General features: G+C 48.7%; 1 protein-coding gene and 1 pseudogene across 3 annotated transcripts; both read left to right on the top strand.

The window, feature by feature from the left end:
• The first annotated feature begins 23,462 nt into the window (after positions 1-23,462).
• On the top strand, positions 23,463-29,925 carry LOC129007294 (E3 ubiquitin-protein ligase PPP1R11-like; annotated as a pseudogene).
• A 38,973-nt stretch (positions 29,926-68,898) lies between these two features.
• ALPL (alkaline phosphatase, biomineralization associated) lies at positions 68,899-137,195 on the top strand. 3 transcript variants are annotated; one of them, XM_054447349.1, is made up of 12 exons: positions 68,899-69,040; positions 112,920-113,084; positions 119,310-119,429; positions 119,781-119,896; positions 121,796-121,970; positions 122,725-122,900; positions 126,781-126,924; positions 128,945-129,014; positions 132,262-132,396; positions 134,323-134,514; positions 135,344-135,463; positions 136,172-137,195. In XM_054447349.1, the coding sequence occupies exons 2-12, from the start codon at positions 113,024-113,026 to the stop codon at positions 136,435-136,437; spliced, it is 1,575 nt and encodes a 524-aa protein (XP_054303324.1). In that variant the 5' UTR covers positions 68,899-69,040; positions 112,920-113,023; the 3' UTR covers positions 136,438-137,195. The 3 variants fall into 3 exon arrangements, with proteins under 3 accessions (XP_054303324.1, XP_063514909.1, XP_054303319.1); XM_054447344.2 differs by lacking the exon at positions 68,899-69,040 and adding an exon at positions 110,540-110,672 and having other exon boundaries at positions 136,172-137,189; XM_063658839.1 differs by lacking the exon at positions 112,920-113,084 and having other exon boundaries at positions 68,942-69,040.
• The last annotated feature ends 5,521 nt before the right edge of the window (positions 137,196-142,716 follow it).

The raw sequence follows: 142,716 nt of genomic DNA, 5'->3' as shown, positions 1-142,716 counted from the left end.
CCAACTTAGGCCCTGAAAGTGCTGGGTGGCGTGAGCCACCTTGCCCAGTCTTATGTTTATATTTTTTGGAATCACAACCAAAATAGGGTTTATTCCACATAAGAAAGGAGAATTAACCATCAGAAAATGTATACATTAACTTTTCCGGCCGGGCGCGGTAGCTCACGCCTGTAATCCCAGCACTTTGGGAGGCCGAGGCAGGCGGATCACGAGGTCAGGAGATCGAGACCATCCTGGCTAACACAGTGAAACCCCGTCTCTACAAAAAATACAAAAAAATTAGCCGGACATGGTGGCGGGCGCCTGTAGTCCCAGCTGCTGGGGAGGCTGAGACAGGAGAATGGCCTGAACCCGGGAGGCAGAGCTTGCAGTGAGCCAAGATTGTGCCACTGCACTCCAGCCTGGGTGACAGAGCAAGACTCTGTCTCAAAAAAAAAAAACAAAAAAAAAAATAAATTTTCCATGTTAATTAATAGACTAGAGAAGAAAAACCATGTGATTATTTCATTGTAGGCACACATGTACATAAAAGACTTATGATAAATTCAGCAATAATTTTGATTTTTAAAAATTATTAGCAAACAAGGAATAGAAAAAAACTTATAAAAGCATATAAAAATTACATGCCAAAATTTAGCAAATATATCTTTTTTTTTTTTAAACAGGATCTTACTCTGTCGCCCAGGTTGGAGCGCAGTGGCATGAACACAGCGCACTGCAGCCTCCAACTCCTGGGCTCAAACTATCTTCCCACCTCAGCCTCCTAAGTAGCTAGAACTACAGGTGTGCACCACCACACCCAGCTATTTTTAAAATTTATTTTATGTAGAAACGGGGTCTCACTATATTGCCCAGGCTGGTCTCAAACTCCTGCTCCTGGCCTCAAACAATCCTCCCCACTTGGCCTCCCAAAGTAATATATATATATATATATATATATATATATATATATATATATTTTTTTTTTTTTTTTTTTTTTTTTTGAGATGAAGTCTCACTCTGTCGCTCAGGCTAGAGTGCAGTGATGTGATCTTGGCTCACTGCAACCTCTGCCTCCCGCCTCCCAGGTTCAAGCAATTCTCCTGTCTCAGCCCCCAAGTAGCTGGGACTACAGGCACCTGCCACCACACTTGGCTAATTTTTATATTTCTTTTAGTAGAGATGGGATTTCACCATATTGGTCAGGCTGGTCTCGAACTCCTGACCTCAGGTGGTCCACCTGCCTCAGCCTCCCAAATATATTCTTATAGGACAAGCTTCAGGTACCTCCAAGATCAGAAACATCTCAAGGATGCCTGAAATCACGGATACTACTTAACTTAGCCCTAGAGTTCTTTTTTTTTTTGAGACTGAGTCTTGCTCTGTCTCCTAGTCTGCAGTACAGTGGCGCGATCTTGGCTCACAGCAACCTCCTCCTCCCAGGTTCAAGTGATTCTCCTGCCTCAGCCTCCTGAGTAGCTGGGATTACAGGTGTCTGCCACGGCATACAGCTAATTTTTGTATTTTTAGTAGAGATGGGGTTTCGTCATGTTGGCCAGGCTGGTCTCGAACTCCTAACCTCAAGTGATCCACCCACCTCGGCCTCCCAAAGTGCTGGAATTACAGGTGTGAGCCACCGCTCCCGGCAGCCCTAGAGTTCTTGCTGACATTTCAGAGAAAAGGAAAAGTGTGAGGATTGAAAGATAAGAGGGAAAACTGATTACTTGCAGATTATATAGTCACCTACAAAGAAAAACCAATAGAAAAATTACCAGATAAAAGGCCTACCTATTAATATAAAAATTAGGCCAGGCACAGTGGCTCACGCTTGTAATCCTAGCACTTTGGGAGGCCAAGATGGGCGGATCACCTGAGGTCAGGAGTTTGAGACCAGCCTGGCCAACATGGTGAAACCCCATCTCTACTAAAAATACAAAAATTAGCTGGGCGTGGTGGCATGCACCTGTAATTCCAGCCAGTTGGGAGGCTGAAGCAGGAGAATCACTTGAACCCAGGAGGCGGAAGTTGCAGTGAGCTGAGATTGCGCCGCTGCACTCCAGCCTGGGCAACAGAGCCAGACCCATCTCAAAAAAAAAGAGCATTATTGGGACAATTATTGATGAAATTTGAATGAAGTCTCAGGATGACATGGTAGTTGTATATCAGCATCAATTTCCCAACTTTGATGGTTATATTGTGGCTATGTAGGAGTCTGTCCTTGTTTTTGTTGTTGTTGTTGTTTGTTTGTTTGAGACAGGGTTTCGTGCCGTCATCCAGGTTGGAGGGTGCAGTGGCATGATCACAGCTCACTGCAGCCTCGACTTCCCAGTTTCAAGCGATCCTCCCACCTCCACATTCCAAGCAGCTGGGACTACAGGTGCACCACCACACCCAGCTAATTTTTGTATTTTTTTGTAGAGATGGTGATATGGTTTGGCTCTGTGTCCCCACCCAAATCTCATCTTGAATTGTACTCCCATAATTCCCACGTGTTGTGGGAGGGACCCAGTGGGAGATAATTTGAATCATGGGGGTGGTTTCCCCCATACCGTTCTCATGACAGTGAATAAGTCTTGCAAGATCTGATGGTTTTATCAGGGGTTTCCGCTTTTGCATCCTTCTCATTTTTTCCTGCCGTCGCCATGTAAGAAGTGCCTTTCGCCTCCTGCCATGATTCTGAGGCCTCCCCAGCCATATGAACTATATGTCCAATTAAACCTCTTTTTCTTCCCAGTCTCAGATGTCTTTATCAGCAGCATAAAAACGGACTAATATAGTAAATTGGTAATAGTATAGTGGGTCGTTGCTGAAAGATACCCAAAAATGTGGAAGCGACTTTGGAACTTAGTAACAGGCAGAGGTTGGAACAGTTTGGAGGGCTCAGAAGAAGCCAGGAAAATGTAGGAAAGTTTAGAACCTCCTAGAGACTTGCTGAATGGCTTTAATAAAAAATGCTGATGGTAACATGAACAATAAGGTTCAGGGTGAGGTGGTCTCAGATGGAGATGAGGAACTTGTTGGGAACTGGAGCAAAGGTGACTCTTGCTATGTTTTAGCAAAGAGACTGGCAGCATTTTGCCCCTGCCCTAGAGATTTGTGGAACTTTGAACTTGAGAAAGATCACTTAGGGTATCTGGCAGAAGAAATTTCTAAGCAGCAAAGCATTCAAGAGGTGACTAGGTGCTGTTAAAAGCATTCCATTTTTGGTTGGGCGCGGTGGCTCATGCCTGTAATTGCAGCACTTTGGGAGGCCAAGACGGGTGGATCACAAGGTCAGGAGATCAAGACCATCCTGGCTAACATGGTGAAATCCCATCTCTACTAAAAATACAAAAAAAAGAAAAATTTGCTGGGCGTGGTGGTGGGCACCTGTAGTCCCAGCTACTCGGGAAGCTGAGGCAGGAGAACAGCGTGAACCCGGGAGGCGGAGCTTGCAGTGAGCCAAGATCATGCCACTGCACTCCAGCCTGGACGACTGAGTGAGACTCCATCTCAAAAAAAAAAGCATTCCATTTTAAAAGAGAAACCACAAAAGTTTGGAAAATTTGTAGCCTGACAATGCGGTAGAAAAGAAAAATCAATTTTTTGAGGAGAAATTCAAGCTGGCTGCAGAAATTTGCATAAGTAACAAGCAGCCAAATGTTAATCACCAAGACAATGGGGAAAATGTCTCCAGGATGTCATAGGTCTTCATGACAGTCCGTCTCATCACAGACCTGGAAGCATAGGAGGAAAAAATGGTTTCATAGGCTGGGCCCAGGGTCGCCATGCTGTGTGCAGCCTAGGGACAGTGCCTTGTGTCCCAGCCACTCTAGCTGTTGCTGAAGGGGGCCAAGATACAGCTCGGCCCATGGTTTCTGAGGGTTCAAGCCCCAAACCTTGGTGGCTTCCACGTGGTATTGAGCCTGAGGATGCACAGAAGTCAAGAATTGGGGTTTAGGAACCTCTGCCTAGGTTTCAGAAGGTGTATCGAAACACCTGGATGTCCAGGCAAAAGTTTGCTGCAGGGATGAAGCCCTTATGGAGAACCCTTTGCTAGGGCAGTACAGAAGGGAAATGTGGGGTCGTAACCACCACACAGAGTCCCTATTGAGGCACTGCCTAATGGAGCTGTGAGAAGAGGACCATTGTCCTTCAGACCCCAGAATGGTAGATCCACCAACAGCTTGCACCATTTGCCTGGAAAAGCCACAGACACTCAATGTTAGCCCGTGAAAGCAGCCAGGAGGGGGACCATACCCTGCAAAGCTGCAAGGGCAGAGCTGCCCAAGACTATGGGAACCTACCTTTTGCATCAGTGTGAACTGGATATGAGACATGGAGTCAAAGGAGATCATTTTGGATCTTTAAAATTTGACTGCCCTGCTGGATTTTAGACTTGCATGGGCCCTGAAACCCCTTTGTTTTGACCAATTTCTCCCCTTTGGAACAGCTGTATTTACCCAATACCTGTACCCGTGTTGTATCTTAGGAAGCAACTAGCTTGCTTTTGATTATTCAGGCTCATAGACAGAAGGGATCTGCCTTGTCTCAGATGAGACTTTGGACTGTGGACTTTTGGATTAATGCTGAAATGAGTTAAGACTTTGGGGGACTGTTGGGAGGGGATGATTGGTTTTGAAATGTGAGGACATGAGATTTAGAAGGGCCAGGGGCAGAATGATATTGTTTGGCTCTGTGTCCCCACCCAAATCTCATCTTGAATTGTACTCCCACAATTCCCACATATTGTGGGAGGGACATGGTGGGAGATCATTTGAATCACGGAGGCAGTTTCCCCCATACTGTTCTTCTGGTAGTGAATAAGTCTCATGAGATCTGATGGGCTTATCAGGGGTTTCTGCTTTTCATCCTTCTCATTTCCTCTTGCTACCACCATTTAAGAAGTGCCCTTCACTTCTCACCATGATTCTGAGGCCTCCCCAGCCATGTGGAACTGTAAGTCCAGTTAAACCTCTTTTTCTTCCCAGTCTCAGGTATGTCTTTATCAGCAGTGTAAAAATGAACTAATAAAGATGGGGTTTCATCATGTTGCTCAGGTTGGTCTCAAACTCCTGGGCTCAAGTGATCCTCCCACCTCAGCTTCCCGAAGTGCTAAAATTACAGGTGTAAGCCACCTTGCCCAGCTTTGTTTTTTTAAAATATTATACAAAGTATCTAGGGGTGATGGGGCATCAGGTTGGCAAATAGTTCAGCGAATAGTTCAGGGAAAAAACTCAAGTAGTTCAGGGAAAAAAAAAATTATTTGTATTGTTCTTCCAGCTCTCCTGTGTGTTGAGATTGTTTCAAAATTGAAAGAAAAGAAAACTCTAAGCTTTATATTGAAAGTATGTGGAAATTAAGAAATGCCAAACATCCCTAAGGTGAAAGTTTAAATTTTTTATTAAAGACATAAAAGAAGACATAAATACATATCAATTCCATATTCATGGATATGGCAATTTAATGACATAAAGTTGCTGGTTCTCCTTAATTTAATTTACAAATTCACTGCAATCTCAAGCAAAAATTTAGATGGATTTTGTTTTGGAGAAATTCAACAAGCTTGTTCTAAATTAGAATAAAGGCCCACAAAGGGCAGAGTCTTCCAGGTGCAGTGGCTCACACCTGTAATCCCAGCACTTTGGGAGGCCAAGGCAGGAGGATCAGTTGAGACCAGCCTGCACAATGTAATGAGACACTGTCTCTACAGAAAAAAAAAAAAAAAAAAAAAAGGAGTAGAGTCAAGTGGGAAAGATTGCCTTTTTTTTTTTTTTTCTTTTTTCTTTTTTCTTCTTTTTCCATGACACAGCCTCAGGAGGTCCTGATGACATGTGCCCCATGGAAGAGATTATCTTGTCAAATATACAAATATATAGAAATAGAAAAATAGATATAGATAGGTAGATTTGATATATAACAAAAGTGGCACCATAAATCAAGGAAGGAAGGAGCAAACTTTTTAGTAGATGGCATTGGGAAAACTGGCTTTGCACTGTATACAATAACAAACAAACAAACTGGCTCCCTAACCTTGACCATTACAAAGGTGGATTCCAGAGGAGGATTTAGTTATGAAAGAACTAAATCTGAAAGATGAAAGCATAGCATAGCCTTATGATCTAGAGACGGAAAAATACCTCTTAAACTAGACCCAAAAAGCACAAGCTGCGAGGCAAGAAATGCTGGATTCAATTATATCACATTTTTCTGTTCAGTGAAATGCCCTGTAGACAAAATTAACTGATATAAAACTGATTTGTAAAAGATGTTTGCAGTATCTAAAGCTAGCAAAGGGATCAATATCTAGAATACACATGGACCTCCCGCAAATCAACGAGAAAAGGAACAAAAAAAAAAAAAAGGGGGGAAAATGAGCAGAGAATATGAACAGGCGATTCACAGACAGGAAATCCAAATGATTAACAAGATGTGAAGAGGCTCAGTTGCCTACGCGATCAGAGACACGCAAAGTAAAACAACGGCCGGCATTATCCTATGCTCAGCATTTTCCATCTCTCACATTTTTGCCAGCCATTTCACATCCATTGGTCTTGCAAAAATGAGAGAGACAGATAATGCTGAGCATTGGTGAGGATTTAGGGAAATACCCACCATTGTGAATTGCTCTTGGGAATGTAGACAGTGCAGCCATTCTGGAGAACAATCTGGCTGTATCTAAGTGAACTTAAGCGTGCATGTACCCTATGACTCAGAAAGCCCAACATTTAGTTAATGTCTGTATATTAAACAATGGTCTCAAATTTTCACTCTATTTCCTTGTCACAGCCTCATGATAGAATTTTCCCACACCTAGACTTTGAGCTTAATCATGTGACTTGCTTTGGCCAGTAATATGTTAGCAAGTGAGACATTAATGTGCTTAGGCAGTTGGCCTTCTGCCAGCACCATGACAACACACCCTGAGTAGCCCACAGCCTCTCCAGCCTAGGCAGGAGGGCCCACCTGAGAAATGACTAAAGACAGAAAGAAGAGGAGAAAAACCAGAAGAGCCATTCCTGCAGCACCATTTGAATGCCTAGGACTGACAGAATAATGCCAGAATTCCTTTGGGACTTTTCAACTATGTGAACAAATACAGTCCTTTATATGCTTAAGCCAGTTTGAGTTGGGCTTCTGTCACTTACAACAGAGTCTTACTAATTCATCCTCCTTACAGTAACTTTCAACACCAACCTAAGAAAATTATCCATCAATCCTTAAACATTTGGTGTCTCTGAGTCCTTGATCAAATCTAGTTTAACTAGTACTTGTATGAGTGTACACCATGTAAAAGATGAAGTGTTCCAATTATAGGGACTATGTGGCACACATGCTATTCTTCTCCACCTACCTTGCTGATGACAGATATGGCTGACTTTGTCCTTTCAAAGAACAAACTTTAAAAATATGGTTGATTTTCATATCTGTTCTTATTTTTGTTATTTTCTACTTTCTTTTATCCCCCTTGGGTTTGATTTCCTATTCTTTTTCAGCTACTTGAGATAGAAGCTTTAATTATTAATTTTAAAATCTTTCTTTTATAATATTTGCTTTTTTTTTTTTTTTTTTTTTTTTGAGATGGAATCTTGCTCTGTCACCCAGGCTGGAGTGCAGTAGTGTGATCTCGGCTCACAGCAAGCTCCACCTCCTGGGTTCACACCATTCTCCTGCCTCAGCCTCCTGTGTAGCTAGGACTACAGGCGCCTGCCACCACGCCTGGCTAATTTTTTTTTGTTATTTTTAGTAGAGATGGGGTTTCACTGTGTTATCCAGGATGGTCTCGATCTCCTGACCTTGTGATTTGCCCACCTCGGACTCCCAAAGTGCCCAGCCTAATATTTGCATTTTAAGGCCATGAATTTTCCTCTCTGCACTGCTTTAGCTGCATCCTACAAGTTCGTTCGTTTGTTTTAGAGATGGGGTCTCACTATCTTGCCCACGGTGGAGTGCAGTTGCTATTCACAGGCACAATCATAGCTCACAACAGCCTTGAACTCCTGGCCTCAAGCGATCTTCCTACCTCAGCCTCCCAAACAGCTGGGACTACAGATGTGTGCCACCATAATTCAGCTCAAAATGCTTTCTGATTTACACTTCAATTTCTTCTTTGAATAGTGTAATGTTTAATTTTCAGGCAGTTGGGGATTTCCTTTTTATCTTTTGGTTATTGATTTCTAGTTTAGTTTCTTTGTGGTCGAAGAACATAATCTGAATAATTTCACTCTTTTGAAATGTCTTGGATCTTTTTAAATGACCCAATATATAATTGATTTTGATAAGTGTTGCTTGTTCACTTGACAAGATGTGAATTTTGAGTTCTCAGGTCAAATTTACTAAGAGGATGTCTCTAATTGATCACAGACTTTCTAACATTATATCCCAGAAACAACCTTAGAATCCTTCTCAACACAGGGCTCCAGGCAGCCACCATCAATTGATAGAAGTAGGCACTCAATATAGAACCTATTTTCTGTCTAGTGTAGAGGTTATGGGCCACATGTCAGAATGCCCAGATGTCAGAGGCCCAGCTCTGCCACCTTCTAGTGATATGTCCATGGACAAATTTATCTAACCATTTTAATCCTCAAGTTCCTTGTCTGAAAAATGCTGCTAACCATAGCTCCTCTGCTGCCTACAGGAATGAGGACTAAATGAGAATGAAGAGCTTGGCTCAGGGACTGTCATTTTGTAAGCAAGCTCTAGCCAGAATCCTAGGTCCTTGCATTTCTCCACCCTCTATTCCCCCTTCCACCTAAGTCTGGTCATCCTTCAAGGCCTGGGTAGAATCCATCCCTCCTCTGAGAAGCTGTGGCTACTAAACTTTTTGCCTGTTCTTATTCAGTTTGGTTGCCTGGCATCTGTGTCCTTTTTTCTAATGTAGAGGAACCCATTTCTCAGGAGTCATGTAGCAGGAGGCAGAAGTGCCTCCCTATTGTGGAAGCAAAAATCTCCAGATGTTTGTTTTCCCAGCTTCCCTTGCAGCCTGGGTGTAGTCAGGTGACCTTGGTTCTGCCAATCAGACATTCCCACTGCAGACTTTGCAGGGGCTGAGAGACGGTATCTGGAGGCAGCAGCAGCTAGGCTAGAAGTGGCTCCCACGTCTGCTGCTAACTGTGGGTCAGGATTGGCAGTGCAGGCTGTGGCTTTCAGGCTCTGCTGTTTCTCACTTGACCAGTTCTGTGGGTGATTTTGACAGTTCCTTGGCCCCGAGGGCTCTGAGCTTGGTTCTCCCGCTTACCAGTGCCCTGGTACTAACCCAATACCCTTCCAATAAGTTCCCTTACTGCTTAAATCAGCCAGTGCTGGTTTCTGTTATAAGCAAGACTGCTGCAGTAAGTCCTTTGTCCCCTTCGCTCTCACCTAAGGCTCCTGCATCACCAAGGATCTCCCCACTCCTTGAAGCCAGCAAGCCTGGCTCTGACCACGGTCATGTCATTTTTTGGCTCTGTTACATCTCCCCTACTACAGGCTCATAGCCCCTACCCAAAACTCTAAGGGCCAGAAATGATTCAGAATTCAGAAATTTTCAGATTTTTAGAAAGGTCATTTGGTACATATTCTGGGGCCACACCCACTAATGAACTATATCAATAGGTTCACAAACAGTGGGTTTTTTCTTTTTGAGACAGAGTCTCACTCTGTCGCCCAGGCTAGAGTGCAGTGGTGCGATCTCGGCTCGCTGCAAGCTCTGCCTCCCGGGCTCTCGCCATTCTCCTGCCTCAGCCTCCCGAGTATTTGGGACTACAGGCGCCTGCCACCACGCCCGGAGAATTTTTTGTATTTTTAGTGGAGACGGGGTTTCACCGTGTTAGCCAGGATGGTCTCGATCTCCTGACCTCGTGATCCACCCGCCTCAGCCTCCCAAAGTGCTGGGATTACAGGCGTGAGCCACTGCCTGCGCCCAGCCGAGTGGGTTTTCTTTATACATGGGATTAGTTCAGGTAAGGTTTTGCATCAAATGAGTTTTGGTGACAAATTTACGGAAATACTTTCAGTTTTCAGAGAGTTATGAATTTCATGATGGCATTTAGTGAAATGTTGAAAAAAGAGTGAATTTCAGATCACAGATAAGGGATTACAGCCCCATAATAAAGATTAATGGCTGGCCGGGTGTGGTGGCTCATGCTTCTAATCTCAGCACTTTGGGAGGCCAAGATGGGCAGATCACTTGAGGTCAGGAGTTCGAGAATAGCCTGGCCGATATGGTGAAACCCCAGCTCTACTAAAAATACAAAAATTAGCCGGGCATGGTGGCAGGCACCTTTGGTCCCAGCTACTCAGGAGGCCGAGGTGGGAGAATTGCTTGAACCCGGGAGGCAGAGGTTGCGGTGAGCCGAGATCGTGCCATTGCACGCCAGCCTGGGTGACAGAGGGAGGCTCCATCTCAAAAAAAAAAAAAAAAAAAAAAAAGACTAATGGCCAATACTAGCTAGCATTTACTGAGCACTTACTACTGTATGCTAGGGACTGTGCCAAGTGTTAATACTCACCTCCATTCTGCGGTAGATATGATTTATTTATTTATTTATTTATTTATTTTTAAACAGAGTCCTACTCTGTTGCCCAGGCTGGAGTGTAGTGGCGTTATCTCGGCTCACTGCAATCTCCGCCTCCTGGGTTGAAGCGATTCTCCTGCCTCAGCCTCCCAAGTAACTGGGATTACAGGCATCTGCCACCAAGCCCAGCTAATTTTTGTATTTTTAGTAGAGACCGGGTTTCACCATGTTGGCCAGGCTGGTCGCGAACTCCTGACCTCGTGATCTGCCCGCCTCGGCCTCTCAAAGTGCTGGGATTACAGGTGTGAGCCACCGTGCCCGGCTGGTAGATAGGACTTTTATGCCCATTTTATAATTGAGGAAATTGAGCCTTAAACTTGAACATAGGGCAGAAACTATCCGATACTGCGAAGAGTTTATTATTTTAACAGATGGGAAAATGGAAGCTCGGAGAGGTGAAGTGACTTTCCCTCTTCACGAAACAAGAAAGCAGCACGGTAGGATTCTGAGCCATCACGCAATCTCCCTTTGAAGGAGGGCAACCAGGCGCCCCTGGGTGTCCAGCCCAGCCCGCTCCTCCCCACCCCCACTCTGCCTCTCTCTTGCTATCTAGAGCTTCATCTCACCACCCGACCCTTGTCTGTCACAAGTCTGGGTTGCAATGCGCAGGCGAGCAAGGAAGAAAATGCCAGCCCAGAGAAACATTTGCTCCAGCAAGTGAGCAAAGGAGAATGCAAATTCCTTCTCAGGAACTTGCTTCCACAGGCAAATATCTACACCTGCACTGACTGGTTATAAACATGCTAATTCTCCAGGTGATTTCAATTCATTGAATCCTGGGCTTGGCTCTCTGCCTACTTAGTCCTCAAGTGTCTCTAGAGTCAGTGGTTCCCCCACACTTGGAGTTTCACAAATCTGCAGTTTTAAAAAGAAGAGACACAGCGAGTGATATAGAAATACCACATAAGGGCATTAAGTAACCACAGCTCCCAGAGACCTATCTCCATCCTTTCTAGAAATTAAGGGCATTTTAACACCAGCATAGGAGTACACTTAGCTGTAATAAATCATCATGACACTTGTTCCTTTTTTGTGGCTGACAAATTAAGCCCTCAATTAGCAGCATAGCTATCCTGGTCCCCCAGCAGAGGGCTGACCTCCATTTAGAAGGGAAATTCCTCATGGTAAGAAGCAGCCTCACCTAATCCATCTCTCCTACCCTAGAACAATTTTAGCTGCCTGTCATAAACACTTTCCAGAACTAAGTGCCTTCCATAATCTAAGAGGCCATCACCTATTTTCAGCCTCACTTTACAAGTGAGAAATCTGTGGCTCAGAGAGGTTAAGTAACATGACCAAGGGCATACAGCTAATGAAGTGATAGAGCAAAAATTTAAGCTTGAGTCTGTTTAGCTGCAAAATCACCATTCTGTAATACCTTTCCAAGAAACAGATAGACAGAGATGCAAAGAACATAATCTGATAAGCACATACCTTGCTTTAGTGAGAGGACCCTAGGAACGATAGTTGAACAAGCAGAACAAACTGTTAGGACCAGCATCTTGAAGTTTCCAAAGAACTTGGTTCTTGATTCACATGGTGCTTGGGCCCTTGAAACACACATTAGGAATTCTGTGCCATGCTCTTACCATCCCTCCATTGAAAGAAAAGTGCAATAAACACCTATATATGCCTCACCAAGATCTATTGTTACTGGCTGGGAATTAATATGGATCTGCAGCAACTTCAATTCTTGCCTGCTTGGAAGAAAGAATTGACTGAGGGGCATGAGGCAGAAGGAAAGACTGAGGCAAGTTTCAGAGGAGAAGTGAAAACTTATTAAAAAGCTTCAGAGTAGGATTGAAAGGAAGTAAAGTACACTTGGAAGAGGGCCAAGCGGGCAACTTGAGACAGTCAAGTGCGCTGATTCTTCCCTTGGGGTGGGCTGTCTGCATGCTCAGTGACCTGCCAGCACTTGGGAGGGAGCATGCGCAGTGTGTTTACTGGAGTTGTACGCATGCTCCCTTGAGGCGCTCTTCCCTTACCAGGTGAATGTGCCTAGCAGGTCATATACCAGTTAAACTCTGCCATTTTGCCTCTTAGTGGGCATGTGTGAGCCCACTTGCCCAACTCCTGAGATCTTATTGGGGAGCTGCTGATCACCAGCATCAGGTGTTCCTGTTTATTGGAAGACTGCCTTTCCCTGGTGCTGGCTGCGGCCAATTATTAGTTTAATGAGACAGTTAACAACTTGCCTGTCCATCACCGGATGGTCACCTGACATTCCTGGTGTGTGTGGGGGTGGGGGTGAGGGGAGCCCTCCCCTGCTCTGTTCATGTCTGACTATACCTACTACTACCTACCATAATACTACCATTTGCTAACATCTGTTCCTGTCTGACTTGTAGCAGGACAAGCCGCAGACAAAACCCCTCAGACACCGAGTTAAAGAAGGAAGCGGTTTACTCAGCCGCGAGCATCGGCGAGACTCCTGTCTCAAGAGCGGAGCTCCCCAAGTGAGCAATTCCTGTCCCTTTTAAGGGCTCACAACTCTAAGGGGGTCTGCTTGAGAGGGTCGTGATCTATTGAGCAAGCAGGGGGTACGTGACTGGGGGCTGCATGCACTGGTAATTAGAACGAAACAGAACAGGACAGGGATTTTCACAGTGCTTTTCTATACAATGTCTGTAATCTATAGATAACATAACCAATTAGGTCAGGGGTCGATCTTTAACTACCAGGCCCAGGGTGTGGTGCCGGGCTGTCTGCCTGTGGATTTCATTTCTTCCTTTTAGTTTTTACTTCTTCTTTGGAGGCAGAAATTGGGCATAAGACAATATGAGGGGTGGTCTCTTCCCTTATAACTATACCTACTACTGTCTACCATAACACTACCTAATTTGCTAACATTTCACAACGTTTGCTTTATATATATATCGGCACTGGCCAATGTAAATTTCTGTGATGATGAAAATGTTTTGTACCTTCACTGTCCAATACTGTAGCCACTGGCCACATGTAGCTGTTGTACACTCAAAATGTGGCCACTGTAACTGAGGAACAGAATTTTAAATTGTATTTATTTATTTATTTATTTTATTTTTGAGACAGAGTCTCGCTCTGTCATCCAGGCTGGAATGCAGTGGCGCGATCTCTGCTCACTGCAAGCTCTGCCTCCCAGGTTCACACCATTCTCCTGCCTCAGCTTCCCGAGTAGCTGGGACTACAGGCGCCCGCCACCATGCACGGCTAATTTTGTTTTTGTATTTTTAGGAGAGACGGGGTTTCACCACGTTAGCCAGGATGGTCTTGATCTCCTGAGCTTGTGATCCCCCCGCCTCGATCTCCCAAAGTGCTGGGATTACAGAAATTGTATTTATTTTTAATTAATTTCAAATTAAGCGTAAACAACATGCAGCTAGTGGTGCTGTATTGGACAACACAGCCCATGGAAATATGTTCTTGCATTTTGCTGAACCACTTGAAAATAAGTTGCAGACATCATGATACTTCACCCTTAAATTTTTACTTCTTCAGAATAAGGACATTTTCCCTATGTAACCAGGGTACTGTTGTCAGAGGCGTTTGGACCAGAGCAACTCTGTCTTGAATAGGAGCTGGGGAAAAAAAGGCTGAGACCGACTGGGCTGCATTCCCAGGAGGTTAGGCATTCTTAGTCACAGGATGAGATGGGAAGTCAGCACAAGATACAGGTCATAAAGACATTGCTGATAAAACAGGATGCAGTAGGCTGGGCACGGTGGCTCATGCTGTAATCCCAGCACTTTGGGAGGCCGAGGCTGATGGATCACTTGCAGTCAGGACTTCTAGACCATCCTGGCCAACACGGTGAAGCCCCATCTCTACTAAAAATACAAAAATTAGCCGGGTGTGGTGGCGAATGCCTGTAATCCCAGCTACTCAGGTGGCTGAGGCAGGAGAATCACTTGAATGCGGGAGGCGGAGGTTGCAGTGAGCTGAGATTGCCCCACTGCACTCCAGCCTGGGTGACAAGTGAGACTCTGTCTCAAAAAAAAAAAAAAAAACCACAACTACCGGGCCTGGTGGCTCACGCCTGTAATCCCAGCACTTCGGGAGGCTAAGGCGGGCGGATCACCTGAGGTCAGGAGTTCGAGACCAGCCTGGGCAACATGGTGAAACCCTGCCTCTACTAAAAATACAAAAATTAGCTGGGCACTATGACGGGTGCCTGTAATCCCAGCTACTTGGGAGGCTGAGGTGGGAGAATCGCTTGAACCTGGGAGGCGGAGGTTGCAGTGAGCTGAAATCGCACCACCGCGCTTCAGCCTGGACAAAAGATGGAGACTTCATCTCAAAAACAAAACAGGATGCAGTAAAGAAGCCGACCAAAACCAAGATGGCCATGAAAGTGACCTCTGGTCATCCTCACTGTTTGTTATACGCTAATTATAATGCATTAGCATGCTAAAAGACACTCCTACCAGCGTCATGACAGTTTACAAATGCCATGGCAACGTCTAGAAATTACTCTCTATGGTCTAAAAAGGGGAGGAACCCTCAGTTCCCAGAATTGCCCAACCCTTTCGTGGGAAACTCATGAATCATCCACCCCTCATTTACCATATTATCAAGAAATTACTATAAGTATAATCAGTTGACTAGCCCATGCTGCTGCTCTGTCTATGGAGTAGTCATTCTTTATTCCTTTACTTTCTTAATAAACTTGCTTTCTCTTTACTCTATGAACTTATCCCAAATTATTTATTTATTTGTTTATTTTTGAGAGACAGAGTCTCACTCTGTCGCCGAGGCTGGAGTGCAGTGGTGCGATCTTGGCTCACTGCAACCTCTGCCTCCCGTGTTCAAGCGATTCTCCTGCCTCAGCTTCCCAAGTAGCTGGGACTACAGGTGCATGCCACCATGTCTAGCTAATTTTTGTATTTTTTAGTAGAGACGGGGATCTCACTATATGTTGACCAGGCTGGTCTCAAATTCCTGACCTCAAGTGATCTGCCTGCCTCGGCCTCCCAAAGTGCTGGGATTACAGGCGTGAGCCACTGCGCCTGGCCCTGAATTCTTTCTTGGGCAAGGTCCAAGAATCCTCTTTTGGGGTCTAGATCCGGACGCCTTTCCGGTAACATCTTCTTGGCTACCACAAAGGGACTATACTGAGGAGACCCCCAACTCAAAGGAAAGAGACTGCAGCACCTATTATCCGACTTTGGGTAAGTGGTGGGGTACATTTTACCCGGGTAAAGGATGGAATTGAGTTAGAGGCCCAACTTAGGAGAGTTAGTTTCTCCTGAGACAGACAGGGTTAAAGGCCCCTCTTAATAATAGGCAAGGATGCTTGACCGAACGTGGGTTCAAGGCCCAACTTAGGAAGGTAAGAGTCCTTCTTAATATTTAGAGGGTTAGAGGCCCTTCCCTCAGTAAAGTCCCTTTTGGTTAAAAAATGGGTTTGGGCTGGGTGTGGTGGCTCACGCCTGTAATCCTAGCTCTTAGGGAGGGCGAGGCAGGAAGATAGCTTGAGCCCAGGAGTTCAAGACCTGCCTGGACAATATATTGAGACCCTGTTCTCCACAAAAAGGAAAAAAAAAAAGAGGATTTGGCATTATGGGATGTTAACCCATCTTTGAATTAATCTGCCTTGCACTGCTTGCTGATGGCTATGGGTGACAGGATTAGACATGTACAGGACCATGGGACATGGGAGCTTTTTCCTCCCCCAAAAGAGGGAAACTCGAGAGCTGATGGGTCTGCTGGAAAAGATCCCTTCGTGACTGACAAGCATCTGCCTGAACTTTTGAGTCAGTGTCGCTGCAATGGGTGGGTCTTTCTCCCATCCCACTGAGTTCCTTGCCTTCCCCACCTCATCGCAGGCAATGCTTTTCTCTCTCTCGTTCTCTCCTTTCCCTTTCCTATCTTTTCTGTTACTCAGGGTGACCATCTTGTCCAGAGACCAGATGTTGAAACTGCTGGTCGGAGGTCATTCCACCCAACTTTGAATAAAGATGACAGGGCCCGAACAGGGGCAAATTTAAGCCTTACCAGTTCAATATTGGGTGCTAAGCAGAGTGGTTAATATCTATGTTTTGTCACATGTATTTTGTTCTGGCTGGATGGAAAATGTTAATTTGGTTATCCCATGCAATCCCTTGAACGGCATCTTACAAAATTGAGAGGCTTTTGCCTGTGGTTCCATGAAAAGGAAAAAGATGATTTTCTTTGGTGTTGCAGCTTGGCCCCCAGGGCTATGGTGTGGCAAGCAGGGTCACTAAGGTCACTCAGGGAAAGGGAACCCAGAAACCTGGCATGCAGGCAAAAGGGTAAGAATTTCTTACTGGTCAGGCTTGTGGGCTCTCTCTGTGCAAACTGGTTGTAGGAATCGTAAAAATCACTGTCTCCTCTGCAAAGTTCTTTTTTGTTTTTTTTTTTTTTGAGACAGCGTCTCCCTCTATCGCCCAGGCTGGAGTGCACTCTGCCTCCCAGGTTCATGCCATTCTCCTGCCTCAGCCTCCCGAGTAGCTGGGACTACAGGTGCCCATCACCTCACCCAGCTAATTTTTTGTATTTTTAGTAGAGATGGGGTATCACCGTATTAAACAGGATGGTCTCGATCTCCTGGCCTCGTGATCTGCCCGCCTCGGCCTCCCAAAGTGCTGGGATTACAGGCATGAGCCACCCTGCCCGGCCACAAAGTTCTGATTAATGAGAAAAAGGATTGTGAGGTTAAACTGTAGTGAATCTGGTATACTTTGTGCTATGAATTTGTCTTTCTATATCATTCTGTCATAAAGAGGGGTACCTTATGATAGAACATGGGCTTAGAACCCCATAAGCCTGCTGTTCAAGCTAGCCTGGCAAACTGGTAAGTTACAAACTTTGCTGCAGGTCCCTGAAGCAAACAAAAAAAACTGGATGAGGTTTGTATTAGTCTGTTTTCACACTGCCATAAAGAAATACCTGAGACTGGATAAATTATAGAGGAAAGAGGCTTAATTGACTTACAGTTTCACACAGCTGGGGAGGCCTCAGGAAACTCACAATCAGGGTGGAAAGTGAAGGAAAAGCCAGGCACCTTCCTCCCTAGGCAGCAGGAGAGAGAGAAGAGCAAAGGAGAAACTTCCAAACACTAATAAAACCATCAGATCTTATGAGAACTCACTCACTATCATGAGAAAAGCAAGAGGGAAACAGCCCCCATGATCAAATCACCTCCCTCCCTCAACACGTGGGGATTACAGGTCCCTCCCTTGACACGTGGGGATTACAATTTGAGATGAGATTTTTGTGGGGACACAGAGCCAAACCGTATCAAGGTTTCCCTCAGGTCTTGTTTTATGTCTTTGGGAGCTTGACCTTGTAACCACATGGCGGTACTTTCTCTTGGTTTCCACCATCCAGGGAACAGGAGTTTTGGGATTCATGTCATAGTTAGCCTTAAAAATTATCTTGAGGCTGGGTGCGGTGGCTCACGACTGTAATCCCAGCACTTTGGGAGGCCGAGGTGGGCGGATCACCTGAGGTCAGGAGTTCACGACCAGCCTGACCAACATGGCGAAACCCCATCTCTACTAAAAATAGAAAAATTAGCTGCACATGGTGGTGGGCGCCTGTAATCCCAGCTACTTGGGAGGCTGGGGCAGGAGAATCTCTTGAACTCCGGAGGCGGAGGTTGCAGTGAGCCGAGACTGAGCCACTGCACTCCAGCCTGGGGGACACAGTGAGACTTCTTCTCAAAAAAAAAAAAAAAAAAAGAAAAAATTGAGCAGTTAAAAGCCATTGCAAGCTCAAAATTGACTGCTCTAGGCTCCTTCCGGAAAGAGCAATGGAGCCTGCCCAGTGCTGTAGCTCAGTAGCTAAGCCTTTGTCTTTTCACAGTGGTGGCCCAGGTTCAATTTTTGGCCTAGGAAATGAGTTATTTCTGTCATGTGGCCTTTGCCATTCATTGAGTCTCTTTCCCTCCATGAACAACTTCCGACTTCCTTTCTTGAATTTTCCTTTCTCTGAGCACCTGAGGTGCTATGAGGTTACCTTTGGTAAAGTTCAAAAGCCAGAAATACTGGCCATTTGGCCAGGCTACAGTCGGGTAATAAGAGATTTAAAAAGATTTTTTTTTTTAAAGAGTGCTATGGTTAAAAGTCAGCTTAGTTAAAAGCAGATATTCAAGTTATAAGTATATTTAAAAGGTCTTTATATTTTTTTCTCTTCTTGGATCTTATTTTTCTAAAGAAAAAAATGGTTTTCTCCTTAGTTGACTGAATTGTTTTTCCCCATTTTGTCTTCTTGCCTGTTCACATGAGAGGACCTAAGATAATGTCTTTCTTTTCTTTTTTTTTTTTTTTTAAACAGAGTCTTGCTCTGTCGCCCAGGCTGGAGTGCAATGGTGCAATCTTGGCTCACTGCAACCTCCGCCTCCTGGGATTCAAGCCATTTTCCCACCTCAGCCTCCCCAGTAGCTGGGATTACAGGAGCCCGCCACCACGCCTGGCTAATTTTTGTATTTTTTTAGTAGAGACGGGGTTTCACCATGTTGGCCAGGCTGGTCTCAAACTCCTGACCTTGTGATCCACCCGCCTCGGCCTCCCAAAGTGCTGGGATTACAGGCATGAGCCACCGCGCCCAGCCAAGAGGACCTAAGATAATTTCTAACAGCCTGTGACTCCTTGGGAAAAATGGAGGAGATGCCACAGATCTTGTTTTGGGAAAAACCTCTGTTTTCCTCCTGAAACTCCAGGAATTAGAACTGAATAGATCGATCCCTCTCAAAATCTAAGGCTCTGTTCTGTTTGGCATTGCGTTATCTGATGTTTTTTACTTTGAGGGGGTATCAGAAATTACATTATGGGAGAGCTTTGGTGTGTAATAACTAGGTGGAGGATACACTTTTGGGCATGGCTAATGGCAATTAAGGGAGGATTCTCAGCTCTTTGCATGTTTGGATCAGAGAAGCGTGCTCTTGGCCGCCTAGAAGGTATGGATATGTCCCCACCGCCACTGAGAGATAAGACTCTGTTGGGAGATGGGCTGATTCCCTCCTTTTTGGGGATCCAGGATCTGGTATAAAAATGAGACCCTTAATTTTGGGGGTTCTGTTTTGCCTTCCAGCTGTATGGGCTTATTAGGCCCTAGAAATTAGCTAGGTGTGGTGGCTCACGCCTGTAATCCCAGCACTTTGGGAGGCCGAGGTAGGTTGATCACGTGAGACCAGGAGTTCGAGACCAGCCTGGCCAACATGGCGAAACCCCATCTCTACTAAAAATACAAAAATTAGCTAGGTGTGGTGGTGCATGCCTGTAATCCCAGCTACTTGGGGAGCTGAGACATGAGAATCGCTTGAACCTGGGAGGCAGAGGTTGCAGTGAGCTGATATTGCACCACTGCACTCCAGCCTGAGTGACAGAGACCCTGTCTCAAAAATAAATAATTTTTTAAAAAGAAAGAAACTACATGCTCTAAAAAGAAACTTAAAAACTGGCAAATGAAAAATCTTACAACTACTGGATCTTCTGTGTATTTTTATGTGTTGTGCATGTGATGTTTATATATGAAAGAGCTCTGATTAATTGGTTTAAAAATAATAAGCACTTAAATATTTTGTCAGAAAAATAAAAACTGCCATGCTTTTTAGTTCATGTGACTTTAGTAAGCTTTGGGAAATAAAGACAGTTTTAAAGATTATTGGTGAAATAAAAATGTCTTCGAAATTTAGATATTTGGTCTAAATTAGGCAGGCCAGCTATTAGGGTTGCTAAATGCTTTAACATCATAAACTGCTTCTTTGACTTTTGAAAATCTTTCCACTGACCTGCTTTTAAGCCATTAGATAAAGTCTGGGGACAGGTGGAGTTAGTCATGACCGGCAGCTGGAAAGAGTTAAACCTCATCTGCATTTCTATCTGGTGTTTTAGGTTCTACTCCTGGTACATAATTAGAATCACTTACCAGATTTTTCAGCAAAAACGAAAGTTGCTAAGAATTAACATTGTAACATGTAATTAAGACTACCGAAGAAACACTTCTATGTGCAAGGTGTGTAAGAAAAGTGAAATGTGAGGCCAGGCCCGGTGGCTCATGCCTGTAATCCCAGCACTTTGGGAGGCTGAGGCAAGTAGATCACCTGAGGTCAGGAGTTTGAGACCAGCCTGGCCAACATGGTGAAACAACGTCTCTACTAAAAATGTAAAAAAATAGCTAGGCGTGGTGGTGCATGCCTGTAATCCCAGCTACTTGGGAAGCTGACACAAGGATCACTTGAACCTGGGAGGCAGAGGTTGCACTGAGCTGATATTGCACCACTGCACTCCAGCCTGAGTGACAAGAGTGAGACCCCATCTCAAAAATATATAAATAATTTTTTTAAAAGAAAGAGGCCGGGTGTGGTGGCTCACGCCCGTAATCCCAGCACTTTGGGAGGCCGAGACGGGCGTATCACAAAGTCAGGAGATCAAGACCAGGTGAAACCCCGTCTCTACTAAAAAATACAAAAAATTAGCCTGGTGAGGTGGTGGGCGCCTGTAGTCCCAGCTACTTGGGAGGCTGAGGCAGGAGAATGGCATGAACCCAGGAGGCTGGAGCTTGCAGTGAGCCAAGATTGCGCCACTGCACTCCAGCCTGGGTGACAGAGCGAGACTCCGTCTCAAAAAAAAAAAAAAAAAAAAAAAAAAGAAAGAAACTACATGCTCTAAAAAGAAACTTAAAAACTGGCAAATGAAAAATCTTACAACTACTGGATCTTCTGTGTATTTTTATGTGTTGTGCGTGTGATGATTATATATGAAAGAGCTCTGATTAATTGGTTTAAAAATAATAAGCGCTTAAATATTTTGTCAGAAAAATAAAAACTGCCATGCTTTTTAGTTCATGTGACTTTAGTAAGCTTTGGGAAATAAAGACAGTTTTAAAGATTATTGGTGAAATAAAAATGTCTTCGAAATTTAGATATTTGGTCTAAATTAGGCAGGCCAGCTATTAGGGTTGCTAAATGCTTTAACGTCATAAACTGCTTCTTTCTTTTGAAAATCTTTCCACTGACCTGTTTTTAAGCCATTAGATAAAGTCTGGGGACAGGTAGAGTTAGTCATGACCAGCAGCTGGAAAGAGTTAAACCTCATCTGCATTTCTATCTGGTGTCTTAGGTTCTACTCCTGGTACAAAATTAGAATCACTTACCAGATTTTCCAGCAAAAACGAAAGTTGCTAAGAATTAACATTATAACTTTCACTCGTGTCCATGTGAAGAGACCACCAAACAGGCTTTGTGTGAGCAATAAAGCTGTTTATTTCACCTGGGTGCAGGTGGGCTGAGTCCAAAAAGAGTCAGCAAAGGGAGATGGGGTGGGGCCGTTTTATAGGATTTAGGAAGGTAATGGAAAATTACAAAGGGGGTTGTTCTCTGGTGGGCAGGGGCGCGGGGTCACAAGGTGCTCAGTGGGGGAGCTTCTGAGCCAGGAGAAGGAAATTCACAGGGTTAATCACTCAGTTAAGGTGGGGCAGGAACAAATCACAATGGTGGAATGTCATCAGTTAAGGCGGGGCAGGGCCTTTTCACTTCTTTTGTGATTCTTCAGTTACTTCAGGCCATCTGGGCGTATTCGTGCAAGTCACAGGGGATGCGATGGCTTGGCTTGGGCTCAGAGGCCTGACATTCCTGCCTTCTTATATTAATAAGAAAAATAAAACAAAATAGTGTTGAAGTGTTGGGGCGGCAAAAATTTTTGGGGGGTGGTATGGAGAGAGAATGGACGATGTTTCTCAGGGCTGCTTCAAGCAGGATTAGGGGTGGTGTAGGAACCTAGAGTGGGAGAGATTAAGCTGAAGGGAGATCTTGTGGTAAGCGGTGATACTGTGGGGTTGTTAGAAGAAACATTTGTCGTATAGAATGATTGGTGATGGCCTGGATACGGTTTTGTATGAATTGAAAAACTAAATGGAATAAGAGAAGGATAAACACAGGTATAAAAGGACTAAGAATTGGGAGGACTTGGACATCTAATTAGAGAGTACCTAAGGAGGTTCAGCATAGTCCTGCCAGCAAAGATTATTTATTTACTTCAAGAGTTAAGAGTGGCAGTTTGGGGATAGCACGAGGAGATATCAGCTGTGATGGCTTGGAGAAACAGTGTAAACCGGCAGTGTAAACAAGAGCAGGGCATGTATGAGTAGTTGAGAACGGTGAATAGGAGTATGACTAGACAGAAGACAGTAGGGATGACAAGTTATTTGGGGGCACAGTCTAAGTTGGTCTGGTGTCTGGAATGAGACTGGGGCCTAATAAAAAGGAGCGTCTATACAGGAGCTCAAATGGGCTGTACCTTGTAGCATTCTGAGGACAAGTCTGACTTCTGAGAAGGGAAAGTGGTAAAAGTATAGTCCAGTCCTTTTTAAGTTGGTGGCTAAGCTTGGTGAGGTGTGTTTTTAATAGACCATTAGTCTGTCACTGAATACTAAGAGCCTGAAAAAATGCTTGGCTGATTTGACTAATAAAGGCTGGTCTGTTATCAGACTGTATAGAGGTGGGAAGGCTAACCTGAGGAATTATGTCTGACAGAAGGGAAGAAATGACTGCGGTGACCTTCTCAGACCCTGTAGGAAAGGCCTCTACCTATCTAGTGAAAGTGTCTACTTAGACTAAGAGGTATTTTAGTTTTGTGACTCAGGGCATGTTGAGTAAAGCTAATTTGCCAGTCCTGGGCGGGGGCAAATCCTTGAGCTTGATGTGTAGAGAAGGGAGGGGGCCTGAATAATCCTTGAGGAGTAGTAGAATAGCAGATAGAATAGCAGATGGAACACTGAGAAGTTATTTCCTTGAGGATAGATTTCTACAATGGAAAGGAAATGAAAGGTCCTAAGAGGCGGGCTAGTGGCTTGTACTATAGCATAGCCTACCTTTGCTGGTGTGTGGTGATTAGGCCTGGCGGAACTGCCATCAATAAATCAAGCATGATCAGGGTGAGAAACAGGGAAGAAGGAAATGTAGGGAAATGGGATGAACATCAGGTGGATCAGAGAGATGCAGTCATGACGGTCAGGTGTAGTATCTGGAATAATGTGGGAGGCTGGATTGAAGTCCGGGCCAGGAACAATGGTAATTGTGGGACTTAAAGAGTGAGTACAGCTGAAGGAGCCAGGGAGCAGAAAGTATATGCGTCAGGTATGAGGAAGAAAATAGATTTTGGAAGTTATGAGAAATGTAGAGAGAGAGTTGAGCATAGTTTGTGATTTTTAGGGCCTCTAGAAGTATTAAAGCAGTGGCAGCTGCTGCACGCAGACATGAGGGCTAGGCTAAAACAGTAAGGTCAAGTTGTTTGGACAGAAAGGCTACAGGGTGCGGTCCTGGCTCTTGTGTAAGAATTCTGACCGCACTAACCATGCCTAGGAAGGAAAGGAGTTGTTTCGTAAGGGATTGAGGTTTGGGAGATTAATCGGACACAATCAGCAGGGAGAGCACGTGTGTTTTTACGATAATTATGCTGAGATAGGTAACAGATGAGGATGAAATTTGGGCTTGACTGAATTAATGGGGTCTGTCTGTGAAGCCTTGCGGCAGTACAGCCCAGGTAATTTGCTGAGCCTGATGGGTGTCACGGTCAGTCCAAGTGAAAGCGAAGAGAGGCTGGGATGACGGGTGCAAAGGAATAGTAAAGAAAGCATGTTTGAGATCCAGAACAGAATAATGGATTGTGGAGGGAGGTATTGAGGATAGGAGAGTATATGGGTTTGGCACCATGGGGTGGATAGGCAAAACAATTTGGTTGATGAGGCATAGATCCTGAACTAACTTGTAAGGCTTGTCTGGTTTTAGAACAGGTAAAATCGGGGAATTGTAAGAGTTTATAGGCTTGAAAAGGCCATGCTGTAGCAGGCGAGTGATAACAGGCTTTAATCCTTTCAAAGCATGCTGTGGGATGGGATATTGGCACTGAGTGGGGTAAGGGTGATTCGGTTTTAATGAGATGGTAAGGGGTGCATGATTGGTCGCCAAGGAGGGAGTAGAGGTATCTTATACTTGTGGGTTAAGGTGGGGGGATACAAGAGGAGGACGCAAAGGAGGCTTTGGATTGGGAAGAAGGGCAGCAATGAGATGTGGCTGTAGTCCAGGAATAGTCAGGGAAGCAGATAATTTGGTTAAAATATCTTGACCTAATAAGGGAACTGGGCAGGTGGGGATAACTAAAAAGGAGTGCATAAAAGAGTATTGTCTAAGTTGGCACCAGAGTTGGGGAGTTTTAAGAGGTTTAGAAGCCTGGCTATCAATACCCACAACAGTTATGGAGGCAAGGGAAACAGGCCCTTGAAAAGAAGGTAATGTGGAGTGGGTAGCCTCTGTATTGATTAAGAAGGGGACGGACTTACCCTCCACGGTGAGAGTTGCCTAAAGCTCAGCATCTGTGATGGTCTACGGGGCTTCCAAGGCGATTGGGCAGCATCAGTCTTTAGCCACTAAGCCAAGAAGGAGTCAGTCAGAGAGCCTTGGGCCAGAGTTCCAGGGGCTCTAGGAGTGGTTGCCAAGTGAGTTCAACAGTCCGATTTCCAGTGAGGCCCCACACAGATGGGACACAGCTTAGGAGGAATCCCGGGCTGTGGGCATTCCTTGGCCTGGTGGTCAGATTTCTGGCACTTGTAGCAAGCTCCTGGGGGAGGAGGTTCTGGAGGAATGCCTGGCAGCTGTGGTTCAGGCGTTTGGAAGTTCTTGTGTGCTGGAGATGTGGCTGGGGTTTGTCTCACAGTGGAGGCAAGGAATTGCAACTTTTTTTTTATTATTGTACACCTTGAAGATGAGGTTAATTAAGTCCTGTTGTGGGGTTTAAGGGCCAGATTCCAATTTTTGGAGTTTTATTTAATGTCAGGAGCAGATTGGGTAATAAAATGTATATTGAGAATAAGATGGTCTTTTGACCTTTTAGGGTCTAGGGCTGTAAAGCGTCTCAGGGTTGCTGCTGAATGAGCCATGAACTGGGCTGGGTTTTTATATTTGATGAAAAAGAGCCTAAACGCTTCTGATTTGGGATAAAGAAAAAGGAGCATTAACCTTGACTATGCCTTTGGCTCCAGCCATCTTTTTAAGAGTAAATTGCTGGGCAGGTGGGGGAGGACTAGTCACAGAACGAAACTGTAAGCCGGACCAGGTGTGAGGAGGGGAGGTGATAAAAAGATTATAGGGTGGAGGAGCAGAGGCTGAGGAAGAATTGGGACCTAGCTCGGCCTGGTGAGGAGGGGAGAGGTCAGATGGGTCTGTAGAAAAGGAAGAATAGAAAGACTCAGAGACACTTGGGGTTGGGATTGAGGGCACAGGTGGGAGGAAAAGAAGGAAGATTTGGGACGAGTTGCACAGGGCACAGAGACTAGGAAGGGACTGATGTGTAAAAGAATGCCTGGAAGTCAGTCACCTCAGACCATTTGCCCATTTTACGACAAGAATTATTTAGATCTTGTAGGATGGAAAAATTGAAAGTGCCGTTTTCTGGCTATTTGGAACTACTGTCGAGTTTGTATTGGGGTCAAGTGGCATTGCAGAAGAAAATAAGACGCTTAGATTTTAGGTCAGGTAAGAGTTGAAGAGGTTTTAAGTTCTTAAGAATACAGGCTAAGGGAGAAGGAGGAGGAATGGAAGGTGGAAGCTTGCCCATAGAGAAGGAGGCAAGCCCAGAGAAAAGAGTAGAGACACGGAGAAGGGGTGGGGGTTTCTTGCCCTCCAGAAAAGCAGAGAAAGGGTTGGGGCATGGAAATAAGGGATTGGGGGTTCTTGCCCCCTAGAAAAGCGGGACTTGCCGCTAACGGTGAAGGAGAAGGGGTTGAGAGGTTCTTGCCCCTGCCCCAGAAGAGCAGAGAAGGGGTAGAGACACAGAGAAGGGGTTGGGGTACTTGCCCCTCCCCGAGAAAATCAGGACTTGCCGCTAAGGGTGAAGGAGAAAGAGTTGAGGGGTTCTTACCCCTGCCCCAGAAAATCAGAGAAGGGGTAGAGACACGGAGAGAAGGGGTTGGGGTACTTGCCCCTCCCCTAGAAAAGCGGGACTTGCCGCTAAGGGTGAAGGAGAAGGGGTTGAGGGGTTCTTGCCCCTGCCCCAGAAGAGCAGAGAAGGGGTAGAGACATGGAGAGAAGGGGTTGGTGTACTTGCCCCTCCCCCAGAAAAGTGGGACTTGCCACTAAGGGTGAAGGACCAAGGCAGGCGTCCCTGCGTGGTCTGACACCTTTGAAACGTAGGTGAATAATCAGAGCGGCATCCCTGCAATGATTAAACACCAAGAGAAGGCTGCCTTCCCAGTCCGTGACCGGCGCCGGCATTTTGGGTCCATGGATAAAATGTGTCTCATTTGTCTCTACCAGAAAATGAAAAGAATTGAAATTAAGAGAAGGGAGAGATTGAAGTGTGGTGCCAAGATTGAAAGGAGAAAGAGGTTGAGGATAGTGAGGGAAGTTGAAGAAGAGAGTAAAAAGAGGCCGCTTACCGGATTTGAAATTGGTGAGATGTTTCTTGGGCTGGTCAGTCTGAGGACCTGAGGTCATAGGTGGATCTTTCTCATGGAGCAAAGAGCAGGAGGACGGGGGATTGATTTCCGAAGAGAGGTCCCCTGATCCGAGTCATGGCACCAAATTTCATGCGCATCCGTGTGAAGAGACCACCAAACAGGCTTTGTGTGAGCAATAAAGCTGTTTATTTCACCTGGGTGAAGATGGGCTGAGTCCGAAAAGAGAGTCAGCGAAGCAAGATGGGGTGGGGCCGTTTTATAGGATTTGGGAAGGTAATGGAAAATTACAGTCAAAGGGGGTTGTTCTCTGGTGGGCAGGGGCGCGGGGTCACAAGGTGCTCAGTGGGGGAGCTTCTGAGCCAGGAGAAGGAAATTCACAGGGTTAATCACTCAGTTAAGGTGGGGCAGGAACAAATCACAATGGTGGAATGTCATCAGTTAAGGCGGGGCAGGGTCTTTTCACTTCTTTTGTGATTCTTTAGTTACTTCAGGCCATCTGGGCATATAAGTGCAAGTCACAGGGGATGCAATGGCTTGGCTTGGGCTCAGAGGCCTGACGGTAACATGTAATTAAGACTACTGAAGAAACACTTCTACGTGCAAGGTGTGTAAGAAAAGTGAAATGTGAGGCCAGGCCCAGTGGCTCACGCCTGTAATCCCAGCACTTTGGGAGGCCGAGGCAAGTGGATCACCTGAGGTCAGGAGTTTGAGACCAGCCTGGCCAACATGGCGAAACCACGTCTCTACTAAAAATACGAAAATTAGCTAGGTGTGGTGGTGTGCTCCTGTAGTCCCAGCTACTGGGGAGGCTGAGGCAGGAGAATCGCTTGAACCCAGGAGGCAGAAGTTGCAGTGAGCTGAGATCGCAACATTATACTCCAGCCTTGGCAACAGAGTGAGACTCCATCTCAAAAAAAAAAAAAAAGATAAAAGAAAAAAAGAAAAGTGAAACGTGTTTTTGGTAAAAGATTATAAGAAGGCATAGGAATGTGGGTGCTTTCTTTTTGGCCTAGTTTATAGGGTTAAAGGATTGTTTTAAGTTAGATAAGTTAGATTGTTTTAAGTTAGAAGGTTTGAGCAAGTTGCATAAGATTTGTGAAAAATTAATCTTGTAAAAGAAATTCTGTGTAGAAAGTAAAAAGTTGTCTCTTCAAAGTTTCCCTTGTTAAAAAATATAAGTGTTAGAAATAATAGTTTCTTTTAAAAATTAACTTCTTTCAAGCCTCCTTGCTTTGTGCTAATAACTCTTTGTTAAGCCCTATTCTATGTAGCTGTTAAATATAAAAAAAAGTACATTTGATGTCCTTGTACTTTAACCAAAATATTTATGCTAAACATGCTCACAGGCATGTCCCAACTTGTAGCTTATGCCCCTTCCTTATTTAAAAATATTATTACTTTTCTAAGTCCTTTCGCAAGCAACTTCCTCTTTTCCTTTGTTCTCTATTGCCTTTACCTATTTTAAAAAGTTTTAAATTATTAGCCAGTTGGGTTTTAGTTTAAATTGTAAGGTCTAGCTCCAGCCAATGAAGACAAAACACAGTAGCAAAAATAGGCTGCATAAAAAATAAACATCGCTTCCCTCCTTTGTTTAGGTGTGCTCTTGTCATTGTTCCATCTGCAAAAAGCACCCTTTCTGCAAAAAGTAAAATTACCTTGCTAAAAAAACTTTTTGTCTAAATGCTAATTTTTCCTTACAGTACCAAAAACAAGACTTTTACATATAACATTCTGTGTGTAAACATATTGGCTAAAATTAAAGTTTTTCCATAAATTGAACATTGGAATAAAAGCACAACAGAGTTTTCTCTTTTTTTTTTGTCTCTGTCAACCAGGCTGGAGTGCAGTGGTGTGATCTCAACTCACTGCAACCTCCACCTCCCAGGTTCAGGTGATTCTCTTGCCTCAGCCTCCCGAGTAGCTGGGACTACAGGTATACCACCCCGCCCGGCTATTTTTTTTTTTTTTTTTGTATTTTTAGTAGAGATGGGGTTTCACCATATTGGCCAGGCTGGTCTCGAACTCCTGACCTCAAATGATCCACCCACCTTGGCCTTTCAAAGTGCTGGGATTACAGGTATGAGCCACCACACTTGGCCATGAACAAGATTTGTATGTAATATTAAAGGATAATGAAGATTTTTGTTTGCCTTTTGAATAAACCACAGGAAAAAGAAAGGAAAGACAAGAGATAGATTTTTTGGAAAACTAAATCTTCCCTGTATCAATAAGTAAAGTTTTATGCCTTTTAAAAATTTTTGAGTTATCATTTTTGGCTAAATGAATAACTTAGGGTGACCTAGAATTCTATTTTATACTATGAAATATTTTAAACCTTTGATATTGGACAAACTTTCCAAAATCAAATTACTAATTATATCTTTTTCTGACTTCATTAATGTTTTAGATATTAGGTCCCCTAAAATCCAAAAATGACATATTTGACTTATTTGTACAAAAAAATCACCCGGAAGCAGAGCCGGAAGTGGGGTTGGTCAGGTTATCTCCAGGGGTGCAGAAGCGGAGGCCCAGGAGGAAGGGTAAAAAGAAGGTGGAGGATCCTGGCTACCACTGAATCCGATACTGCTTCTCCTAGACCTCAGAGACAGAAAAAGAGAAGGGTGTGTCATCCCCCTTCCTCCTTTCCTCCCTCTCCTGAGCCTTAGCCACGGTCCGAGGCAGGGGCTGGGCTGAGCGAGACCGTCACTGAGACAACGGTTACCGTGACAACCGAGCCCGAGAACCGTAGCCTTACCATCAAACTTCCGAAATGGAAGCCAGAGAAAAAGGTGGAATGGACAAGTGACACTGTGGACAATGAACGCATGCGCCGCCGCTCATCAAAATGCTGCTGTATTTATGAAAAACCCCCGGCCTTTGGCGAGAGCTCCACGGAAAGTGATGAGGAGGAAGAAGAGGGCTGTGGTCATACACACTGTGTACATGGCCACCGCAAGGGATGGCGTCGTGAAACCCTGGGACCGACCCCCACCACCCCTCCCCAGCCTCCTGACCCTTCCCAGCCCCACGCAGGGCCAATGCAGCACTAAATTCCTCTTTCCCCCACCATGCCTGAATGTTTCCATGTGGCTACTTCTCCAGTACCCTCCTTCTCTCTCTCCTGCCTGATAGAGGGAAGAGGAAGAGGAGGGTGGACAGAGATCCTGGAATTCTGACTTGCTGCTATTTCAGAACCCAGACTCCTGAGTTCCCCCAGTTCTCATTTTTCCTCCCAATACCCACCCCTTCTCTCTCGAGGGATCTAGGCACCTTGGCCCCAGCCTCTTCCTTTTGTTCTCACTGTCAAACTGCCTATCCTGGGATCTGATTATCTTGGCCCTGCACGCTCAACTTGAGTAGCAAACACTGAAGTTGGGTTTTCAACAGTCCCAGCTTTCACTGCCAGGGTCCCAGTCAGATTCCAGGAATTCTCACCCTGGCTGTGCTTGCTAATACTGGTTTAGAGCTATCCCACTAAAATATTTAATCCTAATTCTTAGTCCTTGCCTGTGGGATATGAGGTCCTACAGGAGACCTCAGGGTTCCCAGCCCTTCTCCTGCTAACCCTCTTCATGCCCTCAAGAGGAGTTAGAAGAGAGTTCCTTGTCATTCTCACCTCTAATGGAAAATGGAACAAGAAATAATCATATCCTTTCTTGCCACCCTTCTCCTGTGATCTAGGATTTCTGACACAGCTGGCTTGAGACTGGTCACTTACAGCCAACTGTCTCCTCAGCCTTTTGTTTTTCAGCTTCAGAGATAGATCCAATATAGTCCCAAGGACCTGGGTCCCTGGGAGAGAAAGCAAAAGGGAAGGAGCAAAGAGATGGGGTATATCTCCTACACTACACTCTTACCTCTTAATTTCTAGGCTTTGATTTCTCTGCCAGCCCAGATGTTCAGTTCTCTTGGCCCTCCCTACCCCTTTGCTGGGATCTCGTTGTCATTTTCTTTTGCCAGTTCTTTTGCCATACACAGTTGCAGAGATCAGTCAAATCCACACCACCAGTGAGATCTCATTCATTGCCATAGATGCACAAAATAAATAACCCAAAATCACACACACAAAAAATCGTACAGGAAGCATTGTCAAATATGAAATGGTGTTTGGATTTCTTTGGGCTATATTTGTATAAATATGTTATTGGTATGTGTTCCAAAATTATGGGAAAATCCTATGTTATAATTGTTATGTAAAATTATTGAAAGTCATAGAAGTAACCACAATTCCTAGTCAAATATGACTTTAATAATGGCTGTCCTAAGACTTTTTGTCATCCACTGACAATTGTTGACTTGTTTTAATCCTCTTTGAAAGGTGGTTTATAATCAGCTATAGGTCTTTGACGGGTGCTCTTAAACGCAGGTTTCAGATAACTTTGGAGATTGTGACATTAGAATAGAGGAAAAACTTTCAGGACTGTCATAGCTGAAATGTTTATTAATATCAAGCAGAGCAGGCATGAATTGCATGGACTGAACTAATAACAGAAGACCGAAATAACCCTTTTATGACTTTTTGCTTAAAATGTTGCTGATCCTTTGTTTTGTTTTTCAGAGTCAAGAAAACTTTTAAGCTATTTATTTATTTATTTATTTTTTTGAGACAGAGTCTTTTTCTGTTGCCCAGGCTGGAGTGCAGTGGTACAATTTCAGCTCACCACCACCTCTGCCTCCTGGGTTCAAGCAATTCTTGTGCATCAGACTCCCGAGTAGCTGGGACTACAGGTGTGCACCATCACACCCAGCTAATTTTTCATATTTTTAGTAGAGACGGGGTTTTGCCATGTTGGCCAGGCTGGTCTCAAACTCCTGACCTCAGGTGATCTGCCCACCTCGGCCTCCCAAAGTGTTGGGATTATAGGCGTAAGCCACTGCACCCAGCCTATTTACAGTTTTTGATAATTGAGTAAAGTATACTCCTATAAACAAAAGTTGGGGCATATTTGTTTCTCTCTACCTTATTTATCCAGAATTTGGAAACCACTTGTGAGTATTCTTAACTTATGGCAATATAGTAATTTGCATAAGTGCAGTAAGAATCTGTCTTCATTTGTAACAGGGCACAATTGGAGAAACTGGTAATTTTACCAAGGCTTTGACTGGAATGGCATGCTTTTCTTTAAGGAATCAAAATTGACATATAGAGCCAATAAAAGCCCCTTGGGAAAACTGGCTTTATACCTTGTCTACACAGTCCCTGTACAGTGTTCCTGACCTGTGGTAAGTAAAGAATGTCACTTTCTGACAGGTCCAGGAGCCCCAAGTTATATTGGGACCTCAAGAGGAGAGAAATTTACCCAACTCATACAGGTATTTGACAGTAATAACCCATGGCTTGGCTTGACTTTAAAAAAAAGTCTTATCCAAGATTCCTTATGGAGCAAAGTTCCATCAAAGCCAATTTAAAAAGGAGCCTATGTGGCAAATAATTATTCTTGCTGCACTTTATACAAATGATCAGGCCAAGTATAATAAGACTAATGCTTATTTTGCAAACGAATCAGTCTTACAATTATTTGTCTTTAGTAAAAATGAGAGAGAAAAATTGTTTCAAGAACTATGGTACACTTGTTATTAAGTTCTAGTCCCATTAGTTGTTTTTGAGTTTTTTTCTACAATTTGGACTGACTCTGCTTATTCCTGTGAACCAACCAATGATCTCTGGCTACAGCTAAGAAGAAACAAGAGGGATGGTTAATGTAACAATCTAGACCAATATTCTATTTCTGGGCACGTATTGGAATCAGCTAGCAACGTTATGTCAGCTTGGTTCCAACAGTTGCCTGCTTCATGGGAAGCCTTCTTAATTTAATTTACCTGGAATAATTTAACTTATTTTGCTTTACTGTTGTGGAATATATTGCCATTGTACTCTTTGTGTAGGAATGCAGATAAGCTTACTCAATGTTTTCTTAAATTGAACACTTATTAATCTTCCGGATACCACCTTTTGTCAGAACTCAGAGTTATGAGTAGCCCTCACCATACAGATGATTTCTGACTGAGTTCCTCTCTACCCTGAATACGAGAGACCCTGTTAGGCAGGAATATCATCTCCCCTATTCAGCCTGAAGAATTTACAGAAGATTGATCTTTGTCCCTCTATAACCCTTAGGATTAAGGGGACCCTTGTAAAAGGGAGGGGGAAAATATGTCAGAGGCATTTGAACCAGAGCAATTCCATCTTGAACAGAGGGTGGGTAAAATAAGGTTGAGACCAGGCCGGGCGCAGTGGCTCATGCCTGTAATCCCAGCACTTTGGGAGGCCGAGGCAGGTGGATCATGAAGTCAGGAGTTCGAGACCAGCCTGACCAACATGGTGAAACCCTGTCTCTACTAAAAATACAAAAATTAGCCAGGCATGGTGGTGCACACCTGTAATCTCAGCTACTCAGGGGGCTGAGACAGGAGAATCGCTTGAACCTGGGAGGTGGAGGTTGCAGTGAGCCGAGATCGTGCCATTGCACTCCTGCCTGGGTGACAGAGCAAGACTCCATCTCAAAATAAATAAATAAATAAATCTGAGACCTACTGGGCTGCATTCCAAAGAGGTTAGGCATTCTTAGTCACAGGATGACATAGCAGGTCAGCACAAGATACAGGTCACAAAGACCCTGCTGATAAAACGGGATGCAGTAAAGAAGCCGGCCAAAACCCACCAAAACCAAGATGGCGATGAAAGCCACCTCTGGTCGTCCTCACTGCTTATTATACATGAAATATAATACATTAGCATGCTAAAAGACATGGCACCAGTGCCATGACAGTTTACAAATGCCATGGCAACATCTGGAAGTTACCCTATATTGTCCTAAAAGGGGAGGAATCCTCATTTCTGGGAATTGCCTGCCCCTTTTGTGGAAAATTCATGAATAATTTACCCCTTGTTTAGCATATAATCAAGAAATAACTATAAGTATAATCAGTTGAGCAGCCCATTCCACTGCTCTGCCTATGGAATAGCCACTCTTTTATTCCTTTACTTTCTTAATAAACTTGCTTTCACTTTATGAACTCACCCTGAATTCTTTCTTGTGTGAGGTCCAAGAACCCTCTCTTGGGCTTTAGATTGGGACTTCTTTCTGGTAACATTGTTATCACACTCAATAATTTTTTATAACAAATATATTTAAATATAATTCACATCTCATACAATTCACCCATTTAAAGAATATAATTCTATGTTTTTAGCATACCCAGAGTTATGAAATGATCATCACAATCAATTTCAGAATATTTTTATCACCCTAAAAAGCCTGTACCCATTAACAGTCACTCCCCATTTTTCCTTCAAACCTCTTCTCCTGCTCCTTACCCCCCACCCCAGCACTAGGCAACTACCAATCTATGTTCTGTCTCTGTGGATTTGCCTATTCTGGACATTTCAAAAAAAATAGAATTATACAATATGTGCAATATGTGGTCCTTTGTAGCCGGCTTCTGTCATTTTGCATAATGTTTTCAAGATCTGTCCATGTTGTAGCACATATCAATACTTCTTTTCTTTTCTTTATTGAATTGAGGTAAAAGTCACATAACATTCACCATTTCAATAATTTTAAAGTGTACAATTCAGTGGCTTCATTTGCAATGTTGGGCAACTGTCTTACCTGTTCCAGCTGTTGTAACAAAATATCTTAGACTGGGTAATTTATAAACAACAGAAATTTATTTCTCACAGTTCTGGAGGATGGGAAATCCAAGTTCAAGGTGTCAGATTTGGTGTCTGGTGAGGGCCTGCTAATCATAGATGGTGCCTTCTCTGTGTCTTCACATGGCAGAAGGGTGCTAACCAGCTCCTTCTGACCTCTTTTTATTTTTTAATTAATTAATTATTTATTATTTTTTTGAGACAGGGTCTCATTCTGTCACACAGACTAAAGTGCAGTGGCAAGATCAAGATCAAGGCTCACTACAGCCTCAACATCCCAGGGCTCAAGTGATCCTCCCATCTCAGCCTCCCGAGTAGCTGGGACTACAGGCATGCACAGCCATGCCTGGGTAATTTTTGTATTCTTTATAGAGACAGGGTTTCACCATGTTGCCCAGCCTGGTTTTGAACTCCTAGGCTCAAGTAACCTACCAGCCTTGGTCTCCCAAAGTGCTAGGATTATAGGCATGAGCTACTGCACCCAGACTTCTGACCTCTTTTATAAGGGCACTAACCCCATCTTATGACCTAGTCACCTGCTAAAGGCCCCACCTCTTAATACTATCACATTGAGTATTAGGTTCCAACATAGAAATTTGAAGGGCACACTAACATTCAGACCACAGAATTTTCCCCTGGCTCCCCAAATTCTTGGTCTTCTCCATGCAAAATTCCATCTCAATAGCTCCCAAGATCTTGTTCTAGCACCGACTCAAAAGTCTGAAGTCCAGAATCTCATCTAAATCAGATATAAGTGACTCAAAAGTGTGATTAAGTCCAGGTGCAGTGGCTTACGCCTGTAATCCCAGCACTTTGGAAGGCTGAGGTAGGGGGATCAATTGAGGCCAGGCGTTTGAGACCAGCCTGGCCAACATGACAAAACCCCATCTCTACTAAAAATACAAAAATTAGCCAGGCATGGTGGTGCATGCCTGTAGTCCCAGCTAACTCTGAGGCAAAAGAATGCTTGGCTGGGTGCGTGGCTCACGCCTGTAATCCCAGCACTTTGGGAGGCCAAAGCGGGCGGATCACGAGGTCAGGAGATCCAGACCATCTTGGCTAACACAGTGAAACCCCGTCTCTACTAGAAATACAAAACAATTAGCGGGGCGTGGTGGCGGGCGCCTGTAGTCCCAGCTACTCAGGAGGCTGAGGCAAGAGGCAGGAGAATGGCGTGAACTCGGGAGGCGGAGCTTGCAGTGAGCTGAGATCACGCCACAGCACTCCAGCCTGGGTGACAGAGGGAGACTCCGTCTCAAAAAAAAAAAACAAAAAAAAGAATCGCTTGAACCCAGGAGGCGGAAGTTGCAGTGAGCTGAGATGGCGCCACTGCATTCCAGCCTGGGCAACAGAGCAAGACTCTATCTCAAAAAAAAAAAAAAAAAAAAAAGAAACGCCAGGCGCGGTGGCTCATGCCTGTAATCCCAGCACTTTGAGAGCCTCAGGCGAATGGATCACAAGGTCAGGAGTTCAAGATCAGCCTGGCCAAGATGGTGAAACCCCGTCTCTACTAAAAATACAAAAATTAGCCCGGCATGGTGGCGGGTGCGTGTAATCCCAGCTACTTGGGAGGATGAGACAGAAAATTGCTTGAACCTGGGAGGTGGAGGTTGCAGTGAGCCGAGATCGCACCTCTGCACTCCAGCCTGGGCAACAGAACGAGACTCCGTGTCAAAAAAAAAAAAAAAAAAAAGGTATGCTCTATCCTGAGACAAATTGTTCTTCAGTGGTGAGCCTGTGAAATCAAACAAGGTATGTGCTTTCTAAATACAATGGTGGGACAGGCAAAGGACAGACATTTTTATTCTAATCAGGAGTAGGAAACAAGAAAGAGATAAGAGATCTCAACCAAATAAAAAAACCAGAAAAGAAAACATTAAATCTTAAGGCTCCAGAATATTCTTCTTTGACTTGATATTCTGCAATCTGGACATACTGGGTTAGGGATTGGACTCCCAAGTTTCCAGGCAACCCTCTTCCCACGGCTTTGCTAGGCCCAGCCCATACCACACCTGTCATAGGTTAGAGTCCAGTGCCTACAGCTGTCCCAAGCTGGAATTGCATGCCCATGGCTCTACCTTCCTGGGGTCTTGGGAACAGCCCCACTCCCACATCTCTGCTAAGGCTTTCCCGCACCCTTGGTATTCCCTCACAACCATGCTTTTTCTTTTCCTTTTTTTTGAGACAGGGTCTTTCTCTGTCACTCAGGATAGAGTGCAGTGGTACAATCTCAGCTCACTGCAGCTGCAGCCTCCCAGGCTCAAGCAATCCTCCCATCTCAGCCTCCCGAGTAGCTAGGACTACAGGTGCTTGCCACAGTGCCAGGCTGCATTTTTTTTTTTTTTTTTTTTGAGACAAAGTCTCGCTCTCTCATCCAGGCTGGAGTGTAGTGGGTAGATCGTGGCTCACTGCAAGCTCCACCTCCCGGGTTCACGCCATTCTCCTGCCTCAGCCTCCCAAGTAGCTGGGACTACAGGCGCCCACCACCACGCCTGGCTAATTTTTTGTATTTTTGCATTTTGTATTTTTGTATTTTTATTACAGGAGCACCTCACTTCTTTTTTAAAAAACATTTTTTTTTTGAGACAAGATCTTGCTCTGTCACCCAGGCTGGAGTACAATAGTGCTCTTATGGCTCACAGCAGCTTCTACCTCCCTGGTGTCAGGCGTCTGAGCCCAAGCCAAGCCATCATATCCCCTGTGACCTGCACGTATACATCCAGATGGCCTGAAGCAAGTGAAGAATCACAAAAGAAGTGAAAATGGCCGGTTCCTGCCTTAACTGATGACATTCCACCATTGTGGTTTGTTCCTGCCCCACCTTAACTGAGCAATTAACCTTGTGAAATTCCTTCTCCTGGCTCAGAACCTCCCCCACTGAGCACCTTGTGACCCCTGCCCCTGCCCGCCAGAGAACAACCCCCTTTGACTGTCATTTTCCATTCCCTTCCCAAATCCTATAAAACGGCCCCACCCCATCTCCCTTAGCTGACTCTCTTTTCGGACTCAGCCCACCTGCACCTGAAATAAACAGCCTTGTTGCTCACACAAAGCTTGTTTGGTGGTCTCTTCACACGGACACACGTGACACCTGGCTCAAGCAATCCTCTGGCCTCAGCCTCCCAAGTACGTGGGATCACAGGTGCCCTGCACCACACCTGGCTAATTTTAGAAACGGTAGAGATGAGGTCTTGTTATGCTGCCTAGGCTGTTCTTGAACTCCTGGGCTCAATCAATCCTCCTGCCTTGGCCTCCCAAACTGCTGGGATTACAGGCATGAGCCATTGCACCCAGCTGTCAGCACCTCACTTCTTGGTACCAATTTTTGTCTTAGTCCATTTCTGCTGCTATAACAAAATAGACTGGGTAATTTATAAACAATACAGATTTATTACTGACAATTCTGGAGGCTGGGAAGTCCAAGATCAAGGCACCAGCAAATTTGGTGTCTAATGAGGTTCCCTCTCTGCTTTCAAGATGGCACCTTCTTGCTGCATCCTCACATGGTGGAAGGGGTGAACACTGCGTCCTCGTATGGCAGAAGGGAACTCACTAACTCCTTCAGGCCTCTTTTTTTTTTAAACGGAGTCTCACTCTGTCACCTAGGCTGGAATGCAGTGGCGTGATCTTGGCTCACTGCAACCTCTGCCTCCCAGGTTCAAGCAATTCTCCTGCCTCACCCTCCCCAGTAGCTGAGATCACAGGTGCCTGCCACCAAGCCCAGCTAATTTTTGTATTTTTAGTAGAGACAGGGTTTCACCATGTTGGCCAGGCTGGTCTCGAACTCTTGACCTCAAGTGATCCACCCACCTTGGCCTCCCAAAGTGCTGGGATTACAGGCATGAGCCACCACACCCAGCCCCAGGCCTCTTTCATAAGGGAACTAATTACCTCCTAAAGGCCCCACCTGTTAATAGTATCACATTGGGTATTAGGTTCTAACATATGAATTTTGGGGGAGAAATCAACATTCAGACCATAGCAGCAACCACCATCACGAGGACATTTTCATCACCCTAAAAAGACTCCTTGTAGCTGTTAAACAGTCACTCCCATTCCCTACCCCCTCAGCCTTAGGCAACCACTCATCTCCTTTCTGTCTCTACAGATTTGCCTATTCTAGACATTTCATACAAATGGAATCGTACAATATGTGGCTTTTTATATTTGGCTTATTTCATTTAGTATAATGTTTTCAATATTTTTTCCAGGTTGTACTGCATATTAGTACATCATTCTGAATAACATTCCATTTTATGGATACACCACATTTTGTTTATCCATTTATGAGTTGATGGACATTTGGGTTGTGTCTGCCTTTTGACTATTATAAATAATGCTGCTCTGAACATTGGTGTGCAAGTTTTTGTTTGAACACTTGTGTTCAATTCTCTTGGATATATATCTAGGAGTGGAAGTGCTGGGTCATATGTTTAACTTTTTGAAGAATTGCTAAACTGTTTTTCACAGAGACGACACCATTTTACATGTCCAGAAGCAATGTGTGAGGGTTCCAATTTCTACATATTTTTACACTTCTTCGAGTCTGTCTTTTTTTATTACAGTGGATGTGAAGTGGTATCTCACTGTGGTTTTGTTGGCATTGACTAATTTGGTTAACTTGAATCTTAAACTCAGCTGATAAAAAAAGAAATAGATAATTTCCATTGACCCTAATGACTAATGATGTTGGGCATTATTTCATGTGCTTATTAGCCATTGTATATCTTCTTTGGAGAAATGTCTGTTCAAGTCCTTTGCCCTTTTTTTTTTGAGAGAGAGTGAGTCTGGAGTGCAGTGGTGCAATCATGGCTCACTGCAGCCTTGACCTCCCAGGTTCAAGCAATCCTCCCACCTCAGCCTCCTGAGTAGCTGGGACTACAGGTGCATGCCATCATGCCCAGCTAATTTTTGTATTTTTTTGTAGACAGGGTTTCACCATGTTGACCAGGCTGGTCTCAAACTCCTGGGCTCAAGCAGTCCTCCTACCTTGGCCTCCCAAGGTGTTAGGATTACAGGTGTGAGCCACTGCACCCAGCCTTTTGTCCATTTTTTAAATCGGACTGTTTGTCTTTTTGTTGTTGTGTCATAGAAGTTCTTTATATATTCTGGATACTAGATCCTTATCAGACATATGATTTGCAAATATTTTCTCTATTTCTGTGGGATGTTTTTTACTTTCTTTATTGCGTCCTTTGATGCACAAACATTTTTAATGTTGATGAAGTTCAATTTATTTTTTTCTTTTGTAGTTTGGGCTTTTGGTGTCATACCTAAGAACCCACTGCCAAATCCAAGGTTATGAAGATTTACCCCTATGTTTTCTTCTAGGAATTTTTTAGTTTTAACTCTTACATTTAGGCATTTAATCCATTTCCAGTTAATTTTTCTTTGAGAGAGAGGGCTTCATTCTGTCACTCAGGCTGGAGTGCAATGGTACCACCATGGCTCACTGCAGCCTCAAATTCCTGGGCTCAAGTGATCTTCCCGCCTCAGCCTCCTAAAGTGCTGGGTTTACAGGCACGAGCCACTGTGCCTGGCTCAATTAATTTTTGTATATGGCATGAGGTGTCCGATCTCAGTCTTTTGCATGTGGATATCCAGCGGTCCTAGCACTATTTGTTGAAAAGACTATCCTTCCCCCATTGAATGATTTTGGCACTCTTGTAGAAAATTATTTTATCATGTATTTATGGGTTTATTTCTGGACTTTCATTTGTATTCCATTGATTTCTATGTCTGTCCTCCTGCCCAGGACTACACTGCCTTGAATAATGTAGCTTTGTAGTACGCTTTGAAATCAAGAATTGTGAGTCCTCAGCTGGGCGTGGTGGCTCACACCTGTAATCTCAACACTTTGGGAGGCTGAGGTGGGAGGATCATGAGCTCAGAAGATCGAGAACATCCTGGCCAACATGGCGAAACCCCGTCTGTACTCAAAATACAAAAACTAGCTGGGCGTGGTGGCAGGCGCCTGTAGTCCCAGCTACTTGGGAGGCTGAGGCAGGAGAATTGCATGAACCAGGGAGGTGGAGGTTGCAGTGAGTGGAGATGGCACCACTGCACTCCAGCCCGGCAACAGAGCAAGACTCTGTCTCAAAAAAAAAAAAAAAAAAAAAAAGAATTGTGAGTCCTCCAATTTTGTTCTTTTTCAAGATCGTTTTGGCTATTATAAGTTTCTTGAGTTTCTATATGCTTGTTCATTTCTGAAAAACATTTTGATAGGCAATGAATTGAATCTATAGATCAATTTGGGGAATATTACCATCTTACAAATATTAAGTTATCCAATCTATGAACATGGGTTATCTTTCTATTTTTTTAGGTCTTCTTTAAGATTTGGGCAGGGCACAGTGGCTCACACCTGTAATCCCAACACTTTGGGAGGCTGAGGCAGGTGGGTCGCTTGAGCCTAGGAGTTTAAGACCAGTTTGGATGACATAGTGAGACCTGTTTCTACAAAAAATAAACAAAATTAGCCAAGTGTGGTGGCACACCCACCTGTAGTCCCAGCTACTGGGGAGGCTGAGGTGGGAGGATCACTTGAGCCTGGGAGGTCGAGATTGCCTGGGAGCCACTGCACCTGCACTCCAGCCTGGGCGACAGAGTGAGGGTCTGTCTCTCTCCCTCTCTCTCTCTCACACACACAAAGATTTGCAATGGTATGCAGTTTCAATGTATAAGTCTTGCAATTCTTTGGTAGAAATTATTTCTATTTTATTCTTTTTGATCCTAATGTAAATATAATTGTTTAATCAATTTTACTTCAAGATTGTCTACTGCTAGTGTATAAAAATACCATTTATTGGCCAGGCGCTGTGGCTTATGCCTGTAATCCCAGCACATTGGGAGGCCAAGGTGGGTGGATCACCTGGGGTCGGGAGTTCAAGACCAGTCTGACCAACATGGAGAAACCCTGTCTCTACTAAAAATACAAAATTAGCCAGGCATGGTAGTGCATGCCTGTAATCCCAGCTACTCGGGAGGCTAAGGCAGGAGAATGATTTGAACCCAGGAGGCGGAGGCTGCGGCGAGCTGAGATCATGCCATTGTACTCTAGCCTGGGCAATGAGAGCAAAACTCCATCTCAAAACAAAAAACAAACAAACAAAAATTTATTTATTTATTTATTTTTGAGACAGAGTCTTGCTCTGCCACCCAGGCTGGAGTGCAGTGGCTTGATCTCAGCTCACTGCAAGCTCTGCCTCCTGGGTTCACGCCATTCTCCTGCCTCAGCCTCCCTAGCAGCTGGGACTACAGGCGCACGCTGCCACGTCCGGCTAATTTTTTTTATTTTTAGTAGAGACGGGGTTTCACCGTGTTAGCCAGGATGGTCTTGATCTCCTGACCTTGTGATCCACCGCCTCAGTCTCCCAAAGTGCTCGGATTACAGGCATGAGCCACCGTGCCCGGCAAAACCATTTATTTTTATACATTAATTTTGTATCCTGCAATCTTGGTGAGTTTATTTATTAGTTCTAATATTTTTAAAGTGAATTCCTTAGGATTTTCTATATACAAAATGATGTCACGTGAGAACTGATATCGTTTAATTCTTCCTTTCCAATCTGTATGTCTTTTATTATTATTTTTTTCTTGCCTGATTGCTTTGGCTAGACTCTCCAGTACAATGTTCAATAGAAGTGGTGAGATCAAATATTCCTGTGTTCTTGATCTTACGGGAAACACCAGTAAGTATTATATTAGCTGTGGGTTTTTTATAAACGTCCATGGTATGGTTTGGCTGTGTCCCCACCCAAATCTCATCTAGAACTCCCAAATGTTGTGGCAAGGACCCAGTGGGAGGTAATTAAATCATGGGGGCATGTCTTTCCCATGCTGTTCTTGTGATAGTGAATAAGTCTCACAAGATCTGATGGTTTTTAAAAATGGGAGTTTCCAATTGCACAAGCTCTTCTTCTCTTGTCTGTCATCATGTGAGATGTGGCTTTCACCTTCCACCATGATTGTGAGGCCTCCCCAGCCATGTGGAACTGAAAGTCCATTAAACCTCTTTCTTTTGTAAATTGCCCAGTCTTTATGTCTTTATTAGCAGCATGACTAATATCGTCCATTATCAGGTTGAAGAAAGTTCCCTTCTCTTTCTAGTTTGTTGAGTCTTTTTAACACGACAAGATGTTAGATCTTTCCAAATATTTTTTTCTGCATCAACTGAAATGATCATATAGTTTTATTCCTTTATTGTGTATTAATATGGTGCATTTTATTGATTGATTTTTGTACGGTAAACCAATCTTGCATTCCTGGGATAAATCCCAGTTGGTCATGGCATATAATCCTTTTAATGTGCTGCTGGATTCTGTTTGCTGGTATTTTCTTGAGAATTTTTGCATGTTTATTCACAAGAGATATTGGTCTATAGCTTTCTTTTCTTGTGATGTTTCTGTCTGGCATTGGTATCAGGGTAATACATGTGTCATAAAATGAGCTGGGGCCTGTTCCCTCCTTCTTTATTTTTGGGGAAGGGTTTTAGAAGGATTGGTGCTGGCCAGGCATGACTCACGCCTGTAATCCCAGCACTTTGGGAGGCCAAGGCGGGCAGATCACAAGGTCAGGAGATCAAGACCATCTTGGCTAACATAGTGAAACCCTGTCTCTACTAAAAATACAAAAAAGAAAAATTAGCCGGGCGTGGTGGCGGGCGCCTGTACTCCCAGCTGCTGGGGAGGCTGAGGCAGGAGAATGGCGTGAACCCGGGAGGCGGAGCTTGCAGTGAGCTGAAATTGCGCCCCTGCACTCCAGCCTGGGCGACAGAGAGAGCAAGACTCCGTCTCAAAAAAAAAAAAAAAAAAAGAAGGATTGGTGCTAATTCTTCCTTAAATGGTTGATATAATTCACCAGTAACACCATGTAGTCCTGGGGCTTTTCTTTATTGGAAGTTTTTTGACTACTGATTGAATCTCTTTACTTGTCATAGGTCTATTTAGATTTTTTTTTCTCTTTTTGATTCAGTTTTGGCAGTTTGTTTTTTGAGAAATTTATCCATTTCATCTATGTTATCGAATTTGTTAGCATACAATTGTTCATAGTATTCTCCTATAATCCTTTTTATTTCTGTAAGGTTGGTGGTAATGTTCCCGTTTTCATTTCTGATTTTTATAATTTGAGTCTTCTCCCTTTTTTCATTGGCCAGTCTAGCTAAAAGTTTGTCAATTCTGTCAGTCTTTTCGAAGAAACAACTTTGGTTTCATTGATTTTATCTGTTGTTGCTCGTTTTCTACTTCATTTATCTCCCTCTAATCTTTATTATTTTCTTTCTTATGCTTGCTTTGCTTCAGTTTGCTCTTCTTTTTCTAGTTAAAGTGGAAGGTTAGGCTATTGACTTGAGATTATGGGACATGCTCAGACCCCTAGAGTTGGCATTAAGATTTTTTTTCTTTTTTGAGACAGAGTCTCACTCTGTCGTCTAGGCTGGAGTGCAGTGGCACGATCTTGGCTAACTGCAACCTCCGCCTCCTGGGCTCAAGTGATTTCTCGTGCCTCAGCTTCCCAAGTAGCTGGGATTACAGGCGTGCACCACCATACCTGGCTAATTTTTATATTTTTGGTAAAGACGGAGTTTTGCCATGTTGCCCAGGCTGGTCTTGAACTCCTGAGCTCAAGTGATCCACCCGCCTTGGCCTCCCAAAGTGTTGGGATTACAGACATGAGCCACCACGCCTGGCAGCATGATTGTTTTTAAATGAAAACATTTGAGCCAAAGAAGGTGCAGAAATAAATCATATCTGAAATTCCCTTATTTGGCTAGAACAGAACCGTTATGAGAGTCAGCTGCCAGAAATCCCCCTCTGGGAAGGTCTCCAGTCAGGGAGGCACTAACCTAAACAAACTTCATCAGAACCTTCCATCTATGGAAGCTTGAAAACTCCCTGCTTTGTTATATGTAAATCCTTTATCTCTGAATATTCCATGAGTTCCTTGTCACTGAGTGGATCCTGTGCATGCATAAATAAGACTCATCTCCTGTTCATCTGCCTATTGTCACCTAATTTGCAGGCCCCCAACCATCAGATCTAAGTTGGAAGAGCAAAAGTTTTTCTCCTAACAAGATTCTTCTTCTTCTTCTACTCCTCCTTCTTCTACAGGAGGCTACAGGAGTGTACTTGGCTAATTTTAAAATTTTTTTATAGATACGGGGTCTGACTGTGTTGCCCAGGTTGGTCTCGAACTCCTAGCCTAAGCCACCATTCCTGGCCTCCTTTTTTTTTTTTTTTGAGACGGAGTTTTGCTCTTGTTGCCCAGGCTGGAGTGCAGGAGCAGGTCGGCTCACTGCAACCTCCACCTCCCAGGTTCAAGCAATTCTCCCACCTTAGCCTCCCGAGTAGCTGGGATTACAGGTGCCTGCCACCATGCCTGGCTAATTGTTTTGTATTTTTAGTAGAGACAGGGTTTCACCATGTTGGCCAGGCTGGTCTTGATCTGCCGACCTCAGGTGATCCACCCACCTCAGCCTCCCAAAGTGCTGGGATTACAGGCATCAGCCACCATGCCAGTCCCGTTTTTTTTTTGTTTTTTTTTTTTAAGACAGGGCCTTGCTCTGTCACCCAGGCTGGAGTGCAGTGATGTAATCATAGTTCACTGCAGCCCCAACCTCCCGGGCTCAAGAGATCCTCCCACCTCAGCCTCCCAAGTAGCTGGTACCATAGGCATGAGCCACCTCACCCAGCTAATTTTATTTTTTGTGGAGATGAGGCCTCAGTATGCTGCCCAGTCTGGCTTTTTTTTTTTTCAACGTAGAGGTTTACAGCTATAAATTTCCATCTGAGCGATGCTTTTTGCTGCATCTCTGTTTATTTTTTGTTGCCAAATAATATTCTCTTGTATGGCTATACCACATTTTATTTTCAGATTGAGATTTTCTTTTTATTTGTCTTTGTCTTTGAAGATAATTTATTCACCTTCTTTCTATTTGTTTTGTTTTTAGAACAGTTTTAGGCTCATAGCGAAAGTGAGCAGAAGGTACACAGCTATCCCATATACCCTCTAGCCCTTCAGATATAATACAAAGCCTCCTCCATTATCAACATTCCTCACCAAAGTATTAATACCTTGGTTATAACTAATGAAACTGCACTGACATATCATCACCCCAAGTCCATAGTTTACATTAGGGTTTACTGTTGGTGGTGTACACCCTATGGGTCTGGACAAATATATACTGACATGTATCCACCATTGTAGTATCACACAGAGTAGTTTTGCTGCCCTGAAGAGCCTCCGAGCTCCACCTGTCCATCCCTCCTTCCCTCCAAACCCTGGCAAACACTGATCTTTTTACTGTCTCCATAGTTTTGCTTTTTTCAAAATGCTATGTAGTTGGAGTCATACAGTCTTTTCATATTGTTTTCTTTCACTAATATACATTTAAGTTTCCATCGTGTCTTTTCAAGGTTTGATAGCTCATTTCTTTTCTTCTTCTTCTTCTTCTTTTTTTTTTTTTTTTTTGAGACGGAGTCTCGCTGTGTCACCCAGGCTGGAGGGCAGTGGCGCGATCTCGGCTCACTGCAAGCTCCGCCTCCGGGGTTCACGCCATTCTCCTGCCTCAGCCTCCTCAGTAGCTGGGACTACAGGCGCCCGCCACCACGCCCAGCTAATTTTTTGTATTTGTAGTAGAGACAGGGTTTCACCGTGGTCTCGATCTCCTAACCTCGTGATCCACCCGCCTCGGCCTCCCAAAGTGCTGGGATTACAAACGTGAGCCACCGCGCCTGGCTTTTTTTTTTTTTTTTTTTTTGAGACAGGGTCTCTGTAGCCTCACCCTCCTGGGCTCAAGCAATCCTCCCACCTTTGCCTCCTGAGCAGCTGGGACCACAAGCACAAGCCATCATGCCCAAGTAATTTTTGTATTTTGTAGAGAGATGGGGTCCTACTATATTGCCCAGGTCCCACTGTGTTGCCTCAGCTTCCCAAAGTCCTGGGATTATGGGTGTGAACCGCCATGCCTGGCTGCTCATTATTTTTTAGCACTGGATAATATTCTATTCTCTGGATATGCCACAGTTTATTTATCCATTTACCTGCTCAAGGACATCTTGTTTGCTTCTAAGTTTTGACAATTATGCATAAAACTTCTGTAAACATCTGTGTGTAGTTTTTGTGTGGTCATAAATTTTCAATTCATTTGGTAAATACCAAGGAATGAGATTGCTGGATTATATGATATAACAGTATGTTTAATTTTGTAAGAAACTGTCACACTATCTTCCAAAGACATTTTGCATTCCCATCAGCAAAGAAAGAGAATTCCTGTTGCTCCACATCCTCGCCAGCATTTGGTGTTGTCAGGGTTTTGGATTTTGGCCATTGTAATAGGTGGGTAGTGGTATCTCATTGTTGTTTTAATTTGCGTTTCCCTCATGACATATGATGTGGAGCATCTTTTCATATGCTTATTTGCCATCTGTATATCTTTTTTTTTTTTTTTTGAGACAGGATCTCACTCTCTCGCCCAGACTGGAGTGCAGTGACACAATCATGACTCACTGCAGCCTCAACTTTCTGGGCTCCAGTGATCCTCCCGCCGCAACCTCCTGAGTAGCTAGGACTACAGGTACAAACCACCATGCCCAGCTATTCTTTTGATTTTTTTGTAGAGATGAGGTCTCGCTATGTTGCCCAGACTGGTCTTGAACTCCCAGGCTCAGGCAATTCTCCCGCCTTGGCCTCCCAAAGTGCTAGGATAGGCCAGGCGTCGTGGCTCATGCCTGTAATCCCAGAACTTTGGGAGGCCAAGGTGGGCAGATCACTTGAGGTTAAGAGTTCTAGACCAGCCTGGCCAACATGGTGAAACTATGTCTCTACTAAAAAATACAAAAATTAGCCGAGTGTGGTGGCATGCGCCTGTAATCCCAGCTACTCGAGTGGAGGCTGAAGCAGGAGAATCACTTGAATCTGGGAGGCTGAGGTTGCAATGAGCCAAGATGGTGCCACTGGACTCCAGCCTGGGAGACAGAGTGAGACTCCATCTCAAAAAAAAAAACCCAAACTGCTAAGATTACAGGCGTAAGCCATCACGCCCAGCTGCCATCTGTATATCTTCTCTGGTGAAGTGTCTGTTAAGGTTTGGCCCCTTTTTAATCTTTGTCGTCATTTGTTTTGTTTTCTTATTGTAGAGTTTTAAGAAGTCTTTGTAGATTTTGGATAGCAGTCTTTTCTCAGATATGTCTTCTGCAAACATTTCCTCCCTGTCTGTGGATTGTCTTTTCATTCTCTCGACATTGTTTTTTGCAGAGCAAACATGTTACGTTTTTCTGAAGGCCAGCTTATCATTTTTTTTCTTTAATGGATCATAGCTTTGGAGTTGTATCTAAAAGTCATCACCAAACCCACTATCACCTAGATTTTCTTCTATTTATTTTCTATGGTATCTTCCAGGGGTTTTGCATGTTACATTCAGGTCTGTAATCTGAGTGAAGTTTTGTGAAGGGTGTAAGGTCTGTGTCTAGATTCATTTTTCTTCATGGATGTCCAGTTGTTCCAGCACTATTTGTTAAAAGCCTATTCTTTAAAATATTGTTAGCATATTTTATTCATTCATTCATCAGCTCATGGACATTTGTGTCTACTCTCTGGCTATTCTCAATAATGCTGCTATGAACATTCATGTACAAGTTTTTGTGTGGCTGTGTTTTGAATTATCTTGGGTATACCTAGGAGTGAATTGCTGGATCACACAGTAACATTTGACATCCAAATCAAATGGATGGTTAATATCTGACATCCAAGAATTTAGCACTAATACAATAATATTATCCAATGTAGATATATTCAAATTTCCCCAGTTGTACCAATAATGCCTTGTATAGCTGTTTTCGAAAGGGAAAATTATCAAAGGAGAAACTTTGCATACAGTGAAATTCACAGATCTTAGGTGTACATTTCAATGACTTGCACTAAATATATACTCTTCTACCGTCATCTCTATATGTTGATATAGGACATTTCCATTGCCCCAAAAGTTTCTCCTTCCAGTCCCTCTCCTTTCCCCTCAACATCTTTTATTATTGTGGTAAGCAGTTCTGGGGATAATTGATTCATCTACAACTTTAGAATTTGCAAAACATATCCCCTTCACCTTTTTAAATGGAGGTAGACTGGAGAAAGGGGGAGATGGTGAGTGCTGGAGCTAAACAGACCCTGCCTTTTTTTTCCCCCGAGATGGAGTCTTGCTCTGTCGCCACGCTGGAGTGCAATGGCACGATCTCAGTTCACTGCAACCTCCGTCTCCCAGGTCCAAGCGATTCTCCAGCCTCAGTCTCCCGAGTAGCTGGGATTACAGGCATGCGCTACCGCATCCGGGTACTTTTTTTTGTATTTTTAGTAGAGATGGGGTTTCACCATGTTGGCCAGGCTGGTCTCAAACTCCTGACTTCAAGTGATCCGCCCACCTCGGCCTCCCAAAATGTTGGGATTATAGGTGTGAGCCACCGCACCCAGCCCAGACTCTGCTCTTATCCTAATTTTACCTTATTAGCTGTGTACTATGGACAGGTTACCTAACATCTCTGAATTTCAGTTTTTTTCCACATGTAAAATGGGTCATTTGTAAAAATTAGCACAACATATCTCAAGCACCTGAGAACTCATCAAACATTGATTCCCTCCCCATTTCCCTCTTTCTCTTTATTTGATACTCAAAATATCTTCATTCAATCATTTATGCAACAAATTCTTTTTTCTTTGAGGCAGGGTCTCACTCTGTCGCTCAGGCTGGAGTGCAGTGGCACAATCATGGCTCACTGCAGCCTTGACCTCCCAGGCTCAAGTGATCTTCCCTCAGCCTTCTGAGTTGCTGGGACCACAGGCACATGCCACCATGCCCAGCTAATTTTTTTTTTCTTTTTTTCATAGAGACAGGGTCCCCCTATGTTGCCCAGGCTGGTCTCAAACTCCTGAGTTCAAGTGATCCTCCCACCTGAGCCTCCCAAAGTGCTGGGATTATAGGCATGAGCCACCCACACCTGGCCTGTGGCTATTTTTACTCATATTGTTTCTTGTGAGCTAAGCATCTGACATACAGTAGATACTCAATAAGAATTTGTTGGGCAGGCCCTGTGGCTCATGCCTGTAATCCCAGCACTTTGGGAGGCCGAGGTGGGAGGACCACTTAAACCCAGGAGTTTGAGATCAGCCTGGGCAACATAGGGAGACCCTGTCTCTACAAAAATTAAAAAATTATCCAGGCCGGGCACAGTGGCTCACGCCTGTAATCCCAGCACTTTGGGAGGCCGAGGCAGGCGGATCACGAGGTCAGGAGATCGAGACCATCCTGGCTAACACGGTGAAACCCCATCTCTACTAAAAATACAAAAAAAAATTAGCTGGGCGTGGTGGCTGACGCCTGTAGTCCCAGCTACTCGGGAGGCTGAGGCAGGAGAATGGCATGAACCCGGGAGGCGGAGCTTGCAGTGAGCCGAGATAACGCCATTGCACTCCAGCCTGGGTGACACAGCGAGACTCCGTCTCAAAAAAAAAAAAAAAAAACTATCCAGGCATGGTGGCACGTGCCTGTGGTCCCAGCTACTCAGGAAGCTGAGGTGGGAGGATTTCTTGAGCCCAAGAGATTGAAGCTGCTGTGAGCTCACCACTGCACTCCAGCCTGGGCAACAGAGCAAGGCACTGTCTCAAAAAAATAAAGTATACAAAATGAAAAAACAAACAAACAAAACAGAAGTACCCAGTGCCCTAAGAGGGTATAATGGGGGTTCTGACTCTCTTGGGGCTGCTGATCAGGAAGGGCATGGCATCTAGGAGGAGGTGAACCTTTATCGGAGAACAAAGGAAACAGGACAGAATGAGGCAAGGCTTTTAGAGAGTAGAGCAGGGCTCTCCAGGAAGACGAGACAGGGTGTGCAAATGTCCTGTGGCAGGAGACAGTATGGTGCATTCAAAGAACTAAAAGGCTCAGGTAGCTACAGCAAGAAGCAAGATGTGGCTGAAGCTGGTAAGGACCAAGCTTTGCAGGGCCCAGCCAACCCTAGTTGGAAATCAGGTCGCACAACAGCAAGGAGGCGCTGTGGGTGGCTTTTCAGCAGGGGTGTGGTTAGGGGTGTGATGTGATCAGACCTGCCCTGGGAAGAGAGAGCAGTGTCACTTCCTGAGACCACGAGGACGCCTTGCAGCCATCCTGGGGAGGAACTAGTTGCCTGGACCAGGATGGTGGTGATGGAGATGAGGAGATGGTCAGATTTTGGAAATATTTAGCGATCATTGGTAAGACTCACAGGACTTGGAGATGGTCTGGACTCAGGGAGGAAGTGACAAGGAGGAGGACCAAGTCTCAGGTGTGAGGAGTTACAGTTGGAGAAGGACTGAGGGCTGGAGAGGAGCTGGGTACCATTATCCTCCTTTTGAGTTGAAAAAGCCAAGGTTCTGTGAGGTAAAAAGACTGAACATGGCCAGAGAGTTCGAGGGAGCCGGGGATGGTGGCAATGATGCTGTTCTGAACACCTGCTGCTCCGGGACTTCCAGCCGGGGAACGGGGGTGGTGGTAAGAAATGCTCTGTTGCTGAAGGTCTGGGATCATCCACGTCTGGGCGTTCTGGAAGAAAACTTCACACCTCATATGGAAGACAGAGCTAGCAAGAATGGAGCCAAGAAACCGTTTCCTGGGAGCACAAAAATATCCTGGGCAGCAGCTGCCCCACTAACAGCACGTGGTACGTGGCACATAGTAGGCGCTCAATGGCCCATGACACTCTGCTGAGGCTGGCCCAGCACCTGAAGCCTGGGGGCCGTGGGGGCGACTGCTCTGCCCACTCCTTCTCACCCACCTCTTGGCTACCTCAGATTTCGGGGTCAATCAAGAATAGTAACCCCTGGCCGGGCGCGGTGGCTCACACCTGTAATTCCAGCACTCTGGGAGGCCGAGGTGGGCGGGTCACGAGATCAGGAGATCGAGACCATCCTGGCTAACACGGTGAAACCCCGTCTCTACTAAAAATACAAAAAATTAGCCAGGCATGGTGGCAGGCGCCTGTAATCCCAGCTACTCGTAGGCTGAGGCAGGAGAATGGTGTGAACCCGGGAGGTGGAGCTTGCAGTGAGCCGAGATCGCGCCACTGCACTCCAGTCTGGGTAACAGAGCGAGACTCCATCTCAAAAAAAATTAAAAATAAATAAAAATAAAAAATAAAAATAAAAAAAGAATAGTAACCCCTTCCCCTACCTGGAAAGCCCAGGCCCTACCTGGAAAGCCCAGGTGCTAGGACAAAAAAAGAGAGGGTGAATGTTTTTGAAAACCTATGGCTGGGCACAGTGGCTCATGCCTGTAATCCCAATACTTTGGGAGGCTAAGGTGGGCAGATCACTTGAGTTCAGGAGCTCGAGACCAGCCTGGTCAAAATGGTGAAACCCCGTCTCAACTAAAAATACAAACAAAATTAGCTGGGCATGGTGACACATGCCTGTAATCCCAGCTACTTGGGAGGCTGAGGCACAAGAATCACTTGAATCTCAGTGGTGGAGGTTGCACTGAGCTAAGGTCAGGACACTGCACTCTAGCCTGGGTGACAGAGTGAGACTGTCTCAAAAAAAAAGAAAAGAAAAAGAAAACCTACTACGTGACAGGGACAATGGTAGTCTTTACACCTATTCTGAGGATTTAATTACTAAATTGATTAAAGAGTAAATTAATTCCCATTTACTTTTTATTTTTATTTTTTTAGAGACAGGGTCTTGTTCTGTCACCCAGGCTGGAGTGCAGTGGTGCGATCATATTGATAGCAGCAGGAGGCAGACAAATGCCTAGGTAGATAGGGGCGGGTCCCCGGTGAAACCCCAGCTTCAAGCCAAAAACAGCTGGACTGCTGGTTCCAGATGAGTGAGAACTTCTGTTCCTGTTTGCCTACCCTTTACTGACTGGTTCTTTCTGAATAATGCTCTTTAACCGATCAAACGTTGCCTTTTTCAATACTACTTATAGCCTGCCCCTCCCCGATTCTGTGCCTGTAAAAATCCCAGACTCAGCCACACTGAGGGAGATGACCTGACTTTCGGTGAGAGACCACCTACCCATCCCCTTTCCTCCAAGAGCTGTTTTGTAGCTCAATAACATTCTCAGCCCTCATCACCCTTCAATTGTCAGCATGACTTCATTTTTCTTGGACGAGGAAGAAGAGCTAGGGACCTACCGAATGTGGGTACCCAGAAGGCTGTGGCACTGTGGCCCTCTGCCCTCTGCTGGTGGAGGGCAGCCGCTCCATCTGACAGAAGCAGTGGTGAGGCTGAGCCAGTCCTGGAGCCCTGGGCCAGAGCAGGGCAAGCAGCTGGCTGAGCTGCTAACACACTGCTGTCTATGAGGCTGCAGATGGTGGAACTGAGAGCTAATTAGCACACTGTAACACCCCCTCTGGGGCTTTGGGGTTGAAAACACCTCTGCCTGGGCACCACTGTGTTCCCTTCCGGGCAACACGCCTGGTCCAGCCACCAGCCTTGCACGAAGCCTGCTCCTGTGTTGGGGCTCAGCGCTCAGAACAGCCAGCCAGACCCCACAATCACTTACTCACACACCCCCTCCCTCCTGGGACAGAGTGCACAGTCGCAGGGGCTGCAGGATCCACGCTGGAAGCTTGCCTTCAGGCACAGCCCAGCAGGCCAAGTTGACGGGGCATCTCCTGCTGTGAGCCTGACAAAGGGAGCAAGAAAAATCCTGTACTAATAGCTCACTGCAGTCTCGACCTCCCGGGCTCCCACGATCTTCCTCCCACATCAGCCTCCTGAGTAAATGGGACTACAAGTGCGCACCACCATGCCCAGCTAAGCTTTTTGACTTTTTGTAGAGATGGGAGTCTCACTATGTTGCCTGGGCTGGTCTTGAACTCCTGACCTCAAGCAATCCTCCTATCTTGGCCTCCCAGCATGCTGGGATTACAGGCATGAGTCACATTTCCATTTTTATAGATAAGGAAACTGAGGTTCAGAGGGGAATACTTTTGGTCGAGTGAACACAGGCAGCAAGTGACAGGGGTGAGGTTCCAACTCCTGTCTGTCCAACTCCTCAGCTTGAACCCTTTCTGCTGCAGGCAGGACAAGAACTATGTATTGGGTCAAAGAGGTCAAGATTGGTTCTGAAGCTCCCCAGGGTTCGGAAATTTGAAAAAGTAAAATTGATGCTGATGTAATTGGCAGAGTTCAATTTCAATTTCCTAAGAACCTCCCTGCTGCACTCCTTGAGAGTGGGGAGGAGACAAAATTCCCAAGCAGGGGGAAGCGATTACATTTCATTCAAGTACTTGGCAACCTGCCCCAGAGGGTAATTAGCGTTGAATGCCGAAAATTGGGAGAGAGCAAAGGCTGGGTGGGGCCCCTGGGAGAAGTGGCAGCAGATTCTAAGATGCTGTGAGTTGAACAATGAGGCATGTGATTGATTTAATAGCAGCTCTTTGGCCATTAAATCAAAATGGGAAAGAGTTCATGGAAACCAGTGCACTGACCAACAATAATTTGGGATTTTCTTGTAATTTTTTTTCTTCAGTATAATGGTCAAGGTTTGATTCTTTTTTCTTAGAGAAGAGGTCTGCCTTGCCTTCCTCTCCAGAGCCCTCTAGGTTAGATGAGAGTGATGCCAGTGAGGCACTTCGCCATCTCCCATCCCTTCTGTTAGGACCCTAGGACCCAAAGAACCAGTAGCAGTTCACATCAGTGAGGTTTTGCCTGCGACACTTTTATCCACAGGCTCCCTAAACCTCACCGGTCGTGGCCCAAGAGAGCCTGTTGGTCCCTGGGTTGCTGTGTCCACGGCAGGCTGCTATTGTGTATAGGACACCTGGCTGCAGGAAAGGTTTACTGAGCACTTAATATGTGAAAGACATTCTGCTAGTACTTTGCGGGGAACAGAGGTTAGATCCATCTCTCATCCCCAGGGAGCTCACAGCCTCATAGAAGCTCTACTCCTTGCCCAGAGTAGAACACTCTCCGGGGTGGTACTCTGATGTGGTCTTAAATAACCCCAACCACAGATTAGGAAGGTTTTCCTTTTTCAGTTTTGTTTCCATCTATCAGAGCCATTACATCTTCAACACTTCCCTACCACTGGCTAAAAGTCTGTGGCAGGCAAATGAGATTGGTTTTCCATTTATAATGGTGATTTAATTATAAAATAAATCTATTGCAGTTAAAAAAAGAAAAGGTGGCTGGATGCTGCAGGTCACTTCTGTAATCCCAGCACTTTGGGAGGCTGAGGCAGGAGGATTGCTTGAGCCCAGGAGTTCGAGACTAGCCTGGGCAATATAGTGACACCCTATCTCTACAAGAAAAAAAAAATTAGCTAGGTGTGGTGGTGCACATCTGTAGTCTCAGCTACTTAGGAGGCTGAGGCAGGAGATTGGTTTGAACCTGGGAGGTCAAGCCTGCAGTGAGCTGTGATTGTGCCACTGCACTCCAGCCTGGGCAACAGAACAAGACTCTGTCTCAAAAAGAGAAGAGAAGGGAACGGAAGGGGAAGGGAAGGGGAAGGGAAGGGGAAGGGAAGGGGAAGGGGAGAAAAGGTGCATCCAATTGAAGAAGTATATCCACTAAGTAATAGTACAAGTGGTGACCTTCGGACGTGCCAACAACTAAGAAAGAGGTAAGCAGCTATCTAGAATTTGAGAGAACTCTCTAGAAGGGGAACACACTGCCCCCACCCAGCACCAGCGACTCACAAGTATCCTGTGGAATCCCCGTCCCACGTATTTCCAAAATATGCTAAAGATTCGAGGACTTTTCTTTTGGCCCAGGATCAACTGGTAAAGGATCTCCTTGGCATAGGAGAGCCATGAACAAGTTTGGTATTGTTTTCTGTGAGGATGCTTCCCTCCCTCCACCAACTCCACTCCCTGGGAAAAAAGTTAACATAAACAAAAGCACTTGGATTCAGTTAACACTGAGTGAGCTGAACATTGTTTCGAAACTAAAGTTTTTTGTTTTGTTTTGTTTTGTTTTTTTGAGACAGAGTCTCGCTCTGTCGCCTAGGCTGGAGTGCAGTGGTTTGATCTCGACTCACTGCAACCTCCACCTCGTGGGTTCAAGTGATTCTCCTGCCTCAGCCTCCCGAGTAGCTGGGATTACAGGCGCGCGCCACCACGCCCGGCTAATTTTTGTATTTTTAGTAGATATGGGGTTTCACCATATTGGGCAGGCTGGTCTCGAATTTCTGACCTCGTGATCCACCTGCCTCGGTCTCCCAAAGTGCTGAGATTACAGGCGTGAGCCACTGCGTCCGGCCGAAACTAAGTTTTAAGATAATTCAAGGGGCAGTGGTAAAACAGAAAAGGTCTTCTACCCAGAGAGAGACAGAGAGAGAGAAAGGGAAAGAGAGAAGTGAGGACTTGGGGCCACCAGTTCCATTGTTGAAGACTCAACTCCCAGCACCAAGGTCCGCTGGGAGTCTAAGTCCCAGAGCATGGTGAGACCCCATCACCTACCTCTTCTATGTAATTAGAAATGTCAATGACACCCACAAACACCTAACGTGTATGCCAACGCTGAAAGTAGTTTATACTTTGGGATTGCTAACTTACTGAATGCAAAATTTTGCGTAAGATGGTTGAATGGACTTTTGTTCTTGGGTTTTGTATAGATTTGGGGGGTTCTCCCACTTTCCTGCCCTCGCTTTTTATAGTAAACACTGGTTCCTAAGGGAGGGTGGGGCTATGACCTGGCCCAGCTCAGGGGCTGCCGCTCTGCCCAGGCTCAGAGCGTGAACGTGTCAACTGCAGGATCACTCTGCTGTCAGTCCCCTGCTGGTCTGTTAGCCAGTCAGTCAGGAGCCTGTCCCATCTCTTTGGCACCAGCTAGATTCCCAGGCAGGCGATAATCATCAGAGTTTTCTCCACACAGACCCCCTGCACTGGGGATACTGGGAGATCAGGAAACAGTGACTGCCCTCATAGGTGCAGAAAATGGCCCAATAATAGGGAACAAAGTAGTCTCTCATTGGCTGGGCATGCTGGCTCACATCTGTAATCCCAGCACTTTGGGAGGCCAAGACGGACATATCACCTGAGGTCAGGAGTTCGAGACCAGCCTGGCCAATATGGTGAAACCCTGTCTCTACTAAAAATACAAAAATTACCCTGGCATGGTGGCACGTGCCTGTAGTCCCAGCTACTCAGGAGGCTGAGGCAGGAGAATTGCTTGAACCCAGGAGGTGGAGGTTGCAGTGAGCCAAGATTGTGCCACTGCACTCCAGCCTGGGCGACAGAGCAAGACTCCATCTCAAAAAAAAAAAAAAGTCTCTCATCCATTGTCCTGACACACAGTAGCAATGAAAGACATATTCCTAGACAAGCAGAGCAGGGCTGGGCCCCAGACCATGCCTCCTCCAACCTTGCCATTTTACAAATAAGGAAGTAAGAGTTCAGTGTTACTAGTGGCTCACACAAGGCAGGGCCAGAGCGTGTGTGCGTGGGTCATTTAATTACGGATGAAAAAATCTTCATTGAATCAGAATAGAATTTTGTTGTAAGTTTGCTGGAGCACAGAAGAGATTGGAACCAGGTCTGGTTGAGCTACTTAGGCATGGTGGGGAGACTGTGGGGTGGAAAGAGCTGGGGAGAGGGTACCTGTGGTGGATTCTGACCCACCTCTGTCCATGCAAATGGTTGCTTGGTCTATGAGCAGCCTCTATATCTAAGCAAGTACAGAAGCACTAAGATTGGTACACCTTTGGAGGAAATATTTTGACGTGCCGTGACCAGCCCAGCTCTGAGGCCTGGAGAGAGCTCCCTTCTGCCTGCCCAATTCTGGGGAATGTCCCCTTCTGCCCTCAGGGATGCAGTGCCCACACTCTGGAGCTGGTGGCCATAATGGTTGTCTCTACAGACCATGTTGAGCAAGTCGCTTTCTGTCCCTTCTCTCCTAGGGGGAGGTCAGGTGATACTGGGACACGGAGAATATTTGAGTGTGAACCATCCTTAAATGGAGATGATTCTGTGCACGCTCCAGGCGCACACATGGGCACATGCCCGCCCACATGCCCACAGGGCTTGAAGCAGGAGAGGTATGGGGGTGGGTGCGTTGTGTCTTCTCTCCATGGAGAAATAAAAAAGTTGGATGATTGTGGCTCATGTTACAGAGAAATAAGGAAGTGAATTTTTTGGGTAGAACATTTTTTAGTAACATGAAACTAACATTTGGGTGGGGGAAATTGTGAGACTATGACTGGAAATTCCGGGGATCTCCATTGGCTTAGGAAAGCTCCATTCGGTCAGGCTTCTCCCGTACTGGAAGTGGGAACTGGAAAGTCAGAGACTGAAGCTATCTGCCTGGTGTCTTGGGCTGCAGGCGTCTCTTACCTCAGTTTCTCTCTCAGTAACTGCTCTCTTCTCCTCTCTCAGCTCCTCAGATTCCACCAGCTAACCTTGACCCTCAAGACCCAGGAGAATCTAATCTTTCATCCCTCATGGCCAACAACTGCCCTTCCCTGACTTTCTTAGTTCAGATTCCGATTGTGAATCTGATTGGCTCAGCTCCTCCTTTTGAATCAGGAGACAAGACCAGGGATTGGCTGAACCCCATCTAGTCAGCTGTGGCTAGAGGAGTGTGTGTGTGTGTGTGTGTGTGTGTGTGGTGTCCTGGGATGGCTGCTTAGTGCAACAGGTGCTGTGGTAGCTTCCCCAGCATCAGGGAACCTGCAAGCAGGCCCTCTAGGTGCGTCTAAGTTTGTTTTTTTGTTGCTTATAATAGAATATCTAAAGCTGAGTAATTTATAAGGAAAAATAATTTATACCTTACAGTTATGGAGGCTGAGAAGTGCAAGGCCACGGGGTTGCATCTGGTAAGGCCCTTCTTGCTGGTAGAGTCCTGAGGCAGTGCAGGGTATCACACAGCAAGGGGGCTGAGCATACTAGTTCAAGTCTCTCTTTCCTCTTCTTTTCTTTAAGAGACAGAGTCTCACTCTGTCACCCAAGCTGGAGTGCAGTGGTGTGATCATAGCTCACTGTAGCCTCAAACTCCTGAGCTCTAGATATCCTTCTGCCTCAGCCTCCCAAGTAGCTGAGACTACAGGAGCTCACAACCACACCTGAATTCTTCTTCTTCTTCTTCTTCTTATAAAGACATCAGTTCCACTTGTATTGATAACTCATTAATCCGTAAATGGATTAATCTATTCATGAGAGCAGAGCCTCTTATGAGCACTTCTTAAAGTCTCCACCCCTCAATACTGCCACATGCAGGATTGTCAACCGTAATCTTGGAGGGGACATTCAAACCGGAGCAGCGTGTGTCCTCTTAGTTGTAGAACCAAGGAGCAAAAGTAGTTTGGGGCAGAGGGAAGTAGGATAACTGAATTTCATCATCTGGGGGTGGGGGATTGGGGGTGTCTCATCCCATTCACAGGCCAGTCCATGGTTGACTGGACCAGGAGTGGACCAAGCTGGGCCAATCCAATGTCTTTGGGAGCTGCCATGTTGGCATTGCATGATTCAGCCCCCATCCGTGGTTGAGTGGACCAAGAGAGGACCCAGCTGGGCCAATCCAATTGTCTTTCCTGGGCACTGGGATTGCAATGCATTTGCTTGGGGAGCCCTGGGGAGGCAAGGTCCTGCTGCAACAACAAGGAGGAGGAGAAAATGGGTCTACAAGTGGAAAAGAACAAAGCAGGCACAGAGAGAAGAAACTCAGAGATAGGAAATGGGTTGGACTGGTAACTGATCAAATCTCTGCTTCCAGTCTCTTCTGGAGTACTGGCTGCCTTCCTGCCTTTGGCTGTCATGGACGAACCCCCCTTTTATTCTCTTTGGTTATGTCAATGGAGACATTTTCCATTACCTGCAACTAAATTTTTCATTAATATAGATATCCAATAAAATAATGCTCGTAAGAGCAGGTATATCTCTTCCAAGGGACTTACAGGTATTATTTTACATAAACTTCTCAACAACCCTATGTGGAAGTTGTAATCATTCCCATTTCACAGATGAAGAACTGAGGCACGGAGAGGCACACTTGCTCAAGGTCACGCAGCTAGTAGAGCCAGATTTGAGCCCAGGTAGTCTGACTTCAGAGCCTGGGCCAGAGTCCATCACTATAGACTTTTTCATTTGCAGCTGCTAGGAGATGAGGGCTCAGGCCTTCTGAGCCCACCCCATCACACGCTCACTCTAGCCCTGCACGCACACAGAAAACTGGAGGAGTTGAAATCTGAGGAGGGACTTTTGCCCTCTGTCCCCCGCTGCCCTAACCACTCCCGCCCCCTGGAGGTAGGTGAAGAGTCCAGAATCCCTGGGATTCCTGACACTGCACTTCGAGGTGATAAACATTAAACCCACTGGTCTTCCTTACTCTGAGTGCCCAGAGACACCTGGGACCACGTAGAAGGAGGCTGGCAAGGAGAATGGACTGTCCTGGAGGTGCGCCACACAGTCACTATCACCTTCCAGAAGGGCTTGTGGGCACACCCTCTCTCTCCCCTGACAGAGACTGTGAGGCCCTGTGGTTAGGGGCCTAGGCTGGGAGCCACATGCTGGGTGCCTAATCTTGGTTTAGCCTCCAAGCCTCCGTTTTCATTCTCTGTTGAATGGGGATCATAATAACCCCTACCCAGAAGAGTAAATGAGATAATGCATCCAAAGGGCTTAAAAACCTGGACAGGATTAGGAAAATGTTGGCGAATGATGGGAGAAAAGCAGGGACTCTCAATATGTATCATCCTACGCGCCTATCCTTTTAAAGTTTTTTTAAAAATTAGATTTGGAAAGATAAAAACCAAGGTGTTAAATGGGATATCTCTGTGTGACAAGATTACCAGGCATTTTAGTTTACTTGACTTTTTGCATTTACACTTTCTAGCATGAACCTAGATGATTTATATATTTTAAAATATATTGGACTTTACACATATACAATATTTTTATTATTATTTACTTCAAGTGCTTGCCTAAATCCTAAAGCCATTGTGTGTGGGACATTTGTGAGTTGCCTCTCCAGCGCCCACTCCCCTCTTCTCTTTTCAGGGCAGATTGGGTGGTTTGAACTCCACTCCATCTCCAAGGGTGGGCCTGGATTGGCTTAAATCAATCACGGTTGTGACAGGCTTAGGGAGCTCATCGTGGAGGCTGGGTCCAGGAGATGCAATTCCAAGACTTGTGTTTGTTTGGGGAAATAGATTTTCTTTCTTTCTTTCTTTTCTTTCTTTTTTTTTTTTTTTTTTTGATATATTAACAGTGACTTCCGTATATCACCTGGGAACTTCTGCTTGGGTGAGAATGGGACCAAGAGGGAGGAAGAGGAGCTGAGAGTGGAAAGACAGAAAAGCAAGGTCCTGATTGTATCACTGAACCATTGGGAAGACGCTCTGGATGTAGACTTCTTTTTTTTTTTTTTTTGAGACAGGGTCTCACTCTGTCATCCAGGCTGGAATGCAGCGGTGTGATCACTACCCGCTGCAGCCTCGACACCCCCATACCCCCTCCACCACCAGCTCAAGCCATCCTTCCACCTCAGCCTCCAAAGTAGCTGGGACTACAGGCACATGCCACAATGCTCAACTACTTTTTGTGGGTTTGTTGTTGTTGTTGTTGTGTTTGTTTTTTTGTAGAGATGGGATTTTGCCACATTGCCCAGGCTGGTCTCCAAGTCCTGGGCTCAAGCCACCCTCCTGCCTTGGCTTCCCAAAGTGCTAGGATTACAGGCATGAGCCATCGTGCCCTGCCTCTGGTTATAGAATTTTCAGTTTAGTGAGCCCATACATTCCATTATTTTCAAAACCAGTTTGAGAAGTTGTATTTTCTGTTACTTGGAGCTTTCTAACTGGTGATGAAACTGGTACCAGAAGTGGGATGTTGCAAGTAACAGGCCCTGCACTGTGGGACTTGTAGAGCTGACAAGGTAGCTGCAGGAGACCTGGACCCGAGGCTCTTGGCTAGGAAGATGGCAATTCTCAAATAGTTGGTAATTAAAGAATTGGTTACTCCACAGCCTGCTGAATCTTGGAATTTAAACCATGTGCCTACATAAGGCTACTTCTTTAGGAGACTTGTGGGAAAATTTTAGCATTTTGAAATGTTTGGCTGGCCACTTCTTGTGGTTTTTAGTAAATTCCTACAAGAAAGAAATATACTTCTTTTGAAACAGGCCTGCTTGAAAGGAGAGAGGGAAGAACTACAGCTTTGCTAAGAGAGGCCCTTTGGACTTGAGTCCTGCCATCCAAGTTGATGGAGAGTCCAGGAGTCCAGCCAAAAAACTTAATTCTCTACTCCAAGCCACATTTAGTGTAATGGGAGGCCAGGAGGTAGGAGACAGCAGGAGATAAAACTGAAGAATCTTCAGGCCCCTCCTAAACACAGCCTGTTCAGTATTCTTTGTTTGACAAGCAGACCCAGCTCCTCTTCTCATGTTCTTGCTGGGATGTAGATGGTAAACAAGAGGCCAATTACTGGTACCTCTCTGCCCCTGTCCATGGCTTTAACCTGCCAAGATAGAGGCCATCCATTAAAACAAGGCCTGGAGGAATGCATAGAGCTCAAGGTCAGTTGTCAGGAGATACGTACTTCCAGGTTGTGTTCTGGACACAGAGATGTCGAAGGTCTCTGGGATGGGCTACTGGTCCGTGCATTTCAGTGGAAGCAAATAGACAGGACACCGAGTAAGCCTTTAAAGATATTGTTGGCTTGGTGTGGTGGGTCATACCTGTAGTCCCAGCATTTTGGGAGGCCGAGGCAGGCAGATCACTTGAGGTCAGGAGTTTGAGACCAGCCTGGCCAACATGGTGAAACACTGACTCTACTAAAAATACAAAAAAAAAAAAAAAAAAAAAAATTACCTGGACGTGGTGGCATGCACCTGTAATCCTAGCTACTCGGGAGACGGAGGCAGGAGAATTGCTTGAACCTGGAGGCAGAGGTTGCAGTGAGCTGAGATCATGCCACTGCACTCCAGCCTGGGCTACAGAGTGAGACTCCATCTCAAAACAAACAAACAAACAAACAAACAAAAAAAGAATATTGCTAAAACAATCCCCAATGTGGCCAACACCAGCCTGCCATTGCCCAGGCCCTAAAGCCTCCTTAGGTCCCTGAATTTGCATCTAACAGGAAGCAGGATGCTAAAGCGGTACAGCATCCCAGGGGAAGCATCTCCAAGGCTTATATCAGCTGTATCCACAGAAGACAGGGAGATGATGGCTGGGCTCAGTGGCTCATGCCTGTAATCCCAGCACTTTGGGAGGCCAAGGTGGGTGGATCTCTTGAAGTCAGGAGTTCGAGACCAGCCTGGTCAACATGGCGAAACCCCATCTCTACTAAAAATACAAAAATTAGCTGGGCATGGTGGTGCGCACCTGTAATCCCAGCTACTCCGGAGGCTGAGGCAGGAGAATCACCAGGAGGCAGAGGTTGCAGTGAACCGAGATCGCACCACTGCATTCCAGGCTGGGAGACAGAGTGAGACTGGGTCTGAAAAAAATAAAAAATAAAAAAAAAGAAGAAGAAGACAAGGAGATGGACAGGCAGGCTGAGGTACAGGCAGGAAGATGGATGAATCTTTAAGAAGATTTTATCAGAGTTGATGAAAGCCCTGTGTCAGAGGTGAAGGAGATCTCTCTGACGTCTTGGGTGTAGCCAAGCTTTTGTCCTACTTACTAAGGATGGCTTCTTTTTTTTTTTTTTTTTTTTTTTTTTGAAACAGGGTCTCACTATGTTGCCCAGGCTGGTCTCAAACTCCTGGGCTCAAAAGCAATACTCTCACATCATCAGCCTCCTGAGTAGCCGGGATTACATGCATGTGCTACTGCACCTGGCAGGCATAGCTTCTCTCCTGCCTCTGTTCTGGAAAATATCATGGACTGCTAAGGCTGGGCCTGCCTGAATCTGTTTTGGCCTCTGGAATCCAGCCCCCAGCACATTGCCTTGACCCTTCCTCTTGGCTTGCCGCCTTCTCCAGGGCTGAGAATAGGAAGCAACATGCTCTCTCTGAGCTTGGCACTTCTTCACAAGTCCCTTTAGAAATAAAAGACAAAATGAGGACACTGTTTGCCAGACAATGGGGTTTTCTCACAGGGCAGGCTCCGCAGGCCTTTGTTAGGAGAACTTCCTTTAAGGGCAGCTGGAGCTGGAAGACAACCCGGGCCAGGGGCTGGCTGGCTGTTAGGGTACTGATCTCAGAGCTGACTGCTAGGAGGGACCTGGGGCCTGGGGATGGAGCTGTGGGTGTGAAGGGACACGGTGGATTAGAACAGGAGACTGACTGAGATAGAGAAGATGAGGCTGGAGCAAAGACTGGAGTCAAGATAGGATGAGGTCAGGAGCTGGGGCAGGATTAGAGGAACAAGCCTGGGACTAGGGGAAGGCTTGAGGGTCAGAACTGGTCCTGGGAGGGCATGTCACACACTGCTCAGGAGCCCAGGCATCAGACACAGGCAGCCCAGGTTCCAACCCTCCTTCTTCCCTGGCTATCTGGGTGGTCTTTATCTCAGTCCCTACTTCCCTCATCTTCAATCCCCTCACCTTCCCTCCATTGAACACCGTATCTAATGCCACAATCTGCTCCGCCTTGGTGCTCCTGTCCCCCTTATCTGCTCCAACTCCTTATCCATACTCCTATTGTCTTTTTAAATTTATTTATTTATTTTTGAGACGGAGTCTCGCTCTGTTGCCCAGGCTGGAGTACAGTGGCACCATGTTGGCCAGGATGATCTCGATCTCTTGACCTCGTGATCCGCCCGCCTCAGCCTCCAAAAGTGCTGGGATTACAGGCGTGAGCCCCCTCGCCCGGCCTATTTATTTATTTATTTATTTAGAGACAGAGTCTCCCTCTGTTGCCCAGGCTGGAGTGTAGTGGCACCATCTCAGCTCACTGCAACCTCTGCCTCCCAGGTTCAAGTGATTCTTCCGCCTCAGCCTCCTGAGTAGCTGGGAATATAGGTGTGCACCACCAACCTCAGCTAATTTTTTTTTTTTTTTTGGTATTTTTAGTAGAGACAGGATTTCTCTATGTTGGCCAGGCTGGTCTCGAACTCCTGACCTCAAGTGATCTGCCCACCTCGGCCTCCCAAAGTACTGGGATTACAGGCGTGCGCCACTGTGCCCGGCCCCTGTTATCTTACTAACTTACTTATTAATGTTTGTTGTTTATTATCTACCTTCCCAACTAAAGTGTCAGTTCCATGAGGATAAACATTCTGTTTTGTTCGCTGGTATGTCCAGTTCCTAGAAGGGTGCCTGGTGCAGAGCAGGCATCCAATAGACATTTGTTGAATGAAGAAGGTTGCCAAGCCTGCCTGGGATAACAGCCTGCTCACTGGAAAGGTGACGATGACAACAGTGACAGTGCTTTGGTGTTGCAGGGAGGAGCAAGTTAAATCTCACCTATAAAGATCTTTCCATCAGGCTGCAGACACAGAGGAAGTCCCCAGCAACAATATCTCATATATGCTTCAGTTTCCTCGTCCGTACAGAGAGAATAAAAGTCCCTACTTTTATTAGCGTCCAATTGCCCTGGCCACGGCAGCGTTGTCGGTTTAATGATGCTGCTTTGGCTGTCGTGGTCTCTTCCACCTCATGCCTTTTGGTTCATTTTTTTAACTGAGTTAAAGGTGGGGCTGTAGGTGGCACTGGGAATCAAATGGCTGAACCTGTGCTCAGGCCTGGGCTTGAGATAAAATGACCCCTCAAGTCCAAGCATCAAAACAGACCAAGGTTTCCAGGACCTCTTGCCTTTAAAGAGATTTCAGGCACTCTTTTCTCCAGCCCTAGGCCACAGCTGACTCCTCACTGCCTCTCCGTGAACAGACCTCAGAGTTTTGTTTTCTCTGTCTCTCTCCATTCTTTCTCCTTTATCCCTGTCTACTGAAGTCCTGGCTCTCTCCCTGCCCCACCCTACCCTATGCTCGTGGGCTTCTGGCCTCATCTCTAACTTAGCTTGTAAATTTTCTTTTCTCTTTTTTTTTTTTTCTTTTTTTGAGGCAGATTCTGGCTCTGTCACCCAGGCTGGAGTGTACTGGCGTGATCTCGGCTCACCGCAACCTTTGCCTCCAGGGTTCAAGCGATTCTTGTGCCTCAGCCTCCCAAGTAGCTGGGACTACAGGAGTGCACGACCTTGCCAGGCTAATTTTTATATTTTCAGTAGAGATGGGGTTTCACCATGTTGGTCAGGCTGGTCTCAAACTCCTGACCTCAGGTGATCCACCTGCCTCAGCCTCCCAAAGTGCTGGGATTACAGGCATGAGCCACCACGCCCGGCCTAATTTAGCTTCTAATTCTAATGCCTGGTGAACTTCTTAAAAATTTTTTTTTTTTGTCCCCAGACAAAGTCTCACTCTGTTGGCCAGGCTGGAGTGCAGTGGTGTGATCGTAGCTCACTGCCGCCTCTAACTCCTGGACACAAGAGATCCTCCCACCTTGGCCTCCCAAAGTGCTGGGATTACAGGCGTCAGCCACCATGCCTGGCCTGCCTAGTGAGCTTGACGGTCTAGTTTGCGGCACAGGCTCATGGCATGCACTTAACAGATACGGAATAAAGGAATGAATGGAAAAAGCCCTGGACTGGGAATAGTAAACCTGGTAACCAAACCCAGCTCTGACCCTGACCTGTAAGTAACTACTATCTCTGGCCTTGGCGTACCCCATCTATAGTGGGGATTGTAAACACCTGCCCTGCCCACATTATGATACTGCTGTGAGACTCAAAAGACATCATTAGCTCTTAGGCACAGGGAGCTTGGAGGTTAAATCCAATTTGCTTAGTTTTCAACAAGGAAGTGGTGCCCCAGGGACAATGATGGAGAGAAATCGAATGTAATGAGCTGTTGCCACCAGCTGAGTGGTCCTGAAATCATGGCATCTGGGTTGCACTTAGAGATTGTCCAGTTCAAAAGGCCAGAGGGAATCTGAACCTCGATGGGAAAAGTGACTGGCTCAGCTCCCCAGCAAGCCAGGGCAGAGCTGGAGGGTGGACTGGAGTCTCCTGGTTCGAGGTCCAGGACTCCTTTCCGCTGTGTTGACAGAGCCAAAAGGAGGGGTACCCGGGGAGCAGGGAAGGCAAGGGCTGCTGGATGACCCATCTCAGTTGAATTCTCCTTGAGGGACCCAGCCCAGGAGCAGAGTAAGAGGGTTTGAGGGTGGAAGGTGGCAGGGCTGGCCAAGCAGTATAGTCCCTGCTGCTGATAACCAATCCCTGAACTCCCGAGGTGGAGGGACTTGAGGGCAAATCACAGACACAGGGGACCTAATGCTGGCCATGTGGCTCAACCAGAAGTGCCCGTCCCTCATGGCTTTGGGGAGATCAGAAGTCAGGGATAGGGTTGGGTGTGGTGGCTCATGCCTGTAATCCCATCACTTTGGGATAAGGAGGCAGGGGAATTGCTTGAGCTCAGGAGTTTGAGACCAGCCTGAGCAACACAGCAAAACCCTGTTCTCTATAAAAAAATACAAAAATTAGCCGGGCGTGGTGGTGCACACGTGTAGTCCTGGCTGCTGGGGAGGCTGAGGTGGGAAGATCACTTGAGCCTGGGAGGTCGAGGCTGCAGTGAGCTGATATCATGCCACTGCATTCCAGCCTGGGCAATAGAGTGGGACCCTGTCTCAAAAAAAAAAAAAAAAAGTCAGGGGTGCTGGTGCCATGATAGGTGCAAGGGGTGCCTCCAATTCCCTCTGGCTTTGCCTCCCAGCCTCTGTCCAAGCAACAGGCAGATTTTCCATGCCTGGGGACTTGCCCCTGGCTCACTGATGATGATACCATCTTAAGTCTCCTGGAATCCTTAAACCCTTCCTTGGCATTTGTGAGCAAGTACTGAGCCCCTCCCATGTTTTAGGCCCAGTGCTGAGTGATTTCACCCGCAATTTCTTACAGAGGATGGCATTTCCTAAACTTCATTCATTTGCTACCTCCATGATTTTTGCCATATCACCCAACCCATAAAATACATAAATAAATAGTATTTACTCAATATTTTGACTCACTTTTAAAAAACATAAACTTATCTGAAAAGGGAACCTATGTCACTCCTCTAAATAAACAGTATCAACCAAAAATACAAAAGAAACAAAAATAAATACAAAGACATTCTTGGTTTCTGGCACCAGGCCCCAATTCTGGCTCCAACCTTACTGAGAAGTCACGTGATCTCTCTGGGCCTCAGTTTTCTCCTCTGGAAAATGGAGCTTTTGGAAGTTAATGCATGCACAATGCCTGGCCCTGAGACTGGCATGGAGTGAGTGGAAGAGAGGTTGCCTGACCTGGCTAAAATTGGTTCTCTGGGCAGACATTTTCCCAAGGGCCACTGAGAAGACCCTCCTGTTAGGAGTCAGTGAGCTCTGTCGCTGGAGGCATTCAAACAGAGCCTGCGGACTTCTCACTACGAAGTTGTCCAGAGAATTCAGTGCTCAGAGGAAAGGGAGTGGTTACTCCATCAGAGCTGGTTCCCCAGGAGCGGGAGCAGGGCCTGTAGCGCCCAGCGTCTGTCCCTGGCTCCCATCTATCCGGGATTTTAGCGTTTCCTCTGTAGTTTTCAAGCACTGTCTCATATGACTCTCGCACCAGCGAGAGGCCAGGGCAGATGGTGTCTGCCTGTTAAAGAGGGGCAGGCTGGTCCACATAGGTCAAGTGACTTGGCCAAGGTCACCAGAGCAGAGTTTTGAACTTGAGCTGTCTGACTCAACTGCCTGGGAAGTGCCTGCCCCTCCTCCGGCATCCAGGGAGCATGTCCTGGGGCTCTGGCTAGGACATAGCTGGATACCTGCGGGCCCTTTACGTCTCTAAAGAGAGAAAGAGGGAAGGGCCCCTGTCTAGGGGGTGGTTTCCCTCCAGGTGGCACCCCTCCGAGGTCCCCTTCTGCTGCTTCTTGCGGTAGCCAGGGAGGCAGCCCACGGGCAGGGAAGCGGGGGTGGGGGTGGAGAGTCAGAGGTTCACGTGGACAGAGACAGAGAGACAGGGACACGTGGGCAGAGACGGATAAAGACAGAGACCCAGAGAAAGCCAGATATGTTGACAGACACAGAGACAGACGCCAGAGAAGAAGGCAGACAAAGAGACGGGTGGAGACAAAGACTCCCACCAAGAGACGCAGAAGGGAGATGCCGACGGTAAAGACAAAACACGAGACGCGCGCAAGGAGAGGGTCAGAGCCCAGGCTCGCTGAGAGAGGAAGGGCTGGGTTGGGGCAGCCCGGAGGCAGAGAGACCGAGAGTGCGGGCGCGCGAGGGACGCCAGGGCCGCGCCACCCCAGCCCGTTCCTAGCTCCGCTCCCGGCAGGGGGCGCCCTGGCCTCGTGGCGCGACCGGCCCGCCGGGCGCGGGGCTCGGGCCGGGGGCGGGGCCGGGGCCGGGCTGGGGAGGGGTTGGGGCCGGGGGCGGGGGAGGGGGCGGGGGAGGGGGCGGGCTGCCCGGGCCTCACTCGGGCCCCGCGGCCGCCTTTATAAGGCGGCGGGGGAGTTGGCCCGGGCCGCGTTGCGCTCCCGCCACTCCGCGCCCGCTATCCCGCCTCCGGGCTCCCACGCGTTTGTTCCTGGACGGACCCTCGCCAGTGCTCTGCGCAGGTAAGGACTCGACGCTGCCCCGCGCCCCGGTTCCCCAGGGCCCCCGCGGACGTGGTCGATCCCCTTCTGCATCCTCCGCTGGCCCCGTGGTTGAACTTTAATGGCAGGGCCAGGGTCTCCAGCGCCACGCCGCCCACAGCAGCCCATTCGGTACGCCCCGCAATTGGTCCTGCGCCTGTCCTCCCGCGCATCCCAAGCTCCCGGCGCGCGCTCTGGGCGGGACAGGAGATTGGACGTGGCGCCCTCAGAGCCGGCGAACTCAGGGGACCGCGCTCGGGACCGCCCTGCAGTCCCAGGGTCTCCTACCTCCCGAGCCGCTGCCTGGGACCCTGCGCTCTGTCTGGGCACCTGCCCTTGCTGCCCATAGACTGAGCCCCTCTTGGTGCCTCCTTAGCCGTAGCTCTAGAGACTTGGGCTGCCAACCCCCAGGCCTCGTGGCCTGGCGCCCTCCCAGGCGTCCCACCTGACCCGGTGGGGTCTAAAGCAGTTTGATTTGGGAGGAGGAGAGGGAGGGAGGTGCTTGGAATGGGGGGCGTGGCGGGAGGAGACAGAGGACACCCGCGTGGGTGTCTAAGAGTGGGCACCCACTGTGGGCACCGCAGCTGTGGGGCAAAGCTCTGGAGCCCGCGAAGCCGAAGGAGCCTGCCACCCTCTTTGGGCTTTGCGAGGTGGGCCGCCCAGGGCTGCTTCCCTGCCCAGTCTTGGTAAGAAAGGGTTAAACGCAGGTCTCAGCAGAAAGGCAGGAGGCCGAGGAAAGCCTCCCCCACTCCGCATTGTGCCTTATTACTCTTTTTCAACACATAATGGGGTTGAAGGCGGGGCCTTTACAAAGGCCTCTGGGTGGAGGGCGAAAATCCTTGAGATCAAAAGAGGGGGCGATTCTTAGGCCAGGAAGGGCTTTGGGCCCTGGGAAAAAGTCAGAGACCGCTCAGGTGGGCCTAGTGCCCAGGGAGGCAGGGGTTGGGTCCCGGCCTCAGTGTAGATACTGCAACTGTTTTTTGAAGGCCTACCGTGCATAGAGGAACCTGCTCTGACATCTCACGTACATCATTTCATTTTACAAATGGGGAAACTGAGGCTTAGACAATTTAAGTAAGTGGTGGGACCAGGGTTTGAATCCAGACTCCAAACTCTGCAACCCTAGCGTCCTGCTCCCACTGTGTTGCCTAAGAGATACGGGGCGAAGCCTTGGTTTTGTCTTCAGGCTCCTCCTGGGCTCAGCCGGCTCTTCCTCCACTCTCCAGTCTTGCCCTTTCCAACTCTTTAGTCCTCCCCACCTGTGGGTGTCCCCACCCTGTCCTGCCCCAGCCATCCCACTCCCTGGCCCCATGCATCTTGTTCCTGTGTCACCTGTTTCTTTCTTTAACTGAATACCTGTGAATTCCCTCAGAAGAGGCCCCTGGACACAGCTTCTCAACATCCCAACTGGTGAAGACTAGGCTGAGTGATGATCCCAGTCTGTGTCCATGAGCCCATTTGTAAAAAGGGGTGTATTCCCCTTTCAGGACTATTGTGAGGAATAAAACTGAACTGAGGCCAGAACAAGATGCTATCTTCATTCAGCAAATACTTAAGCATCCGCCGTGTGCCAAGCTCTGTTCTAGGTACCGGGAATGCCGCAGTAAATCAGCCAAAAGCCCTCTTCTGGATTGGATGTTTGCATAACAAAATTCTTTCAGGCTTTGAAACTCAGAATTCACCGTGTAGACTTGAAATCAAGCTATTCATAAGGAGGGAGATTAAGACGCAATCACCTGTAAAATGGATCGGCCAACCTTTGGCCCTCACTTTAGCAAAGGCAACCTTGCTGTGGGACCTGGGATCAGTTCTGTTCCCTCTCTGTGCCTCAGCCTCCTCCCATAAGCTGTGGAGATCAATAATGCCTACCAGTGGTGAGGTCTAGATATGATGAATGCTTGCGAAGGGTTTAAGCTGGTACCTGTGCTTAAGAAAATCCTGGCTATCCCCAGCTCTCTTCTCAGCAGAAAATGCAATGCGGAGACTGGAAGTTGGGTTATGTGCCTACCCTGCCTCTGAACCTGTCACCCACTTCTGCCCAGGCCCTTCCCATCCTGTCGGGCTGCACATGTGGGGTGGCATGGTGCCCTCCTTGCTCACACTGAGATGCCACCTTCTGTCGCCATTCTAAACACAGCCTGGGCTGGGAGCGCAGAGCTCCGTGATGAGATCAGCCCTGGAGCCATCATCTCTGCAGTGCTTCCTGCCCTCTGCCTGTTCTTGTGCCTCACCATGTCCCAGCTCAGGACCAAACTCAGCCCTGTTCTGTCCCATGACTTACATACCCAACATTCCCTGCAAGCTGGATATGATCTTGGAAAGGGGAAGCGAGTTGCCCAGAGGCACACAGATGCTACCTGGGGAGCTGGGGCTGGAGCCTGCGTATCTAGAATTCCAAATCTAGCAATCTCCATGCTGTACCCATCTCTGGGCATATGAGGCCTTTTAATCCAGGGAGTAGGATCCAGTAGCAGAGCCCGAGTTCTCACCTTGAAATCAGTCTGACTTGGCTTTTTAATACAAAACCCAGAGCTCCGAGAGAACATTGCTGGGAGAGTGAGCAAGCTGGGCTGAGAACCAGCACTCAGAAATCTCCATGTGGCCACAGGAATGCTGACTTGGCTTCCCAGCACCATGTCGTCGTCGTTGGCAGGCTGGAGCTGGGCTTTGTGGTATGTTAGATTTGTTTTTTTTCTTCTGGAGATGTCCTCACTTTCAGAGGGCAGTTAGGGGCAGTAGACTGGAGGTTCATTCCCAGCACTGCCATGCGACCCTGGACAAGTCACCTTCCCTTTCGGAGCCTCAGTTTTCTCATCTGCAGTATGGATTAACATTATATACTTTGCAGGGTCGCAAGATCGTAAATGGTTTTCCAACTTTGGGCTGAACCAGCATTGATGTTATTAAGACATTCATATTTCCTGTGGAGCAATTTCAAGAGCAGTTAACTTTATCCCTACCAGGTGATCCTGAGGGCCTGAGGGAAGTCCACGTTTAGGTTACAAAAGCCTACACAGCAGGGAAAACACTGGTTTGGGGGCTGGCGTCTTGGATTCCAATCGCCAGCTGTGTGACCTGAGGCAAGTCACTTAACCTCTCTGAGTGTCAAGCTCATAAGAGGCCCCCAACATCAAGATATGATGCTCAGTGTCTGAAGAACATAGTCTCTGTATTTTTCTGCCTCCTTGTACCAGCCCCCAACCCCCCCGCCAACACTTCGTTAATTGCTCCCAGAAAAACTCTATGCTTAAAGTTTTCCATGCTTAAATTCTCAGCCTCACTATGGCATGAAATCAATTGTTTGCATTGAATTTGACTTCTCAAATTAAGGGGTAAAATTTGAGATGAGAGTAGGGGGTTAGGGAGGAGATGAGGACGAAGTTAAACCAGATGTGCTTTTGTTTAATTGTAGGATGGTGGTTAAGCTGCTCAAGTATTACCATCGTTCTTTCTGAATTCCAGTAACCAGGAGTCAGGTTTCACAAAAAATTGTAGTGTTCTTTCCTGGCTGGTGTGGACTCACCCTCTCTATTATTATTATTATTATTATTACTATTTTGTATTCATCCGAGGCCACAGAGTACTGTCCAGAGAGGAGACATAGATCCCCAGAATTTCAGTTGGAAGGCCGTTAGAAGCTGGCTCGGTCAACTGGGCTCTGGGCGCACCAGGGAGACTGAGGCCCAGAAAGGGGAAGAGCCTTGCCCAGGGTCACACAATTGCTTAGGGCAGAGTGGACTGGGAATTCAGTCTCCTGGCTTTAAGCTACATGATCTTTCCAAAGACAACCACTCTCCTGAATTTGGTGTGTTTCATTTCTACAGTATATTCTTAGCATAGCTGTTTTTTGAAAAGCGTTGTTTAAGGGAGGATGCAGATGATGTGAGTTGGTGGAAAAAGATATTAAGCTCAAGAGAGCTGAGCTGAAGTCCTTGAACTACCTCTGTGACCTTGGGCAAGTCACTTCCCCTCTCTGAGTCTCAGATTCTTCATCTGTAAACCAATATATCTGAGGAGTAGGAGTGGAGAGATGAGACTTCCCTAAGACTTGGAATGGGTCTAATGTATTCAACTGGTCCTCAAATATTTATAGCCTACTGTGTACTGGGTTATGGGAGATCCGTCACAAACTGCCTTCCCAAGGCTGCAGGGGGTGGGGGATTGTTGACTTTTGCGGTGATTAAACAACTTTAATTTAGTTGCTGGTGTTTTTAAACCAGGCAATTTCATTTTATATAAAGATAAGGGTTTCTGGCTTCTCTTGAAAGATCAGAAGATGTGGCCATATGGGGCTATGTCCCTGCCTGGCCACAGTGGCTGGAGCTGATTAGCAGCTGCTCCATCCACTTTACCACAGTGTCCACCACGCCCCACTGCCTCACATTTGCCCACCTGCCTCCCTGACATTACCTACCTGCCTTCTAAGCTTGTGGTTTCTGGGCTAGATGCGGGGAGGCCATGTAAGAGGGGCTCCAACTCCACTTGAATGATTGTGTGGGGCTTGGGCCAGCCCTCAGGGGGCTCAGGGTGAGAATATGGGACACGTAGACACCAGCCCCTCTTCCGTAGCCTGGCAACATCTACAAAACATGTCAGCTACGTGAAGGAGCTTTCTTCCTGCTTTGGTGGTCCTCAGGAAGAGTCTGAGGGCTCTGGAGGTTTGGGGGTGATACAGCATCTGCCTGTCAAGGCTCAGTGAGCTGAGCCCAGGGTCTAGCTGGGGACAGGCATCGCTGGGTACTTCATTCTAAAGATTGCACAGCCCCTGCAGTGAAGAGACTCCCTTGACATCTTCCACCTTACCCCTTGCTCCCCAAGAGCCCTGTGCATTGGTGCGCCACCTCACCCTGTGCTCCCTAATAGCCCTGTGCATCAGTGCATACCCCACTTCTCAGACAGGAAACACGATCTTGCACTCTGAACCCACAGCTCTCTGTTCCACCCCCTTTGCTGGGAGCCAGGGCCTGGTGATGACAGGCAGGTACCGTGGTGGCTGCAGCAGGCATCTCAGAATCGCCATGTCTGAGCCAGAGGGTAGCACAGGAGGCTGTGAAGCCTGATGGTTACATGTGGGGGCTCTGGAGGCAGCTGCTGTGATGTGAGATTCTAGGTCTCCCCAAATCAACTGCTCCAGGGATTATGAGATGGACAAGGCAGACTGATTGATTGTCGATTGCTGATACTAACCTCACATCCCCTGGTCCTTACACCTGCAGACGACTTCAGAAATGTGCCCTGTGTGGGAAGTGGCATTTTGTGAGCACCATTGGGTACCAGGCACTTTCACACATTACTTTTGATACTCACCTACCCCCTACCCTCCAGCATTTTGCAGTTAAGGAGACTGAGGCTCAGAGGGCAGACACCTTAAGATTACTCCTCCCCTAGGTCTCCATGCCTCTCTGCTTTGACCCAGGGAAGGGAGAAGAGGACAGGCTGGAAGGTCATTTCTGGAAATAAGGCCGTGGAGACCCTGTAGTGAGGCCCTGACCCTCCAGACTTTCTAAGCCACCCCCTTCTCCTCCACTCCAGCTTGTTTCAGAGATGCTTCTTCATCCTTCCAGAGCTCAGTTTGTCATTCAGGTGCATGAACTTTACCTGGCCAGGTCTGCAAACTGCTGGGCAGAGCTCAGCAAATATTTTATGTTCTTTAAAAAAGTTTTTAGGTGGCCAAAGCAAATTGCTTTTACTGGAAAAACCAGAAGTGTGACCTTTATTTTATTTTTGCAGAGATGGGGCCCTGCTACGTTGCTCAGCCTGGGTTCAAGAAGTCTACCCACCTTGGCCCCCCAAAGTGCTGAGATTATAGGCATGAACCATTGGGCCTGGCCCATAAGTGCACCCCTTAAAAAGATCTACCAGGTGACTCTTTCTTTAGACTGAGTCTCACTCTATTCCCCAGGCTGCAGTGCAGTGGCATCATCTCGGCTCATTACAACCTCCGCCTCCTGGGTTCCAGAGATTCTCCTGCCTCAGCCTCCCGTGTAGCTGGGATTACAGGCACATGCCACCACACCCAGCTAATTTTTGTATTTTTAGTAGAGACATGGTTTTGCCATGCTGGCCAGGCTGGTCTTGAACTCCTGACCTCAGGTGATCCACCCTCCTCAGCCTCCCAAAGTGCTGGGATTATAGGCATGGGCCACCACACCCGGCCCCAGTGACTTTTTGTTGGGTCGACCTCTTGCCTTCTCTAGTGCACCTTTACTAGGTCAGTAAAGCCACAGGGTGGGTACCACTTAGCTCTCAGGCTGAGGTTCTCAGGCCTCTTGCTGGCTGTCACTGCAGTGTCTCAGGCTTGTTTTTTTTTTTATTTGTTTGTTTTTGTTTTTTGTTGTTGTTGTTGTTTTTTGAGACAGGGTCTAGTGGCTCTGTTGCCCAGGCTGTAGTGCAGTGGCACGATCACGGCTCACTACAGTGCAGCCTTGACTGCCTGGACTCAAGCAATCCTCCCACTCCAACCTCCCAAGTAGCTGGGACCACAGGCATTCGCCACCACGCCCTGCTAATTTTTTTTATTACTTGTAGAGACGAGGTCTTGCAATGTTGCCCAGGCTGGTTTCAAACTCCTGGGATCAAGTGATCCTCCCACCTCATCCTCCCAAAGTGCTGGGATTACAGGTGTGAGCCACTGCATCTGGCCAGCCTGGCCTTTCGGAGGATCTCATCCCCCTCCACCTGTCTCCACCTGTCTCCACCTCAACTTACCTGTCTCTCAGCACACAGGAGTTACTAACTGGCCCGTCTGCCGCTATTCTGGTGAGAAAGTGTCTCATCTGAGGCCCATTTCCCCTCCTCCACTCCTTCTGAGCCCTTCTATAGCTCCTCTTTTTTCTCTGCCTCATTCTGCTGGTCCCTGCCATGCCACTGCTAACTAAAAGTCCATAGACTATAAGCCTGACATGCACGTACTAGGCATGGTGCTCAGTGCCTTGCCTGTAATTACTCATTTGGTCCTACAGCAGCGCTGGGTGGCAGGTGCTATTATCCCCACATTACAGATGAGAAAACGGAAACACAAACTCCCCCAGCTGGGAAGTGAGAAGTAGACATGTTTGTTCCCTGCCATGACCCATCCATCCATTCAAGGCTACTGCTTTCTCCGTGATGCAAATGACATAACCCATCTTCCTAGAAGAGTCAGTTCCCTATTTATCTTAAAACCATCCAATATACAAATTCATATTCTAGGTCCGTTAGCCTATCAAGATATCAGAGATAAACAGGGTTCCTCTCAAGGAACCTCTTGTCCAAGCCCTTAATCACCTAAGTGATTTTTTTGTGTGTGAAAATGCTGTTTTTTGTTTTTCCCCGTGACCTAATCCTTATACAGATGCTCCTTGATTTACCAAAGGTTTTTGTCCTGGAATTGTAAGTTGAAAAATATCATAAGTAGAAAATGGATATAACACCTAACCTGTCAAACATGGTAGCTTAGCCTGACTTATCCTAAATGTGCTCAGAACAGTTACATTAGCCTATAGTTGGGCAAATCATCTAACACGAGGCCTATTTTGTAATAAAGTGTTGACTATCTCGTGTCAATTTCTTGGCTATACTGTATTGAATGTGAAAAACAGAATGGGCTGGCTGGGTACTCGAGGTGTGGTTTCCACTGAACACTATAGCTTTTGCATCATCGTAAAGCAAAAAAATCTTAAGTGTAAGTTGGGGACAGTCTGTAATGAACATTTAAGGGCTTACTCTGTGTCAGAAACCGAGCTAATCACTTTGAATGACCTTATTGTATTGAGCTCGTAATTCTTTTCATTTTGCAAACAAGGAAACGGAAGCTCAGAGAGATTGAGTAATGTTCTCAAAGTTTGGAAAGTGCAGGTGAGACTCAAATCCAGGGTTGCCCAATCAGATTGGCATCTGGATTAAAATTTGCATGTTTGGAGACGAGCTCTCAGGGCACCTTGTGGTACACATTTGTTTTTCAGTGAGTTTGCAAATGACGTGGGGGTGGGAGGCCCCAGGGGGAGGAGACAGAACATAGACACACCTGGTGGGGCAGCAGCGTCTGTTCTCCCAGACAGTGGATCTTAGCCTGTTCATCCCCTCATAGGAAATGACAAGCCTAGAAGGAAGCATCCTGAGAAACCCAGAGGGGCTTGGGTTTGAATCCCAGCCCTGCCATTTCAAGCTGTGTGACCTTCGCCAAGTCCCTTTCCCTCTCTTAGCTTCTGGCTACCCTGCTCACCACGCATGGTTTATTTGAATGAGGCAAAGGCCTTAGGATTTTTTGGTTTGTGGATGGCGAATAGCCAGCATGTCTCCTTCCTCTCTCCTGCCCTGCACCCACATCGGACATCACTAGTCAACCACTGCTCGCTTTCCTTCCCAGGTTCCTTCTAAGTACAGTGTTCCAGACAGCCATTAGCAACTAATATGGAGTTGGTGCACAAGATAAAAGGACATCCCAGAACCAGATTAGATTTGGTCATTGTGTGGGTGGGGGTAGGGAAGGGACAGGCCCAGGTGGCACCCAGTTCAGTGTCACGGTGCTCCTTGGTCTTCTTTTCCTTGTCTTTGGAGGAGCTAAGCTAGACTGTACCAGGGCCTGCCCCAGGTGTGGAGTAGGAACCTTTTATGAGGCACACAGCTGTGCCCATGTTCAGTCCCAAGGGAGAGGCAGGTTTCTGGGCCTGATCACTGTCTAGGCTTAAAGTAAGAGTGACAAGAAAGAGGCCGGTTTCAGGTCCTGCTGGAAAGAGTTAGGCCTGCCCCTCTCCACCCTTTGTAATAACATCCATAGTAGTAATAAGAGTTCTCGACACTGACGGACCACTTGTTACACACCAGGCCCCTCTGCAAAATGCTTTGTAGACATTTACACATTTAGTCCTCATACCAGTCCATTTTTCAGGTGAGGAAAATGACTCAGAGTAATTTGCCTGGGTTTGCCCAGCTGGTAAGTGTCGGAGCTACGATTTGAATTCATATCTGTTGAACCCCGAATAAATAACTCTTATTACTACTATGGATATTATTACAAAGGGGGGCCAGCCTAACTCTTTCCAGGAGGACCTGAAACTGAGCTCTTTCTTTTTTTTATGGTATTCAGAACATCACTTTATAAACTTGTCAGATTACCATTTAAACATTAATACCCAAATACAGAATTTAGACAATTACTTTACATTTTAACTGTACCATCCCCAAGCTCTCAGCTATGAATTTGGTCTGGGGAGAGGGCTCCATAATAGGCCACTGAAGTCCCCTGTCCCACCCCTTTATTCTCCCCCGAAAACTAGCTGCCCAACTGCTCTGCCAGACTTGGGCTAGAACTTGGCTTCACTGTGACAGTGGGACCACCTGGGCCCTACAGTGTGGCAAAACCGATCCGCCCACAAACTCCATCCCAGGTGTTGAGATGCTAACACACTGAAGCTGAAAGACCCCACTTGGTTTTGCTACAGATCAAGTTACATCTGACTGGAGAGCTTGTCCTCTACCCTATTTCCTGCACAAGTCTTTTTCTTCGTAATGCAACAAGTGCTACTCAGCTCAGATCCAATGGGACACAGGGAAAGGGGCTGTAGTGCAGCTCAGCCTTGCTGAGGGAGACCCCTGCCTCGCCAAAGCGCTTCGCTTACAAAGGCTGAAACTGGCCTCTTTCTCGTCACTCTCACTAGACGGTGATCAGTCCCAGAAACCTGCCTCTCCCTTGGGACTGAACATGGGCACAGCTGTGTGCCTCATAAAAGGTTCCTACCCCACACCTGGGGCTGGCCTTGGTATAGTCTAGCTTAGTTCCTCCTGCTTTCCTCTACCGCAGGCTCAGTGTGGGGCCTGCGGGCTCTGCGCCCTTCTCTCAGCTTACCATGATCATTTCTCATTGTTGAGCGCGATACGTCTTTGCCTGCGGAAAGTGCTTTCCCATCGGCAGAGCCTTCCGCGTTTACACATGGGCAGCACAGCAAAGGGCATCTATTTTTGCAAGGGAGAAAACTGAAGCTCAGAGGCTGGGCACAAGGGCTCATGCATGTAATCCCAGCACTTTGGGAGGCCAAGGCGGGCAGATCGCTTAAGGTCAGGAGTTCAAGAACAGCCTGGCCAACATGGTGAAACCCTGTCTGTACTAAGAACACAAAAACTAGCTGGGCGTGGTGGTGTATTCCTGTAATTCCAGCTACGTGGGAGGCTGAGGCATGAGAATCACTTGAATCCGGGAGGCGGAGGTTGCAGTGAGCAGAGATCGCGCCACTGCACTCCAACCTGGGTGACAGAGTGAGACTGCATTTCAAGAAAACAAAAAGAAGATTGAGGCTCAGGGACGGAGGGTGGTGGGCCCAGGATCACACAGTGAATAAACGGTAAACCCTGCACCGAGGAATTAGGTACCCCACCTGTTCCCTAGGCCATCCGGAACAAATTGCCTAGGGGAACCTGAGGTCAGTGCTGGGAACGCAGGAGTGTTGGCTCAGCAGAGGCAGGGGTTGTGCCTGCCCCCCGCATCCCACCCAGATACACCCTATCCTGTTTTAATCAGCCATTGACCTTGGACAAGTCACTTTAACACTCCCAACCTCAGTTTCCAGGCACTTATTCTATTTTTCAGGTTTGTTGTTGTTGTTGTTTGTTTGTTTTTTGAGACATGGTCTTGCTCTGTCACCCAGGCTGGAGTTCAGGCACGATTGTAGTTGACTGCAGCCTTGACTTCCTGGGCTCAAGTGATCTCCTATCTCAGCCTCCCGAGTAGCTGGAACTGCAGGCTTGTGCCACCATGCCCAGCTAATTTTTTTTATTTTTTATTTTGTGAGATGAGGTCTTGCTTATGTTGATGAGGCTGGTCTTGAACTCCTGGGCTCAGGCAATCCTGCCACCTCAGCTTCCCAAAATGTTGGGATTAACAGGCGGTCAGCCACCGGGCCTGGCATATTTTTCAGTTTTTAAAGCCAAAAGCCATTTCTTTCTTTTTTCTTTTTTTTTTTTTTTTTGAGACGGAGTCTCGCTCTGTCGCCCAGGATGGAGTGCAGTGGCTTGATCTTGGCTCACTGCAGCCTCCCAGGTTCAAGTGATTCTCCTGCCTCAGCCTCCGGAGTAGCTGGGACTATAGGCGTGTGCCACCATGCCCGGCTAATTTTTTGTACTTTTAGTAGACACGGGGTTTCACCATGTTAGCCAGGATATTCTCGATCTCCTGACCTTGTGATCCGCCCACCTCAGCCTTCCAAAGTGCTGGGAGCCATGGTGCCTGGCCTAAAGCCATTTCTTATTCATGAACTCACCAAACCATCAAAGCAACCCAATAAAGTATTAACATCATTTTGCAAAGTGGGAGACTGAGGCTTGGGGAGGCAAGCAACTTGCCTGAGGTAAAATTGATGGTGAAACCAGGCCTCAAACTCAGGATCCCAGGCTGAAGGTCTTTCCCCAGCTGTGTCTCCAGTCTCTCTCATTTTTGCCTTTGTACCTGCCATCCCCTCCCCTGCAGCGACCTCTTCCTGCTTGTGTTGCCAGTTGGCATCACAGCTGTTTTTCTAGAGCTTGCTTTGGATATCTTGAACCCTTTGTAATCTGATCATCCACATAGCGTCTGGCTCTGAGTCTCAGTTCCTGGAGGGCAGGAGCCCCATCTGAGTCACTCGTGAATTCCCATGCCTAACAAGATGCCTGCTTTCAGCAAGCGTTTAATGACTTCTTTTTTTTTTTTTTTTTTTTTTTTTGAGACGGAGTCTGCTCTGTTGCCCAGGCTGTAGTACAATGGCGCGATCTCGGTTCACTGCAACCTGCGCCTCCCGGGTTCAAGCGATTCTCCTCCCTCGGCCTCCTGAGTAGCTGGGATTACAGGTGCCCGACACCACGCCTGAATAATTTTTGTATTTTTGGGAGAGACAGGGTTTCATCATGTTGGCTAGGCTGGTCTCAAACTCCTGACCTCAGGTGATCCACCCGCTTTGGCCTCCCAAAGTGCTGGGATTACAGGTGTGAGCCACCACGCCCAGCCCATTTAATGACGTTTGAGTTCATGAAAGGCTGCCCCACCTGGCAAGGGTTTCCACAGCTGGCCTGGCTTGGTTACCATGGGGAAGCCTGGGAGGGATGCCCCACTGGGTGTGACCCTTGAGCCACTCAATGCGAAGCCTGGCCACCCTCCCCAGACCTTCACTGGTGTCCTTCCACCAATGACACCAGCTCATAAATGGTTAGTGATTGGCAGCAGGGCAAGCCAGTGTCTCTGGGTCCAGTTTTCCTGTTGGCAGTTCAGGCCTTTAGTCTTACTCAGGTATGAGGTGTCCAGTGTCATACCTCTGGCCAATGTCTTTGTCCATTTTGTTCACAGATGTACCCCTAATCCCAAACGGCCTTAATTTCTTTAATGATAATAATAGTCATAGCTGTAAATTTGCTGAATCTGCATGTACCATGCTTCCTGGTGCATAGTAGGCACTTAATACATATTTGTTGAATGAATGAATACTCACAGTGAGTTAACATTTCTTAGAGACTGAGAGTCCCTAAGTGAAAGGTCACTTGTGTGACCTCTGTGCCTCAGTTTCCTGTGTCGACTCCATGAGAGGTACTCAGAGGAGTAACCAATACATATGTCGATATATTTTTTTTTTTTTTGAGACGGAGTCTCGCTCTGTTGCCCAGGCTGGAGTGCAGTGGCGCAATCTCGGCTCACTACAAGCTCCACCTCCCGGGTTCACGCCATTCTCCTGCCTCAACCTCCCCAGTAGCTGGGACTACAGGCGCACACCACCACGCCCAGCTAATTTCTGTTGTATTTTTTTAGTAGAGACAGGATTTCACCATGTTAGCCAGGATGGTCTCGATCTCTTGACCTTGTGATCCGCCCGCCTTGGTCTCCCAAAGTGCTGGGATTACAGGCGTGAGCCACTGCGCCCGGCCAGGTTTGTTTAAAATATATCATGAACCAGGCTGTGTTCTAAGCAGCTCACATGTATTTATTCATTTATCCTTGCACCTGAGGCTCAGAGAGATTAAGTTCATGTCTCCTAGGTCACCCGGTTGGTGTCACGTGCAAATATTTTAATATCTCCCAGGACATGTGTGTTCCAAATAACATAATATGGGAACCACCTCCCCTACCAGCCTCCTCCCATAACACAGACCTCATGCCCCAGATCCTAGGCTCAGAACAAACGGGAACAGTAGTAGGTGAGTCAAGTGGTCATGTTGTCCCTGACTATAAAATGCCTCTTCCAGTGTCAGGCACACAATAGGTCTTATGATCACCATCTGTGGGATAGGCGCCAATCATGATCTGTGCAGAAGCTGGCAGGAGGGAGCCCCAAATCCGCTGGAGGAAACTCGGGGGCTGGGGGGACTTTAGAGAAGAAATGACAGCGGTCATAAATCATTGTAACGGTAACAGCTCATATTAACTGAGTGGCAGGTGCTGTTCAAGCAAGTCAGATACATTAATCATTTAATCCTCATATCAGCCCTAGGAGGTAGATATTATTGTCATTGTCCCCACTCACGGATGGGGAGCCAGGCTCAGAAATCAGCTCATTTGGGCTGGGCGCAGTGGCTCCTGCCTGTAATCCCAGCACTTTGGGAGGCCGAGGTGGGTGGATCACCTGAGGTCAGGAGTTCGAGACCAACATGGCCAACATGATGAAACCCCATCTTTACTAAAAATATAACAAATTAGCCAGATGTGGTGGCAGGTGCCTGTAATCCCAGGTACTCAGGAGGAGGAGGCAGGAGAATCGCTTGAACCTGGGAGGCGGAGGTTGCAGCGAGCCGAGATTGCGCCACTGTACTCCAGACTGGGTGACAGAGCGAGACTCCGTCTCAAAAACAAAAAACAAAAACAAAAATGGGGAATCAGCTCATTTGTCCAGTAAATGGCTAGTAAATGATAGCTCTGGGGTGTGAACACCAGCACTCAGGCTGTGGCATCTTGCTGTCCTGCCTCCTTCTGTAAAGACTCGTGAAGCTTCCTGCTGGGTAGTTCCTGGTACCTCTGCTCCAGGTTGGCCACTGGCAGCAGGCCTGTGCCAGGGTGCATGCTGGCGCTATATGATCCGTGGGGCGGAGGGGAGTCTCCCCGTCTCCTCACGTCTCCTCAGGGGCCACCCCTGTGTCACACCCTGAGGCTGGGCCCAGACCGGTATTCAGGAAAGGAAACTGATCTGTCACCTCACCCCTGCCTGGGGCAGCCCAGCATGTGTCAGCCCCCTAATGCCCGGGTACTGCCCAGGACCAGCAGTAACAGGGACAACCACCCTCCAACATGGGGAGGCCTGCAACAGCTCCGGGGCAGAAGGAGGCTCAGGGAGGTAGCAACTTACCACCCAGCACTCGTGGAGCTGGTGGGTGGTTGAGCTGGGATTTGGACCCAGGGCTTGGCTCTGGTGAGGGGGGATGTGTCTGCCATGGGGTTGTCTGGTCCAGAGATCCAGGCCTAGCTCTTTTATGAAACCTTAATTTGTTCAGTAATAATAGCAAGAGTTGTCATTTCCTGAATCTAACCTCCCCAAAGGGTAGATACCCAAATCTCTGCTTTTTTTTTTTTTTTTTTGACACAGAGTCTCGCTCTGTCGCCCAGGCTGGAGTGCAGTGGCATGATCTCGGCTCACTGCCACCTCCACCTCCCGGGTTCAAGCAATTCTCCTGCCTCAGCCTACTGAGTAGCTGGGATTACAGGCGTGTGCCACCACACCTGGCTAATTTTTGTATTTTTAGTAGAGACAGGGTTTCACCATGTTGCTCAGGCTGGTCTCAAACTCCTGACCTCATGATCCGCCTGCCTCGGCCTCCCAAAGTGCTGGAATTACAGGCATGAGCCACTGCGCCCGGCCCACATCTCTGCTTTTACAGGTAAAGAAAGGAAGCACAGGCTGGGAGTGGTGGCACATGCCTGTGTCCTAGCTACTTGGGAGACTGAGGCAGGAGGATTGCTTGAGCCAAGGAGTTCAAGGCTGCAGTGAGATATCATTGCACCTGTGAATAGCCACCGCACTCCAGCCTGGGCAACATAGCAAGATCCCATCTCTAAAAATAAAAAAAATAAGAAAAAAAAATGAATAGAAGCACAAAGGAAGGGAAGGGATCACCTAAGGTCCTATAGCTCATACATGGGTTAATCCAGAATTGGAACCTGGGCAGCCTGGCTCCAGAGTCCGGTCTCACTTAGTGAGTACTAGATAATTCTCTGCATGTCAGATGGGTACACTCTTTGAACCTGCTAGTTCTTTTGGAGCCAGATCTGGGGAGGGGGAGCAAGGCAGAAGTTGAGCAAATAGCAGGAACAGACCGTGTGACACTTGCTGGGAGGCGCCGAGGCTCCAGATCCCTGAGCTTAGGAGTGCGGAGTTTATCTATCTCCTGTGCGATTCCTGGGGGAAGGGAAGGACAGGCGAAGGGGCATGGCAGGGCAGTCCTGGTGTCTCCAGGACCAGGGTCAGGGGGAGGCCAGAGCAATTAGCCTGGCTGAGGCCTCTGCTAACTCAGAAGCCTCAGTGGGGGATTGGTGCAGGCCTCACTCCAGGGCTCTGGCCTCGAGCCTGACCCTCCTGAGTTTCTATCTGAGGCTTCCAGAGTCTTCCTGGGGCAGTGAATCTCAGAGTGCTGGTTTGTGTGAGAACTTTGTTCTGAAATTTCCTTTTTCAACACCCAAATCCCTGGGCTGGCCTGCCTGCCCCACTTCCCCCTCTTGGAGGAAACGGATGCTTTCCTCTTGGGCGGCCACATGATTTGAATAATCAAGTGTTTCCCAGCTGGCCTCTGGCCAAACGGAGCTTAGCTGGGCAAGGCCCCCAGTTGGGGCACTGAGGCAAGCCTGCCAACCTCCTCATCCCGCCACACACTCCAGCCACCGAGGGTAAAATACAGGAAAAATGCATGGCCCATAGACTTGGCTGGGCCAGGCCCCAGACTATTCCTGTGATGGAGGCAGCGCTTGTCTTGGGCTTTGTCCCATCTACCTGGAGAAAGCTGAGTGGGGGAAGAAAAAGGCTGCCCCTGCTCAGGAAATTCCTGCTGGAGTGGCCTCTCCTGGCGTGCTCACCTGGGTGCTGGCGTCTTGGCACTTGTCAGGGTGGAGAGAGGAGGAAGCCAGTCAGGAAGGGGAAAGACGGGTGCGGGAGGACATTCATTGAGTCAACAAACATCTCATTAGCCCAACTGCCTGTGAGGCCCAGGGCTAGGTGCTGGAATCACAGATGGATCTGCCCTGGTTTTTGCCTTCAAAGAGTGTGTATAGGCTGGGCTCCATGGCTCACGCCTGTAGTCCCAGCACTTTGGGAGGCCAAGGCCAGTGGATCACCTGAGGTCAGGAGTTCGAGACCAGCCTGACCAACATGGTGAAACCTCGTCTCTACTAAAAATACAAAAATTAGCCGGGCATGATGGCACGTGCCTGTAATCCCAGCTACTCCGGAGGCTGAGGCAGGAGAATTGCTTGAACCTGGGAGGCGGAGGTGGCAGTGAGCCGAGATGGTACCATTGCACTCCAGCCTGGGCAACAAGAGCAAAACTCCGTCTCAAACAAACAAACAAACAAACCAAAAGAGTATGTACAGAAAGAGTCTTGTAAGCAGACCCCCCACAGAGCCCTAGGTGGTAGAGGATGAGGGAAAGCATCAGAGGCCACCTAGCTAAGCCTTGGGCAGAATGGCCACAAAGGATTTCTGGAGACAGCAAATTTCATTTATTTATTTTTTTTGAGATGGAGTCTCTGTCTCCCAGGCTGGAGTACCACAGTGCCATCTCGGCTCACTGCAACCTCCGCCTCCCAGGTTCAAGGTATTCTCCTGCGTCAGCCTCTGGAGTAGCTGGGACTACAGGCGTGCACCACCATACCTGGCTAATTTTTGTATTTTTAGTAGAGATGGGGTTTCACCATGTTGGCCAGGCTGGTCTCGAACTCCTGACCTCAGGTGATCTGCCTGCCTCGGCCTCCCAAATTGCTGGGATTACAGGTGTGAGCTACCATGCCCAGCCTACTTTATTAATTTTTAATCTTTTTTGCTGCATTATATAATTTTTGATATGTGGTGTTTTTAATCATTCAGTTCTAAGTAATTTTAAATTTCTACTATGACTTTTCTTTGATCCTTGAAATTTTTAGGGATTTTTTTTCATTTCTAAGTGTATGGGTAATGATTTATACTTTTAAACACTTAGCTTCTCACTTAATTGATGGTCACAGGATGTGGTCTATGTGAAAACTTATTATTTGAACTGTGAGACTTTTTGGCCTGGTAGGTGATGAATTATTTAAATGTTTGCATGTTCCTGAAAAGAAAGTGTGTTTATGTATTTTGTTTCTACCATCCTACATTTTTATTTCAATTTGTTCTGCTTTTTCTGTTTTATCACTTTAAAAAATTATCTGTGGCTTTTCCCTACAAAGACAAGATTAGCATTTTCTCATGTCCCTTGTTGCCCTGCCTCTCTTCGGTTTCCACACCCTTCCCTGACATGCCCCCCTCAGCCCCCATGATGTCACATGAAAATTGTCTAGATTTTTACAAAATTGTCAATTCTGAGTTACAGATCTATGTTCTTGTTCTTTTCTTTTCTTTCTTGAGATGGAGTTTCACTCTTGTTGCCCAGGCTGGAGTGCAATGGTGCGATCTCAGCTCACCACAACCTCTGCCTCCCGGGTTCAAGCGATTCTCCTGCCTCCGCCTCCCGAGTAGCTGGGATTACAGGCATGCACCACCACGCCCAGCTAATTTTGTATTTTTAGTAGAGACGGGGTTTCTCTGTGTTGGTCAGCCTGGTCTCGAACTCCCAACCTCAGGTGATCTGCCCGCCTCAGCCACCCAAAGTGCTGGGATTACAGGTGTGAGCCACCACGCCTGGCCCTTCTTGTTCTTTTCTTTGAACTTGAATTTGTTTTGAAAAACTAAACTTTACTAAATTATTTGCTCAGTCTTCAGATATCTTGAGTACATCTGTGGAATTTGCTTCTAATTAAATCATTCCTTTAAAATTATTTGATTCTTTTTTGGAGGGGGCGAGGGGCTGTCTTTTTGTACAAACCTGAGCCCTTGATGCTGTAACTTTTATTAGCCTTTAACTTTTTTTTTTTTTTTGAGGTGGAGTTTTGGCTCTGTTGCTCAGGCTGAAGTGTGGTGGTGTGATCTTGGCTCACCACAAGCTCTGCCTCCTGGGTTTAGGTGAGTCTCCTGCCTCAGCTTCCTGAATAGCTGGGATTAGTGGCACCTGCCATCACACCTGGCTAATTTTTGTATTTTCAGTAGGGACAAGGTTTTACCTTGTTGGCTAGGCTGGTCTCAAACTCCTGACCTGAAGTGATCCGCCCACCTCGGCCTCCCAAAGTGCTAGGATTATAGGCATGAGCCACAACGCCCAGCCAGCCTTTAACATTTGAATGGCTGTTTAGCTGGATAGAAAATTCCCAGCTCAATCTTTTTTTCCTTCTGTAGTTTGGTCAATTCGACATTTATTCCATTTGTAAGTGTTCTGTTTTTCACTAAACCTTTAGGATGTTTTCATTGTGTGTACGTGGTTTTTTTTTTTTTTTTTTTTTTAGACAGTCTCGCTCTGTCGCCCAGGCTGGAGTGTAGTGGCACGATCACTGCTCATACAGCCTCAACCTCCCCAAATAAAGTGATCCTCCCACCTCAGCCCCCTAAGTAGCTGGGACTGCAGGTGCACGCTACCATACCCAGGTAATTTTTGTATTTTTTGTAGAGATGGGGTTTCCTTATGTTGCCCAGACTGGTCTCGAACTCCTGGGCTTAAGCGATCCTCCTGCCGTGGCCTCCCAAGGTGCTGAGATTTACAGGAGTGACCTATTCAGGCATGAGATGAGATTACATGCCTGACCTATTCAGTTTCTTTCTTTTTTTTTTTTTTTTGAGACGGAATCTCACTCTGTCACCCAGGCTGGAGTGCAGTGGTGCGATCTTGGCTCACCGCAACCTCTGCCACCCGGATTCAAGCAATTCTTCTGCCTCAGCCTCCCAAGTAGCTGGGATTACAGGCATGTGCCACCATGCCCGGCTAATTTTTTTTGTATTTTTAGTAGAGACGAGATTTCACCATACTGGCCAGGCTGGTCTCGAACTCCTGACCTTGTGATCCACCCACCTCGACCTCCCAAAGTGCTGGGAGGCGTGAGCCTCTGCGCCCAGCCGACCTGTTCAGTTTCTTAATGGTATCTTTTGATAACCAGAGGTTTTTAATTTTTGATGAAGTCCAATTTACCTTTTTTTTCTTTTATGGAATTGGTATTCTTTGCCTAACCCAAAGTCATGAAAACATTATGGAGTCAGGGCTGGGCATCGTGGCTCACACTTGTAATCCCAGCACTTTGGGAGGTCGAGGTGGGCGGATCACCTGAGGTCAGGAGTTCGAGACCAGCCTGGTCAACATGGCGAAACCCCGTCTCTACTAAAAGTACAAAAATTAGCTGGGTGTGGTGGTGGGTGCCTGTAATCCCAGCTACTCGGGAGGCTGAGGCAGAGAATTGCTTGAACCCAGGAGGTGGAGGTTGCAGTGCACCGAGATTGCGCCACTGCACTCCAGCCTGGGTAACAAGAGCGAGACTCCATCTCAAAAAAAGAAAATATTATGGAGTCAGTATTCTTTGCCTACCCCAAAGTCATGAAGATATCCTTTTATATTTTCTTCTAGAAGCTTTGTGATTCTGACTTACAATTAGGTTTATGGTTAATCTCAAATTAATGCAGTAAGATTGGGGTTAATGTTCTTTTAACTTTTCTTTCAATGTTCTGTTTCTTTTTTTTTTCTGAGACAGGGTCTTACTTTGTCACCCAGGCTGGAGTGCAGTGGCATGAACATGGCTCACTTCAGTCTCAAACCTCTGGCCTTAAGCAATGCTCCTACCCCAGCCTCCCAAATAGCAGGGACCACAGGTGCACATCACACTTGGCTAATTAAAAAAGAATTTTTTTTGTAGAGATGAGGTTCTTGCCATGTTGCCTGGACCTTCCACAGTGTTGGAATTCCAGTCATGAGCCACCAAGCCTGGCCAATTTTCTGTTTCTTTAATCCCTGCTTCTTCCTGGAAGCGTCGTCAAACTAATAACTTAGCTCTCGCCTCCATCATTCAGCAGCTGGATCCACTCTGTAATTTATTCCACTTAAGTGTTTGTTATTTCAACTGGTTTTTCACATAGAGTGTTTCCACTGGGGTCTTTTAACCGTTCCTCTTACCGTTTTGCTAACATCTTTGCTCATTTCTTTTGCGTGTTTCTCACATTTATGGAGACTTTTTGTTTGTTTCATTTTGTTTTGTTTTTTTGAGACAGGGTCTCCTCTGTTGCCCAGGCTGGAGTGCAGTGGCGTGATCTCTGCTCACTGCAGCCTCGACCTCCTGAGCTCAAGTGATCCTCCCACTTCAGCCTCCTGAGTAACTGGGACTATAGGTGTGCACCACCATGGCCAGCTAATTTTTTTTTTTGTATTTTTTGTAGAGATGGAGTTTCATTGTGTTGCCCAGGCTGGTGTCAAACTCTTGGGCTCAAGTAATCCACCCGCCTTGGCTTCCTAGAGTGCTGGGATTACAGGTGTGAGCCACCACACCTGGTCCTGTTAATGGTTTTTCTTTAGAATTCATTGTGCTGTGGCTGGTGGTGGCGTAGGGTGGGATTCGGGGAGCCATGCACTTCTTGCCCTTAAAACTAGCAGCGAGGGAAAACGTATGGCTCCTGGATCCTCCCTCTCAAATCAGTCCCAAATACTGAAAAGCAGAACATCACTAAACCTAGGCAATTACAATTTTTGCTTATTTTAAATTCTCAGTAAATCTGATCTAATACGGCTGATTCCAGCGGTATCTCTAATCGGTTTAGGTTTCTTTTGAAGTCATTGTGCTCCTTGGATACTCTGTTCTTTAACTTGTGAGCTTACTGCATGGGGGGTTTCAGCTATTCTGTTTGGTGCTGTGTCTTTGGTAAGAGTCTAAGGCTGACCCTAGTCGCCCAGTTCCAATGAATCCAAGGAGACGACATTGCCAGGATGGGAATCCCTGGACATCAGAACCACTTGGTTTCTCACTAGGTTTGACATCACCATTCTCCCTCCCCCAGTGACTCACTCCACAGGATTGGGCCTCTCTTTCAGACCCCAGGGAGAAACAGTGAGGAGAAGGGGCTATATGCCTAGGCCAGAATTCTTCAGACTGGGGTCTGGAAAGGAAGGGGTGGTGGAGTGACTGTAGAGGCCCCCTGTAGTGACTGTCGGTCCCCTCCCAATTCCTGCAGTTCCATATTGTTTGCTGGCAAGCTTTGAATTTTATTTTATATATTTTATTTTTTTGAGAAATGGTCTCACTCTGTCACCCAGGCTGGAGAGCAGTGGCACGAACATGGCTCACTGGAGCCTCGACATCCTAGGTTCAAGCAAACCTCCCGCCTCAGTCTCCTAAGTAGCTGGGACCACAGGCATGCACCACCACATCCAGATAATTTTTTGATTTTTTTTTTTTTTTTGGAGACAGAGTCTTGCTCTGTCACCCAGGCTGGAGTGCAGTGGTGCAATCTTGGCTCACTGCAACCTCTGTCTTTCAGGTTCAAGCAATTCTCCTGCCTCAGCCTCCCGAGTAGCTGGGATTACAGGCACCCACCACCACACCCGGCTAATTTTTGTATTTTTAGTAGAGATGGGGTTTTACCATGTTGGCCAGGCTGGTCTCGAACTCCTGGCCTCAAGTGATCCACCCGCCTTGGCCTCCCAAAGTGCGGGATTACAGGTGTGAGCCACGGCGCCCGGCCAATTTTTTGATTTTTTTGTAAGAGACAGGGTCTCACTTTGTTGCCCAGGCTGTCTCAAGGTCCTGGGCTCAAGCGATCCTCCTGCCTTGGCTCCCAAAGTGCTGGAATTATGGCCCAGCCCATGCTTTGACTTTATCTCAGTAGACACTTGTGCCATCCGCCTGGGCTGCTTTATGCAAGATACTTTTTGTGGGTTTCATGCAAATGTGGGCTTAGTGATAAGCCATAAGTTAATTGAGGGGTAGAACAAAGGTGGGTTGGACAATTTGGGGCTCATATGTCTTGGGATAGAGAGCCAAAGGGGCTCTGGGAAAGGGAGGAGGATTCTGGGAGGACACGGAGTCAGCAGAGGGGAGGATGGAGTTTCAGCAAGCCCAGAGCTGAAGCTGGAGACTGAGGTCTAGGGTAGCAGATGTGGGCTTTGTCAAGAGGCAGGTCCAGAGGGCGGCTGTGGGACTGAACTCCAACCCTGCACCCAGCTCTGACCTTAGTTGTTCCAGGACAGTGGGTGTGTGTATGGGGGCCTGGGCTTGGAACAGAGAGGCAAGAGGAGAACTCAAACCCTGTTTTCTTTTCTGTAATATTCTCTCCACCCTAAAGACCATGCCCTGCCTTTTCTCCTGGCTGCAGCAACCCCTCCCCACCACCCTACACACACCAGTTTAAACTCTCTTCCATCTCCCAGGAGATTCTGTTTCCCCATTGTTGCCTAGGCTTAGTGGTATTTTGCTCTGTTGTTACTTGGGATTGATGTTGAGAAGGAGGACCCAGGAGCCATATGTCTTCTCTCTCTGCTGGGGCAAGGAGCGTGTGGATTCCCCGATCCCCTGTCCCACCACCAGCCAGAGCACAATGAATTCAAAAGTAAAACCATAAACTGATTAGAGACCACCTGGAGTCAGTGGTATTAGAATAAAAAGACCAAGATTTTTTTTTTAATTTTTAATTTTTTGAAATGGAGTCTTGCTTTGTCACCCAGGCTGGAGTGCAATGGTGTGATCTCAGCTTGCTGCAACCTCTGCCTCCTGGGTTCAAGCGATTCTCCCACCTGAGCCTCCTGAGTAGCTGGGATTACAGGCACCTGCCATCATGCCCTGCTAATTTTTGTATTTTTGTAGAGATGGGGTTTCACCATGTTGGCCAGGCTGATCTCGAACTCCTGACCTCATGTGATCCGCCCGCCTCAGCCTCCTAAAGTGCTGGGATTACAGGCGTGAGCTACTGCGCCCAGTCCAAGACCAATATTTTAAATAAACATCAGAAACATGAGAAATAAGGAAACAAGAGAAATAAGGAAAAACATTAGCAACATAAAGTAGAATGAGAGAGTGTTAAAAATAAAAGAGCTGAAAGCAAATATTCAATATGAGAAAGCAGCCTCATTCTCTGCCCCACCCAAACCTCTGCGTGCACCTTACAGCTCCCTGTTCTCCAGGAAAGACGTTCACAGCCTCTGGACCTCAGCATGGGCTGTTCCAGCAGCTTAGACTTCCTTCCCTCCACTTCTGCTGAAACACTTCAGCGCATCCTCAAGACTCCTTCCCTGACCATGCCTCATGGTCAAGGTGACACTCAGTGATGGCATGAGGTTCTGGAGTCAGGACACTAGGGTGCCTGCCCTGATTCTTCAACTAATTGGCTGTGTGACTTTGGGCAGGTCATGCTACCTCTCTGGACCTCAGGCTTCTCTTGGAGAAAAAGATGAAGGTGTTGGGTTAGAGTATTCCTAGAGTCCCTTTCAATTTGTTGTGATACCGTGGTGGGGAGCACAAGCTTTGGAGTGGGGCTGCCCACCAGCCCCTCCTGGGTCAGCACTTAACGCTATGTATCACAGAGCAGTTCTTTCAACATGGAAAACCACCATTTACTTACCCTAACATAAGGGTTAAGAGCTTGTAGTTTGGAGTTGGACAATTTGGGCTCAGAATCCCAGCTCTGCTGCAGGTCTGCTGTGTGACCTCAGGCAAGTTACTTAACCTCTCTGTGCTTTTTTCCTCTTCATAAAATGTGAATGATACTAAGAGTACCTACCTCAAAGTGTAGGAGCACAGTGAATGCAGCTGTCATTCTGCTGGTGACAGTTGTTTCACCACTATACAGACATCTTTCAGTTTGGTAGATTCTTGGTGATTATCTGCCGGGCTCTGCTTTCCAAATACACTCTCTGTTGAATTTTAACTTTTAACGGATGCTCTCCACTGCATTTTATCTGTAAAACAACCCTGCAAGGTGAGGATGACCAACCTTGTTTTTATGGATAAGGAACCTGAAGCCCCAAAGTTGCTTTCAAAGCTACACAGCCAGGACTTAACCCCAGGTCCACCTCCCACAAGACCAAGGTCTTTCCACCATGCCACACTATTCAGAAGATTAGACTGGGGCTGGGCGCGGTGGCTCACGCCTGTAATCCCAGCACTTTGGGAGACTGAGGTGGGTGGATCACCTGAGGTCAGGAGTTCGAGATCAGCCTGGCCAACATGGTGAAACCCCCATCTCTACTAGTAATACAGAAATTAGCCAGGTGTGGTGGTGGGCACCTGTAATCCCGGCTACTCAGGAGGCTGAGGCAGGAGAATCGCCTGAACCTCGGAGGCGGAGTTTGCAGTGAGCCAAGATCACGCCATTTCACTCTGGCCTGGGTGATGAGTGAAACTCTTGTCTCAAAAAAAAAAAAAAAAAAAAATGAAGAAGAAGATTAGACTGGGACTTGGGAGATTACCAAATACAGGCAGATGGGAAAGCACAGTGAGAAGTCTCCCAGGCTGGAGTGCAGTGGCGCAATCTCGGATCACTGCAGCCTAGACCTCCTGGGCTGAAGCGATCCTCCAGTCTCAGCCTCCTGAGTGGCTGGGCCTACAGGTGCGTGCCACCATGCCTGGCTAATTTTTGTAGAGACAGGATTTCGCCATGTTCCCCAGGCTGGTCTTCAAATCCTGGGCTCAAGCAGTCCTCCTGCCTTGGCCTCCCAAAGTGCTGGGATTACACGTGTCAGCCACCACACCTGGACCTTACATGTATATTCTGACTGTCCGCCCTTGGCCATATGCAAGATGCCTGTTGTAGTTTCACGCAAATGTGGCCTTAGTGATAAGCCAGAAGTTAATTGAGGAGGCAGAGCAAACGGTGGGTTGGACAATTTGGGGCTCATATGACCTGAGATAGACAGCCAAAGGGGCTCTGGGAAAGGGAGGAGGATTCTGGGAGGACACGGAGTCAGCAAAGAGGAGGATTGAGTTTCAACAAGCCCAGAGCTGAGGCTGGAGACTGAAGCCTAGGGTAGCGGATGTTGGCTTTGTCAAGAGGCAGGTCCAGAGGGCAGCTCTGGGGCAGAACTCTAGCCCCCCACCGCTGTCCCTCACCCTGGTGTACTTTTGAGGGTCTGGGTTTGTGGTTTCAGTTTCTTCATCTGCAAAAGGGCTGCTAGTACCACTTGGTAGAGTTAGGGGAGAGGGCACGAGGGAGAGAGGAGGCCCTGGGCAAGAATCCAGTTGCGCTGGTTGTATTGACAAGCATGGACTCGAGAGTTATCCTGAAATCCTATCCCTCCTTATCTGGGATTTGGGAATCACGTTTTGGCCTGTGTGGGATCATTGCAAGGCCACAGTGAAATGATTGCTTGGTGAGACCTTCTCTGATCTCTCTATTTAAAACTGCAAACCTCCCTGTCCTCCTCCCTGCCTTCTTTCTCCCCGCTGTACTTACCGCCACCTGGCGTTCTATTGCTTTTACTTACTTCCTTGTTGTCTGCCTGCCACACTGACAGGGATTTGGGCTGTTACGTTCAGCACCTAGAACAGCCCCTGGCATATTGTGGCTGCTCAGTCAACAGTGTTCCAGCGAATGTTGGTTGAATAACATATAGGGAAAGCCCTAGGGCATAGAGGGTGTTTAGTCAAGATTGGCTGGATCTTAGAGACATAGGGCAGACGCCTGAGAGAGGCTGGGACAGCTCACTTGGGGTGACGAGGTCTCCCATGAAAGCATTTGGGGTCTGGATTTCAGGGTGGTGCTGGTTTCCTCTCTGGCCATAGCCTGCAAGCAGCGAGCCCTATAGGAGAGGGAAGTTTGGCTGGGTGTGGGGCCTCACCCCGGGAGTTCCGGCACCTTGGGAGGCTGAGGCAGGAGGATTGCTGGAGCTTAGGAGGTTGAGACAGTCTGGGCAACATAGCGAGACCTTGTCTCTACTAAAAATAAAATAACCAGCTGAACGTGGTGCTGTGCGCCTGTGGTCCCAGCTACTTGGTCTCTTGCTGGGGCAAGAGGATCGTTTGAGCTCGGGAGGTTGAGGCTGCAGTGAGCTATGATCGTGTCACTGCACTTCAGCCTGAGTGACAGAGCAAGACCCTGTCTCAAAAAAAAGAAAGGAGAGTGAAGCTGGACGGGCCAAATACTGGGGCTTCTGAAGAAGTCAAGACCTTCAGGCAGAAAGAAAGCTCATGACACTTAGCTTTCTCGTTTTCTTTAGCTTTTTAAACCACTCTGACTGCTCCTGAGTGGAACAAACTCTCTCAAAGAAATGATAGCCCCAGCCCACTCCACTCCAATGACTAGGAGAAAAAGCAGTAGCACTGGGCCCAGGCAGATCTGGAGACATGGCCTGGCCCTGCTCCTGTTTAGCAGAGGGACCTAGGGCAAGTCACTTCACCTTGCTGAGTCTCTACTTTCTCCTCTGAAATGGGTATAGTGGTATTCCCCCTCCGGGGCCTTTTGTGTAAAACCTACTAGAAAGGTGAATTATAACCAGTCATTACCAAACTGAAGGGCCTGGAAGGCAGAGCTTGTACCTGCAGGTCCTGTCACAGGGCTGGCACACAATAGATGCATGGAACCTGGTGGTCAAAGGGTTGTAAACCTCAATGGACAAGAACCTGTCAGAAAGTGAGGATCTGAGTCCTGCAGGGCTATTAGGCAAGTCCAGCCCCAAAACTTTCTGTAATTCTACAAGTTTATAGATTCCAAGTAGAAAGTGACTTGTAGGAAGTTGGACTCTTACATTACCACATACTTGAAACTTGTCAGCTTTAGCTTGTTTGCAAGATTTTTCCTCTGGCAGAAACAGCTGGCAGAATATGAATGACCTGATTTGGTTGCTCACAATCTAAGCGGCTGAGAAAAACTGGCTGAGCTGCAGTTCTGAGGTCAGACTCTGTTCCAAGTAACAGAAAAGCCAAAACACACAATGGGGATATTAATTGGCTCATGTAGCCAGGATGTTCAGAGGAAGGCTTCAGGCATGGCTGCATCTAGGAGCCCAAGTGGTGGTATCAAAGACTCAAGGTCTCTACCTTTCTCTAATCCATCTCTGAGAGGTTGCTTCCTCTTCAGGCTATACAAAGTGCCCTTCCCCACCACTTCACACCCTCATAAACCAGCAGGCAGAGAGAGTCTTCCAGCTGGAGCCAGTCAGGGTCCACCTGGAGCTGGAGGCGGGATCAGTCCCACCCAAACCAGGCTGAAAGGGGGAGGGTCACTTCCCAAGGAAACTTGGTGGTATTGTTAGGAAGGGGAAACAGACTCTGGGTGGCCAAAAATGACAGTAGATGTCCACTCCACTCACCAGAGGGAGCGCAGTGGAGAGCCGTAGAAACTTCTGCATTGTACCTTTTGATTTGCAAGGTTCCTTCCCTTCTAAGACGCTGATACCGGAGGCAGAATGGAGTTTATTATCCCTGCTCTACAGCCAAGGAAACAGCCCTTGAATATTCAGTGAGGACTCTGACTTGTAACCCTGGGCTGCCCCCACGGATCTCATCCTCTCTGTGCAGAATTATAAACCCAGAGGAGCTGACCCAGGAGGGAGAGGCCAACGTGACTAAAGTCCCTCCCTTTGTGGAGTGGGCACTCTGTCTAGATACAAGAGGCCCCCAGGAAGCTGCGATCACGGGAAAGTCCACAGGGAGCTGAGATTGCAGCATGACATGAGGACCAGCCACAGGGCAGCAGCCAGGCATGGCTTCCTGCAGCTCTCATTGCCAGAACCCCCCTGCCCGCCGCCATCCCCCTACACCCCAGCAGAGTGAGCTTATGCAGCCTCACTGAGGCAGGGCTGTGACTGGGATGGCTGAGGCACGAGCTCTGCCATTGGTGACCGAGGTTGTCCTGGCATGTGACTGAGATGGGAGTGGCACGTACACTGCACCTCCCACGCGGTTGCTTTGTGATCGTGAACCTCCCTCCTGTTTCTGAGCCTTGGTTTTTCCTCCTGAGCCGGAGCTGATCATTTGCACTTCACTGGAATTCGAAGACTGGGTGAAAAGCCCCCGGCGCATAGTAGTTGCTCCATAGAGTTTCTCCCTCTTCCTCTTTGGGTCCTGTTAGTAGCTATGTGACCTTGGCCAAGTTCCTTGACTTTTCTGTACACTGGGAGCAATGAGGGCGTTGGTGTGAGGACCAGATGGATTTGCGTGTAAAGCGCTTAGAGCAGTGCCCGGCACACTCGTGATCACTGTTACTTCTGGCTAACACCTATTGTTTAATGCGTACCAGGCCCTGGGTCTTTCTCTCCTTGTTTATTGTCTCACTGAATTCTTGTTCCTCCAGTGACGTAGGTTCTCACCAGGATGGTCCCCATTTGATGGGTGAGGTGATGTGCCCAAGGTCAATGGGGGCCTGCTGAGCTGCTTGCCCTTGGGTGGGACCTCACCTCCATAGGCCCCAGTTTCCTGTCTGGGGCTCTCGGCGTCAGCCCTGCCCTGCTATGTCCCAAGGTCGCCGCGGAGATCAAACGCAAAAGCCACCGGAGCCTTCTGTGGCTGGCTGGAGCGTCCTCTGGGAATGCGAGGAACGCTGTTATCTGGAGCCCAGCTGCCCTGAGCACTGTCTCTGGGAACACCCGCGTCCTTCCTCCTCTGATCTGAGCCCTCTGCGCCCGCCACCCAGGGAATTGGCTTGTGCTGGCCGCTGCCCAGCAAGCTACAAGTTCATTGTCCCTTTTCCCACAGCCCGGCGCCTCCTCAGCCTCCTCTCACAGGGCCTGTGTGGGGCCATCTGCACAATGGACACATCCTCTGCTAGGGGGAGGGGAGTGGGGAGAGCCGGGATTGGCCAATGCCCTGTCTTGAGGATGAGCTGAAGGAGGGGATTGTGGGTGGGGGTGTCCAGGGTGAGCCCACCTGGCCAGGGGCAGAGCCAGGTCTTGAATCTGGGATCCTCCCCTCCCTGCCACTGCAAGCCCCAAGTGAGTTCCACTGCAGGGCTGGCTACAAGATACTGTGCAAAGATCAGAAGAGACGTGGACCCTAGATGTGACATTCTCTTGCTGTGTGACATCCGGCAAGTCACCTCACCTCTCTGGTAAAGTTATGATTACAGGAAGCCCTCCCACTGGGAACCATGGTGCAGATACAATAAAATAACATTTGGGAACAGAGTGTAGTGAGTGTGAATCAAACAGCAGCTGCACGCAATCTCTTCATCTGCAAAAGTATAATGTGTATGTGTAATGTACATATTGCAGAGAGGGCAAATGGTGGTTTGTTTCCAGTCTTGCCTCCTGTTTGAGGAGTTTATGCTTAGTCCTGGGAGACAGAAACATCCCCAAGTAAGGTTGAATTCTGGCTCACCCACTTACTGGCTGTGTGACCTTGGGCATGCGCCTTAACCTCTCTGTGCTTCTGTTTTGTCATCTGTAAAATGGGGATAATAATAGTGCTTACCTTGAAGGTTGTTGTGGGGATCAAGTGAGTTAATATAGGTAAAGTGTTTAGAACAATGCCTGGCACATGGTAAGGTCTATGAAAAGGTTTGTTATTAATTTTATGAATACAATGACAAAATATGTAAAATAGGATTTTTCGAAAATAGTCTCAGTTTGAAATATTTTCATCAGTTGCCGCAAATCACTAATGTATGGAAGTCCAAGACATTGGCATCCACGCTGCGCCTTGAACACTGCCTTGCTTTTCCAGTAATTGCCCCCAAAATCTGCAGCTGGTTGGTGGGGAGACCTATGCCTGCTCCTGATGTGCTGTGTGACACTGGGGAGGTTGTGTACCCTCTCTGTGCCTTCCTTTTCTTTTTCTTTTTTTTTTTTCTTGAGATGGAGTCTCACTCTGTCACCCAGGCTGGAGCGCAGCGGCACGATCTCGGCTCACCGCAAACTCCACCTCCCAGGTTCATGCCATTCTCCTGCCTCAGCCTCCCGAGTAGCTGGGACTACAGGTGCCCGCCCCACGCCCGGCTAATTTTTTGTATATTTTTAGTAGAGACAGGGTTTCACCGTGTTAGTCAGGATGGTATCGATCTCCTGACCTCGTGATCTGCCCACCTCTGCCTCCCAAAGTGCTGGGATTACAGGCTTGAGCCACCGCGCCCAGCCTGTGCCTTCCTTTTCTTGTTGTTTTGTGAGAGCAGGGATGGGACGGCCATGTCTCCTAGTACCAGGGAGGCTCCCCCTGCAGAGGGCTGAGAGAAGTGCTGGAGGAGGTGGTTGGCGAACACCGCAGATGCGGTGCGTGCGCCACCCTCCCCCACCGCTTTTTGTACTTGGCATCTAGGCCTGGCACAGAGTGAGGTGGCCTGGAGCAGAACATGTCCTTTCCGTGGCATGGCAGAAGGCTGGGTGCCTGCAAAGCAGCCATGCCCTGCCCCTCACCCCTGCCTGGGCACTGCAGGCCCCAGGCAGGGTGTCTCTGGGCCCCGCTATCTCCCTCCCCTGCAATCTCCCTACTGCACCTCCCTGCTGCTGTCTCTCCTGCCACCAGTCCTCTGGCTTCAGTCCTCTGCCCACAGAGTTGGTTTGGGGCATCATGACCGTCCTGGAGCCTCAGGGACCCCCAGAGAAGCTTTGGCTTCTCTGAACCCAGACCCTCAGGGTTTCTAATTCCAGCTCTGCTGTGTGGCCTTGAGTAAGTGACAGACAGTCAGAGCCTCACCCTCCTCGCCTGTAAAATGGGGCTGGCAATGGGGCATGTAGTGAGATGAGGCATGCAGAGGGCCTGCTCTCCATCAGGCTGTGCTTGGGGAGCAGAGCCCTTTGTGGTGGGTCCAGGCTGCCCCTCTGTCCTGAATGCAAGCCGCTTGCTCATGCCTTTCTCCCTGAACTCCAAACTCCGGACATTCCTGCCTCCTTGCCTTTAAACACTCAGGTCCCGCTGGGAGTGTCCTCTCTCTCTCTGCTCATCTCAACCCCATCATCCTTCTAGCCTGGTGCTTGACCCACCCCCACGGATACTTCTGGCCCATACCCTGTCCTAGACTTTCTCTCTCTCCCCTTCAAGACGGAAAGGAAGTGTCAGGCTACCTGGCAGGTTACTCCTTTCTTCCCAAGTGAGTGTGTGAGGGAGAGAGAGATCTGGTTCTCTCTGGAGATGGGAGCCCTTTGACTGTAAGAACAGGACCTCTGCCGCTTAAGAACATGCCCCTCGAAGGGAAAGTACTCAGCAGGCAGGTGAGCTTCTGGGTTCTAGAGTCTTAGAGCTGGAAGGACTGCCTGTGGCCATCCAGGTGAACAGGTCTCTGGGAAATCCCAAAGCACATGGCGGCTTGACCGAGTGGGCGGGGAAGGGTCCATCCATTCTCTGCTCCAGCCCCTCATCTGCCCCACCTGCCCATCTCTGCCCCGCAGTCCATCCACCTCATTTGCTCCCCCTCCCCATAACCCTAGCTCCTGACTGACATTCACTCAGGACCTACCATATCCCAGCCTCCGTTTTACACCCTTGTGTGTATGAAGGCATCCTTACGACAATGCAGTGGCTTCTATTAGGTGTGGAGGGGTGAGGTCACCTGCCCTGAGCTGCCCAGCTGGTGAGGGGCAGAGGCAGGGTCAGAACCCAGGCAGCCTGGCTCCAGCATCCATCTTCACTGCTGCTGAGCTGTCTCTTCAGCCACCCACCCTCTGACCCCATCATCCTTCCACCTAGCGACATTCCCTGGCCGCCCTTCTTGTGCCAGCCTCTGCCAGCCACAGGGCTGCTGCCATCAGCAGAGCGGGGTTCCAGTTCCCTAGGAGCTCACCATGGCGAGAGGGTGACAACCCATGATTCTCTAAGGCTCTGATTAATTTCACCAAGGGCTTCATGGCACTGGGTTCTGGGAGCTTGGGGAGGAGCCGAAACTGCTGTCTGGGCTGGGGTAGTGTAGGGAGAGGGCAGGGGGAGGGATTCATTGGTTGGACAGCATGGAATATTCTAGTCTGGGAAGCACAGAGTGCAGAGGTGTTGAGGCTGGGAGCGCTCAGGGGACAGCTGGGTTCTCATCAAAGCCCTAAAGATGCATTGGCTTGGCACCAGGCCTCTGGGGTACTTCCACGTCTGTTTCCTGCTAGGATGGGGTGCCGTCAACGGCTAGAAGTCTGAGCCTTACTATAATCCCCAGCACTGGCCCACTGCCCTCTAGGGAAGTCCTTCCTTGGATCTGACCTACAGCCCACTCTGAAACCACCACATATTCCTGCCCAAGCACTTCATCCAGCTCTTCATGACAGCCATAAATAACTTCCTTCAGTAATGAATACAGTCCTGGCCAGCAAGTCTTGCCAGAGATGCTGGGCTTGGCGGAGAGAGGAATTCCATGTCCCTTCCCTATGACTCTGCAGCTGAAATGTTACTGGGCTGGTCTTCAGCAGGGCTCCCTCCCTAGGCAGCTATGCAGGTGCCCCCCAGCCCCTGCCTCATTCCTCATGCCCACCAGGGACACAAGGGCGACTCAGCACTCCTCTCCAGCCACAGCTCCTTGGAAGAGCCCAGAAGGCCCAGCTGACAGGCTAGGGGATGCCGGCTCCAAGCTGACACAGTTCCCTAGGTGTGTCTCTGGTGGGGAGCAGCTGAGAGATGCAGGGTCTGCTTATAGTGGTTCCTCTCACCGGGCAAGGCTTTCCTCCTCTTTAGGCCTTAGTCTTCCCATTTGGACAATGGGATGATCTCTAAGACAAAGTTTCCCAAATGAATCTGCTCAGAAAATGACTTGTTAAAAATATAGCTTCCAGCCAGGCGCAGTGGCTCACGCCTGTAATCCCAGCGCTTTGGGAGGCCGAGGCGGGCAGATCACATGAGGCCAGGAGTTCAAGATCAGCCTGGCCAACATTGTGAAACCCTGTCTCTACTAAAAACAAAAATTAGCCGGGCATAGTGGCGGGCCTGCAATCCCAGCTACTAGGGAGGCTAAGGCATGAGAATCTCTTGAACTCTGGAGGCGGGGGTTGCAGTGAGCTGAGATCACGCTACTGCACTCCAGCTTGGGTGACAGAGCAAGACTCCATCCCTGCAATCCCCCCCAACAAAAAATACAGCTTCCAGCTGGGCACAGTGGCTTATACCTGTAATCCAAGCATTTTGGGAGGCTGAGGCAGGAGGATCACTTGAACCCAGGAGTTCAAGACTAGCCTGGGCAACATAGTGAGACCCCACCTTTATTTTAAAAATGTAAACATTAACCAAATGTGGTAATGTGTGCCTGTAGTCCCAGCTACTTGGGAGGCTGAGGCAGGAGGATCACTTAAGGCTGTAGTGAACTATGATCGTGCCACTGTACTCCAGCCTGGGCGACAGAGTAAGATCCTGACTCAAAACAAAAAATAAAAAACAGCTTCCCAGGCTCTGACCTGGGAGATTCTGACCGAGTAGGTCTGGAATAGGAGAAGTAGGAATTTATTTAGGGGGCTGTTATGTCTCTCTAATCTCTCCTTTTAAACTTGAATATAGTCACATCCCTCCACTAAACCCTTTTTTTCCCCAACACTCCCTTTATTGAAATCTCATCAGCTCCTCCCCAAAAACCTCACGAAACAGACAGGGTAGAGACGATTAGCCCCTCGACAACTTTTCATAAATATACACACGTTTAACTACCTCTCAGGTCATGATAAAGACGGGCTGGGCAGAAACGCTGTAATCCCAGCTACTCGGGAGCCTGAGGCATGAGAACCACTTGAACCTGGGAGGTGGAGGTTGCCATGAGCCGAGATCGCGCCATTGCAGTAATGCAATGGCGACTGTAAAGCAAGGCTTTACAGACTGTAATGCAAGGCTTTACAGACTGTAATGCAATTACAGACTGTAATGCAAGGCTGTAAAGCCTTGGCGACAAGAGTGAAACTCCATCTGAAAAAAAACAAAACAAAACATTTCCATTGCCCCAGGAAGTTCCTTCATGCACTGCCTTGTCAATCCTCCTCCCAAGGTAACCACTTGGGAATAAGACTTTTTCCATAAGCACCTCAAGTGATATTTTTGTAGTTCTGGGCATTTGGGAAATCACAAAAGACCTTCCCAGCCCAGACAGTCTGGGGCTGTGTGCTCTAGACCGGGGGCTTCCTAAGGGCAAATACCTGACCCTGTGAGTCCTGCCAGGTACAAGCTGGGGCATACCAGCTGATGCTCCCTGGGGGCACATCAGTTTATTAGGCTGCATGGTAGAGCCTTGGAGGGTGTCCGTGGAGCAGGCCTGGGAGCTGGGTGGGCTTGGGTGGGGAAGGCCCCCTGCTGAGCTGAGGTGAAGAGAGCTTGGCACAGGGATGTCCCTGGGTAGGTCCCATGTGGAGGCCTGTGCAGGGACTAGCCCAGTACCTGCCATCGATGTGACCCTGGGCCATCTTCACCATGGCCAAGTGGACCTCCATTTTCTCACCTGTAAAGGGGGACGGCTCTGTCTCACTCTTAGGGTTGTTAATGAAGACACAGTAGGTCGGGTGTGTCACAGTCAGCACCTGGTGCACCGTAGTTCTTGAATGGAAAACCAATGTTAGACGCCAAAGGAAACAGTTTCAGAGGTGCAGGGACTGATCCAGCATCACACACCTGGGAAGTGGTGGAGCTTGAGCTTTGATCAGATTTGCTGGCTGTGTGACAGCTGACCCAGTGACTTCACTGCTAGGCCTTGGTTTCAAAATGTGGTGACTGAGAGTGGCGCTAAGGCCCTAAGTTTGGGTCACACTCTCACGTAAGTGACAACCTGACCAAAAAGGGGGAATTTTGAAACAAAATTATGAGCTGGGCGTGGTAGCTCACACCTGCAATCCTAGCACTTTGGGAGGCCGAGACAGGTGGATTGCCTGAGCTCAGGAGTTCAAGAATAGCCTGGGCAACATGGTGAAACCCCATCTCTACTAAAAAATACAAAAAATCAGCTGGGCATGCTGGCATGCGCCTATAGTCCCAGCTACTCAGGAGGCTGAGGCACGAGAATCGCTTGAACCTGGAAGGCGGAGGTTGCAGTGAGCTAAGACCGTGCCAGTGCATGCCAGCCTGGGTGACAAAGTGAAACTGTCTCAAAATAAAAACAAAATTATGAGAGGCTACTGTTTTGGACTAAACGCATACACTAGGCCCCAACAGACCAGATGAAACCTAAATAGAGTCACTTGTGCTAAATGTGATATCATCAAACTAAAACTTTAAAAAGAACACATAAATGCTAAAACCAGGCTTTGTTTTTTTTTTTTTTCTTGTAAACAGGACATTCCAACGTTAAAAAAAAATACCCTCTAACCCTTAAAAAAAATAACCTAAAGTCTTTATTCCCACCTTACAAAACCCACTGTCCTACTGTTTCCCAGTGGGTTTCGAGACCAAATAAGTACATTTACAATGGTGATAGTGACATCAGTGACTCAAATTTTGGTCAATGTCTCAAAATTTAAAAAATAACTAAAAGAAGGGAATTATTATATCAAATCTAGCCTAATGCTGCCTTCTTACATATTTTAAGTTCAGCCTAACGGTTTCTCTACATTGTAAACTATAAGAAATAGAGGTGTAAACAGACTATAGCCTACACTTGTGCCAATCACCAAGTTTTGGGTTTTTTTTTTTTTTTGAGACAGAGTCTTACTCTGTCACCCAGGCTGGAGTGCAACATTGTAATCTCAGCTCACTACAACCTCCACCACCCGGGTTCAAGCGATTCTCCTGCCTCAGCCACCCAAGTAGCTAGGATTACAGGCGCCTGCCACCATGCCCAGCTAATTTTTGTATTTTTAGTAGAGACAGGGTTTCATGTTGGCCAGGCCGGTCTCGAACTCCTGACCTCAGGTGATCCACCCTCCTCAGCCTCCCAAAGTGCTGGGATTACAGGAGTGAGCCACCATGCCCAGCCACCAATTACCAAATTTTAGCCAATCCAACTGTTCAAACCGTGTTCAAATGACAAGTGCTAAGCTGTAACCAATCTGACTGCACCTCACTTCTGTCTTCTGTACCTCACTTTCCTTTTCTGTCCATAAATCTTCTTCTACCAAGTGGCTGCGCTGGTGCCTACTCTGGCTCAGGAGGCTGCCTAATTTGCAGATCGTTCATTGCTCAATTAAACTCTTTAAAATTTTTTTTTTATATTTTATTTTATTTTATTTTATTTTATTTATTTTGAGACAGAGTCTCACTCTGTTGCCGGGCTGGAGTGCAGTGGCGCGATCTCAGCTCACTGCAACCTCCAACTCTCTAGTTCAAGCGATTATCCTGCCTCAGCCTCCCGAGTAGCTGGGATTATAGGCACACACCACCATGCCCAGCTAATTTTTGTATTTTTAGTAGACACGGGGTTTCACCATGTTGGCCAGGATGGTCTCGATCTCCTGACCTCGTGATCCACCCACCTCGGCCTCCCAAGTACTGGGATTGCAGGCAACTCTTTTTAATTCAGCTGAAGTTTTTCTTTTAGCAATAGGGCTAATAATCCCCACCCTCCCAGTATCACTAGGATGTTGTGAGGCTCTGACGCAATTTGAGTTACGGGAATGTTGAGAAAGAAAAGGGCGTAATGGAGTAACGAGATTAGTTTTCCTGTTATGGTGAGGTCAGTGGCCTTTCTGGGGTCAAGAAGAGGGGACTTTCCTTGGCACCAAGAGGGTAAAAGTGTCTCCTCCTGACCTTGGGTATTTTGGACCATGGGATCTGAGGTGTACCAGGAGGCAGGAAGCGTGATCAGAAAAGGCCTGGTCTAATGGTGCACAGCTATGCATGCGCCAAGTGGCTTGACCTCTCTGGGCCGTTTCTGAATCTGTGAGATGGGAATCATAACCGCTCTCCTGACTTCATAGGATGTTTTGGGAGAGACTGGATCTGGGTTGGGGAAACAATTTTGGAAGCAGAAAAGGCCCCTCCGTGCTGGCAACAGCTCGTCCACCTCCAGCCTGTGTGTGCTGCCTCCTGGGTGACTGCTGGCTTTAGGCCAGCGCCTGGCAGGGCTTCACTAAAGCCTCCGTAGGCTGCTGCTATCTCAGTTCTGAGGTACAGGCCGTGGAGACCAGCAGATTTGGGCTTAAATCCCAACTCCACCATTGCACCTCTGAGCCTCTGTTTCTCTCCAAATGGGAATACTAGTCCCTAGCCCAGATGGGGCCTGGTACACAGTTGGTGCTCAATAAGAGCAGTTCGTCTTCTTCTGAGCATGGGTGCATCCCTCTGGCTGGGGTAAGCACCAACTCAGATTTCTGGGCTCATAGATGGGCTGGAGCAGCTGCTGCTGTTAGGGGAAAACCTACTGTGTTACTAGCCAAGGGGTTCCCTTCTGTGTTTTTACCCCACAGAGCACCTGGCACAATGTCTAGCACACAGTAGGTGCTTTGTCCACACTGTCCGGTCAGTTACCTCCAAGCTGACAGAAACTATGTCTGTCCCTTTCCCGACTGTTTCCCTAGAACCTACCACAGAGATACTCAGCAGGTGCTCTGTAGGTGTTTGGGAGTGAGGAATGAATGAACAAAGTTGAATAAACAAGCATCGGGCCCTCCCCCGGGGCTCAAATGGGAGAGAGGAGCTTCGTAGCCTGCTACCCCTCCCACCGCGGCACCCCATTTCATCCCTCCTGACTAATCCACAAAGATTAACCCAGGGATAAAGCGGGTCACGGTCACTGACCCAGGGCTTTGGAGCTAGTGTGACCGAGTGTGTGCAGGGCGTTGTGGCTGCTCCCAGGGGCCCTTTTTGCCCCAAGATGGCCCTCCTGTCCCCCATCCTGAATGTGGTCCTCACGGTGGCCCTCAGCCTCCTCCTCCTGGGGCTGGCCCTGGGCCTCCTTTGTTTCTTCACTTGCCGCCTGGCCAGGCCGCTCAGGTAGGGGAACTCAGCTGGCCTGACTCCCCCCACATCCCGCCAAATTCCCCGCCCTAAGCTCGTTCAGCTTCCATTTGTTCTTGTGAGATGGAGCAAGCGGGGCACTCGTCTCTCTTACTCTTCATGGTGGGGAAACCAAGGCCCGGAGAGGTTGAGCCCTGGAGTCAGCCTGGACTTAAATGGCGCATGGTCGAAGACTAGCCAAACCCTCCGCTCGGTTTCCTAAGCTACAAAATGGGGGCTCTTCATCCATATTGTGAGATCAGGGATGTAAACAGCATGAGGCTGAGTGGAACATGAGGGCCTAAGAAATGGTAGTGACACGTTTGTCCCATTCTTCTATCATTTGCCCCAGATCTTCTGAGACCCAGCCCAAGGCTGGCTTTTTACCCCACTCCAGGATGCTCCCGGGCCCTCTGCCTGGATTGCTGAGTCAGTCCTCAGAGCCAAGGCCTGCCTGGCTCCTCAGCCCCCTGCACTGGACTGCCAAGTAGCTGCTCCTCTGGCGTCACAGCCTAGCTGGGGCTTCTGCACCGGCCATGCACAATCAGGCTACGGAGGAGCCGGGAGCCTGGCAGAGAAGGGAGGGAGGGGGTGGCGATGGGGCTGACACACACCCGGAGGCCCCATTTTAAGCTGGCAGACATTGGCGGAGGGTGGTGGGCAGCCGGGGCCCCCGCAGCCCCAAACTGGGCCCCTCCGCTTCCAGGGCTGCCAGAGAGCAGCTATGGGGCCTCTGCGCGGGGGAGGGGTCCGAGGGGTGGGGCCAGCAGGGAGGCTCTGGGTTCTGAAGGCTTTCCCAGGTCCCCACACCCTCCTTGTCCTGAGCAGAAGCTATGGGAGAAGGCACCTGCCTCCAGGCCAAGCCTATCTCAATGCCTATCCCTGGGGCCAACATTCAGAGCATCCCAGCCTGAACTGGTGGCACTTACGGAACTGCTACCATGTGTAAGGGCTCAGGATGCAGAGATGGGTAAGATGACGGTCTTTACCCGCACAGAGCTTCAGGCTAGCAGGGAGGAGAGACAAACCAATAACCGGAAGAATAATCATGTGGGGCTGGATGAGCCTTTCAGAGCTCCCGGGTCACTACACTTTTATTTTTCTTTATTCACTCACCTATTTTGGATCCTCGGTGCAGAGAGAGTGGGATGCGTTATCTCACTTAGCATATGACATACCCAAATAAGCTCTCAGTTCTTGTTTTATTTATTCGTTTTTTCCTTTGTCCCCGCTCCCTGCCTCCCCACTGCCATTCCCACAGCTCCCCGAAGTCCCTATGCTAATGTACTTAATATGGCCTTGGATTTGTAAGTGTCCTTGTACGTTACACAGCGTTCTGTCCGTGGGGGTGGTTTGCACTTACGTACACTGCGTTTTATTATTTACATTCATCACTCAGTCCTCTGCCTTTAGACTCCACCACGCTGCTGTTTTGACGTCTAGTTTTAATACCACTGCCACGCAGACATTGCCTCCACCACTCCTTACTAATTCATTTCCTTAGTTGTGGACGAGACTGCCCCAGCTCCTCACCATCATAAGCCAGTGTTAAAAGGAGTTTGCCAAAGCTTTCTCCAGCGAGTATGATGGTTTCTGCAGGTTCTTGGCATAAAGACTTTATCAGATTAAGGAAATTCTTTTCAATACCTGGTTTGCTGAGGGCTTCTGTCACATTGTTTTCTGTGACCCCATTCCCTCTCCCTAGGTGAGCACATCAAGTTTGATCAGGGTGTTAACTGCCACCTCTGTGCCTATGATTCCCAGATTTCTACTCTAACCCAGACTTCTTTTTCAAATGTCAGACTCAAATATTCAGCTGCCTCCTTAGTGTCTCCACTTCTAAAAGACATCTCCAACTCAACATGTCCAAAAACAAGTTCCTGATTGTCTCCACCTCATGCCTCAAAAGACCACCCCAAACGCCGAAAGGCTGAATGCTTTTTTCTTTTTCTTTTCTTTTTTCTTTTTTTTTTTTTTTTTGAGATGGAGTCTCACTCTGTTGCCCAGGCTGGATTGCAGTGGTGTGATCTCAGCTCACTGCAAACTCTGCTTCCCGGGTTCAAGTGATTCTCCTGCCTCAGCCTCTCAGGTAGCTGGGACTACAGGTGCACACTACCATGCCCGGCTAATTTTTGTATTTTTAGTAGAGAGAGTTTCACCATGTTGGCCAGGCTGGTCTCGAACTCCTGACCTTAAGTGATCCACCCGCCTCAGCCTCTCAAAGTGCTGGGATTACAGGTGTGAGCCATCGCGCTTGGCTCGGTAGTATATGGCTCAGAAACACTGCCATTTACAATAGTTCCCCAAAAAGCAAAATTCATAGGTATAAATCTGGATTCAGAGTCCAGAATGCTAACCATTACACGATGGAACCCATAGGAATAAATCTAAGAAAACATATCCAAGATCTACAGGCTGAAGACTACAGAGTGCTGATAAAACCGAAGAACTCTGACTGAATGAGTGGAGAGACGTGGTGTCTTCATGACTGGGCAACTCCGTGTGGTAGAGACGTAAACCCTCCCACATGGATCTGTGGATTTAATACCATACCTATCAAAAACACAGTGGTGGAGGACAGATCAGGGATCCCCAGGCTTAGGGATGGGGGGATTGTGTAACTATAAAGAACGCAAGGGAGATTTTTGGGGTGGCAGAGCTGTTCTGGGTCCTGATGGTGGCGGTGGTGGTTACATGAATCTATCCATGTGTCAAATGTCAGAACCCTCATTTTACACTTGGGGACAACAGAAATCCCTCCCTCTGGAGGTGGTGACTGATGGTAACCTGATTGCTAATTCCAGAATCAGGAGCCCTGTGGTCAGGTTTCTGCTCTGCAACTTCCTGTCGGTAACCTTGGGCAAGTCTTCTTCCAGAGCCTTGGTTTTCTCATCTGTAAAAGGAGATGATAGGTCCTTTTCTGTCCACTGCATAGTTGATTAGTGAAACATCATGGTGAAGTTCTTTATGAACTATGGAGTGCAGCACATAGACTTGCTTTCATTTTGTCAGTATCCTTTATAGATTGTTCATATAAGCTCCCAAAGAGTAGTATTTATTTTATTGAAATAAAACGCATGTAGAGAAAAATGTGTGTATCGTACATTGACAGCTGAACCCACTGTGTAACCAGCACCCACCCACCCAGATGAATCCTAAACAGGACTGCACCAGCACCCCAGCAGCCCCTTCCCGTTTCCATACCCTCCACGTGGAGCCTCCGTTCTGTCTCCCAATGCCCTGGGTTAGTTTTTATACTTTCTGTCATTGGAATCACACTGTAAGTGCTCTTGGGTTTAGCTTCCTTTGCTCAAGCTTACCTTGTGGGGTTCATTCATGTTGTTGTGAGGAGCTGTGGATCATCCATTCTGTTTGCTGTCTGTGGTAGTCTCTGTGTTGTGAACACATACAATGTATTATCCAGCCTGCCGTAGATGGAGGCAGTTTTGAAGCCATTATAAACAGGGCTGATGTGCACATTCTGCTGGAGAGAAACAGGTCCCAGGGTACAGGTAGGATGATCAGCTTCGGTAGATCCTGCTGGTTTTCCCATGCGCTGTGCCTGTCTACACTCCACCAACAGCGAGCAGACCTTCCAGTAGTTACACATCTTTACGAACTCTTGGACTTTCCTGCACACACAGAGAAGAGAATTTTGGATGGCTTTTCCCTTCCCCCCCACCTCCTTCCTTAGGGCACTGGCTTTCAACTGATGTAAATATTTACTATGCCAAGCACTAGGAGGGCAGAGACAAACAAGACAAAGTCCTCACTCTTAGAAGCTCCCGGTGTGGCGGCTGAGATGGCCCAGGAAAGAACTATATTACCTTCAAAAAGGGAGGTACATGCGATGTTTGAGGTGGCATGAAGCTCAGTGGTGTTATATTGGAATGAGTGAGTGACCATCCTGGAGCCTTCCTGAAAGAGGTGACTTCGTTTTTAAGTGATTTTAAATAATAGTTTAATGTATTAGTATTTTGTATTCAGTTAATAACATTTTTCTGATTTTGGGATTTGCTGTAGAAATGTTTGGAAACTGTAAAGTAGAACAAAAAAAAATGTAGAAATCATCTGAAATTCCAAATTCTACCACTCACAGTTAAGTGCTGTTAGATGTTAGATGTGGGGTATTGCCTTTTAATTTCCACTCTGCGCCGCCACCCCCAGCCCCTACCCCAGAGCCCTCACTTCTGGCACTGGAGCGCAGCTTGCGTGTTTTTAAGGTTGAATCAAGATCCCTTCTTTTGGTGGTAGTGGTTTCTTTTTCTCTCTTCTCTTCTCTCTTCTCTTCTCTTCTCTCTTCTCTTCTTTGCTTCCTTCCTTCCTTCCTTTTCTCTCTGTCTCTTTTCTTTTTCTCTATTTTTAAATTAAAAGCAAATCTTGGATGGGCACGGCAGCTCACACCTGTAATCCCAGCACTTTGGGAGGCCAAGGTGGGCAGATCACCTGAGGTCAGGAGTTTGAGACCAGCCTGACCAACATGGAGAAACCCCGTCTCTACTAAAAATACAAAATTGGCCGGGCATGGTGGCACAAGCCTGTAATCCCAGCCACTCGGGAGGCTGAGGCAGGAGAATTGCTTGAACCTGGGAGGCAGAGGTTGTAGTGAGCCGAGGTTCTGCCATTGCACTCCAGCCTGGGCAACAAGAGCAAAACTCCGTCTCAAAAAAAAAAAAAAAAAAGAAAAGAAAAAGAAAAAATCTTTTTCCTTTGAGCTGGAACTGCAAAGAGAAGAATTTTTAAAAAGAAAAGAAAATTTTAAAAAATTAAAATATAAAATTTTTTCTTAGAGGCAGGGTCTCGCTGTGTTTCCCAGGCTGGTCTCCAACTCCCGGCCTCAAGCGAACTTCCTCCAGCCTCAGCTTCCCAAGTAGCTGGGATTACGGGCATGTACCACCGTGCCTGGCCTTTTTTCTTTAAACAACTTTCTAAAAATGTTTTATTTTATTTTTACTTATAATAATTGGACTAGAGTAGTGTCTTATCTGTCACAACACTTTTCTAACGGTAGAGTGTGTATTACTGCTGTTTCCCACAACAAATGGTGTCATATCTTGGTTTTGGCTGAAGCAATAACATTTCCCAGTGAAACTCTTGCCACTTAAAATTCTTTGTCTTGTAACTCATGTGCAACAGGGTTAGTACATTTCTCAACTGCCAATGGGGTTGTTCTTTGTGATTTAACAGGATGACCACAGTGTAAAAACATTCTTATGCCATTAATACACGCTTGTTTTAGGCTACTTGGAAAATTCAAAAAAATAAAAAAAAGAGGAAATAATCATTCATAGTCCTACCACCCAGAGAAAACCACAGTTAATGTTTTGGTGTATTTCCTTCCAGTTTTTTTTTTTTTTTTCCACCTAAACTCTTCAATTACATCCAACTTTAAATATATATATATATATTTTAAAAAATTATAAAGATAATACTGTATCTCAGCACAAAAGAAAATTTTGGAAATGCAGAAAAGACAATGGAAAAGAAAAATCAGTTGTCTGCGATGTCACCACCCAGAAATGGCCACACTTACCAGCCAGTTTTTTCACATATGTAACTCCTACCATTTTTATATCTCTTACCATAAACGACAAGCTCTAGAAGAGAATGCAGCAAATGTAGGGGTCCTGAAAGAAGGGGTGCGCTCTTTGTTTTGTCCCTGATGTTCCTGGGACACATGTAATTAAAAGGCTGAAGACCGAGTGCTGTAGAACAGGGCTTCTCAAGGTGTGGTCCGCAAAGCAGCAGCTTCTCCTGGGAGCTTATTAGAAATACAATCGGAGCCTCGCGGGTGGGCCGGGAATCTGTTGTAACAAGCCCTTGGGGGATTCAGATGCTTGCTCTCCTTCCAGTTTGAGAAACACTGCACCAAAAGATTGGACTCTGGGAGGTGGGGGGCTTCAGATGAATTGAAAATGGAAATTCACTTAGGAAATGGGATGGAACCGCTTTGCAGCATGGAACTCATTGACACTGACACAGCTGTTTGCGTGGTTAAGCTTCCTGAGACAGGGACCAGCTGGGTTTGGCATCCCAATGTCTAGCCCCATGCCTGGTCTGTAATAGGTGCTCGCCGAATACTTGTTGAATGAATCAAGGAATGAATAAGTGAGTGAAAAAGGATCTCTAGAGCTGTGCCCCACATGCCTCTTTTTCTCTTTTTTTAATTTCTAGGATTGGAACATCAGTTAACATCTGACCACTGCCAGCCCACCCCCTCCCACCCAAGTCGATCGCATCTCTGGGCTCCAGGGATAAAGCAGGTCTTGGGGTGCACCATGATTTCACCATTCTTAGTACTGGCCATTGGCACCTGCCTTACCAACTCCTTAGTGCCAGGTATGCTTGGGGACACAGATGGAGGGATAAAAAGGTGGTGCAGATGGGGTATGATGAGGGCAGTGTCTATGTTCAAGGTCCCAGAACCATCCAAAGTATTTAAGAGCTGAAAACAGTGTTCAGAGCAGGAAACCTCAGCCCTGCTACTTGCATGTGTTAGTTGGATAGGTCACTCTTTTCCCATATATATATATTTTTCCATATATATATTTTTTTCCATATATATATTTTTTCATATATACATATATATATTCTTTCTTAATTTTTTTTTTTTTTTTGAGACAGGGTTTCGCTCCGTCCCCCAAGCTAGAGTGCAGTGGCGCCATCTCGGCTCACTGCAAGCTCTGCCTCCTGGGTTCACGCCATTCTCCTGCCTCAGCCTCCAGAGTAGCTGGGACTACAGGTGCCCACCACCGTGCCCGGCTAATTTTTTGTATTTTTAGTAGAGACGGGGTTTCACTGTGTTAGCCAGGATGGTCTCGATCTCCTGACCTCGTGATCCGCCTGCCTTGGCCTCCCAAAGTGCTGGGATTACAGGCATGAGCCACCGCGCCTGGCCTGTCTTTCTTTCTTTCTTTCCTTTCTTTCTTTTCTCTCGCATCCGAGTGAAGAGACCACCAAACAGGCTTTGAGTGAGCAACAAGGCTGTTTATTTCACCTGGGTGCAGGCGGGCTGAGTCCGAAAAGAGTCAGCCAAGGGAGATACGGGTGGGGCCGTTTTATAAGATACGGGTAGGTAAAGGAAAATTACAGTCAAAGGGGGGTTGTTCTCTGGCGGGCAGGAGTCGGGGTCACAAGGTGCTCAGTGGGGGAGCTTTATGAGCCAGGAGAAGGAATTTCATAAGGTAATGTCATCAGTTAAGGCAAGGACCGGCCATTTTCACTTCTTTTGTGGTGGAATGTCATCAGTTAAGGCAGGAATAGGCCATTTAAATTTCACTTCTTTTGTGACTCTTCAGTTACTTCCGGCCATCTGGATGTATATGTGCAGGTCACAGGGGATATGATGGTTTAGCTTGGGTTCAGAGGCCTGACACTTTCTTTTTGAGACAGAGACAAGGTCTCACTCTGTTGCCCAGGCTGGAGTGCAGTGATGTGATCTCAGCTCACTGCAATCTTCGCCACCCAGGTTCAAGTGATCCTCCTGCCTCAGCCTCCCAAGTAGCTGGGATTACAGGTGCGCGCCACAACACCCGGCTAATTTTTGTATTTTTATTAGAGACCGGGTTTCATCATGTTGGCCAGGCTGATCTCGAACTCCTAACCTCAAGTGATCCACCCATCTTGGCCTCCCAAAGAGCTGGGATTACAGGTGTGAGCCACTGTGCCCAGCCTTTTTGTTGTCATTTGTAGTTCTCACTAGTGAACTCATCTTCAACAGTTTTTTGTTTTTCTTTTTTTTTTTTTTTTTTTGAGACAGTGTCTCACTCTGTCGCCCAGGCTGGAGTGCAGTGGCATGATCTTGGCTCACTGCAAGCTCCACCTCCCGGGTTCACACCATTCTCCTGCCTCAGCCTCCCGAGTAGCTGGGACTACAGGTGCCTGCCACCATGCACGGCTAATTTTTTTGTATTTTTAGTAGAGACGGGGTTTCACCGTGTTAGCCAGGATGGTCTCGATCTCCTGACCTCAGGTGATCCGCCTGCCTCGGCCTCCCAAAGTGCTGGGATTACAGGCGTGAGCCACCGCACCCGGCCAAGTTTTTTGTTTTTCTGTTGGAGACACACGTGGAAGTGTTTCCACAGCGTGGCATGGTGTTTTCAGGACACTAGGGGTTCAACTAATTCTAGGCCAGTTTTTATGTTAATTTCTTGGTTTACAGTTCTTACACTATAAATTCAGATCCCCACTTAGACCTGGCTCAGATTCGGACTTGAATTCACATTTCTTATGAATGACTGTCTTTCTCTATCCCTTCCATAGCTCCAAGGCAAGATGTGAACCTTAAAACAGCTTCAGCAGGCCTGGTGTGGTGGCTCACGCCTGTAATCCCAGTGCGTTGGGAGGCTGAGGTGGGAGGATCGCTTGAGTCCAGGAGTTTGAGGACAGTCTGGGCAACATAGTGAGACCTCCATTTCTAAAAACAAACAAACAATTAGCTGGGCACAGTGCTGCATGCTTGTAGTCCTAGCTACTTGGGAGGCTAAGGTGGGAGGATCACCTGAGCCCAGGATTTCAAGATTATGGTGAGCAATAATCAAACCACTCCAGCCTGGGTGACAGAGTGAGACTCTGTCTGTTAAAAAGAAACCAGCTTCTGGCCGGGCATGGTGGCTCACGCCTGTAATCCCAGCACTTTGGGAGGCCGAGGTAGGTGGATCACTTGAGGTCAGGAGTTTGAGACCAGCCTATCCAACATGGCAAAAACCCTTCTCTACTAAAAATACAAAAATAAGCTGGGCATGGTGGCGCACTCCTGTAATGCCAGCTACCTGGGAGGCTGAGGCAGGAGAATAACCTGAACCCAGGAGGCGGAGGTTGCAGTAAGCCGAGATTGCGCCATTGTACTTCAGCCTGGGCAACAGAGCAAGACTCCATCTCAAAAAAGAAAAGAAACCAGCTTCAGCCTGAACCTGTACTTGGCCTGCCGTCACAGGCGTTCCTCTCTGCATCAGCTCCTGTGGGCCCCTCTGGTTTTGGATTCCCTCATCAGCGCTGCCTCCTGAGGATTTTCCTTCCCCCTTTTCTTCCTTTTTCAAGCTATGTGCTATTTTTTTCCCCCAGCATTTCTGTATCTGGAGCTGGAGAAGAGAGCCTTCCTCGGCTCAGTCCATTATGTGGCTAGAAGTCCCCACGTGCCTTCCCCGGCACTCCAGTGTCTCCATCTGTCCAGTGGGGATAAGAGTTCCTCCCGCTTAGGGCCATCACGGGAATCACATGGGATAATCACAGTGTCTGGCAAGGAGTGGATGCTCAGTGAGTGTTGGTCTCTTCTCTTAGGATGGCTGTATTTCAGCAGATGAGGAGATGGGGTGCAGTGGGGCACTGAGCCTGAGCCGCTGGGCTCTCAGGCCATTGCTGCCTCTGAGACCCCATGGTGCCAGTTGCATCCCTGGGGGACCAAGGTCACTCTGGGATGGGGTCCCTGCCTTCTCAGCACTTACAGCCCACCTGGGTGAAAGATGAACTAATGGATGAAAAGGGAAAAGGTGAAAAAGTGACAACATGACAAATCTTCAAACGTTCAGCAATTCAACTTTTTGTATCTGCTGTCGCCAGGCTGGCGTGCAGTGGCACAATCATGGCTTACTGTAGCCTCAAACTCCTGGCCTCAAGCAGTCCTCCCACCATGGCCTCCAAAAGTGCTGGGATTACAGGCATGAGCCACTGCCCTAGCCTTCTTTTTTTTCTTCAATTAGGTATAACTTACAGAAAAGGGCACTGATCTTAAATACATAGCATGAAAAATTTTTGACATATATTTATACTCGTGTAACCACCACCCAGATCAAGACAGAACATTTCTGGTCATGGGGCATCTGGGCTTCCCTGTGCCAACCCCCTCCCAAAGCCAGAGGAGATGTCCATGCTTACATTGGCCACCAGAGACTCGCTTTGCCTGTTTTGAGCTTCATATAAATGGAATCATACAGTATGTACCGATCAGTGCCCTTTCCCCGGCATTCTATCGTGAGCATTTGCACATATCATTTAGTAGTCTCCAAAAACAATGGCCTCTTGGAATCCAGTTGTCCAGAGCCATCGTTGCTTAAACCAGACTCCAAACCCTTCTCAGGGACAGGCCCTGGGTGGCTCTGGTGAAAAAGACAAGGACTCTGTCCTTGTGGGACTCCAGTCTAGAGAGAACAAGCACTCGACCGAGCAGGGGACCTGGTGGCAGAGCCTGGGCTGAACAAGAGCAGCAGGTGTGGGGTGGGCTGATGTCAGCCCAGCCCCGGGACCTCCAAGCTGTTAAGTCAGGGACAGGTTGTAGCGGGTCAGCATGGGTAGAAGGTCTTCGCCACCCAATGGCACCCAACTGGCCAAAGAGGCTCCATGACCAACAGCACCGTGGTGTGTTTTGAGGAAGGCGGGAGGGAGGTTGGAACCAGCCTGGGCCTGGGGGACCTCCGAGCAAAACCCCTGGCCCTGGCCTTGCCCAGACTTTATCTCGTGTCATCCTAGAACTGCCCGTGGATAGCTACGGGTGTCCCATTTCCTGGGGCAGAAACTCTTGTCCAAAGGCACCCTCTCGGGCAGAAGGGCCAAGGTGCCCCCAATTCCCAGTGTGTGGGACGTCTGAAATTGATGCCTTCAGCAGACACTTCCAGAAGAGAGAGGGTGGAACTGGGGCTGTCAGGATGAGGGCAGTGGGCTGAGGGATTGGGGTGGTGGTGATGTAAGGGGAGGCCTCTTGGGGAGGGGCGTGGGGTGTGCTTGGGTCCAAGGCTAGAGGTGCATTGCAGCATCCTGCTGGCTCCTCGCCTGTGCTCTGCGCCTATGCTAGGCTGCGGCAGAGCCACGGCGACGCATGAGTTTCCAGTTCTCCCACTTGGGGCCCTAATCTCAGGCTCTCCATTTCCTAATGTGGAGGAGACACTGGTGCCCACCCACCAAGGCAGTTGAGAGGAATAAGAGAAGCTGTGTGGGGGGTCCCTGGCATCTCGCCCACAGCCAGTGCGTGTGTGAGGAAGGAGGGCTGTTCTTCACCCACGGCCACCCCGGGAGCCAGGCACGCGTCGGAGCTGGGCCAAAAGATGAGAATTGTGTCCCCAGCCCACGAACATACTACACGGCCTTGGACGAGACCCTCCCACTCCTGACCTCGCCTCCGTTCTGTGCAGTGGGAGCCTCGAAAGAGGAAACCGCTAGGGGGGCTCCTCTCTAGGCTTCTGAGCAGATCTGATAGGGCCCTGGGACAGAGGGGAGCCCCGCAGACTCTGGGAGGGACTCCAGCTCCCATGGCCAGGATCCTGGTCCAGCCCTGGAGACGGGATAATGGGGGTGGGAGGCAACTTTTGAGCCTTTCCTGTGGGTCAGGTGTGTCACTTGCCTTATCCGGCCCAGTCCTTAGAGCGATCCTGAGGGGATGATGCCAGCAATGTCGTTTAACAGGGGAAGAGACTGAGGCTCAGGGAGGTGACAGAGCTAGTACTTGGAGCAGCTGGGGGTTTTTGTTTGTTTGTTTTTGAGACGGAGTCTCGCTCTGTCACCCAGGCTGGAGTGCAGTGGTATGATCTCAGCTCACTGCAACATCCGCCTCCCGGGTTCAAGCAGTTCTCCTGCCTCAGCCTCCTGAGTAGCTGGGACTACAAGTGCACACTGCCACGCCCAGCTAATTTTTTGTATTTCAGTAGAGACGGGGTTTCACCGTGTTGCCCAAGCTGGTCGCGAACTCCTGAGCTCAGGTGATCTGCCTGCCTTGGCCTTCCAAAGTGCTGGGATTACAGGTGTGAGCCACCATGCCCGGCAGCTGCAGTTTTAATTGAGGTCTGTCTGGCACTAAAGCTGTGGATTGGTTGCTGGACACACACACACATGAGAAAGAGTGAGAGAGAAAGAAGTGTTCTTAGTTCTCATTTTATCTCAAAACCATAAAGCCCCATCCAGAAGTCATTATCAGCCAAGAGGGATGGAGCGGGGGATGAGAGATGCAGAATGTCGTCCTTGATAACTAATCCTAACAAGAGTGAGATCACCTGGCTCCTTTAAATTTGACACATTAAGCAAAAGGCAAGCTTCGCTTTCCAGCACTGCTATTAACTCTGCCACCAAGTCAGGTTCCTGCTGAGCCTACTTTAATGAATAAGCTAAGCAGAGTTGATAATTGATGGCTGGCTATATCAGGGGATCCCTGCTGCTGGAAGGAGTTTGTTGAATAGGTTAAACATTACTCTCTTAATTGTGCTAGCACATTTCATTTGCTGCCTTAGCAGCTCATCTCCCTACTGGGTAGAAGGAATGAGCATGGGCTTTGGAGTGAAACCCAGCCCTGCCAGTGTCTGCTTGTGCTGTGTGGCCTTGGGCAAGTCACTCGTTGTCTCTGAGCCTTGGTTTCTTCATTCTGAGATGAGAGAAGAAGACCCCAGGGTCCACAGGCTTTTCTGGAGGATCTGGATGGCACATATTTATAAACCACAGGTGTGTTGTCTGGGTGGGCAACTATTGCACCCACCTCCAAGTTCAGGCATTCCAACCTAACCAATCAGAAGTGGGGGGATTTGTACGTCTGGGGATAGGAGGCTGTCCTCACCCCGCCAAGTAACTGCCTCTCTCTCTGTTTAGAGAAAGAGAAAGACCCCAAGTACTGGCGAGACCAAGCGCAAGAGACACTGAAATATGCCCTGGAGCTTCAGAAGCTCAATACCAACGTGGCTAAGAATGTGATCATGTTCCTGGGAGATGGTGAGACCCAGGGGCCTGTGGGAGGGGTGGGACAGGACACCTAGCTAGGAGCCCCGGGAGCCAGGCTGAGTTGAAGGGGGCTGTGTTGGAGGGGCTAGAGCTCTGGAGGAAGGGTGTTTAAAAGGATGAGGGGCCAGGCTGTGGATTCAAGAGGCCTGCTCTGCCAGGCAGCCCCCTGAGGATCTGGGAGTGAAGGGAGAGAGGGGCTGCTCACTGACATTTACAGAGCCACGCCTGGTGCCAACTGCCCGAGCCTGCCTTGGTACCAAACTAGAGAGCTTCTGGGTACCCAAGTAGGCTGATTGGAGAGGCAGGAGCACGAGAGACTGAGGCCCCTGCTCCCCACTGCAGGGATGGGCGTCTCCACAGTGACGGCCGCCCGCATCCTCAAGGGTCAGCTCCACCACAATCCTGGGGAGGAGACCAGGCTGGAGATGGACAAGTTCCCCTTCATGGCCCTCTCCAAGGTGAGCCCCATCCCCAAGCCCAGTTCAGGTCTGTGTAACCAGTATCCAGGTCGAGCATCTAAACATGACAGCAGCCAGAGGCCTCCTGACCCCCTGACCCCCCTCCATGCCCAAGCCCACTCCCGACCTGGAGCAGCCACCGCCCTGACTTCTGACACCATAGAATCACTGTACCTGCTTGCGTGTGTGTGTTTAGAGAGAGGGTCTTGCTCTGTTGCCCTGGCTGCAGTGCAGTGGTGCAGTCATAGCTCACTGCAGCCTCCAACTCCTGGGCTCAAGCCATCCTCCCACAGCAGCCTCCCGAGTAGCTGGGACTACAGGTGTGCACCACCACATCTGGATAATGTTTTAATTTTTTTGTAGAGATGGGGGTCTCTAATTCTTGGGCTTAAGCGATCCTCCAGCCTTGGCCTCCCAGTCTTGGGATTACAGGCGTGAGCTACCATGCACGGCCTATGTATGCTTTTTTTTTTTTTTTTTTTTGAGACAGTCTTACTCTGTCTTCCAGGCTGGAGTACGGTAGCATGACATCAGCTCACTGCAACCTCTGCCTCCCGAGTTCAAGGGATTCTTCTGCCTCAGCCTCCCAAGTAGCTGGGATTACAGGCATGCGCCACCATGCCCGGCTAATTTTATTTTTAGTAGAGATGGGGTTTCACCCTGTTGGCCAGGCTGGTCTCGAACTCCTGACCCCAGGTGATCCGCCAACCTTGGCCTCCCAAAGTGCTAGGATTACAGGCATGAGCCACTGTGCCCGGCCTGTATACACTTTTGCATGAAGTTCTAGTTCATTCATTCTTTCCCGAGGCAGTTTGTGAAGTTAATTAGGCTATAGGCATACCTCAGCTATACTTCGGGTTTGGTTCCAGGCCACTGCAATAAAGCAAATATTGCAATGAAACAAGTCACACATTTTTTGGTTTCCCAGTGCATATAAAAGTTATGTTTGCATCCTACAGTAGTCTTTTAAGTGTGGGATAGCATTATGTCTAAAAAAAAGTATATACCTTAATTTAAAAATATGCTATTGCTAAAAAAACACTAATGAAGTGAGCTCATGTTGTTGGAAAAAATGATGCTGATGGACTTGCCTGACACAGGGTTGCCACAGATCTTCAATTTGTAACAAACACAGTGTCTGTGGAGTACACTAAAATGAGGTATGCCTGTACTGACGTGGGTTGTTCAAGGCAGTGTGCACTTCCAGGTAGCTATTGCTATTGGTGGCGGTGATAGTGGCGTTATGTAATAACCTCTGGACCCTGGGTCGGGCCCCAGGCTCACTTCTGAGGGAGTAGTGGGGACTATGGTGCCTTCTCTGCCTTCAAGGCGCTCTCAGGCCGGTGGAGAAGGGAGACAGGCAAATAGTTTCGGGGTCTCTGCTAAACATCCGGATGTAGGACAACCCTGTGATGGTGGCCATAGGGCAGGTGGCCGAGAAGTCAGTGCTGGTCTTGGCCCCACCCTTCCCCAGTCCCCTTCCCCCTCACTTTCACTACCCTATCCCCAGACCCCCGACTCCTTCAAGAAGGCCCCTCCCTCTCCCTTCTCCAGGACTCCCCTGCTCCCCAACCCCTCGCTGGCTCCTGCAGCCCCAGGCCCAGAGAGAGGCCTCCACTGACCCCACCTGAGCCCCACTCTTCCGCCGGACAGTTCTCTGTACTTTGGAGAGCTGAGGTCCTGCCCCAGTGCTGCCAGGGTGCAGGGAATGATGGCAGGAAGCAGGCAGCTAGGTAGTCCTGTGGCTCTGGGGGACTTCAGTGGGCAGTGGGCCTGGTCAAGTCTATAGGGTCCTCTCTGGTTCCTCTCGCCCCAGTCCCCGTGGTGTGAGTGGAGGCGGGGTGGGTGCCATAGGGGCGAAGGCCTGGCCATCTCCTGACTCTCCTCTCCCACCTGCAGACGTACAACACCAATGCCCAGGTCCCTGACAGCGCCGGCACCGCCACCGCCTACCTGTGTGGGGTGAAGGCCAACGAGGGCACTGTGGGGGTAAGCGCGGCCACTGAGCGTTCCCGGTGCAACACCACCCAGGGGAACGAGGTCACCTCCATCCTGCGCTGGGCCAAGGACGCTGGTGAGTGTGGGGAGCAGCAGGGGTGCAGGGCCAGCTTCGTGGCCTGTCTGGGCCTCAGTCTTTCTGACTGTCATGGGAAGGGGCTAAAAAAGGCTTCTCTGAGGGGCTCCCAGCTCTGATGTGCTGGGAGTCTGTAATATCCATGGGATGCCTTCCGTGACAGGGGAGGCTGAGGGTTCGGGGTTCACTCAGTGGTGGGTTCTGGTCCCAGTTCATTTCCCTGAGTCGATTCTTCATTTGACTATAAAATGGGTGGGAACGTAGCCCCCTCGTAGGTTTGGTGTGAGGAGGGAGAAGTCAGCCCAGGGCTAGCCTGTGGGGTGCAGTCCATGGCCACGCCCCTTCCCTCCTCGGAATTGGGAGGCCCAGCCCATGCCCCCAGGAGCTTTAGTCAGGGGCCAAGGCCAAAACACAGGTGACAAGGCCAACATAGAGGTGACAGAGCCACAGTCCACTTGAGATCCCTCAGGAGTCCTGTGGGCACCTTGATGAAGGGGAGGACTCCAGCCCAGGTGCTCACATCTCAAAGGCCTTCGGGGTGAGGGGAGAGGGTTCCAGAGGCAGTGTTCTGGCCGCTCGGCTACTTGGAAGCCACTGCCAGACACCTACTGCTGTGGATGGGGAAACTGAGACCCGGGCAATCCTCAGAACTGAAAGGCGGCCTGTCTTTAGTGGGGAGGGGGAGGGGAGGGAGGAGGCCGCTGGGACACCCCGATCTGTGGATAAAACCAAACCCGCCCCTCCTGCACCCCAGGGAAATCTGTGGGCATTGTGACCACCACGAGAGTGAACCATGCCACCCCCAGCGCCGCCTACGCCCACTCGGCTGACCGGGACTGGTACTCAGACAACGAGATGCCCCCTGAGGCCTTGAGCCAGGGCTGCAAGGACATCGCCTACCAGCTCATGCATAACATCAGGGACATTGACGTGAGTGCTCGGGGGCAGCCGGGCAGGGACAGGGCGAGGCGGGGCCTCTGGTGGGCAGGAGGCCTCAGGCCCAGGCTGGCCCGGAGAAAGCAGCCTGGCCTGGCTCCCCACACACCTGGGAGGCTCCCAGCCCATTAGGGGATTTGCGGTTGGGCAGGCAGGCACTGTGGGATTTCTCTGCGGTGGGGCTGCGGGGTGAACTCTCATATGACCGCCACCACACCCCAAGAACCAGGCACCCAGGGATGATTCTATAAATTGAAACCTGGTGCTGTGCCCACCTCTGCCCCCCACTACACAGGGAGGTGGTGATGGCCAAGTGTCGTCTGCCTGCCCTGCGTATTCACATGGGCACAGATGGGTACATATCTGTACACTCAACCACCAGCATGCCCGGCAAAGAGCTGGTGTGTACAGTGGTTGGTTAGTGCCAGCTCTCGTGTTTAAACTTCCGAGTTCCAGACCTTGCCCTGCGTGTTGCTAGCTGTGTGACCTTGGCTCAGTTACTTAACCTCTCTGAGGCTTCCCTTTCACAACTCCTTTGTGAACTCTATCTGCCTCATAAGCTTATGCCAAGAACTGATGAAGATAATCCCTGTGGAGCTCAGCACGGGACCTGAGGCCTAGCGAGTGCCCAGAAGGTGGTGGCGCTTACGCAGGAGCCACATGTCCTCGCCCTGAAACACACTTCAACAAACTGAGTTGACTCATGGAGGCAGAAGTCATCCATGTGACACTTACTCTCTGTTCTTAAGTGAGAATGCCCAGCTCGTTCCTTTTCAGGCTTTTATTGCCTACTGTGGGGGACTGCTGAGGCGATCTGGGGACTTCTGCCCCTTGAGCCTGGAATGGGGATTCGGTGAGGGGCAGAGAAAGCCCCCCCGCCCACCTACGCCTCACCTCTTTCTCTCCACCACCAGACAAACTCACCTGCCTTCAGCCCTCCATGCCCTGCCCCCCACAAATTTCTGGGGGCCACTTGGCCCCTCTACAGTAGAGACCCACGTCTGCCCTTTTCCCAGCATGGTGGATTAAGTACCCCCTTTCAGGACACACAGTGCTGTTGGCCCCTTTCAGTGAGCACACATCTGAGGCCAAGCCACTTATCCTGGCTTGCCTTCACCTGACACATGGCCTGGGGCGAGTCCCTTCCCCTCCCTATGCCTCGGTTTCCCCACCTGTGCAGCAGGAACAGAGAGCCACACTTGCTTGCTCCCAGGGCCGTGGGAGGCCGTGATGAGGTCATGGATGTGAGAACATTTGTTGTACAGGCACGGGGTATAATTATATGGGGACTGCTCCTCAGAGGGGTTTGTCAGGGACAGCCTGAGCAGGGGACAGGAACTTGAAGGAAATTCGAGGGGAGGGAAGAGATGTTTCAGGTGAGGGGGTGGGAGATGAGGAGCGGGGGCCACAGGGGCCACGTCAAGGGGCACAAGCCAGGGAGTGAGTGAGGAGGGAGGACCTGTGTGAGGATCCCTTTCTTTCCTCCTCTTCCTTTCCCTCCCAGCCCCACCTGCCTGTCCATCACCACTCCCCCAAAAGCCTCCCAGTCCCCAGACTGTACATGAAACAAAAATCCTGGTGTCCACCCTGAAAATAAATACTGTTGCTTAAAAAAAAAAGAAAGAAGAGAAAGAAAGAAAGAAAGACACAAACCCAAACCCCAAAGCCAAACAGCAAGTCTGTTATTTGGGAGTTTAATGAGCCCGTGTGAAGTCGCTGCCGGGCTGGAAACGATGAGGCTCCCTGCAGCAAGATTGGGGGCTTCGTTTTCCACTCTGAAGATGCCAAGAGGTCAGGTTCTGTGGGAACAGTTGCGGGGGGGGCAAGGGACCCGTGACCTGGGGTCCCCTTCTCCTTCTTCCCCTCCCAGCCCGCCCTGCCCCCTGAGCTCCTGGCTGCAGCTGAGAGCAAGGACTCTGCCTCTCTGAACCACTTGTCCCCCCACTCCTTCTGGCAATAGAAATGCCTTCCAGTGGCAGCCACCCCCTGGGTGCTGGGAACTTCCCTGGGTGACTGCCTTTCCTCCTATGATGGGTCTGTGGATGGATGTTAGTTGCATTTTATTTATTATTATTATTATTATTTTGAGACGGAGTCTCACTCTGTCTCTAAGGCTGGAGTGCAGTGGTGCGATCTTGGCTCACTGCAACCTCCACCTCCCGGGTTCAAGCGATTCTCCTGCCTCAGCCTCCTGAGTAGCTGGGATTATAGGCGCACATCACCACGCCCAGCTAATTTTTTTTTAAAATTTTTAGTAGAGACGGGGTTTTGCCATGTTGGCCAGGGTGGTCTCAAACTCTGGACCTCAGGTGATCCACCCGTTTTGGCCTCCCAAAGTGCTGGGATTACAGGCGTGAGCCATCGTGCCTGGCCTATTTTATTTTATTTTTGAGACAGGGTCTCGCTCTGTTGCCCAGGCTGGAGTGCAGTGGCGTGATCATGGCTCTCTTCAGTCTCAGCCTCCTAGGCTCAAGTGCTCCTCCTGGCTCAGTCCCTTGAATAGCTAGGAGCACAAGCCTGTACCACCATACCCGGCTAAGTTTTGAAACAAATTTTATTTGTATAGACAGGGTCTTGCCATGTTGTCCAGGCTGGTCTCAAACTCCTGGCATCAAGTGATCCTCCCGCCTCAGCCTCCCAAAGTGCTGGGAATACAGGCATGAGCCACCGCGCCTGGCCAGTCGCATTTTATGGATAGGAAAACTGGGCTCAGAGAGTTTAGGTGGCAGGCCCTTGGTCAGTAGGCAATAGAGTCAGGGTTCAAACCCAAGTCTGACTTCAAAGCTCACGGCCTGGAGCCAGGCTGGTCCTGGGGCACCTCTCCCACCTCTCCTGCCATCGTGTGCTCCTGGCCCCCTATGCATTCCACAAAACCTAGGTTCCAAGGTGGGAGACAGAGTGGAGGATAGAGCAAGGGACCTATGCGATGCAGGCCTGGAATGGTGGATCTGGGGCCAGTGTCAGCCAGGCTCTGCACTCCCAAGGTGTCAGCCAGGGGCAGTGGCCCGGGCTGGCGCCCGCGGTGACAAGAGAACACTAGTGTGGTGGTCACCGCAGGCGGCTGCTGTTATGCTCTTGGCCCTATTTTAAAAATAGTCAGGACTTCAAACATGGACTCCCAAGGAAAACAAACAGTCCCGCGTCCGTCTGCCCGCACACACCAGCTGGTGGGTAAAATTAGCCTGGTGGTGACTACAGAGCCGTGAGGCCCGGCCCCGCTGTTTGCCCAGGCTGCGGTGGGCTGGCTCCCAGCTGTGGGCTGCCCCAAAGACCTCCCTGACTGGAGCCTCTCCCTGCACGCATTCAGCCTTTCACCGTGGGAGAGGAGGCTCCGGGAGTCCCTGCCCTCAGCTGCATGAATACAGCAGGGCCCTAGTGCCATAGCTGGAAAAGCCCTGGGTTTGAATCCTGACGCTGCCACTTCCTGGCTCTGTGGCCTTCGGGGGAAAAAACCCATTTCTGTGCCCATTTTTTTAGTTGGAAAACAGGTGACCAGGGTTTGTTGCAGCCTTGGTATGAAGTTGAGTCAGAATGTATCTTAAATGCTTAGTGCCTGACACACAGGGAACGCTCTGTAAATGGTCTGATTCTTATTCAAGTGGGAGTTCTATGGATTCCGGGAAGCCAAGTAAGGTAAGTTATCAGCTCCTCCAATATCCCTAGAAGCGCCAAACCACCGTCCCAATAGACTCGTGATTTCATCTCCCTACGCTGGACAAGTAAGACCCAGAGATGACTGAGGCCTGGCTCACCAGGCTGGGAAAGTGTCCACACCATCCCCAGAGACTCCAGGAGTCCAGGTTCCAAGCCGAGGTCACTGGGGCTTCTGGGCATCTTGGAACCCTGCAGAAGTGATGGCTCCTGTCTCTTTTAGGTGATCATGGGGGGTGGCCGGAAATACATGTACCCCAAGAATAAAACTGATGTGGAGTATGAGATTGACGAGAAAGCCAGGGGCACGAGGCTGGACGGCCTGGACCTCGTTGACACCTGGAAGAGCTTCAAACCGAGACACAAGGTAGCCTGTGCTGGGGCCATGTGGCTGCAGAGGTGGCCTGTGATGGGGAGAGGCTTGTGACCCCCGCTCTGAAGCTCTGTTGTCCTCTGTAGAAAGGGCATCGGAAATCTTTCCTCCATGGGCTCAAATGGCCTAAGAGATATACAAGCGGTAGATAGTCGATGACTAATCATTTCCTTCCCTTGGAGGGGACACCAGAGAGAGGCGGACAGTGAGGAGGAGGCGGGGCCAGGGAATAACCTGCAAGGACATTCAGTCACCCTGAGCACCTATTGTATGTAGGCACCTGGCGGGGCATGTGTGAGGCACAGAGGCTGAGCCAGATGGCCAAGGAAACATGGAACGCTGTGTGCCTGCATGGGGGACGCCTGGCTCTGCAGGTGCCCTGGGGGGACAGACCACAGGGAGGGGCCAAGAAGCTCTGGGCAAGTAGGAGGACGGAGGGAGGAGGCAGCGCTGGATGGATCAGGGCAGGACATGGTTGGCTCCAGTGTGCAAGCCACGGAGGGAGCAGGGAAGCCTTCCACAGTGAGTCCCCCTTGGCTGGGGGTGGAATAGATTGGGGAAGGGAGGCTGGAGGGACCTCCAGAAGGACCCCAAGCTCCGGCTCCTCGGAGTGGCCTCTGGCCCTTTAAATCTGAGCTGCTGGCCTGTGGGCCTGGGGCAGCTGGGGTCTGGAAATGACTGTGGTCAGGGCTGAAGACAGTGGGGAGTAGCCTGGCAGCCACTTTGGTGTCACTCTGGGGTTGGGTTTCTGCAAGTTCCAGGACTGGCCCCTGGGGAGGCCTCGTGGGATGAGGCTGGGCCAAGAACGAGGTGGGGGTAGGGACTAGGGAAGGGCCCCCGTGGGGTTGGTGGGGGTGTGGGACTGAGTGGTTTTGAACTCTTTCCATCCCTTCTGAGTCAGCTCAGGCTGGGCCAGAGCCCCCTCCAAGCTCAAGCCAGAGAGACACCAGCCTCAGTTTCTCTACGTGGCACATGGGGCCAGAGCTTCGTCCTCCTTGCCCAGGCAGGGTGCTTACCCAGGAGCTCGGTCTAGACCTCTAAGACGGGGAAAAGGCGTCTACACCATGGCCCCGAGCCTGGCCACATTGGGTATCAGGTCCCATGTAGGCCCCACATCCCTAGAAAATCATGCCTTAAGAGTGGGTTTTAGAGTCAGTTTCACCTTTACCATTCAGTGGCTGTGTGGTCTGTGTGCCTCGGTGCCCTCATCTGTAAAGAGGGAATAACAGGAACAACCCTGGAGGGAGAGAGCACAGGAGAGCCACCTCCAGGAAGCAGGGGCTGGGGGGGTGTGGAGCCCCACTTTCTGAGCCTCTCTGCCCTCCTCCCCACAACAGCCCCTGAGGCTTGAAAAGCCACTGATCCCACTGTCATTGCCAAGAGAAGGCAGGGGGTCTTCTAAGGGCACACAGCAGATCCTTGGCAGTGCTGGGACCCCTGGTCCAGTCCCACATGGTGCCCTCTCCAGACCTGGCCTAGCTGGCTTCTTTCCGTGGACTTTATTCCCTGGGGAAACAGCCACACCTTTATCTCCCCTCCCAGATGGGGTCCCCAAAGCAGAGCTGGGGCTTTGCTTCCTCCCTGGCCCTCCACGGCCTCCAGAAAATAGCCCACGCCTGTCAGCACTCAAGGCCCCTGGAGACCTGTGCTTGGCTCTTCTTTGCCCCATGATCCCTCCTTCCTGGAATAGCCTTCCTGACCCTAGGCTGTTCAATTCCCACTTGTCCTCCAGGGACCCATTAGAACATCACCTCCACCAGGAAGCCCTCCCTGGTCCTGTGTCTGGGCTCACGGCCTCCCTGGGCTCTATCAGAATTCTCATCCCCTTGCATTATACATTATAATGGGCTATTGATTCATCATTTCTTGAGGTCAGGGATGGTGGGTCCTCAGGGAGAGATTTTTAAGTGAGGGAAGGAAACAAGTAAAGGCCTCAGACTCTGATAGCTGCTGGGGTCAGTCCTTCCGACTCTCCCTAGCCCCCGGCATGTGCTGACACAGCCCTTCCTCCTAGCACTCCCACTTCATCTGGAACCGCACGGAACTCCTGACCCTTGACCCCCACAATGTGGACTACCTATTGGGTAAGTGGACGGGGTGGAGTGGAGGATGCATGGCTCGGAGCCTCGTGGCCAGAGCTGCGTATGGCCAGCACCTGGGACAAGGCCCTAGCCTGACTCCCACTTAGGGGCCTCTGCCCTTGGGCTCCAGGACCTGGGAGAGGCAAGGAAGGAGGTTCTGGTTCCTGGAATTAGGCCTGAAATCTGCTGGCTGTGCAGGGGGATTAGCCCCATTGGGCACAAGAAGAAACTGAAGCTCAGAGAGGGGAGTGGCCTGTGGCGTGCGGCCCAGGCAAGTTTGAGCCCCGGTTGGGAACTGGGACTTAATGGCTCCTGGGCTATGGAGCCTGGGACCTGGAGTCAGCTCTGCTGTGTGCATGGCCAGGGCAGAAGCCAGCCAAGTTGTCTCTGCCCATCCTGACGGTTGCCCTCCTCCCCAGGCAGTGAGGAGCAGGTGGTGAGGGCCCAGGGGCAGCTTCAGGTCTGGTTGGATGGGGCCCTGAGCACCACGATGCAGCTATCCGGGTCTTCTTTTCTAGCTGCCTGTAGTGCCAAGCAAGTGGTGGCAAAATCTCCTGCAGACATTTCCCAAGGAACACAGCTGCACGTCCTGGGTGTCATTAGAGGTTATGGGCTCAGAGCTGTGCACCTGGTGGGTCCCCCAGACACATGCACACAGCCTCTTGCTTTCCTGGGTCACATGGCACACACCCAGTACCACATGGGCTGTGCATGCACCTGTGTATCATGCTGGTTTTGCTCATGGATCTTAGAGCCAGAGTGCTGGGTTCAAATCCAGCTCTACCACCTCTAAGCTGTGTGACCTTGGGCAAGTGATTTTGCCTCTTTCTGCCTCAGTTTCCTCTTCTATAAAGTAGGGATAATGACGCTCCCATAAAATGGAGATAGTGATGGGGCTGGAGACAACCCCCAGGTTGTCATGAGCGTGACATGAACTTGTGTTGTATAAGTTATCTGTTGCTGCATAACAAATTATCTCAAAACTTAGGCCAGGTGCAGGCCGGGCATGGTGGCTCATGCCTGTAATCCCAGCACTTTGGGAGGCCAAGGCAGGCGGATCACGAGGTCAGGAGATCGAGACCATCCTGGCTAACAAGGTGAAACCCCGTCTCTACTAAAAAATACAAAAAATTTGCCGGGCGTGGTGGCGGACGCCTGTAGTCCCAGCTACTCAGGAGGCTGAGGCAGGAGAATGGTATGAACCCTGGAGGCGGAGGTTGCAGTGAGCCAAGATCGCACCACTGCACTCCAGCCTGGGCGACAGAGCGAGACTCCGTCTAAAAACAAAAAACAAAAAACAAACAAAAAACTTAGGTCAGGTGCAATGGCTCGCACCTGTAATCCTAGCACTTTGGGAAGCCAAGGCAGGTTGATCACTTGAGCCCAGGAGTTTGAGACCAGCCTGGGCAACATAGCGAGGCTTCAATTCTACAAAGAATTTTTTAAAACTGGCCAGGTGTGGTGGCACACACCTTTAGTCCCAGCTACTCAGGAGGCTGAGGTAGGAGGATCCACCTGAGCCCTGAGCCCAGGAGGTCGAGGCTGCAGTGAGTTGTGATTATGCCACTGCACTCCAGCCTGGGTGACAGAGCAAGACGCTATCTTAAAAAAAAAAAAAAGAAAGAAAGAAAACATTAGCCAGGTGTAGTGGTGCCAGCCACTCAGGAAGCTGAGGTGGGAGGCTTGCTTGAGCCCAAGAGTTCGAGGCCGCAGTGAGCTATGATCATGCCACTGCACTCCAGTTTGGGTAACAGAGTGAGACCCTGTCACAAAACAAAACTTAACAGTTTAAAACAAGAGTAAACATTTATGGCCTCAACTTCTTTGGGTCAGGAATCTGGGGATAGCTTAGCTGGGTCTCCCATGAGGTCATAGTCATCTGAAGGCTTGACTGGGGCTGGTGCTTCCAGGATGGTTCACTCACATGGCTGGCAAGTTGGTCTTGGCTGTTGGCAGGAGGCCTCAGTTCCTTGGCACATTGCTCTCTATAGAGCAGCTTGAGTGGCCTCATCACGTGGTGGCTGGCTTCCCACAGAGATCCAAGAGTATATAAACAGAAGCTAGAACATTTTATGCCCCAGCCTTGGAAATCGCACACCGTCATTTCAGTGGCATTGTATGGCATACAAAGGCTAGTGTGGGAGGAGACCACACAAGCGCGTGAATTCCGGGGGGCAGGGGTTATTGGGCACCATCTTGGAGGCTGGCTTTTGCCTGCTTCCAAAGCGCTAACAGCATGTGGCACCAAGTGAACGCTGTGTGCATGGGAGCTATTGTTTGTCTGTGTACACACTCACAGAGGGGCAGGGTGTTCTGGAAGGACACCAGAATCAGAAGCACCAGCATAGGACACGTGGAACTTTGTGCCATGGGCAGGGAACGGATCATTCTCCTTATGTCACAAGTGAGAAAATGGAGCCCAGTGAGCAGGAGGGACCATGATTCCAAACCTTCTGCTGTTTCGCTGCACAGGCCACCGTGCCCTTCAAACCCAACATGTAAATGCACACACACTCTAGCGGCCCCATCGAGTCCAGGCTGTGACTCTCTGCCTTGGGGCCACAGTGCTGTGTGCTGAGCCCTGCAGGCTGGAGGCAGACTGACTGATGGATTTGAACCCCAGGTCTGCCACTTCTCAGCTGACAACAGCAAGTTATGGAACACCTCTGGGCCTCAGTGCTCCTCCTCTGTAAAATGGGCATGGCGATCCCGCCGCACCATAGTGGTGGGAATGAAGATAAAGGAATTGGGGTGCGGAGGCTCACGCCTGTAATCCCAACACTTTGGGAGGCCGAGGTGGGCGGATGACCTGAGGTCAGGAGTTCGAGACCAGCCTGGCTAACATGGTGAAACCCTGTCTCTACTTAAAATACAAAAAAAAAAATTAGCCGGGTGTGGTGATGCATGTCTGTAATCCCAGCTACTCAGGAGGCTGAGGCAGGAGAATCACTTGAACCCGGGAGGCAGAGGTTGCAGTGAGCCGAGATCGCACCACTGCGCTCCAGCCTGGACAACAGAGTGAGACTCTCTCCAAAAAAAAAAAAAGAAAAGAAAAAGGAAAAAAAAAGGAATTGGGGTCCTAATTCTGGGCCCACAAAAATCACCCAGATAAGGATCCTCCCAGCCACCATACTCTACCCCAAGTTGGCTGTGGGGAGCCTGCGTTCCCTGAGACACCCCAGCTTCCTTGGAGTCCTCCTAGCAGGGTCACAGCTTTTCAGCATCCACATCCTCCTGGCGTCCTCCTCAGGTCTCTTCGAGCCGGGGGACATGCAGTACGAGCTGAACAGGAACAACGTGACGGACCCGTCACTCTCCGAGATGGTGGTGGTGGCCATCCAGATCCTGCGGAAGAACCCCAAAGGCTTCTTCTTGCTGGTGGAAGGTAGGGGTCCCAGGTCTGCTGAGAGGGGGCTGCTGGAAACACGGCCCTGGTGTCAGGATGGAGAAGTCCAGCTCTTAAAGGGAACTGACTGGTTTGGGGGTGAAGGAAGAGGTCCCTTTAGGAGAATGGGTTGTGGAAGGAGACGGGTGGCGCTGTAGACGCTCCCAGCCCAGCAAGCTGCTCTCCTTTGGGCGTGGAGATGCAAGTTAGGTTCAGCAGTCCAGGAAGGCTTCCTGGGAGAGGAGGCAGATTTCTCCCCTTTGGTAGTCTTTCTTGGAGACCTGGCCCTGGAGGGGCAAGCAGCCCCTCAGCCTCACTGCCTGGAAAAGCAAATCCGCAGGCCCCGGCTTTCCCACGCTGTGTGCTGACGTTCCCAGGCTCTTCCAGCGCCAGCCAGGGGCCTTGCAGACAGACCTGAATTCTTGGCCTGGCGCTGCCATCTGCTGGCGGTGTGACCTCTACCTGTGCACTTCTGTTATGTGAAGCCAAAAATAGCATCTGTCTCCTGGAGAGTGATTCGCCTCCATTGTGTTCAGAGACATACAGTACTTGGAACGGGGCCCAGTAAAGAATAAACCGTGTGCTTCTATTATTAGCCTTATTATGGCTACACAATAGTTAAGGCAGGAACAATAGGAAGTGTGAGGAAGTGATAAAGATTCCAGAAACCTTCCAGTGCCAACAGCCCTTGCCCACCGCAGTTCCTCATGTTGCCCTGCTGACATCGGTATGTATACACACACACACGTGCACACATGTGAACATGGTTGCACATATGCTCCCCACGCATACACACACGCTCAGCCCCTCCGCCTTCCAGAGGCAAGCGTCCGCCAGCCCAGCTTGGCTGCTTTCTTGCCAAACCCCGGGGTTCCCACTCGAGCACAGCGGTCTTGGCCTGGCCCCGAACAGGCCTCTGACGCCGAGGAGCCAGCCAGAAACCAGCGGTGGCGAGCACGGGGGCTCCCCCGGGAGCGGTTTCCTTTGTGAGCAAGGCCAGGATGGGCCGGCCAGGCCAGCTGCTCCCAGAGCCACAACAAAGGGAGGACCCGCCCTGCCAGCCTGCCGGGCCGCCGCGAGGCTCAGGCTGGTGGGAACAGAGGGCTGCCTGGCGCCCAGGACCCTCCAAGCTGGGAGTGTCCACCAGGCAGCGCCCTCCCGTTAGCGAGGGAGGTGTTCCTTTAAGGTCACAGAGCCCTCGGCCGCTGGGCCAAGCCTCCAGCCAGGCCCCTGCACTCACCCCGACGTGGGAGGCGGAGGCGGAGGCTGCGGGGGTTCAGGCTTCGGCAGGGCTTTGTGGAACCTGCCACAGGCACTGCCCAGGCACTGGGAACTTTCACCACCTCTGGGAGCTCTGTGCTTTCTTTTTAGAGGGGATGATTTGAGGTAGAGATGAAAAACGGGGTTAGGACGAGTCACACCTGAATTCACATCCTGGCAAATCCCACCGTGGGCTACCCCACACTAGGCCTCAGTTGCTCCATCTGTCAACAGGACCGATCATATTCCTGTCTGCCCAGCATTGCTGTTCAGGGGAAAAGAGACATGGGTGTGTCGTGCCTGGCACGTTGTAGGGATTCCAGCATGCCCCCTTCCCTACCTCCCAAAGGCTTCAGTGCCTCCTTCAAGCAACTAGAGACAGTGCTGGGAGGGGCGGTGGGAAGAGTACAGCTTCCCGGCCTGGTGAATTTGATTACACATCTGGACTTTGCAGCCCCCACGCATGTGCCTTTGGCCCCGGGGCTGTCCCTCTCTGGCCTCCGTCAGGTTGAATGGCTGCGTAAAATGCCTAGGCTGTGGTGCCCGGCGAAGGTTCCTGTCCTTCCCTAGCTAACAAAGGTTAATCCAGCAGCAGTGTCGTGGGGCTGGGGAGCAGATCTTCCTCCCCTGCTCCCTCACCCGAGGCCTTTGCCTTGGTGTCCCAAGGAGGCAGGATTGACCATGGGCACCATGAAGGCAAAGCCAAGCAGGCCCTGCACGAGGCGGTGGAGATGGACCGGGCCATCGGGCAGGCAGGCAGCTTGACCTCCTCGGAAGACACTCTGACCGTGGTCACTGCGGACCATTCCCACGTCTTCACCTTTGGTGGATACACCCCCCGTGGCAACTCTATCTTTGGTAGGTGGGCCTTCTTTGGGGTGGACACTCCTGGGGTCTCCTGTCTACCCACCTGGGAGCAGGAGTGGGTGGGAGAGCCAGCGAGCCCAGAGCATGGTGGGGACTCGATGACAAGTGGGTGAGGCGGGGGAGTGAGCTGAGTGGTGGTCGGGTGGACAGGCAGGTGGGTGGATGGATGGCCACATTGACCATGGCTGGGCGAGAATGTGGATAGATGAATGAGAGAGGATGGCTGGCTAGATGATGGATGGATGGATGGGTGGATGGATGATAGATGGATGGATGGCTGGATGGATGATGGATGGATGATGGGTGGCTGGCTGGATGATGGATGGATGGATGGATGGATGGATGGATGATGGATGGATGGATGATGGATGGATGGATGGATGGATGGATTGATGGATGATGGATGGATGGATGATGGATGGATGGATGGATGATGGATGGATGGATGGATGGATGATGGATGGATGGCTGGATGATGGGTGGATGGCTGGATGATGGATGGATGGCTGGATGATGGATGGATGGATGGATGATGGATGGATGGATGGATGGATGGATGATGGCTGGATGGATGATGGACAGATGGATGATGGATGGATGGATGGACGGACAGATGAATGGGAGGGACATGGGTACAGTGAAAACTGGAGAATGGTTAGTTGCAAGTAATAAGGTTTAGAAGGTGGCTTCATGGAGGCATTGCAGGGCCCTTCAAAGAAGATCCCAGGGGTTACCAAGCCACCAAGGAGCCTAATCTGGGGGCTGAGGACTGTACTCCTGGTGCCCCAACATGACCCCTGAAGACCCCCTCCCTGTGCAGGTCTGGCCCCCATGCTGAGTGACACAGACAAGAAGCCCTTCACTGCCATCCTGTACGGCAATGGGCCTGGCTACAAGGTGGTGGGCGGTGAGCGAGAGAATGTCTCCATGGTGGACTACGGTGAGACCCTCCAGGACCCAGGGCCGGGAGGGGACACAGCACCCCTCGGGGACGGGCTTGGGAATAGGGTGTCAGCTTGTGGTCAAGGTCAGGGGTCTCAGAATGACTGGGACTTGAGTCAGAACAACCTCAGTTTGAATCGCCTTCTACAATCTAGCAGCTCTGAGACTTTGGGCGTGTGACTTCACCTTTCTCTGCTTCAGTTTCCTCTCTAAAAGGGTTCTACCTTTGACGGTTGTCTGAAGGACCAAATGGGTCTGATGAGCTTAGCATAGTGCCTGGCACAAGCAGGTGCTCAATATTTTATACTCATTTTTCTTGGCCCTGTAATATTCCAGTATACAAGACTTTGCAGTTAGTTCATCCCATCCCATATCATTCATTCTTTCTTGATACTCCCAGTGGTTCCAGGGGGTCTAAAGATGCAGCAATGGTAAGAGTCTCCCCCTCAACTCTCCCTGCTAATCCAAGCAGCCCAAATGAGGTTAATTTTCTCTGTTGGGGGTTGAGAATGCAGACTCCTGTGTCAGAACAGGCTCAGGTTCAAATCCTGTGGCCTTAGGCAAAATGACTTTCCCACATTGAGCCTCCTTTTCCTCTTCTATGAAATGGGAGCATTCAAGCCAGCCTGGAAGGGAGATGGAAAAGCTGCGTGTGCAGCGCCAGGCCCCTGGCAGGCTCTCAGCAGGCGTTTCTCCTGGCCCACAGCTCACAACAACTACCAGGCGCAGTCTGCTGTGCCCCTGCGCCACGAGACCCACGGCGGGGAGGACGTGGCCGTCTTCTCCAAGGGCCCCATGGCGCACCTGCTGCACGGCGTCCATGAGCAGAACTACATCCCCCACGTGATGGCGTATGCAGCCTGCATCGGGGCCAACCTCGACCACTGTGCCTCTGCCAGCTCGGCAGGCAGCCTTGCTGCAGGCCCCCTGCTGCTCGCGCTGGCCCTCTTCCCCCTGAGCGTCCTGTTCTGAGGGCCCAGGGCCTGGGCACCCACAAGCCCGTGACAGATGCCAACTTCCCACTCCCCAGTGCTGCCCACTGCCTGGCAGCCCACCCCTCAAGGGGCAGGGAGGTGGGGGTCTCCTCAGCCTCTGCAACTGCAAGAAGGGGGACCCAGGAAACCAAAGTCTGCCGCCCACCTCGCTCCCCTCTGGAATCTTCCCCAAGGGCCAAACCCACTTCTGGCCTCCAGCCTTTGCTCCCTCCCCGCTGCCCTTTGGCCAACAGGGTAGATTTCTCTTGGGCAGGCAGAGAGTACAGACTGCAGAAATTCTCAAAGCCTCTTATTTTTCTAGCAAACGTATTTCTCCAGACCCAGAGGCCCTGAAGCCTCCATGGAACATTCTGGATCTGACCGTCCCACTCTCATCTCCTTCCCTCTGGAACCCCCCAGGCCCTACCATGCTCATGTCCCTGTCCCCAGGCCCAGCCCTCCTTCAGGGAAGATGAGGTCTTTCTCCTCAGGACAAGGCCTTGCTCACTCACTCACTCCAAGGCCACCAGGGTCCCAGGAAGCCGGTGCCTGGGTGGCCATCCTACCCCGTGTGGCCCAGCCCGGGAAGAGCCACCTGGCAGGGCTCATGCTCCTGGGCTCTGAACACACATGCCAGCTCCTCTCTGAAGCGACTCTCCTGTTTGGAACGGCAAAAATTTTTTTTTTTCTCTTTTTGGTGGTGGTTAAAAGGGAACACAAAACATTTAAATAAAACTTTCCAAATATTTCTGAGGACAGAGCTGAGTCTTTGTGGTCAGTGAGAAAAAGACTGAAAGAAGCTTATTTCTCTGGGAAGAACTGGCCTCAGGGCCCAGGGTACAGGTGGGTTGGACAGGGTGGAAAGGCCTTCTGCTGTCCTGGGGGCTTCACACTCCCTACCTGTGCCACTTTGGACACATTGGTTTGTGTCTCAGTTTTCTTGTCTGTGAAATGGGAGACAACCCCCTTCTGGGTTGTGAGGATTAAAGAGGAGGGTGGGTGCAATGGCTCACACCTGGAATCCCAGCATTTTGGGAGGCGGGGGCAGGTGGATCATTTGAGGTCAGCAGTTCAAGACCATCCTGGCCAACATGGTGAAACCCTGTCTCTATAAAAAATACAAAAATTAGCCAGGCATGGTGGCGCGCACGCCTGTAGTCCCAGCTACTCTGGACGCTGAGGCAGGAGAATCGCTTGAACCCAAGAAGCAGAGGTTGTAGTGAGCCGAGACAGCGCCACTGCACTCCAGCCTGGGTGATGGAGTGAGACTCTTGTCTCAAAAAAAAAAAAAAAAAAGATAAAAGAGGAGTGCCTGTGTGTCCAGAAACCCACAGCAAGGAGGACTTCAGGGGCCCAGTGGCAGCCCGGCTGCATGATACCCACAAACAGCACTACATACCTTGGCCCATTTCATTCATTCAACAAATACAGACTACATGCTAGGTAGTCTGTATGGTATTAAGTCTTAAGAATTGTTGGCCGGGTGCTGTGGCTCACGCCTGTAATCCCAGAACTTTGGGAAGCCGAGGCAGGTGGATCATCTGAGGTTGGGAGTTCGAGACCAGCCTGGGCAACATGGAGAAACCCCATCTCTACTAAAAATACAAAATTAGGTGTGCCTGTAGTCCCAGCTACTCGGGAGACTGAGGCAGGAGAATCGCTTGAACCTGGGAGGCAGAGGTTGCAGTGAGCCGACATTGTGCCATTGCACTTCAGCCTGGGCAATAAGAGTGAAATTCCATCTCAGAAAAAAAAAAAAAAAAAAAAGAATTTAGTGGTGAACATGACAGACAGAAGGCTGAACAGACAGAGAACATGACAGACAGAAGGCTGAACAGACAGAGGGCTCCTTGTCCTGACAAAGCATCAGCCTAGCTTAGCAAATGTGATCTTTCCATTTCTGATATTCACACCTTGGTACTACACTCAGGCCTGCAGCTGACCTTGTTGGGATACAGACTTGTCCAAGTTTGCTCCTCTTGCTTCATTGAAATGAAAATTCCTTTAATAAGGATAACAATCATGACGATTAACACTGATCATTTACAACATGCCAGGTCTGTGCTTGACGCTCTCTGTGGATTCATTGCATTTAATCCTCATTGGAAATAGGCCCCCATCATCACATGTATAGATGAGGGCCCCGAGGGTTCGGGAAGTGAGGTGATTGCCCAAAGGCCCCCAAGCTGTGGAGCTGGTATTTGAAGCCAGGTGTGTCCTATTCCAAAGCTCCTGTACTTAATACCATCCTTTATTTGGTTATAACACACTTCAGAACTCCTGTCAACCAGGTCCTGAAGCAGACAATACTGATGACTCATGACATACACCAGTTAAATATAAACTCAGGAAGATGAGAAACCGTATGTCAGAAGTGGACTTCTTCAGGATTGAAAATGCTAACTAAGCAGATTTGTCTCTGAGCTTCCTAGCAGTCCTGACAAAAAAGGGAAGCACAGCCAAGCTGACGCTGGGATAAAAGATGAAACTATAGGCCAGGCACAACGGTGCATACCTGTAATCCCAGCACTTCGAAAGGCTGAGGTGGGAGGATTGCTTGAGGGCAGGAGTTCAAGACCAACCCCAACCTGGGCAACATAGCGAGACCCCATCTCTACAAAAAATAAAAAAATTAGCCAGGTATGGTGACACATGCCTGTAGTCTAGCTACTTGGGAGGCTGAGGCGGGAGGATCACTAGAGCCCAGGAGTTAGAGGCTGCAGTGAGCTATGATCATGCCACTGCACTCCAGGCTGGGTGAAGGAGCAAGACCTTGTCGCTAGTTAAAAAGAAAATAAACAGGGCCGGGCACGGTGGCTCATGCCTGTAATCCCAGCACTTTGGGAGGCCGAGGCAGGTGGATCACGAGGTCAGGAGATCGAGACCATCCTGGGTAACACTGTGAAACCCCATCTCTACTAAAAATACAAAAAAAAAATTAGCCGGGCTTGGTAGCGGGTGCCTGTAGTCCCAGCTACTCGGGAGGCTGAGGCAGGAGAATGGCATGAACCAGGGAGGTGGAGCTTGCAGTGAGCCGAGGTCCTGCCACTGCACTCACTCCAGCCTGGGTGACAGAGCGAGACTCCGTCTCAAAAAAAAAAAAAAAGAAAATAAACTGCCAGGAGTGGTAGCTCACACCTGTAATCAAAATACTTTGGGAGGCTGAGGCCAGAGGATCCCTTGAGCCCGAGTTTGAGACCAGCCTGAGCAACATGGCGAAACCCATCTTTATGAAAAATACAATAATTATGGGGGCATGGTGGCAGGCACCTATAGTCCCAGCTACTTAGAGGGCTGAGGGGGAGGATCACTTGAGCCTGGGAGACAGGGGTCGCAATGAGTCGAGATGGTGCCACTGCACTCCAGCCTGGGCAACAGAGTGAGACCCTGTCTCAAAAAATAATCCATAGAAAAAGAAAAGAAACTATATGCATACATTCTGGCCAGGACCAAGAGGAAACGCCTCATCTTGAACTGTACAATGCAGTGTTTTCCAGGTGTTATTTTCACACCACCTTCACAATTGTTGCCATATCCATACTATTATTTCCTTTTTTTTTTTTTTTTTTTTTTTTTTGAGACAGAGTCTCGCTCTGTTGCCCAGGCTGGACTGCAGTGACGCGATCTCGGCTCACTGCAAGCTCCGCCCCCCGGGTTCATGCCATTCTCCTGCCTCAGCCTCCCAAGTAGCTGGGACCACAGGCACTACCACCACGCCCGGCTAATTTTTTGTATTTTTAGTAGAGACAGGGTTTCACCGTGTTAGCCAGGATGGTCTTGATCTCCTGACCTCATGATCCGCCCACCTCGGCCTCCCAAAGTGCTGGGATTACAGGCGTGAGCCACCGCGCCTGGTCATATACTATTATTTCCTAAACACTCCTTTAAATTCACATTTAAGCAGTCAGTTTTTAAATGTTCCCAGTACCACCTGAAGTCAATTTACATGTCTCCATGGTGTGCAAACCACACTTTGTTTTGGTGGGAACAGGTGGTGTTTGGTTACATTAGTAACAGGTTTTGGGAGAACAGGTGGTGTTTGGTTACATTAGTAAGTTCTTCAGTGGTGAGTTGTGAGATTTTGGTGTATCCATCACCTGAGCAGTATACACTGAATCTAATTTGTAACCTTTTATCCCTCATCCCCTTCCCACCCTTTCCCCCAGAGTCCCCAAAGTCCATTGTATCATTCCTATGCCTTTGCATCCTCATAGCTTAGCTCCCACTTATGAGTGAGAACATACGATGTTTGGTTTTCCATTCCTGAGTTACTTCACTTAGAATAATAGTCTCCAATCCCATTGCTGCAAATGCCATTAATTCATTCCTTCTGAATGAGTAGTATTCCATCATATTCATATATATATATATACACACACACATACATATATACACATATACACATACACCACAGTTTCTTTATCTACTCGTTGATTGATGGAGATTTGGACTGGTTCCGTATTTTTGTAATTGCGAATTGTGCCGCCATAAACACGCGTGTGCAAGAATCTTTTCTGTTGAATGACTTCTTTTCCTCTGGGTAGATACCCAGTAGCAGGATTGCTGGATCAAATGGTAGTTCTACTTTTAGTTCTTTAAGGAATCTCCACACTGTTTTCCATAGTGGTTGTACTAGTTTACATTCCCAACAGCAGTGTAGAAGTGTTCCCTTGTCACTGCATCCATGCAACATCTATTATTTTTTTGATTTTTTTCATTATGGCCATTCTTGCGGGAGTAAGGTGGTATCGTATTGTGATACCACCTTGATTTGCATTTCCCTGATCATTAGTGATGTTGAGCATTTTTCATATGTCTGTTGACCATTTGTATATCTTCTTTTGAGAATTGTCTATTCATGTCCTTAGCCCACTTTTTGACGGGATTTTTTTTTTTTTTTTTTGAGACGGAGTCTTGCTCTGTCGCCCAGGCTGGAGTGCAGTGGCGCGATCTCAGCTCACTGCAAGCTCCACCTCCTGGGTTCACGCCATTCTCCTGCCTCAGCCTCCCAAGTAGCTGGGACTACAGGCGCCCGCCACCATGCCCAGCTAATTTTTTGTATTTTTAATAGAGACGGAATTTCACCATGTTAGCCAGGATGGTCTCAATCTCCTGACCTTGTGATCTGCCCACCTCAGCCTCCCAAAGTGCTGGGATTATAGGTGTGAGCCACCGCGCCCGGCCGTTTGTTTTTTTATTGCTAATTTGTTTGAGTTCCTTGTAGATTCTGTGTATTTATCCTTTGTTGGATGTATAGATTGTGAAGATTTTCTCTCTGTGGATTGTCTGACAAACCACACTTTATTATCTTGCGTTGGGTTTCCACGGAGACAGAACCTGAGACAGGACTCAGCACAAGTAGTTTGTTTATTAGAAGAAACCAGAAAGCTGCACAAATCAGGGAATGAGGAAGCAAGACAGGAAAGGGAAGGATGTTGAGAAAGATGTGTTTTTAAACAGGTTGCCACTGAGGCTGGCCAGGGCTCAATCCCACGAAGGACCTCTGGGAGATGGTGTGGGAGCGACACTTCAGAGATATCTCACCCAAGGGGCGGGGGAGCAGGGGTATTTATTCTTCAACTCTCACCTCTCATTGGCCGAGGGCTGCTCCTGGGGAAATTAACACTGGCACTTCTGACCTTCCCCATGAAGTTCTGAGAGAAAGCCTCCAGGCCTGGTGCTGGAACATCAAGTGCTCAAAGGACACAAACCAACAGCTTCTGTTGAACTTTGGGATACACTGCTGGGGTAGAAAGCTCAGGCTGTGAGTCAGAGAGATGGAGGTCCACATCTCTGCTCCATCACTTTCTCAGTTCTACGAACTTGGGCAACGGGTTCAGCTTCTCTGATGCTCTGTGCCTAGTGGTGCCTAACACGTAGTGAGGACTTAGGACCCCATTAGGAGCCAGGAGTTCCTCCTGCCCACACTCCAGGCTGTGGGATGATGTGTCCTTCAAGAAGCAGAGATTGAGGTGCTCAGGCACCCATGGCTTCAGAGTCTCCCCACACTCAGGCTGAGCCCTGGGTCACTCATCACCTTATATTTTAACTGCTGTGGGCCCTGAGTCCTAATTGGAGCCGAAGTTCAGGCATAGGTCCCAGCTCCGTTCACAACTAGGGCCGGTGGCCATGGACCTAGACCCTAAGGATGACAGTCCAGACCCACAGCACAGGGATTTCTTCTGCCCTCAGATGCCTTCTCCCGGGGGAAGAACAAAGATGAGCTGACACACCCTCTTGTATTCACTGAGATAACCCTGCCTTCTGTTAAAGGTAA

Source organism: Pongo pygmaeus, chromosome 1 (assembly GCF_028885625.2).
Source record: "Pongo pygmaeus isolate AG05252 chromosome 1, NHGRI_mPonPyg2-v2.0_pri, whole genome shotgun sequence".
NCBI lineage: Eukaryota > Metazoa > Chordata > Mammalia > Primates > Hominidae > Pongo > Pongo pygmaeus.
The sequence above is the reverse complement of the archived record's forward strand: the minus strand, read 5'-3'. Positions and strand labels throughout refer to the sequence as shown.

What these genes read in the sequence shown, in the direction of transcription:
- ALPL (XM_054447349.1), top strand. Translation starts at nt 113,024, where the DNA reads ATGATTTCACCATTCTTAGTACTGGCCATTGGCACCTGCCTTACCAAC. An exon ending in GATCATGTTCCTGGGAGATG is followed by an intron (nt 119,430 to 119,780) that starts GTGAGACCCAGG and finishes TCCCCACTGCAG; the next exon opens with GGATGGGCGTCTCCACAGTG. An exon ending in CCTTCATGGCCCTCTCCAAG is followed by an intron (nt 119,897 to 121,795) that starts GTGAGCCCCATC and finishes TCCCACCTGCAG; the next exon opens with ACGTACAACACCAATGCCCA.